Genomic DNA, 144,179 nt, shown 5'->3' on the forward strand with positions numbered 1-144,179 from the left:
CAAAAACAAAAAACAAACAAACAAAAAACCCAAAAACAAACAGAAAAACAAAGCCCCGCTTTAGGGCTCCACAGCCACCCAAAGGAACGCGGCTGGTCTACGCACAGCAGAGACCCAGGAGGCCCCGACGATCGAGCGGCCCGGCAGGTGAAGCTTCCGCGAAGACACCCGGGACACGCTTGCAAGGACCGGAATCGGTCCGGCTTCCACCCTTCCGTACGCACCACAGCTGTGTCGGAATTCATAACCAACCCCAGCCACAGGCAACCCGGCGTCAACCGCCTCTGGCTTTAAAAGCTCCTTTCGGGTTAAAGAGCCGCGGCACTGACGCAAGGAACTGGCTTCGAGGGCACCGGACCGCTCCGCGCCCGCGCACCGAGTTCCCGCCTCCCTCGGGAGGACGTCCGTGCGTACGTGCGCGTGCCGCAACCACCCTCCTTCAAACGCGCGACGCGAGGGCGGGGGCGCCGCGTGCGCGCGCGCTCTCGTTGGTTCGCTCTCTCGCTAGCTCTCGGCTGCCGCTCTTGCTGCGGCTGCGGCTGGGGCTGGGGGCGGCGGCGGCGACGCGGGCGGCGGGCGGCGCGGGGCGGTCCGGCGGGTTCAAAGAGGAAAACATGGCGGAAAACAAAGGCGGCGGCGAGGCTGAGAGCGGCGGCGGGGGCAGCGGCAGCGCGCCGGTAACTGCTGGGGCCGCCGGGCCCGCGGCGCAGGAGGCGGAGCCGCCTCTCACCGCGGTGCTGGTGGAGGAGGAGGAGGAGGAAGGCGGCAGGGCCGGCGCTGAGGGCGGCGCGGCCGGGCCCGACGACGGGGGGGTGGCCGCGGCCTCCTCGGGCTCTGCCCAGGCTGCTTCATCTCCTGCGGCCTCAGTGGGCCCTGCAGTTCCCGGGGGCGCGGTATCGACGCCGGCTCCAGCTTCAGCCTCGGCTCCCGCTCCGGGTCCCTCGGCGGGGCCGCCTCCTGGACCGCCAGCCTCGCTCTTGGACACCTGCGCCGTGTGTCAGCAGAGCTTGCAGAGCCGGCGTGAGGCGGAGCCCAAGCTGCTGCCCTGTCTTCACTCCTTCTGCCTGCGCTGCCTGCCGGAGCCGGAGCGCCAGCTCAGCGTGCCCATCCCGGGGGGCAGCAACGGCGACATCCAGCAAGGTGAGCCGGAGGCCCTGTCTGGCATCTGGGCCGCACAGGATTTGCGCAACCCTAGAGGAGCTGGGGACGGAGGTGCTGGGGCCTGGGGCTGCTCGGACAGGCGCGATCCGGAGGGGTCTCTAAGGTGAAAGAGTCGCCCCTGGGACACTTTCCAGAGAAGCTGGACCGCAAGAGATAAGGGGAGCATGAAGGGAGGGGTGCCGGCTGCGAGAGGCTGGGGGAGGGGACGCTGGCTTCGAGGTTTGTGATGTGCGGAACCCGGCCGAGCGCTGGTTCTGGAGCTGGCAGACCCGTACAGTGAGAGAAGCGGGATTTGGGAAACACGTTGTGAGAAGCGTTTTGGCTGGAAGGGCCCGGGCCAGAGAGATGTTGAGGGAGTAGGTAAGAGGTAAGGGCAGTGAAGATGGATTGCTTTGGAGGGAGGGGACTTGGCCTGTTCGCAGATAGGAGAGAGGAGCACTATGGATTAAATGGAGGTGGATAAAATATGTTGGAGGGCTTGGGGTACAGAGAAGGCGCCTGATAGAAAATTGTAAGATGACATTGGGAAGGAGAAACTCGGAAACTGGACTGCATAGTTAGGGAAAATCCTAAGGTTTGGGGATGAAGGAGAAATGAACTTTGAAGGAAATTGAGAGTTAGGGAAAGCTGGGCATGAATTTGTTTTAGCTCTTTGGACGTTAATGAGCCCCTAGTGTTGAGGCACTGTGCTAGGATTGAATAAAGTACTCAATGAAGACTTCATTCACAGTCTAACAGGGGAAACCTATATAACTTGCAGCAGTGGAGGAGGGTATTCAGTACAATGGTTGTGGCACAATAGAGGAAAGGTCAGGGAAACTTCACAGGAAAGGAAATCCATGAACAGGTTTCTTGAATGAGTACCTCACTGGGTTGGAGGGTATTCAGGGCACAGGGAACCCTTCTACATCCCTGGAACTAAAGAATATGTAAGGTGATTGGTGGAAATTAGATTGGATTGATGGGCTGAATAGATAAAGGTTTCAAAGTCTCTTAAACTCTTGGAATCCAGGTGTGTTTTGAACTTCAGAGTATTTTGGGATTTTTCTTTTTTCTGGCAAGGTCTCTTATGTGAGACTTTTATCAGGGTCTGAATTAACTCTGTATCAAACACGTTAATGTTTCTGCATTGAAGCACATGAATGTCACACTAATGGGATAGACAATAAATAACCTCCCAGCACTCACAGTGGGTTCTGTTGCAAACTAATGAAAAATAAAATAAAATTTCAAAGCTTTTGAATTTCGGAACTGTAGGTAAGGGATTGTGGAGCTGTACTAAAGGGCTTGGAATTCATCCTGTAGAGTGTATCCTGGACATTGTGGACTAAAGGATGTTCCTGGAGGGTTTTTATATCAAGAGGATAAATGGATCAGATTTCTGATCCAAAAGGATCACTTAGGGCACTTGAGGGATGAGGGAAGGCAAGGCTGGATACAGGGAGACCAGTTAGGAGAATCCTGGCAGTAATATAGGTAAGAAATTAACATTTGGAATGGGTAGTAAAGAAATGATATCAGGTATTACAGAATGAAGCATTTTGGTTTGGGGGAACGGTAGGGTTTGGAAATTTCCTTTGCCATCTCCTACACTTGGGCAGATGACCTTTTCTTAGCTTCAGTTTTCTCATTTGTGAAACAGGGGGAAAAAGTACATAACCTCATAGGGTTATTGAGAGAATGAAGTAAGATATAATGTGTAATTATATATACGTGGTAGTTACTAATGAAATGGTAGCTAGTATATTAATAGTAGTAACTATTAGTAAGTGGCTATGGGAATGGAGGGATGGGGGGATTGTATTGAAATTAGTGTGAGGGAAACAAACATGTAGAATTCCACATTTTTTGTTTGGTGAATGGCAATGCTATTAATACGTATTCAGACGCTGAAGCAGGCTGGGATGAGGGTGAGGCCTGGGGTGGAGGGAGGATAAAATGTTTTTAGTTTGGGTTGTTTTGGGTTTCTAGCATTATTGGGACATGTAGGTAAGAATGTTAAGAATAAGGCTTTGGTTGTTGGAGAAGCTACTAATTGTTAATGGGTGTTTAGAGAATAACCGCTCATGGTCTGTGCACCCATGAGCATAGTAAGACCCATAGGATTCAGTGTTCCTGTGGGAACCTGGGTTAGGTGAGAGATTTAGAGGGAACCCAGAGATGCAGATTATGTTTGACTGATGTGGCTGAGGGACTGAGGTTATGAAATTGGCTATCTGAAATTTATGAAGGAGAGGGAATAATATGTAAATCCCCTCTTCATTTCTTTATCCTTTCTTTTTGAAGAAGGAGGAGTAAGTGGAAGGGACTAACCAAATACTGTCAATCTTAAGTGATATTGCTGTCAGCGAATATCTAAAACAAATTGAGTCTGGAATCCACCATGTTTTTTATTTAAAAAAATTTTTTTTGAGACAGTCTCGCTCTGTTGCTCAGGCTGCAGTGCAGTGGCTCGATCTCGGCTCACTGCAGCCTCTGCCTCCCAGATTCAAGCGATTCTTGTGCCTCAGCCACCCTAGTAGCTGAGATTACAGGCAGACACCACCATGCCTGGCTAATTTTTGTGTTTTTAGTAGAGACGGGGTTTTGCCATATTGGCCAGACTGGTCTTGAACTCCTGGCTTGAAATGATCTGCCTGTCTCAGCCTCCCAAAGTCCTGGGATTATAGGCATGAGCCACCGTGCCCAGCCATCCACTGTGTTTTTAGATAGTCTGGAAAGTAATTTGTCAGTATTAACCTCCTATATACCATTCTGCTTTGCTCTTTAAAAAGATCAAGCTGTGCTGGAAAGAACACTAGATTGGGTGTTGGGGACATAGTTCAGCTCCTTAACTGTTTTACGCTAAAGGAAATTCATACTGTTTTTGTCCTTCAGTTTACTTCTAAAATGTAGCTAATAGTCGTTTACTTATATCTCACTAAGGGAAATAATAAATGCGAAAACGCTTTGTAACTGAGAAATGATTCAACAATATAGGGTATTACTGATCAACCTCAGATATCATCTTCTCTGGTCTGGAGATCATAGCTAGTGGTTTTAATTCACCATCTTTTCCAGTGATTTTGAAACAAAGATGAGTATAATGCCCTCCTTCCTAAGTGGTGTTTTTCCTGTTTCTCTTAATACATTTATTCACACTGTCTGGCTGCTCTCTCTAGATCAACAGTTCTCAGAGTGTGGTTCCTGGACCAGCAGCATCAGCATCATCTGCGACCTTGTTAGGAATACAGATTCTTGGGCCCCATTCCAGACCTCCTGACCAGTAGTCTCGTTTAACAAGCTCTCCAGGTGATTCTGATTCACGCTTAAGTTTGAGAACCACTGTCTTGAGTGAAGGGCTCCTCACTTCAAATGTCTCCTCAGAGTTTGACTTTTCATATTAAGTAGTCCTCCAGGTCGCTCTCTCATACATCATCTTTTTTTCTTTGTAGTACAGCTAAAATCCAAAATGTTTATTTTTGTTTACTTACCCATCTCATTTTGCATTAGGATATTGTAGACTGTTCAATAAGTTTTGAGTAAATAAGAATCACTGAGAGCTTATTAAAATGGTAACTTGGGAGTTTCTTCAGAGACTGGTTTAGTTGATTTGGTGATGACTCCATGTGCCTGCATTTTTAACAGGTGCCCTGTGATTTTGATGCTTTTGGTACCACCACACTTTGAGGAAGATGGATTTAAATATTTTGAGGAGAAAGTATGATCTGTTTACCGTTGGAGTATTTGCAAAATCGAAGTAGATAAATTAGTTAATATTGACTCTCAATAGTGAGCTTTTTAGAGTACTTTTGTGATTGTTTTGGGGGTGCTTTTTCAGGTTGAGGCAGAATAGCTATCAGTAGTGGATATATATAATTTTATACTTTATCAATAAAAATACAGATTTGCTACTCAGGAGGCTGAGGCAGGAGGATCACTTGAGGCCAAGAGTTCAAGATCCGCCTGTGTAACATAGCAAGACCCTGTCTCTAAAAAAAATTTTTTAAAAATAGGAATCATATTGATGCATCTGAACAAACTCTCAGATGAACTCTTGAAGGAGATGAGGCTACTTGTGAGATGGCACAATGATACAGTTGAAGAAATGAATTGGTATTAAGTTGCATTGGGTTCTGCTGTTTTTTTTTTTTCGAGACAGAGTTTTGCTCTAGTCGCCCAGGCTGGAGTGCAGTGGCGCGATTTTGGCTCCCTGCAACCTCCGCCTCCTGGGTTCAAGTGATTCTCCTGCCTTAGCCTCCCCAGTAGCTGATATTATAGGTGCCTGCCACCATGCCCACCTATTCTTTTGTGTTTTTAGTAGAGACAGGATCTCGCCATGTAGGCCAGGTTGGCCTGCAACTCCTGACCTCAAGTGATCCGCCCGTCTTGGCCTCCCAAAGTGCTGGGATTGTAGGCGTGAGGGCACCGCCTGGCCTGGGTTCTGCTATTAATTAGCTACGTAGCCCTTGGACAAGGAACCTAGGAAGTCTCTCCAGGTCTTTTGCACTGTGAAGAGGCTGAGTTCCTATCCTGTTAGGTTCTATGATTCTATTGTCTTTTATGCTAACATTCTGTATGTATGTACGTTTAATGTCCTTATAGTTTGTGGGGAGTAATAGAGGAATCACCATGGAAAAATCATTCTGTTACTGAATTCTTCAACTTCCTATGGGCTGGGCACAGTGGCTCATGCCTGTGATCCCAGCACTTCGGGAAGCCGAAGCGGGCAGATCGCTTGAGGTTATGAGTTCGAGACCAGCCTGACCAATATGGCGAAACCTCGTCTCTACAGAAAATACAAAAATTAGCTGTGCATGGTGGCGGGTGCCTGTAATCCCAGCTACTTGGGAGGCGGAGGCAGGAGAATCCCTTGAATCTGGGAGGCGGAGGTTGCAGTGAGCTGAGATCATGCCACTGCACTCCAGCCTGGGTGACAGAGTGAGACTCCATCTCAAAAACAAAACAAAACAAAACAAAAAAAACTTACTACGAAAAGTCCGAGATGGCAACAGTCTTGTAAGTGGGAGGGAAAACCTCTTGAGTGTAGTGTGAAAAGCACTTCCTCATAGTGTTTCTGTTTATCACAGACTATGCTGAGCCACTCTGAGGAGTCTTCTGTTTGAACCCTTGGAATTTGTTGTCCCTGGAGTGTGTATACTATATGACAGTTCTAGCCTCAGTGTGACTTAACTGGTTTGGGGACTTTTTAGGCTCTACTTTTTCTGACTGTCCTCTTCAACAGAAACAAGCTTGAGTGTTTGAATGATCATGTGGTATTACACCAACAACTAGTCATTAAAGATGTGTCCGAGATTGCTGAAATACTTCCTAACAACTTCTGTCTAGCATTGTGGTCAAACTACCTGAATTCATTTTTGAGCTGTGCCATTTAGTACTGGAATGACCATGGATAAGTTACTTAACATCTGTAAACCGGGAGTAATAATTATATCTGTGTCATAGAGTTTTTGTGAGAATTAAGAGAGTTAATGTGTTGCAAGGTGCATTTATTGGGAGCTTACATGGGAAGCCCCCAATAAATTGCAGTAGTGTGATTTCGGTAATTTTTCATTTGTCCCCCCATTGCCTTTGTGACTGTATCTCACAGTAAACGGAAGGAAGAGGCAGGGGGGTAAATTGTGGTTTTAAAGGCTTTTCTGACGTCTACTGATGTGTATGGCATGCATGATAAATCATTTGAGTTCCGAATCTTTCTAGTTACCTAGAACTTGTAAAAACTTATAAACTAATGTCCTAAATCCTAAGTCTTTGTAATGTCTGGTATTTGTACATCAATAGCCCTAGTTAGGGGACTTTAATTACTTTTACTTTTCTCATAGATACTGCTCTCAGTGGGTCCTAAATGAGAATACCTTAAAGCAGTGATTCTCAAAGTGTGGTCCACAGAATGCTAGGGTGGGGGTTAAGGTAGTGACCATGTCACTGAGACCCTTTTAGAGGTGCACAAGTTTAAAACTATTTTCATAATTACACTAATTTAATATTTACCTTATTCACTCTGCTGACATTTATATTAACGGTGCAAAAGCAATGATGGATAAAACTGCCGTCACCTCTGCATGAATTAAGATGGTGAGTGACTCCATTTGGGAGGCCAAGGTGGGTGCATTGATTGAGTCCAGGAGTAGGAGACTAGTCTGGGCAACATGAGGAAACCCTGTCTCTACAAAAAATACAAAAAAAATTAAACAGACGTGGTAGTGCATGCCTGTAGTCGCAGCTACTCAGGAGGCTGAAGTGGGAGAATCGCCTGAGTCAGGGAGTGTCGAGGCTGCAGCGAGCCATGATTGTGCCATTGTACTCCAGCCTGGGCAATGGCGTGAGACCCTGTCTTTTTAAAAAAAAAAAAAAAAAAAGATAGTGGCTCCAAGCCATACTAAAAGTCATTGCATATTTACTTTCACACACTTAGAGAAAAAACAAAAATAAACCTATCCATTGTCACATCCTTTATGAAACAGTAACAATTACTATATTAAATTTTGGTCTTTAAAGCTCTGTGTGATGAAATGGGAAATGTGCCTAAAATGCTTCTGCTGCTTACGAAAGTGCAAGAAAAGTACTTGTGTAGTTTTTTGAGTTCCAAGCTGAATTTGCTTTTTTTCCATAGAAAACTATTTTTACTTTAAATAATGATTGACAAACTATGGTTTTTAGGCCTGGGTATTTGGCAGCCATTTTCTCAAAAGTGAATGAATTGAGCCTGTCATTTCCAGGGAAACAACTGACATATGTTGCCAGTGATAAAAATAGAGATTTTAAATTAAAATTAGAATTTTTGGAAAATTGGTGTTTGCTGCCATGAGCTGGTCAGTTTCTCAGTATAAAGACTTTTCCTGAAGAGATTGGTGGTGATATTAATGAACGTGAATTTTTTTGATACTGTGTAATGTCAACATTTCAAAGATCTGCGTAGCTTATTGCAGTATATTCTAAATGACCAATGCATGATGTTAAGTGCAAAACAGAGCAATAATAAATAGATTGTATTTTATTTTTTTATTTGAAATGGAGTCTTGCTTTGTTGCCCAAGCTGGAGTGCAGTGGCACAATCTTGGCTCCCTGTGACCTCCACCTCCTGGGCTCCTGGGTTCAAGCAATTCTCCTACCTCAGCTTCCCAAGTAGCTGGGATTACAGGCACATGCCACCACGCCCAGCTAATTTTTGTATTTTTAGTAGAGATGGGGTTTCGCCATGTTGACCAGGCTGTTCTTGAACTCCTGACCTCAGTTGATCTGCCCACCTCAGCCTCCCAAAGTGTTGGTATTACAGGCATGAGCCACCGTGCCCGGCCAATAAATAGATTTTAATGCAAGAGAGTAGTAAAGTTTATTGTTAAGGTTTGAGATGCCACATTGCAACTGATGTTTAAAAAATAAATATACTTCTTAAGTTTTTGTGTTGTATCAAATAAAAATATCCACACAGTGATCTGAAAAGGCTATTAAAATCTGCTCTTCCTGTTTCTTCTTAGCTGTCTGAGGCCGGATTTTCTTTATATTCTTCAAAGAAACAACGTATCAAAACATTAAATGCAGAAGCATATATCCAGCCATATTCTATTAAACCACATGTTAAAGAGATCTTTAAAATTTAGCACAATGACACTCTATTAATTTTTTTGTTTTAGGAAGTACAGTTGTTTCTGATTTTTAAAAATGTTGTTTAAACCTGTTGTGCTAGACATGGTGGCTCATGCCTATAATCCCAGCACTTTTGAAGGCTGAGGTAGGAGGATCACTTGAGCCCAGGAGTTCAAGACCAGCTTGGGCAATATAGTGAGACTCTGACTCCACAGAAAATAAAAAATTTATCCGAGTGTGGTGGTGTGCGCCTGTGGTTCCAGCTACTCAGGACGCTGAGGTGGGAGGATCGCTTGAGTCCGGGAGGTTGAGGCTACAGTGAGCTGTGATCATGCCATTGCACTCCAGTCTGGGTGACAGAGTGAGACTGTCTCAGAAAACAAACAAAACTAGTAATAAAATAAACATCATTTTAACATTTTAAAATTTAAGATTCATTTTTAATTCATTTTGTAATGAATTAAAATACATTTAAAACATATTTGATGGTCATACCCCATCTAAACAAAAGCTCTTTGTGTTTCTCAATAATTAAGACTGTAAAAGAGGTCCTGAGACCAGAAAGTTTAAGCCCTGCTCTGTTAACAGACATTAAGAACATGATAATGTTTCAGAGTCTTTGGGCTAGTGGGAAGAATGTCAGATCATAAAATAATAGGTGGCAGATTTATACATTTATAGTTTTGCATTTTGGAGTACCCGTAACAGTTCAGAAAAAGCTTCCCGTCAATAAAATGTAAAAATGAAGAAAGTACTTATTAACCGAAGTTAAACTTTTAAAAATAGCTCACTATAGATTTACTGATTTTTTTTCATGTTTATGGCTGTCTAAGCCAACTTCAGAGATTGCGCTCAGGATGATAGGTAAATTAACCTCTTGTCTCTGGCCACAAATTGCACCTCTATCCCTTGCCATTGGACCAAGGGGAAGTGGGAAAAAGAACAAGGATGGATGAACATAAATATACCATTTTTAGAAAAATATTTAAAGCCTATTCCCCAGTGATGAGTAAATGGCATGCACCGTGTGGTACTAACGAGTACATTTGAATGCTTATTATTTGCTATTTATGTTCCTTTTGTGAATTATTTGTCCATGTGTTTTATGTTTTTCTTTAGATTGCTTACATTTTCTGTTTTGATTTACAAGAATTCTTGACAAATTCTGTATACTGATCCTTTGTTGATGATTTAGGTTGAAGATGTATTCTGAGCCTATGGCTTGGTGTGGTAGCCAACCTCTAAGATGGCCCCTTGTTCCTTTTCTCCTATTACTCACACCATTCTATGGTTGCTGTCCAGTTGCTCAAGGCTGGTCTCCGTGACCAAGAGAATATATTAGAATTAATAGTGACTTCTGAGGCCAGGTCATTAAAGGCATATATACAACGTTTTCCTTGCTCTTTGGATCCCTCATTCTGGGTGGAAAACAGCTGCCATTCTGTGAAAGATACTCTAGTAGTCCTTTAAAGAGGCCATATGGAGAAAAACTGAGGTCTTCTGCAAAAACCCGGCACCAACTTGCCAGCCATGTGAAAGCCACTTTTGAGGTAGATTCTCTATCCTAATCAAGCTTTCAGATGACTGCAGTCCTGGCTGACATCTTGACTGCAACCTTCTTAGAGGCACTAAGCCAGAACTGCCTGCCAAGTCCCTCCCAAATTCTTGTTTCAATAAAGCTGTGAGAATTATTGTTGTTTTAAGTTATTAGTTTTTGAGGTAATTTGTTACATAGCAATAGATAACGGATACACTTTTACTTTTTAGAGAGCTGTCTTTTCATGTTTTTATATTAATGTAGATTTTTCTCCTTTTTTTTTTTTTTTTGCTGTCCTTAGTAGCTTTAAAATAAGCAGTAAGTTTTGTTCATTAAGGTAATTTCACTGCGCTCTCTACATATACCTTGGTCATCTTCAAGATTATCTCAACTGATCTTGACCCTTAGCTCCTTTTTTTTTTTTTTATTAAAAAATTTCTTTTTCCAAGACAAACCTTGGCCATTCACCTTTTGCTCGCTCTTATACTAAAATGTATTATCTTGTGAAAGTTCATTTTAAAAACCTCTTAAGCAGTGTGTGGTGGTACCTGCCTATAGTCCCAACTACTCAGGAGGCTGAGGCAGGAGGATGACTTGAGCCTAGGAGTTTGAAGCTGTAATGTGCTATGATTGCACTTGGGAATAGCACCTGTACTCCAGCCTGGGCAACACAGAGAGATGCCACCATCTCTATAAAAAAGAACAGAAAAACAAACCAAAAAAACCTGTCAGTGTTTTTGTTGGAATTGCTTTGAATATGTAAATCAATTTGGGAGAAAATGTCTTTATGATGTCTGCCTATTTATAAACATGGTATGCCTCTGCATTTGCTTAAGTCTTCCATGAATGTTTTCGAGTGTATATTTTGAGACGGAGTCTCACTTTGTTGCCCAGGTTGGAGTGCAATGGCGTGATCTTGGCTCACTGTAATCTCTGACTCCCAGGTTCAAGCAGTTCTCCTGCTTCAGCCTCCCGAGTAGCTGGGATTACAGGTGCATGCCACCACGCCTGGCTCATTTTTGTATTTTTAGTAGAGACAGGGTTTCACCATGTTGGCCAGGCTGGTCTTGAACTTCTCAGCTCAAGTGACCTGCCTGCCTGGGCCTCCCAAAGTGCTGGGATTACAGGTGTGACCCACTGTGCCCGACCTATTTTTTAAATGTCTCAAGTATACTGATTTCATATTTACATTTGATAATTCCTTCATCTGATGTTCTTGATGTCTTATTTTACTACTTTCTTCTGCCTGCTCTTGTTTGTTGTGGGTGGTGTCCTCCTGTGTTTTATAGTTTTAGACAGTGAGCCTGTTCACCAGGGCTTTATGAAATCTGCCAGACTGGTTTTAGGGAACAAGCCTCCAAAGGGTGTTTTGCATTTGCTTCTGTCAGGTGCCATCAACACAGAAATTACTGAAGCAGACTTTTAGTTTACCGTATCTTAGTATTGTCAGATGTTGATTTAGTGTTTACCTTATAGGCTGGCTGTATTTAGAAATTCTTAGAATTACACGCAGTGTGGGTGTAGCGGGGGGAAAAAAAGGGAAATTCTCAGGAGAAAAATTTTTTCCTTACCCCGAACCCAGGCAGTGACAGATTTCTTCATTTCCATGCTGTTGGTCAGATTTTTTTTTTTTTTAATTTCACTATTCTTTGCTTATGCACCCTAATAACTGAGGTTGTAGTCGTTCAAGTCAGTTTTATGAAGATGAGTCTTGATCTAATTAATACATTACATAGGCCCTGGGCTCCCATGTCGTCCCCATTCTTTGTTTACTCCCTTGTTTGTACATTCTAAAGAAGAGTCACTAAGAGTATAGTTTCTGAGCCTTTGCATTTTTGAAGTTTTCTTTATTCTACTCTCTTCTTAAATGATCCCTTGGCTGGATATGAAATTCTGGGTTAAAACTTTTTTCTTCAGAACTTTTAAGACATATCTTCCAGTGTCTTAAATCAGTGTTGCTGATGCTACTCTAATTTTGCTCGTTTGTACAACCCCAGTTGGGTTTCGTTTGTTTATTTACCTCTTCTTGAGATCTTTTTATGTCTTGGATCTCTTCTTCTATTTATCATTGTTTTGAAATACAGTGATGTGCTTCTATTGATTTTTTTTTTCTAAAAGTTTCTAAAAATTCATTGTTCTTTTTCATTTAGTCTTGTAATCTTCATTTATAGTAAGATAATTTTACATTTTTTTCAAAAGGTCCTTCCCCACCTCCCGCTCTTTGAACTATTACTATTTGATGTTGGCTTGCCTAAGTTCATATTCTCCCCTATCTTTTATAGTTTCCTTCCCTTTGTTTTCTTGCTCAGCTGACATTCTGAAAGATCTCCTTGTCCTTATTTCTAACCCTTTTATCCAATTTATTAATTACATTGTACATTTCTTTCTTTTCTTTTTTTTTTGAGATGGAGTCTCATTCTGTCACCCAGACTGGACGGCTCACTGCAACCTCTGCCTCCCTGGGTCAAGTGATTCTCCTGCCTCAGCCTCCTGAGTAGCTGGAACTACAGGCTCGTGCCACCGCGCCTGGCTAATTTCTTTGCATTTTTAGTAGAGACGAGGTTTCACCGTGTTGGCCAGGCCACTCTCGAACTCCTGACCTCAGGTGATCCACCTGCCTTGGCCTCCCAGAGTGCTGAGATTACAGGCGTGAGCCACTGCGCCTGGCCTACATGGTACATTTCTAAGAGCTTCCTTGCTTAGGTTGTATTTTTATAAGATTCTATTCTTTTTCTGTGTACTTAGTATCTTCTTTCTCTGAGGATACAAATATTTTTCTTCCCTAGGCAAAATACTTATTTTACGCTATTTTTCATTTGACTTTTTACTTTTGAAACATTTCAGGTATATTGATTCCATATTTATATTTGATAATTGCATTATGTAACTTTTTTTTTTTTTGAGACAGAATCTCAGTCCGTCGCCCAGACTGGAGTGCAGTAGTGTGATCTTGGCTCACTGCAACCTCCGTCTCCTAGATTCAAGTGATTCTTCTGCCTCAGCCTCTGTAGTAGCTGGAATTATAGATGTGCACCACTATGCCCAGCTATCATTATATAACGTTTTTGACATCTTATTTTACTGCTTGCTTCTGCCTACTCTTGTTTATCTTCTGTTCCCTTTATTATCTGTTTTACTTTCTGTTTTTTTTTTTCTTTTGATCTTTGTGTTCATAGGTTTCCCCAAGCAATAGATGATCCTTGGTTGTCTCCCCACTTGAATGAGGCAATACAGTTCTGATTGAAGATTCCATGCTTGTGTGTGGGGCTTGTTAATTTTTGGGCATTGCTTTAGATCAGGGATTGGCAAACTGGCCCATGAACTAAATACAACCAACTGCATGGTTTTGTATGACCCGTGAGCCAAGAATGATTTTTGTATTTTAAATAGTTGGGAAAAAAGAATATTTTGTGACATATGAAAATTATTAGAGGCCGGGTGTGGTGGCTCACGCCTGTAATCCCAGCACTTTGGAAGGCCAAGGTGGGCAGGTCACTTGAGGTCAGGAGTTGGAGACCAACATGACCAACGTGGTGAAACCTCATCTCTACTAAAAATACAAAAACAATTAGCTGGATATGGTGGCAGTTGCCTGTAATCTCAGCTACTTGGGAGACTGAGGCAGGAAAATCTCTTGAACCTGGGAGGCAGAGGTTGCAGTGAGTCAAGATTGCGCTGTTGCACTCCAGCCTGGGGAATAAGAGCAAAAACTCTATCTCAAAGAAAAAGAAAAAAAATTATTTTAAGTATAAATTTGTGTTTAGAAATTTTTATTTGAACACAGCCATGTACATTCATTTATGTATTGTCCGTGACTACTTTCGTGCTATAATGGGAAAACTGAGTAGTTGTGACAAAGACTGTGTACTGCTTTTTGGTGCATTACAGATTGCAGTGATGCAGCTATAACTTGATAGGGATGTGTATGGCTGTAGCACAACATTTAAAATTTTAAAAATTTTCCAAAAGATTGCATACCTATCATTTCAAAGAAGAGTGAACGGATTTTAAATGTCATGCTTCTACAGCAGAGTACATTTTGTTTTGAGTTAGATGGCAAAGCATGGTGTTTATTATGTACTTATACTATAGCTGTGCTGAAAGAGTACAATGTTATGTTGACAACCCCAGACTAAGCACTGATTACATTATTCCCAACCCACAGGAAAGCAAAAATCAGAAATAAGAAAGTTTAAAATGGAATATCTGATCACCGCAGAATTTCTTTTTTTTTTTTTTTGAGACGGAGTCTCGCTCTGTCGCCCAGGCTGGAGTGCAGTGGCCAGATCTCAGCTCACTGCAAGCTCCGCCTCCCGGGTTCACGCCATTCTCCTGCCTCAGCCTCCCGAGTAGCTGGGACTACAGGCACCCTCCACCTCGCCCGGCTAGTTTTTTGTATTTTTTAGTGGAGACGGGATTTCACCATGTTAGCCCATGTTAGGGTGGTCTCGATCTCCTGACCTCGTGATCCACCTGTCTTGGCCTCCCAAAGTGCTGGGATTACAGGCTTGAGCCACCGCGCCCGGCCCAGAATTTCTTAAAAATAAAAAATGAAAATGAGACTCTTCACTAACAAAGGAAGTTTTTGAGTGGCTCATTCGTTAGCCAAACAGGGATAGCTCTTCACCTGTGGTGAGGTAATTAAAATTTTCCCAATTAAAATATTATCTTACAAAAATAATTTTATTCTTCTCATTGGTAGACCTGTATTACAAAAAAATTACTGAATTATTATATTTTGAATTTGTAGATAAGAATTGTGGAAATTTTTCTTTCATTGTGTAAATACATACATAATATCCTTGATACTGTCTTTTTTCCTAAACAACCTAAGATATTTACTACGCCTCGTGATACCACATCCCACATTTTCGTTTGATGGGACATGTTAGGCATTGGTTATGAATCAGATTTCAAGCAGTGTGGTGTGTACAGCCTGACCTGTTGTCCACAATAGATTTGGAAGAATCAGAATTTACAGGATTCTACTTGTAACATCACAAATGACTGCCAGAATGAATTCCACAAATGAATTTTGTACCAGTCTGACCTGTCATCCATTTGTGGTTTATTAATAGAATGCTAAAATTCAAATTACACAACTCATTTCTTTTCCCATCACTGAGGGTTGGCTTAAATACTAACCCTCACAAAGTAAATACTTATGCAAAAAGCTAATGTCAGTCAAAAGATCCCCATCAGTTTTTTTGTCTGCAATAGGGTGGATATGAAGGTAAGGTATTGAGAATCATTTCACTCTATTACTGTGCTTATGAATCTGAAGTATTGAAAGTAATAAGTTAGAGCACTGCATTTCAGCTGTCCTTCATATATTAAATTTTCTGCTTTGTGTTGAACGTTACCTTCATATGTTGTGAGACATATAAAAGGGATATATGTAATGAACCTTAGACCCATTGAATCTCGCTGGAGAGGTAAGATGTTATATTAAAGAACAGTATAATACATTTTATTATAAATTGCAATAAATTTGATTTCAGTAAACCAGATGTTTATTGAAATATGGTTCAAAAGGAGATTAGTCATAGCTGAAATTTACTATTTCTTCTCTTAATGTTGGTTTGGAGGTGATTCCCTCTTTTTCATTTGTGTATGATATGATTTTAGTCCTTATGCTTTTGGCTGTAATCTAGGCTGCTCTGGACATCCATCCGATTTTCTCTTCTCTGTTTTCCTTTCTCAGTATATATTGAATACTTTCAAAGTAGATTATCTGAATTAATAATGGCAGGAAAGAACTAGCTGTGGATAAGTTTATTTGAATGTGTGTAGACTTCTGTTCCTTGTCTGTCAAATAACATAACTTCCAAGATGAAACTTTTTCATGTTATCTTATTTGCTTATAAAAATCTCTTAGAGGGAAGACTCATTCTATTTTGCGGAATGAAGTTTTGCCCAATTAAAAAGAATTATCTCAGGGTGATAATATTATCCTTGTTTCTTTTTTAAACAAATGAGGCCACTGAGGTAGTGTGGTAAAATTGTACCTAAATGTGGCTTTTCCATGTCGAGCTGATAGCACAGACTCAGCTGCCTTCAGGAACTAGCTAAGTAACTAGTGTAAGACCTTGAGAGTAGTGAAACTTGCCTGGCCTTTTTGTATTTAAAAAATAATTCTGTTTTGGCAGGCATGGTGGCTCACACCTGTAATCCCAGCACTTTGGGCGGCCGAAGTGGGCGGATCCCTGAGGTCAGCAGTTCAAGACCAGTCTGGCCAACATGGTGAAAACCCATCTCTACTAAAAATACAAAAATTAGCTGGGTGTGGTGGTGTGTGCCTGTAGTTCCAGTTGCCCGGGAGGCTGAGGCACGATAATCGCTTGAACCTGGGAGGTGGAGGTTGCAGTAAGCCGAGATGGTGTGCCATTGCACTCCAGCCTGGGCGAGAGAGTGAGACTGCCTAATAACAGAACAACAACAACAACTGTATTTTGGCCAAATAATACCAGTTTTTGTCCTGACTTGGTAGAATCTGATTAGTCATTTTTAAGGTAGATGTAATTAATTTATAATTAGTTTGATTTCATAATTTTAAAAGTTAAGTTTATTTAAGTGCTTAAGTAAACTAGCATTATAGTATAATTTGCAGATCTGTGAGAACCGGTAAAGTCCAACATCTTTTTGTATGGCTATTGGCCTTTCAATATCATTTTTTGTAGTTGCCTGTTCGGGTTGTGCTTACATTTTCCCCTGTGGTTTGTCTACCTTTTTTCCAAATGCTTTTGTAGGATTCTTTATATATTCCAATCATGACTGCTTTGTCAGATATATATCCGATTTTGTGGCTTGCCTAGCAATTGTGTTTTAAAATGTTGAATTTAGCTCTTGAGTACACAGTACTTTCGCCCTGGTTCAAAAGTTAAATAAGTATACGAAGCTGGATAATGAGAAGCCTCCCTTGCACTCGTTATCCTCATCCAGTTCCTGTCTCCCCCAAGACATAACCTGTGTTAATACTTTATCTGTCCTCCCAGTATATCCAAGTGATACTGGACAATGGTGCCAAATCCATTCAGTGACAGAAAGATTGGGTATCTTCAAAAAATGACATTGGGCCAGGCATGTTGGTTCATACCTGTAATCCCAGCACTTTGGGAGGCCGAGGCAGGAGGATCACTTGAGCCCTGAAGTTCAAGACTAGCTTGGGCAATGTAGTGAGGCCCTGTCTGTAAATAAAATTAAAAAAAATAAAATGGCCAGGTGCAGTGGCTCACACTTAAAATCCCAGCACTTTGGGAGGCCAAGGTGGGCGGATCACGAGGTCAGGAGATTAAGACCATCCTGGGCGGATCATGAGGTCAGGTGATCAAGACCATCCTGGCCAACCTGGTGAAACCCGTCTCTACTAAAAATACAAAAATGAGCTGGGCGTGGTGGCACATGCTTGTAATCCCAGCTATGTAGGAGGCTGAGGCAGGAGAACCGCTTGAATCCAGAAGGTGGAGGTTGCAGTGAGCCAAGATCGTGTCACTGCACTCCAGCCTGGCGACAGAGCAAGACTCCATTTCAAAATATATAAATAAATTTAAAAAGCCAGATGTGGTTCACATCTGTGGTCCCCAGGAAGTATTTGGGAGGTTGAGGCAGGATTGTTTGAACCTGGGGAAGTTGAGTCTGCATTGCACCGTGATTGTGTAACTGCACTGCAGTGCACTGACAGAGCAAGACCCTGTCTCAAAACAGAAAAAGGATGTTGGTACAACCAATTATCACATGCAGAGGAATAAAGTCGTACCCCTACTTCACACCATATGCAAAAGGTAACTCAAAATGTATCAACAGGCTGGGCATGGTGGCTTACCATGTAATCATAGCACTTTGGTGGGCTGAGGTGGGAGAATTGCTTGGGGCCAGGAGTTTGAGACCAGCTTGGGCAACATAGTGAGATCCTGTCTCTACAAAAACAAAACAAAGACAAGTAACAACCTAAATAAATAAAGCAAGTAACAACCTAAATAAAGCATGAGCAACTAAAGAAAAAATAGTAAGTCGGACCTGATCAAAATGTAAAACTTTTGTACATCGAAGACCATTATTCAAAAAGTGAAAAGAAAACCTGCAAAATGGGAGAAAGTATTTGTAAGTCACATATTGGATAATAGTGATATATCCAGAATATATAAAGAACTGTTACAGCCTAATAATAAAGACAAATAACCCAATTAAAAATGGGCAAAAGATTTGAATAGACAGTTCCCCAAAGAAGATATGTATATATGACCAATAAGCAAATGAAAAGATACACTAGATCATTTGTTATTAAGAGAAATGTAAACAAAATCACAAGGAAATACCACTTCACACCTGCTAGGATGGCTCTAGTTAAAAAACAACCAAGTGTTAGCAAGGATGTGGAGAAATTAGAGTCCTTCTGTATTGCTGGTGGAATGTAAAATGGTGCTGCCACTGGGGGAAACAGTTCGGTGGTTCCTCAGTTAAACATAAAATTAGCATGTGACCTAGCAAATCCATTCTTACATATCTGTGACCCCAAAGAATTGAACACTGGGACTCAAACAGATACTTGCCGGTACTGATTGCAGCATTATTCGCAGTAGCCAAAAGGTGGAAATAATGTTAAGTGTTCAACAGATGAACTGATAAAATGTATATACATGTAATGGGATATTATTCAGTCCTGAAAAGGAATGGATTTCTGATATATGCTGCAATATGAGTAAACCTTGCAACATGAGTGAAATAAGACAAACACAAGAGGGCAAATATATGATTACACTTATATGAAATGTCCAGAATAGGCACAGTCATAGAGACAGAAAGCAGACTAGAGGTTACCAAGGGCTTGCAGGGAGAACAGGGAGGGAATAGAGAGTTATTTAGGATGGGAGTGGGGAAGGAATGGGCGGTTGTTGCTTAATGGATATAGTTTCTGTTGGGATGATAAAAGGTTTTGAAAATCATAGTGATGGTTGGATGGTTGCATGACATGTTGAATGTAGTTAATGCCATATAACATACCTAATACTTGTATATTTGTATACATAATATACATACATAATAGTTCAAATGGCAGATTTTGTGTTATATGTATATACCACAATAAAAATGTTAAAATATGTTAAAAATGTTTTTCCTCCTAGAGATTTTAAAATCATGTATTTTAAAGTACATTTTATTGCATTTTAAAAAAATTGATTCTCATTCATGGATTCTGTGTTTTAGAATTCACCTACACACTAAAATTTATTTGTAACCCCAATGTTAATAATTGCAGTGCTTTCACAGTCATTCCTTGACATGGGCAGAGCAGCAAAAAATTTGACTCGCCCAACTCACATTTTCCCAGCTGAGGTCAAACTGGGAGATGCTTTGCCTTCTTTCAGCACTCATAGTGTAAATATGTGTCCTTGTTGTGGCCATGTTGTTCTGATCGTTGTGCTTTTTGTTGACTTCACTGCTTCACATGGCCCTAAATGTAATAAAGCTGAAGTGCCCTGTAGTGTTCCTAAGTGCATGAAGGATGTGTGTGCTTTATGGAAAAAACACGTGGAAGATAAGCTTCATTCATATATGAGTTACAGTGTTTTGGCTTTGAATTTAGTGTTAATGAACCAGTAATATATTTTATTTGTTTTTTTGAGACGGGGTCTTGCTCTGTCACCCAGACTGGAATGCAATGGCCCAGTTACAGCTTCCTGCAGTCTTTGCCTCCTGGTCTCAAGTGATCCTTTTACCTCAGCCTCCTAAGTAGCTGAGACTACAGGCCCATGCCAGCACACCCAACTAATTTTTTATATTTTTTGTAAAGACAGGGTTTCACTATGTTGCCCAGGTTTGTCTCGAACTCCTGGACTGAAGCTGTCTATCCACTTTAGTCTCCCAAAGTGCTGGAATTACAGGCTTGAGCTACTGCATCCAGCCCTCAGCAATATGTTTTAAAGTGACTTTAAACATAAATGCACATAAAAATGTTATGTATTGACTGATGAAAATTTTGTGACCAGAGGCTTGCAGGAACCTAATCCTGCATTTCCTCTAGGAGCAATAGTTTAGTTAATTTGTTAATTTATTGTTTACAGCAACTGTATAGAATATAACTACTCTAAATGATGAGAATCGACCCTATGTCAATGCAAATAAAATTATTTCTCTTATATAAATGGCAACCTCAGGATCTTTCTCTGAAAAGTACATAGTTTCCTTTGATTTTTGTTCTGAAGTCTGTTTGATCTTATATTAATATAGCCACTCATTAAAACTTAATTCACAAACGATATATTAGTAATTCACACATTTGAAGTGTGTGGTTGAGAAGTTTTTAGTATATTCAGAGTTGTGTAACCATCACCATAATCAATTTTAGAGCATTTTTATTACTCCCAAAAGAAACCCTGTACCAATTAACAGTTATTACTCGCTTACTCTGCAAAGCATTCCCCCGGACTTAGGCATCCATTAATCTACTTTATTGTCTCTCTAGATTTGCCTATTCTGGACATTTCTTAGAAATTGAAATATACAACGTGTGGTCTTATGTGGCTGACTTTTACCTTCATCTGTGCTGTAGCATGTATCAGTGCTTCATTCTTTTTTTAAATACTTTTAAAAAAAATAGTCAAGTGCAGTAGTGATATGAGGAGAGAGTAAAGACTTAGATCTATAACTGACTGAACAATCTGTTGAGATAACTCACTACCTTCAAGTCAGCCAGTGCTTCACTGTTTTTAGGCCTGAATAATATATTCTTTTATGGCTACACCACATTTTGTTTAACCATTCATTAGTAAATGGACACTTGAGTTGTTTCTCCTTTTTGGCTATTATGAACAGTGCTGCTATGAACACTTGTGGATAAATTTTTATGTGAACATATGTTTTCATTTCTCTTGGGTGTATACTTGGGAGTGCAGTTGCTGGGTTGTATGGTAACTTATATTTAATCTTTTGAGGATCTGCCAACTGTTATCTGAAGTGACTTTAGCATTTTTCTTTGCCATCAGCAGTATGTATGAGGGTTCCAGTTCTCTATAATGTTGCCAACGATTGTTACCTATTTTATTATAGCTATCCTGGTGGGTGTGACATAGTATTTTATTGTGGTTTTGATTTGCATTTCTCTTGTGGCTAATGATGTTGAGCATCTTCTTTTGCACTTATTGACCATTAGTGTATCTTCCCTGATGAAATGTCTGTTCAGACTTTTGTCCATTATTTAATTAGGTTATTTGACATTTTAAAGTTGTCAGTTCTTTGTGATAGTCTGGATGTTCTACCCTTTTTCTTACATTTTTTTTCTTTCTTTCTTTTTTCTTTTATTTTCTTTGTCTTTCTTCTTTTTTCTTTTTTTTTAAAGTGACAAGGCCTCACTGTGTTGCCCAGGCTGGTCTTGAACTTCTGGGCCCTAACAGTCTTCCTGCCTCGGCCTCCCAAAGTGCTGGGATTACAGGTGTGAGCCACCATGCCCAGCCCTGGGTGCTGCACCCTTATATCGGATTTAGCCATATCTTCTATTTGTGCGTTGTCTTTTACTTTCTTTCTGGAATTATTTGCAGGATGAAAGTTTTTGGTGTGTGGAAAAATACATGTAACAAAATTTAACCATTTTACCCATTGTTAAGTGTGTTCATTGGTTTTAGTTATATTCACAGTGTTGGCAGCACAGAGTTTTTATTTTTTATTTGTTTTTCAAGACAGGGTCTTGCTCTGTTGCCCAGGCTGGAGTGCAATGGTGCAATCATAGCTCACTGCAGCCTCAACCTTGTGAGCTCAGGTAATCGTCCCACCCCAGCCTCCCAAGTAGCTGGGACTACAGGTGCACCACTGCACCCAGCTAATTTTTTTATTTTTATTTTTCGTAGAGACAGGGTTCTGCTGTGTTGCCCAGGCTGGTCTCAAACTCCTGGGTTCAAGTGATCTTCTTGTGTCAGCCCCCCAAAGTGCTGGGGTTAGAGGTGTGAGCCACTGCACTTGGCCAAAAAAGTTTTTAAGTTTGATGAGGTCCAATTTGTATTTTGTGCTTTTGTTTTTGGCACCATATCTGAAAAATCATTTCTTAATCCAAGGTCATGAAGATGTATTCTTATGTTTTCTTTTAGGAGCGTTACAGTTTTAGGTTTTAGATTCAGATTCTGTGATAAAGTTGAGTTAATTTTTGTATGTGAAATTTGTGTGTGAGGTAAAGATCTAGTTTCATTCTTTAGCACAAGGATATCCATTGTCCCTGTATCATTTAGTGAAAAGACTGCTCTTTCTTCCATTTAATTGTCTTAGCAACCTTGTCTAAAATCAGTTGACTGGGTAAATGTGAGGGTGTTTTCCTGGACTTAATTTCATCCCATTGATCTGTATGTCCTTATGACAATAACAAATTTTTTTTTTTCCCCTAAACAACAACAACAACAACAAAAAACAGGGTCTCTGTCACCCAGGTTGTAGTTCAGTGGTGCACTCAGGGCTCACTGCAGCCTCCACCTCCAGCCTCCACCTCCTGGGCTCAGGTGATCCTCCCACCTCGGCTTCCCCAGCTGAGACTACAGATGTGTGTCTCACACCACTACAGATGTGTGGCTACGCAACACCCAGCAATTTTTAAATTTTTTTGTAGAGGTGGGTTCTTGCTATGTTGCTGGGGTGGGTTGTTCTTTTTCAAGATAGTTTTGGCTCTTCTGGATTCCTTGAGTTTTAAAGAGACAGATTTTCCTCTGTTGCCCAGGTTGGAGAGCAGTGATGCGATCATAGCTCACTGCAGTCCTGACCTCCTGGACTCAAGCAGTTCTTTCACCGCAGCCTCCTAGTAGCTGGGACTGCAGCCACATGCCACCACGCCTGGCTAATTTTTAAATTTTTTGTAGAGATGGGTCTTGTATTGTTGCCCAGGCTGGTCTTGAACTTCTGGGCTCAAGTGATCCTCCAGCCTCAGCCTCTCAAAGTGCTGGGATTACAGGTGTGAGCCACTGTGCCTGGCCTCCATCTTCTTTTAATCTACTTATATCATTGTGTTTGAAGCTTCTTGTATTAATATATAGCATTACTGTTGGATTATAGTTTAAGTGTATCCACTCTTCTGGTCTTTCATTTAATTCACGTATTTAGGAGTATTTAAGGCATGTAGGTATATTTAAGGTAATTATTGATGTGTTATGGCTTAAACATGTTGTTTTCTGTTTGTTTCCTTTCTCTCTCTTGCCTTTTGAGTTACCTGAAGTTCTTTTTAAGATTCCATCTTTATTTATGGTGCTTTTGTGTAGTTTATAGTTTTTTTGAAGTGCTTTGAATAGCTTATAAGTGGTTGCTGTAAATATTGCAACATTTATTTGTAACTTAAAGTCTTTGTATTGACATTTTACCATTTGGAGTGAAGTATAGAAGTTTTACTTCAGTTAGGTCCCTTTACTCTTCCCAGTTTTAATTGATTATCTTTAATTTTCTGTCTGTATAGCTGACCAGATAATATATGATCTTTTTTTATAAGCTCTCACATGATTTAAGAAATCCATAAGAAGAAGTCTATTATGTTTACTCTCATTTTTATCATTCCAGTGTTCTTTTCCAAAGATTCAAGGTTTCTTCTGTTAACATTTTTTTTCTGTTAGGACAAATTTCCTTTAACCATACATACTTTTAGGTGTATTAGTGACAAATTTTTATATATTTTTTTCATCTGAGAATATCTTTAGTAGTCCTTCATTCCTGAAGGATATTCGTTGAATATAGAATTTGCATTTCTAAGTTACTTTCTTTTAGTCTTTGAACATTTTCAGTCATCATTTGTTCAAGTAATTTTTTTTTTTTTTTTTTTTTTTGAGATGGAGTCCTGCTGTGTTGCCCAGGGTGGTGTGCAGTGGTGTGATCTTGGCTCACTTCAGCCTCCATTTCCTGGGTTCAAGTGATTCTCCTGCTTCAGCCTCTCAAGTAACTGGGACTACAAGCGTACGCCACCACATCCAGCTAATTTTTGTATTTTTAGTGAAGATGGGGTTTCACTGTGTTGGCCAGGCTGGTCTCGAACTTCTGACCTCAAGTGATCTGCCTGCCTCAGCTTTCTAAAGTTGAGGCATTTTTTTTTTTTTTTTTTTTGGCCTGCATTGTTTTACATGAGAAATCCACTGTCATTTGAATAGATATTCCTCAGCAAGTAATGTGGTCATTGTCTGCTTTCAATATTTTTTTCTTTATGTTTCAGAACTTTATGATGTATCTTGGTGTGGATTTATTTGGGTTTTTCTTATTTAGCATTAACTCAGTTTTTTTTTTATTTGTAGGTTTATGTCTTTTATCAAATTTGGGACATTTTCAGTCATTACTTGTTCAAGGAATTTTTTTTTTTTTTTTTTTGAGATGAAGTCCTGCTCTATTGCCTAGGCTGGTATGCAATGGTGTGATCTTGGCTCACTTCAGCCTCCATTTCCTGGGTTCAAGTGATTCTCCTGCTTCAGCCTCCCAAGTAACTGGGACTACAAGTGTACGCCACCATATCCAGCTAATTTTTGTATTTTTAGTAAAGATGGGGTTTCACTGTGTTGGCCAGGCTGGTCTCGAACTCCTGACCTCAAGTGATCCACCTGCCTTGGTCTCCCAAAGTGCTGGGTTACAGGTGTGAGCCACTGTAACTGGCTTGTTCAAGTAATTTTTAAATTTTATGTACTCACTCCTCTCCTTCTGGAACTCTGCAACTCTGGTGACAGCAATGTTAGCTAGCTTGTTTTTTTATTGTTCCACAGGTTCTTGAGACTGTGTTCTGTTTTTCTTTTCTTTTATTTCTTTTTTTTTTTTTTTTTTGGTCTCTTGATTTTGCCTGAAGGTCAGTTATTCTGTTTCCTGTCATCTTGTCTATTGAGCCCATTTATCGAGATTTACATTTTTGGTTATTGGGTTTTTTTTTTTTTTTTTTTTTTTTTAGACGGAGTCTCGCTGTGTCGCCCAGGCTGGAGTGCAGTGGCGCGATCTCGGCTCACTGCAAGCTCCGCCTCCCGGGTTCACGCCATTCTCCCGCCTCAGCCTCCGAGTAGCTGGGACTACAGGCGCCCGCCACCACGCCCGGCTAGTTTTTTGTATTTTTAGTAGAGACGGGGTTTGTTTTGTTTTGTTTTTTGTTTTTTTAAGACAGTGTCTCACTGTGTTGCCCAGGCTGGAGTGCAGTGGTGTGATCTCGGTGCCATGACACCTACTAATTTTTGTATATTTTTTGGTAGAAGTGGGTTTCATCGTGTTGGTCAGGCTGGCCTTGAATTCCTGACCTCGAGTTATCTGCCTGTCTCCACTTCCAAAAGTATATTTTTTAATCCTATAATTTCTATTTGTCTTTTTTTCTATAACTTTCATTCCTTTTCTATTTTCCATTTATTTTAAGGACATTTGTATTGCCGTTTCTTTTTTTTTTTTAAGATGAGTTCTTACTCTATCACCTAGGCTGGAGTACAATGGTGCGATCTCAGCTCACTGCAACCTCTTCCTCCTGGGTTCAAGCAATTCTCCTGCCTCAGCCTACCAAATAGCTGAGACTACAGGCGTGTGCCACCACTCCTGGCTAGTTTTTGTATTTTTAGTAGACATGGGGTTTCACTGTGTTGGCTAGGCTGGTCTCGAACTTCTGACCTCAAGTGATCTGCCTGCCTCAGCCTTCTAAAGTGCTGGGATTACAGGTGTGAGCCACTGTGCCTGGCCTGTATTGCTTTTTGAAGCATTTTTATAATGGTTCCTTTAAAGACTTTGTCACATGTTTCTAATATCTGGTATCTGATCATCTTGGTTTGGGCATATACTGATTGTCTTTTGTCAGTTATGATTTTTCTGGTGTCTTGTCAGTTATGATTTTCCTGGTGTTTGACAAATAATTTTTTGAGTATGTTGCAAATATTTTGGATATCATATTCTGAGATTTGAGATTCTATTTAACCTCCATTTTTTTCCAGCAGTCTTTCTACTGAGGTGTAACATAAAGGCCAGGTAGGTGTGTATGTTCACCTTCCCCTTGGGCCTCCTGACACCACCTTGGCAAAAGTGGAGTGCTGGCTTTCTCTGCCATGTTGCAGATAGGTGAGATGAAAGTTCAATTTCTCCTTTGGTCCTTCCTGATCAAGTGGGGTACCAACTCATACCACCTTGTCACCTCTGATTTAGGGTTTAAGTTCAGTTCCACTGAGCCCTGGTGACATCAGGGAGGGAGGAAGTGTAGGGCTAACTCATCCCACCTGATTGCTACATAATAGGGGTATTTCAGCTTTCCATTTGGATTTTATCATACCAGGGAAAGGAATAGGAAGTGATGATTTGCCTGGCCTCTTACTCCCTTATTCCTTATTATTGCCAGGTGGGAGTAGAAGTAACTCCCTGCTATTCCCTACTGATATTGAGGAGTAGGAGATTTTTTTTTTTCAGTAGTTTTAGTTTAAAAAAAAAAAGGGGGGGGCTTCAATTAAAGTTGCCTTTATTTAAGATCCCAGCAGTGGAAATACTGAGTTCTTTTGGTCCTAACATTTTACAGATTATAGGTGTGAAATTATGGAATCATGACTCACTAAATTCATGCTTTTAATTCCCTTTCTCTGCAAGGCAGTATTAGATTATTTCTGCTCTCAGGAGTTTGGAGTTTTGGAGACTTGAATAAACACATACTTTTTTTTTTTTAAAGACAGAGTCTCACTCTGTCTCCCAGATGGGAGTGCAGTGGTGTGATCTCGGCTCACTGCAACCTCTGCGTCCCAGGTTCAAGTGATTTTTGTGCCTCAGCCTCCTGAGTAGGTGGGATTATAGGCGTGTGCCACCACACCTGGCTAATTTTTGTACATTTATATATATATATTTTTGGAGGTGGAGTCTCTGTCGCCTAGGCTGGAGTGCAGTGGCGCGATCTGGGCTCACTACAACCTCCACCTCTCGGGATCAAGCAATTGTCCTGCCTCAGCCTCCCGAGTAGCTGGGTCTACTGGTGCACACCGCCATGCCTGGCTTTTTTTTTTTTTTTTTTAATTTTTAGTAGAGACGGGGTTTCACCAACCAGACGGCTGGTTTTGAACTCCTGAGCTCAGGCAATCTGTCTGCCTCGGCCTCCCAAAGTGCTAGGATTATAGGCGTGAGCCACCACACCCAGCCTAATTTTTGTATTTTTAATGGAGATGGGGTTTCATCATGTTGACTAGGCTGGTCTCGGACTCCTGGCCTCAGGTGATTCGCCTGCCTCAGCCTCCCAAAGTGCTGGGATTACACGTGTGAGCCACCATGCCCAGCCTAAACACACATTTTAAAAGATGAAAAGGATGACCTATATAATTCTTGCAAATGAAACAATTTGCAGGTCAGAGTCTTGATGGTTAGCCAAGTTTTTTTTTTTTTTTTAACCAGTTCAATTAAAAAAAAATTATTTAGAAAAAGGAAAACGTGGACATGGTTAGAATTTCAAACAATATAAAAGAATATAAAATAATGCATTTAAGTCTGTAAGTTTCCAAAGTATGAAATGCTGACTATCTCATCTTTATTATAAAATTTAAAACAACACACTGACTAACAAGCTTTTAAGAGGCTCCTTGAATTTTGTCTAGCAGACCATTATTTCAAAATAAGACATCTTTGTGCAAACTCAGTTATGTACATTTTTATTTAGCACAACTGCCTCCTTAACATCTTTTCTTGAATGACCCAGATGCATCTCAAATTTACTGTCTCTAAACTTGAACTAATTGTAGTTTCCAAACCTCCATTTACAACTGGAACAATCATCTCATTGCTCCAGTTTCCTAAACCAGAAATTTGGGCATCATTCTCATCTCCTCTTCTAATACACCTCTACTCCTCAGTCTGTAGTTTTCTAGTAATTTTTATCTGTGATATCTGTCTTATGTCTTTGCTAACAGGAAAATTAGAGAAGAAAAAATATGTTTTTTTCTTCTCTCATTTCTAAAGAGTTTGTTTGAGGTTTGTATTATTTCTTCCTTGAGAGAGTTCACCATTAAAACCAACTGGGGCCGGGCACGGTGGCTCACACCTGGAATCCTAGCACCTTGAGAGGCTGAGGCAGGCGGATTGCCTGAGCTCAGGAGTTCGAAACCAGCCTGGGCAACATGGCGAAACCCCGTCTCTACTAAAAATACAAAAAATTAGCTGAACATAGGGGCACCTGTAGTCGCAGCTACTTGGGAGGCTGAGGCAGGAGAATCACTTGAACCCGGGAGGCGGAGGTTACAGTGAGATCATGCCACTGCACTCCAGCCTGGGCGACAGACGGAGACTCTGTTTCAAAAAGAAAAAAAAAAAAAACCCAACTGGGTCTGGACTTTCTTTTTTGTAGAAGATTTTAAATTATTGATCCAATATTCAGATTCAGTTTTTTTATTTCTTCTTGAGTCAGTTTTGTTTAAAAAAAATTTTTTTTTCCCCCCCAAGATAGGGTCTTGCTTTGTAGCCCAGGCTGGAGTACAGTGGTGCGATCACAGCTCTCTGCAGCTTTCATCTCATAGGCTCAAGCAGTCCTCTTGCCTTAGCTTCCTGAGTAGCTGGGACTACAAGTGTGCACCATTGTACCTAGCTAATTAAAAAATTATTTTTCTAGAGACAGGGTCCCACTGTGTTACCCAGGCTGGTCTCGAACACCTGAGCTCAAGTCATCCTCCTATCTCAGCCTCCCAAAGTGCTGGGATTATAGGCGTGAGCCACCATGCCTAGCTGGTAATTTGTATTTTTAAAGAATTTGACCCATTTTATTAAGTGGTCTAACTTGGCATAAGAGGTTCATAGTTATATTAGTCCATTCTGACACTGCTACAAAGACATACCTGAGACTAAGTAATTTATAAACAAGAGAGGTTTCTCTGGTTCTGCCTGCTGTACAGGCTTCTACTTCTGGGGAGGCCTTAAGAAACTTACAGTTATGGCAGAAAGTGAAAGGGAAGTAAACATGTCTTCACACGCCTGACAGGAGGAAGAGAGAGTGAAGGGGGAAGTGCTGCAGACTTTCAAACAACCAGATCTCGTGAGAACTCAGTTACTATAACGAGAACAGCAAAGGGGAAATCTGCCCCCATGATCTAATCACCTCCCACCCCAGGGCCCTCCTCCAACATTGGAGATTACAATTCAACATGAGATTTGGGTGGGGACACAAATCTAAACCATATCAGTAACATTTTGGCAGGATCTCTTGTTAAGTCTTATATATTTCATTTTTGGTTTTGGCACAATGTGCTCTCTTTTCTTTTTAGATCAATGTCAATCTGTCTCCTCTATCTCCCCCCATCTCCTTCCCTGCTTGCACTTTCCCATCTGGGTAATTGTTTATCAGTTGTTTTCAAAGAACCACTTTGAGTTTCATTCCCCGTTCCTCCGTATTCATAGCTACTTAATGTTTTTATTTCATCCTACTTAATGTTTTGATTTGGTCTTCTTTTTCAAGCTTAATGAGGGGCATGTTGAGATGATTGCTTTTAGATGTTTTTTTTCGTTTCTAATATATGTCTTTAAAGCTATGAATTTCTCTCTGAGCTCATGCTGTTAAATATGGTACCTAATAGCCACATGTGACAAAATTAAGGGTGAATGAAACTGACGGTTTACTTCCTCAGTCACTGTAGTCACATTTCAGGTATTCAGTAATCATGTGTGGCTGATGGCTCCCATATTAGACAGTGCAGATATATAGACATATTAGACAACATTTTGTCATGGCAGAAAGTTTTGTTGGACTAATGCCTGTAATCCCAGCACTTTGGAAGGCCGAGGTGGGCCGATCACCTGAGGTCAGGAGTTCAAGACCAGCCTGGCCAAACATGGTGAAACCCCATCTCTACTAAAAATACAAAAATATTAGCTGGGCATAGTGGTACACATCTGTAACCTCAGCTACTAGGGGGCTGAGGCAGGAGAATCACTTGAACTGGGAAGGCGGAGGTTGCAGTGAGGTACAATCACTCCTTTGCACTCCAACCTGGGTGATAGAGTGAGATTCCATCTCAAAAAAAAAAAAAAAAAAAAGTTTAAGCACTCTTTCAGCTGTATCCCATGGGGAGGAAAAAAACAAAAAATATATATGTAGTATTTTATGTTCTGTTCTGTTCTGTCCTGTTCTGTTCTGTTCTGTTATGTTATGTTATTTGAGACAGAGTCTCACTCTGTTGCCCAGGCTGGAGTGCAGTGGTGCAATCTCAGCTCACTGCAACCTCTGCCACCCAGGTTCAAGCGATTCTTCTGGCTCAGCCTCCCGAGCAGCCGGGATTACAGGCGCCTGCCACCACACCCAACTAATTTTTATAGTTTTAGTAGAGACGGGGTTTCATCATCTTGGCCAGGCTGGTCTTGAACCCCTGACCTTGTGATCCACCCCCCCCCCTCAGCCTCCCAAAGTGCTAGGATTACAGGTATGAGCCACCACACCTGGCCTATAGTTTTAATTTTGTGTTTGGTTCATATACATTTATAATTGTTACATATATGTGATGTATTGATTCTTTAACATATAAAATGCTTCATTTTATGTCGTAATATGCTTTGAGAATCTTTTTTTCTTCTTTCTTTTTTGGAGACAGAGCCTCACTCTGTTGCCCAGGCTGGAGTGAAGTGGTACGATCTTGGCTCACTGCAACGTCCGTCTCCTGGAGTTCAAACTGTTCTCCTGTCTCAGCCTCCTGAGTAGCTGGGATTACAGGCATGTGCCACCACACCTGGCTAATTTTTGCATTTTTAGTAGAGACAGGGTTTCACCATGTTGGCCAGACTGGTCTCGAACTCCTGATCTCAGGTGATCCACCAAGAATCTTTTTTTTTCTGATGTTAATGTGACTACTGCAGCTGTCTTACGGCAACTGCTTTCATGATTTATCTTCTTTCCTTTTACTTTAACTCTGTTTATATCTTTGAATCTAAAAATGTTTCTTTCAGAGGATACACAGTCGGATTTTGCTTTTTATTCAGTTTGACAATCTCTTCATTGGAGTGTTTTCAGTGATATAGTTGGATTTAGGTATGCCATTTTGCTAATTGTTTTCTGTGTGTCATGTCATTTTTGTTCTTTTCCTTCTTCACTCAGACTTTTGTGTTAACCAGTATTTTTAGTGTACCTTAAAATTTTCTTTGATTTAGTTTTTGTTTTAGTTGTAACTCTTGCAATTGTGGTATATCTTTAACACCACAATTCACTTCAGGGCAATACTGCCTTCATTTTGTTAAAATATAGCAACTTTGTTCCACTGTAGCTCCATTTCTATCTTTTGTACTGTTATTGTCATAATTGTTACATTTGTATAGTCTGGTTTTATTTCCTGTCATCCTGACAGACTTCTTTTAGAATTTTTTGTGGTACAAATATGCTAAGTGTGACATTCTCTCAAATTTTGTTTACCTGTGGCTGTCTTTATTTTGCCTTCATTTTTGAAGAATATTTTTGTTGTATATACAATTCTTGGTTTATAATCTGTACTTTGAATAAGTCATTTTATTGCTTCCTGGCCTCCATATTTTTAATGAAAAGTCAGATGTTGATGGTATTGGTTCCCTTGATGAATTGTTTTTCTCCTGGTTTTCAGCAGTTTGACTGTGATGTATTCGGTTTGATTCATTTTGTGTTTGTGGTTCTCTCCCCTTTTTAAACTGCAGATTAATGTATTATCATCAGGTTTTGACATTTTCCACCATTATTTCTTCAAACATTTTTTCTATTTCTGTGCTCTTATCTCCTGTAACTTTTATTACATTTATGTTGGGAAGTTGACATTGTTCTACTGGTTTCTGAGGATCTGTTCTTTTCTTGTTAGTCTTTTTTCCTCTCTGATTTTTTTTGATTGGATTGAAATTAAATTTTAATTTATCCATCTAGAAGTTCACTCAAGTCTTTTTTTTTTTTTTTTTTTTTTTTGAGATAGAGTTTCACTCTTGTTGTCCAGGCTGGAGTGCAATGGTGCAACCTTGGCTCACCTCTAACCTCTGCCTCCCGGGTTCCAGCAATTCTCCTGCCTCAGCCTCTGGAGTAGCTGGGATTACAGGTGCCCACCACCACGCCTGGCTAATTTTTTGTATTTTTAGTAGAGGCGGAGTTTCACATGTTGGCCAGGCTGGTCTCAAACTCCTGACCTCAGGTGATCCACCTACCTTGGCTTCCCAAAGTGCTGGGATTACAGGAGTGAACCACCATACCCGGCCTTAAGTGTATTATTAAAACCGAGATATGTAGTGAATTTTTTATTTTGCATGCACTTTTAATCTGTGTGACATTCTCTCAAATTTTTTTTTTTGGTTTTATAGTTCGCTCTTGAGACTTCTTATTTGTTGAGGCTTTGCCATAGTATTTTATTATTTGAACACTGGTTCCTTTTTATTTGAAAATATTTATAGTAGCTACTTTGAAGTCTTTGTTTTTATTCTCACTTGGCCTTTAGTTTTTTTTTAGGGCTTTCTTGTGTCTCCATTTAGTATGCGCAGTGTCCCAATTAGCCATATCTGTATAGAGAGTTGATCTTAGCCCTTCTGTAACTCTCTAATTTAAAGTTTCTTTGTATTAATGTGGTTAGTCTGCGCTTGCTCTGTGACCCCAACCCAGGTATAGCAAAACCTGTTCTTTCCAAACAGATACTAGTTTATAGCTGGCATATCTCATGTTTTCGCATTCACCTCTCTCCCCAGTTGATTCTGCCATGTATGACAGCAAAGTTACTGTTTTTGTGGTCAGCCCAATTGTAGTAAAACTACTGATTTTTCAGACCAGACTTCTGGAGAGAATGGAAATCCTCAAGCAAGAGGGCCCTCTAGGAAGAGGGCCAGTGCCTTTCATTGCTTTTACCTGTAACTTTAGCAGACTTTGTAGAATAAGTGTGTCTCATTTTGCATGACAGTAGTTGATTCCCAGTGTTCTGAATTAGTTGTTTGCCTTTTTTTCTTTTCGACAATTTTTTACAGTTTTATACTTTTGTCTTTGACGAGAGGATTTGCTTTCCATTGTGCCATTATTGAAAGTGGGGCAGCTATTAATTTTTTCTTTTGTACCTTCATTTTGTTGTAAACTTATCTTTTAAATTTCAGTAGTCTTAAAAAGTAAGTGACATCTCAGGTATTCTGCGTTTTCTAGAACTGCTGTGTCCTGTACCATAGCAACTAGTCACTGGTGGTGATTTAATTTTTAGTTATCTAAAATGAAATTTTAAAATTTAGTTGGTTGGTTCCATCAGCCATTTTCCAAGTGCTCAGTGGCCACTGTTGTATTGAGTACTGCATTGAACAGTGCACATACAGCACTTATCCATTATTGCTGAAAATTCTGTTACACAGTGGTGCTCTAAAATCTTTGAGACAAATAGTAACTTGTAATAATAGCTTATATTTTCTGAGTACTTATGTGTGTCACGTTTTATATGTATAAACATGTGGTCTTCCCAACAACCTTTGAGGTAGGTACTATTATCCCTGTTTTGCAAATGGGAAACTAAGAGTCAAAGATTAAGGAATTAATACAAAGATTAAGGAATTAACAGCTTTGAAGGGGTTGAGATTTAAATCTGTGTAGTCTGGCTGCAGAATCTGTGCCATTAATAATTTTGTGTATTGCCTCTTTGATAAATGATGCCTGATTTCTGACTTGAATAGAGCAGCTTTTTTTTTTTTTTTTTTTTTTTTTTTTTTTTAAGGTTTTGGTAGCTTTAAATGCTGTTTAATATTTTGGTAAATGATTCTTTTCGTATTTAAGTTGTTTGCTTCTCTTTTTTAGTGTTCTTACTAAAAATGTCTGAATTTTATCATATGCCACTTGAACCATATAGTTATATAACCATATAGTTATCTCCTTCAGTTGTTTTGATATGATTATTTTGTTAAATTTCTTTCCGTTGAATAATCCTTGAATTCCTGGTAAACCTTATTGATCATATTTTTTTTTGACAGATTGACAGAATGTTTGCTAATATTTCATTTAGAAATGTAGAGTCAATATGCTAGAGTGGTCTGCAGTTTTCTTCTTTTGCATTGGTTTTAGTAGGTTTTAACAGTAAATCAATGTTGGGCTATATAAAATGAATTCGGATTTTCACTCTTTTGTTCTAGATTGGTTCAAATAATAATGGAATGCTGGTTTGTTCTTTAAGCATTACTCTCCTGTATAACTATCTGGATTTTGTATTTTTTTTAAAACGGCAGCTTCTAATCTTTGTATGCTAATATGTCTATTCAAGTTTAATTCTTGTTTTGCTTTTGATGAATCATATTTTACTAGAAGATTGTCCATTTTTGCTAGATTTTAATATTGCTTGCTTTAGAATTACGTGGAATATTTTCTGATACAGGCTTAGTAATCTTTTAAAATTTTTTTGCTTTCTCCATTTTCATTCTGACTTCTCTATGTTTTTTTCTTCTTCATTATACTCCTAAAGATTTATTTTACTTTTTCTCAAAAAATTATTTCTAGGTTATCAGTTTTGTTTTCAGTAATGCGTATATTTCAGCTTTTATATTTAATTCTGTTCTCATACTTTTGTGTTTTTTTTTATTTGTCAAGGAAAGAACTAAGTTTTATTAGTTTTATTTTTAAACATTTAAGGCTACAGTTAGAAATAATAGAGTTGAGTATGAACTGTCTCCGCTGCATTTTTTTCTAGATAGCTTGTAATTTTAGTTTGGATTTCCAGCTGGAATCCATTTTTATTTTGAGTTGTGTGTAGTGATGTTTTTATTCACTTTCACTTTGTAAAGTTTTAAACTTTTACAGGATGGACTATAAAAATCAGTATCTTTTTAATTGAGAGGTTTTTTTTTTCTTCTTATTTGTTTTTGGTAGCTGAATACAAGATCAAATTTTGTAAATATTTCACAGACATACCCAAAAATGTATATATTCTATTCCAGGAATATATAATAAATAGCTCTTAAATTATATCATCCATTCTTTTATGTTTTGGTTTTTTATACCTTATGTGAAAACTGTACTTCTATGTTTGCATGATCTCCTTTATTTTAATAATTTTTCCTTATTGTTATTTGAGACAGAGCCTCTCTCTGTCACCCTGGCTAGAGTGCAGTGGTGTGAACATGGCTTACTGCAGTCTCCACCTCCTGGGCTCAAGCAATCCTGCCTCAGCCTTCCACGTAGCTGGGACCACTGATGCACACCTACATGCTGAGCTAGTTTTTAAAGTTTTTCTAGAGATGGGGTCTTGCTTTGTTGCCTAGGCTGGATCCTTTTATATATTTAGTTGCTTTTGTTTATAGATTTCTTTTGAAATTATTTTCATGCTGGTTTTTCTTGGTCATACTAAGTGACATTCTCTTTTGCTTTGTTAAACGTTTATTTTTTATTTATTTTTATTTTTTTGAGATGGAGTCTCGCTGTGTCGCCCAGGCTGGAGGGCAGTTGCACTGTCTTGGCTCACTGCAAGCCCTGCCACTGGGTTCACGCCATTCTCCTGCCTCAGCTTACCAAGTAGCTGGGACTACAGGCACCCGCCACTACGCCCAGCTAATTTTTTTTTGTATTTCTAGTAGAGACTGGGTTTCTCCATGTTAGCCAGGATGGTCTCGATCTCCTGACCTCATGATCTGCCCACCTCGGCCTCCCAAAGTGCTGGAGTTACAGGCGTGGGCCACCGTGCCCAGCCTAAGACTTATCCTTTATTACCGGTTTTTTAGCAATTTGATTATGTTGTGCTTTGCATGGTTTTATTTAGAAGTGCTATCTTCAGGGATTATTGTGGTTCTTACATCTTTGGCTTACAGTTTTTATTAAAGTTGGAAAACTTGATCATTAGTTCTTAAAATATATTTCTGATTGTTTTTATTTCTTCTGGGAATTCAGTTACACATATATTAGACCACTTGATAATTGTCCCACAGGTAGTGAGCCTCTCTTTTGTTTTGAGGGAGGGGCATATTTTGTTTATCTTCATGTTCATTTTTGTTTGTCTCCCTTCAGTTTTGCCAGATTTTTCTTCATGTATTTTGAAGCTGTCTTGTTAGATACACATATGTATATATAACTATATTTTCCTGAGGATGGATGTCTTTATTATTATACAAATTTTGCTCTCGTCTCTAATGATTATTTTTGTGTAAGGGTCTATTTTATCTGATATTAGAATAGGCACTCCTGCTTTTTTTTTTTTTGAGATGGAGTTTTCGCTCCTTTTGCCCAGGCTGGAGTACAGTGGTGGGATCTCGGCTCACCACAACCTCTACCTCCTGGGTTCGAGCGATTCTCCTGCCTCAGCCTCCTGAGTAGCTGGGATTACAGGCATGCGCCACCACACCCAGCTAATTTTTTTTATTTTTAGTAGAGATACGGTTTCTCCATGTTGGTCAGGCTGGTCTTGAACTCCCTACCTCAGGTGATCTGCCTGCCTTGGCCTCCCAAAGTGCTGGGATTACAGGCATGAGCCACTGCCTCTGGCCTTTTTTTTTTTTTTTTTTTTTTTTTTTTTTTAATCAAATAGAGACAAAGTTTTGCTCAGTTACCCAGGCTACAGTAGAGTGGCATGATCCTAGCTCACTGCAGCCTTGAACTCCTGGGCTCAAGCAGTCCTCCTGCTTCAGCCTCTTAAGTAGCTGGGCCTGCAGGCAAATACCACCACATCTGGCTTAATTTTTTTTTTTTTGTAGAAATGGCTTGCTATGTCACCTAGGCTGGTTTTGAACTCCTGGCCTGAAGTGATCTTCCCACCTCAGCCCAGAGTGCTGGGATTAGAGGTGTGAGTCACCACACCGAGACTCCAGCTCTTACGTAATTACTGTTTCCGTGATTTGACTTTCTTTTTTCTTTCATCTTGTATGTGTCTTTGATTTACGGTGTGTTTCTGCGGCACAGTGATGTATGCCTGTAATCCCAGCACTTTGGGAGGTTGAAGCGGAAGGATTGCTTGAGGCCAGGAGATTGAGACCCGCCTGGGTGACATAGTGAGACCCTACACAAATTTTAAGCACATTAATCGAGTGTGATGGTGTATGCCTGTAGTTCTAACTACTTGGGAGGATGAGGCAGGAGGACTGCGTAAGCCCAGGAGATTGAGGCTGCAGTGAGCTATGATTGTGCCGCTGCACTTCAGCCTGGGCTACAGAGACTATATCTGGAAAAATAAAGTGTGTCTCTGGTAAACAGTATATAGTTATTTTTATCTGCTCTTTATTTTTGTTGGGGTGCTTAATTCATTCTCATTTACTATCGTTATTGATATGGTTAGATCTATGTTGATTGTTTTGCTCTTTGTTTTCTGTATAGCTCATGTATTTATTGTTGTTCATTGGTTCCTCCTTATGTTAGATATGAGTTCTGAATTTCTCTTCAAAGAATCAGTATGTCAGTATGTTCAATTCTTTGCCTTCTACTTTCAAACTTCCTTGTAAAGCAATCTTTTTCGATCGTGTGCTCCACCCTGACTCATTCCAATTACCTGCTCCACCCTGACTCATTCTGATTACCTGCTCCGCCTTGACCAATTCTCTACCCTGATTCATTCCGATTTCCTGCTCTGCCATAACCATTTTTCCTGTCAAACCACTCACCCCGTCACTCTCTTTAAATTAGCCAATTGGAATTAGTTTAGCTTTTGCAGTCTAACCCTAGCCAATAGGGGAACGACAAAGCAGCAGGGGCCATGTGCATCAGAAATAAGAACACCTTCCCCTCCTTTGTCCAGGTGTGCACTCACCATTGCTCCGTCAGTGATGGCGCACCCTTCTATAGCAGTAAATCACTTTGCTTAGAAGAATAAAAGAAAATTTTGTATTCGAGTGCTATTTATTTTGTGGCACCGAAACTTTATTTTTAACACTTATTTGCCTTCTTTTGCGTTATATACATGTTTTCTGGTGTATAATTTTAACTCTTTCATTGATGTTTTCTCAATGATTTTGAGTTAATTTCTTAGTGATTACAGTATGCATATTAATTTATCACATTCTACTTCAAATTTCTATTAACTTGACTTCAATAAAACCCAGAACCTTTGCTCCAGTGTGGCTCTCTTCCTTCCCCCCCGCCCTTGTGTAATTGTTATGTATGTTACATCTATGTGTTATAAACTCAGCAATACTGTGCTGGAGTTACAGTTCTATATACTTTTATTGTTTCTGAAGAAGTTAAGAGAAGAAAGGAAAAATATAGAGTTTCTTATATTAGCCTGCATTTATTTACCATTTCTAGTACTTTTTAATTGCTGTGGATTCCAGTTATGGTTTGGTGGCATGTCCTTGTTCTGTCTAGTATACCTCCATTCCCTCTCCTGTTCTTTCTGCTATTATTGTCGGAAGCAACTTTCTTTGTAATAAGGAAAGTGAAAAAGTAGGTTTGTATGTGTTAGACATTTACCTATATGGTTAGCCTTACAAGTGTGCTTTCTTTATAGGCATTTGATATGATCTTTGATGTCACTTCTTTTAAATCTGGAGAACTTTCATTAGGGTTTTTTGTAAGGCAGGTTGACTAGCAATAAATTCTCCCAGTTTGTGTTTATCTGAATATGTCTTTATTTAATTTTCATTTTTGCAGGTTAGTTTTGATGGATATAGAATTCTTGGTTGGCAGTGTTTTCTTTGTTCTATTTTTTTCTTTCATTTTTAATTGGTTTCCACTTAGGCCAAGTTACCAAAGTTCTTAAATTGATATAGGCAGAATTTTAAAAACTACTTTGAATTATGTCATTCTACTTGTTAAATATGAGTTCTAAATTTCGCTTTGAAGAATCAATATGTCAGTATGTTCAATTCTTTGCCTTCTACTTTTAAACTTCCTCCTAAAACAACTTTTTTCAATCACCTGCTCCACCCTGACTCATTCCAATTACTTGCTCCACCCGAACTCATTCTGATTACCTGCTCCACCCTGACTCATTCCAATCACCTGTTCCATCCTGACTCATTCCAATCACCTGTTCCACCCTGACTCATTCCGATTACCTGCTCCACCCTGACTCATTCCGATTACCTGCTCCACCCTGACTCATTCCGATTACCTGCTCCGCCCTAACTCATTCTCCATCCTGACTCATTCCGATTTCCTGCTCTGCCATAACCATTTTTCCTGCCAAACCACTCACCCCGTCACTCTCTTTAAATTAGCCAATCAGAATTAGTTTAGCCTTTGCAGTCTAACCCTAGCCAGTAGGGGAATGACACAGCAGTAGGGGCCACCTGCATCAAGAATAAGAACACCTTCCTCTCCCTTGTCCAGGTGTGCATTCACCATTGCTCCATCTGTGAGGGCGCACCCTTCTATAAAAGTAAATTGCCTCACTGAGGAAAAAAGAATTTTTTTTGTTTTTTTTTTGAGACGGAATCTCGCTCTGTCACCCAGACTAGAGTGCAGTGGCCTGATCTCGGCTCACTGCAGGCTCCGCCTCCCGGGTTCCTGCCATTCTCTTGCCTCAGCCTCCCGAGTAGCTGGGACTACAGGCGCCTGCCACCACGCCCGACTAATTTTTTGTATTGTTAGTAGAGATGGCGTTTCACCCTGTTAGCTGGGATGGTCTCGATCTCCTGACCTCATGATTCGCCCGCCTCAGCCTCCCAAAAAAATAAAAAGAAATTTTATGTTCGAATGCTATGTCTTTTGTGGCACCAAAACTTCATTTATAACACGCTGCCTTCTGAATATTTTTTTTGTTTGTTTCTGCTCAACTCATTGTTAATCATATTGTTCCCATGTATGTCATGAGTTATTTTTCTCCTACTCTTTTCAAAATTTTCTTGTCTTTGACTTTTAACAGTTTAATTGTAACCGTGTATATCTTTAAAGTTCATGCTTGTGAATTTTAAAGAGCCACAAAGGCCGAATATTTTCCTCTGTGTTTTGTTTTTGTTTTTGTTTTCATTTTTAAGACAGGCTCTCACTGTGTGCCCCAGTGGCCCAATCACTGCTCACTGCAGCTTGACCTCCCAGCCTCAGGTGGTCCTCCCACCTTAGCCTCCTGAGTAGCTGGGATTACAGGCAGGCACCACCATGCCTGGCTAATTTTTATTTTTGTAGAGATAGGGTCTCACCATGTTGCCCAGGCTGGGTGAGACTCCTAGACTAAAGCAAGCTGCCCACTTCTGGCTCCCAAAGTGTTGGAATTACAGGCGTGAGCCACGGCACCTGGCCACCTCTGTATTTTGTTTTCAATTACTTTATTATGAAATGAGATATACTGTTATATAATATTTTGTATTTTGATAATTCTTAAAAATTCCACTTGAAAAATGTTCTGCTTGAACCATGATATTGTTCCTTAATTAGCAATTATTTCACTTTGGGAAACTGGTCATTTTAAAAATTTTATTTCTTAGAATTATTTGGATTATGCTCATAGATGTTGTCAGTAAAATATTTAATTTTTGGAATTTAAGAAAATTGCAGCCAGGTTATATGATTAATGTGAACATAGGAAAACAAAATACTTTTATGTTTCTAAGTTTAAAAATTTTATTCATATATTCAGTGTTTGGGATGCCTAAGTGTTCACATTTTAGGAAGGCAAGATGGTACTTAAGTTTCCAGCATGGTCTGTGGTCGTACCCTATAATCAAATGCCTTAATATTTCTGCATCAGTATTTACACTAAATAGGGTAACTAAAGATATATATAACTTTATTCCAGTTCAGGTCAGGTTTTTTTCACTAAATGTGTTTTGTAGCTAAACATACCATAATTTTCTGTATTTCAAAAACTGGGTAAGAAAATGTGAGCTTGATAACCATTAAACTTTTTATAAAATAACATGTTTTCCATTTTTGTTTTGCTTTTAGTTTGTGGCTACTGTCCTGCATAAATTGCATAATTTGTTTTGACAATTTGTGGACTTTGTCCTTCATTGTTACACAGTATTCCCATTAGTCCTATTTAATGCTTTTTAAACTTTTACTTAGGTTTATCTAATGCTAATATTCTTCTTGTTTTTTTGTTTGTTTTGCCTTTTCGTTTTGTTTTGTTGTTTGCATTTGCTGCTGTATATTTGTTTATCCTTTTTCAGTCCTTTTCTTTTTTTCATGTTTCACATGAAACATTATGTCTAAGTTTCATTAGTAACAGACTACTAATTTGCTTCTTAGGATTGCCATTCTTCAGGTCTTCTAATTTTTTTAATGTGGAAATTGTGTTTATTTAAATCTAGCAGGGCATTTTTTGTTGTTGTTGTTGAGACAGAGTGTCGCTCTGTCGCCCAGGCTGGAGTGCAGTGGCATGATCTTGGCTCACTGCAATCTCTGCCTTCTGGGTTCAAGTGGTTCTCCTGCCTCAGCCTCCCAACTAGCTGGGATTACAGGCGTGTGCCACCATGCCCAGCTAATTTTTGTATTTTTAGTAGAGACGAGATTTCACCTTATTGGCCAGGATGGTCTTGATCTCTTGACTTCGTGATCTGTCCACCTCGGCTTTCCAAAGTGCTGGGATTACAGGTGGGAGCCACTGTGCCCAGTCTGCTTTTGTTTCTTATCATTCATATGCTCACTGGACTATCACTTTTAATTTCCTTCAAGAACTTTCCAGGCCAGGCACAGTGGCTCATGCCTATAGTCCCAACACTTTGAGAGGCCTATGTGTGAATATTGCTTGGGCCCAGGAGTTCTAGAACAGCCTGGACAACAATATGAGACCCTGTCTTTACAAAAAAAAAAATCAAAAAAGTAGCTGGGCATGGTGGCATGAGCCTGTGGTCCCCGCTACATGGGAGGCTGAGGTAGGAATCACTTGAGCCCAGGAAGTTGAAGCTTCAGCGAGCAGTGTTCATGCCATTGCCCTCCAGCCTGGGTGATAGAGCAAGACCCTGTCTCAACAAAACAGAACAAAAACTTTTCCTTTGCATTCACAACTAGGCTAACTGGCACAAGAGACCTAGCATTTGCTTGTTGTGGCTTTTGACATGCCTTCTCACTAAGGTTAATAATTTCTAGTTTTTTAAAATTTAATGTGGGAGATATTTGACTTGTTGTTGTCGTTGTTATTGACCAAGTCCTGCTGAATCGAGTCTTCCTTTCAGTTGGACACTTTGAGGCCATTGTAGGGTTATTAATTGGCCTAATTTCAATATTGTTGGGTCTCAGGCAGTAGGGGGGCCTGAGAGAGGGAGAGAGACAGGGAATGGCCAATCAGTGAAGCAGTCAGAATACATTTATTGATTAAGTTTGCTGTTTTTGTTGGACGCAGTTTGTGGGGCCTCAAAACAATTACAGTAGTAACATGTAAGATCAGAAATCACAGGTCACCATAATAGACAAATAATAATTTATAAGTTAGGAATATTGCAAAAATTAACAAAATATAACAGAAACATGCACAGTGAGCACATTGTAGGAAAAATGGTGTCTACTAATTTGGTTAATGCAGGGTTGCCAAAAACCTTCAATTTATGAAAACTCAGTATCTGTGAAGCGGTATAAAGCTAAATGCAGTAAAACAAGGTGTTCCTGTATATCTTCAAGAATATAAGAAGCCCTAAGAATACCAACAAGCTTTATGATAATAGATATTAGTTATTATATTAGTTTATTATAACAGATATTAGTGTTCTTCGTATATGATTGTGGGTGCATACGTGTAGCCATATATGACTATGACTATGACTTCACTTTAAGCCAGCGTCATTCTTAGTGATAAAATTAACTTTGGAAATACTTACTGAGATTATCTAAATATGTGTTACTCTGTGATACTATTTTATAGGATTTAAGCCATTTTTATTATGAATTATTTTAGTTACTTTCTGTATCATATCTCCAAGTTTTCCCTGTATAAAGCAGCATTCTTTATTCTCCCGTTATTGACAGGTCATTTTATCTCTTTTCTTCATTGCCAAGTTTTTTGTAAGAATGGACAACATATTCAGCATTTCACATCTTCAGCTCCCCATACTCATGCTAATGTCTGTCTGCCACTACCTCCGTTGCTATAAAATTTCTTTCCTCCGTTGCTATAAAATTTCTTTAGTAAAGATCAGTGACCTGTTGCTCCAGAATGTAGTTATTACTTTTTGCCATCATTCCTTTCAGCAAATACATATTGCTTTCTAGGTCCCTGTTTTTTAAATTTAATTTTCTTGCACTGTTATAAGAACTAATTTATCTTACAGATGCCAATGAACAATTTTGAAAAACACCTCCTTACCCCATATCACATCTCTCTGACAGAGAGAGAAGAGGCAGTGATTATGTCAACAGTTTGAACAGCGGCATCTTGCAAGAATTTCAGACCAACCGACCACTCATCAAAGAATTTGGCAGTTTTTAAATCTTGGTTTTTAATACAACAGTGTATCCATTCTGAAGACAAACCTGTCCCACCACATCTCCACAACACACACATTGTAAAACCAGTGATTAGCAAATTAGTTAACTTTGGCACAGAGTGGTGCTTGCTTGCCCATGACAGCCTGGAAACTGGTTTTGTACTTGCAACAGAATATCAACAATAAGTTGCTCACTGTAAGAAGCAGAGTTGAGTCTCCTTCTGCAGGTTTGTGCTGGGTGATCAGCATGTATGAAAAGTAAAGTATTCCTCGATATATCTTCTGAATACTTTTTCTGTTTCTGTGGGAATCTTGTGTGATTACAAGTTGGTTATTACCATCTGTAGAACCACTGGTACCCAATTCAGCCAACAAAATTGCAAGATGTTTGGGCTGATGATGTAATAGTTTACAGATATCTGTAAAGTTGACAAAATAAGTTTTCTTGGTTCCTACTCAAATGACCTGTGGAGGTTTGAAGACAAATTTCCTTTTCAGCAACCATATCTGGATTATTTTCCCTCATGGTGTTGAACAGTCGCTTCAGTAGCTCCTTATGTGTATCTGAGACTGCCCTAGCAGGGCCTGTATGATTACTGAATGAGATACCGTCATCTTTTTTGCTATCTTCATCTTCTGGAATTTTGTCTTTCACCACTTAACTCATAGGACTCTCTCTTATCATTTGGACTGGGCTCTGACTTAAGTAATGAGATGCTGTAGGTATAAATTCTCTCAACTCCCATCTCTACCTGAAAATATATCTGTAATTTTTCATTATTTTCTGAGGGAAAGGAGAGTGGTATTGATGACCGAAGCTTTGGAGTGACTGCTTGAGAGTATTGGAAAGAGAAGCTAGGGCTAAATGAGAAGATTATTAGGTCATGCTGAGAGTCAGCTGACTTTAAGCACATTATGTAATTTTAAAAGTAAATTGGTACAGTGGTAACAAGTTAATCATAAATGGTTAATGGAAAAGTAATTGACCCTGTTTGACTCGTGTTTGTTTCAGTTATACAGACAGGTATGTATTTGTGTCCTGGCCTTTGATGTCAAGTGTACTTGTGGTTTGCAGTTGAAAATGTTTGAAAGCTGTCTCCTAAATTCGAGAGCTCTTTTTCTTCTGCTTGGCTTGTAAATATTGGTGTACCAAGGGTTATTGTCCTTGATAATATTCTTCCTCAGCAGTCATAACTGCACTTCACATTTGAGTTATTTACATGCTGGTGGCTCCCTCCACGCCCTTCAGTTCCAGAAATATGTTAGTTAAACACCATTTATCCAAAACTTACTCATTATATTTCTGGCTGAAAATCTATGCATTACCCACACCAGGAACTTGGGAATCATCTAGAATTTCTAATTTATTTCCTCATTATAACTCTTAGTACTCCTTCATCATACAGTCATTTATTAAGTCCAATTGATACTCTGATTTATCCTCTACATTTCCTTTAATACTGCCTTAGTTTAGTCTCTTTTGTTACTAATAGACCAACGTTTTAATTAGAGAAATAGTTTAGCATAGTTCTTAAGAGCATGAGCCGTAGACACAGACATGTTAGTTTCAGATCTTGGCATTTACATCACCACATGAACTTCATAATGTTTCTTGATCTCTCCGAACCTCAAATTTTTCACCTTTAATGTGGGGATAGTAATAGAACCTACTTTACAGGGCTGCTATAAGAACTAAATACACTTACACGTATAAACTTCTTAAAGAGTTAACTCATCTGGCCGGGCGTGGTGGCTCACGCCTGTAATCCCAGCACTTTGGGAGGCCAATGTGAGCAGATCACCTGAGGTCTGGAGTTCGACGCCAGCTTGACTAACATGGAGAAACCCTGTCTGTACTAAAAATACAAAATTAGCCGAGCGTGGTGGTGCACGCCTGTAATTCCAGCTACTCCGGGGGCTGAGGCAGGAGAACAGCTTGAACCCGGGAGGCAGAGGTTGGGGTGAGCTGAGATAGTGCCACTGCACTCCAACCTGGGTAACAAGAGTCCATCTCAAAAAAAGAAAAAAAAACTCAGTCTCAAAAAAAAAGGGTTAACTGATCTTATAGTAAAACCTTGTAATTAATGCAAATTTAGATGCAATTTTGTTATGAATAGAACCTGACTCAGCACAGCCTTCATTCTCAAATGGACAGATTAAAGTTCTTATTTGAGTGAGGGCAGAAGTGCAGGGAAGAGCAAAGTTGGGTTGGGAAACATCAGGCAAGGGACATGGCATGACAGAGAGTTCCCACATCCCTAGTAGTTTTATGAGCCAAGCTGAAAAAATGACATCAACTAACAGAGATTCTTAGAATTCTTGTTGGTATTTCAGAACAGTTGTTCTCAAAAAGTATAGCCCACAAAGCTGCAGTGTCAGCATGGCACTGAACTAAGTCTCTGAAATTTATTATTGGCTAGGGGAGCAGGGTCGCACAGATTATTTTACTTTACAACAACTTGACTGTATTTCATGTGATTCAACTTCCAGATCCTCAGTTACTATGTTATAGCAAGGTTTTACTTTTTTTTTTTTTTTTTTTTTTTCTTTTGAGATGGAGTCTCACTCTGTTGCCCAGGCTGGAGTGCAGTGGCACAATCTCGGCTCACTGCAGGTTCTGCCTCCTGGATTCAAGCCATTCTCCTGCCTATGTCTCCCGAGTAGCTGAGACTACAGGCACCCACCACCACGCCCGGCTAATTTTTTTTGTATTTTTAGTAGAGACTGGGTTTCACTGTGTTAGCCAGGATGGTCTCTATCTCCTGACCTTGTGATCCACCCGCCTCGGCCTCCCAGAGTGCTGGGATTACAGGCATGAGCCACTGCGCCCGGCCTTACTGTATTTTTAATTGACATTTTATACCTTAATTTTTCTTTCATATTGTAATTAAAATGACTCTCTAAAACTTAAGTCTAATTGTAATATAACAAGCTATTGTAGTTTGATATTTTAATTTCATCGTTTTAAAATCTCCCAAACTAATAGTTATATATCTTTATATTTAATTTTAGGCCATACACGTTCAGTAACAACTTTTATTGTTATCTTTGCTAGTTGCTTTTTGCATCTCACTTCTAAATATGTTTCCATTTTCTTAAATATTAGGTTGAACTGTATGAAGTTGCCATATTTGCAAGTCGTAAGTGGTTTAATATTGGCAATTTTATATAGTTTGACGTTATGCTTTACTGGTTCTTATAGAAATGGTCAATACTCATGTCTGAAAAATTTTTTTTTGCTTTTACTCTTGAGTAAAGTTTTATTAGGTTATTGAATTCTAGATTGACTGTTCCTTTCCCTCAATGCTTTGAAGATACTATTCCTGTTATCTTTTGGTATTGCCTTTGACTGGTGAGGTCTGCTGTCAGCATGATTGCCTTCTATAACTGTAATTTTTGTTTTCATTCTAGTAGTTAAGAGTTTCTTCTCTATCTTTGTTTCTTAGTTTTCTTATAGTATATCTAGCTGTTTCTGTTTGTCCCACTCAGGACTTGGCTTACAGTCTTGAGGGCTCATTTCTTTGAAAATTCTCATTCATTATGTCTTTAAATAACATCTCTATTGCTTATCTTCCATGAATTTTTATTTGACTTACGGTAGAGCTTCTCATTTAGTTCTTTAGTTTTCTTATCTTCTCTTTTGCAGTGTCTGTTTTTTCTTTTATCTGTACAAATTCTGTATGATGTCTTTTATATCTATATTCTGTCTTGATAATTTTCAATTGTCTCTTGCTTACTATTTAACCTGTTTTGAGCTTATTCTGTGCTGTTTTATTTCTCTATTTTTCAGACCTACCCAGTTTCATAGATTGTTTGGCCCTTTATCACAATTTCATACATATTTGAAATCTTTCAGACTGCTTTATTTATTCATTTAAAATCTGTGGTTTCTAGGCTGTTACTTCTTGGTTTATCATGTTTGTTGACTCACACTGAGATGTTGGGTTTCCTCATGTGCATTGAAGTTTTATTGTGTGAACCTATCTTCAGTGGGAGTCCTTATTGTGCTCTGGGTTGGGAAGTGTTCTCATGAGATGGTTTTGTGTTTGTAAGGTTACAGACAACTTTTTGTTAGTTTCTTAACTTGGCATTTCTGTATCCTGTACAAATTTTGGTTATATATTTATATCTATGCATACAGCTTTTTTGGGTTTCTCTAGGACTGACAAGGGTTTCAGGCTGTAGGACACTAAAAGCGTGCTCCATGCTTTATGAAGGGAGTTGAGTTTCACCTTTTAAACTTTGTTTTCCTGTTCCCAGCAGTGGTACTGTAATAACTCCTGTGACCCACATGCATCAGTTCCTTACCACTTGGGCTTTGAGTTTTCTTTTTGTTTCTGACACTTCAAAATATTTTCTTCTTCCTTCCAGCATTAGTTAAGTATTTTTCAAAGTACGCTTTAATTTGTTATGTTTTAGCCATTTCTGTGTTTGAGTTCAGGGAATCAATTGGTCTTTCCACACTTGCTTAATCACTCATCTTGAATGGAAGTCCACCAGTAAACTTACTGAAACTAAATTCCGCTTAACGTTGTAAAGACAAACTACTTTGTAGACTTGTGTATTTTAGCCTTTTAGAAAGAATCTCATCTCCCACTGACCCCTCATCCCCAAATAAAAATGTTAGTAAATTGACATTTAAAAGAACGAATTCAGTAAGTATGAATGGGTCTCTTAGAACTTGAGCTTTGAATTGATGAAATCACTTCTAGGGACTTTATGCATGAAACTGGTTAGTAGCTTTGGTTTTAGAGTCTGGGTGTCAGTTTTTTTGTATAATGATCAGAACTCATCATAGCAACTAGGACTGAGTGATTAAGTCTGGCACACTCATCTGATATACACTACTTATAAGGGGAATACATACTCAAATGTAAAGTGGCTCTCATTTTTATTTTTATTATTTTTTTTTCGAGATAGGGTCTCACTGTGTTGCCTAGGCTGGAGTACAGTGGTGCAATCTCAGCTCACTGCAGACTCTGCCTCCTGGAGTCAAGCAGTCTTCCCACCTCAGCCTCCCAAGTAGCTGGGACTACAGGCACATGCCACCATGCCTGGCTCAATTTTGTATTTTTAGTAGAGGCAGGGTTTTGCCATGTTGCCCAGGCTGGTCTTGAACTCCTGGGCTCAAGCGATCTGCCCACCTTGGCCTCTCAAACTGTTGGGATTACAGGTGTGAGCCACTATACTTGGCCAGCTCTCATTTTTAGAGCAGACATTTATGTAATTTTAAAATTTATTGATAAATATGGAAGCAGATAGCAACAAGATCTCTAAAGAACCTTCAACTCTTTTGTTTTGGGAGTAGGACACCCTGGCTACTGAGTAATCCGTCAGAGGTAAGTAATCAGTATAGGAGTGGGGTTTGCTGATGTCTATAGACTTGCATGTACTCCCTTGTGTCTCTTTGGGACTTCTTCATGCCTGGTGACTGAATTCCAAGCTTCTCTGAAATTTTTTTCAGCAAGTAAGTCTTACTCAGGTGTATCTTGTCATTCCTGTGTACTACGGACTGGGTTTCTTCTGCACTGTTGAGTTATTCTTTTTCATCTAAATTTGCTGAAGTTGCTTATGTACTGATATATGTGCCTTGCTCCTTCTTTCACCCTCATGTTTTGGATCTTGTGTTAATCCTCTAAATTCCTTAATATCATTTTAGTGATGATTTAGACTAAGAAGAAGATGAATTTTTGTCTCCATAAGCTATGATGTCAGCCTGCTAGATTGAGTTGGAAATTTATAAGAATCTGAGAATTAACTTGTTGAGTTTCAGAAAGTGTAATATAGAACCGTATGGCATAATTCATTTACACAGTATGGATCCTTTCAGAATATTGAATCTCTCTTGCTTAGTACATAGAATGTCTCTCCATTTTTTGTGTCCTTCAACAAAAGTATTCCTTCATTTAGATGTTGCAAATTTCTCATTAAATTTTTCTCAGTATTTTACATAGATGTGATTATATACATATAGAGAGAAGGAAAGATAGATATATTTTCTGCTGTCTTTTGTAGCCTCCTATTCTTTTTTCTTTTAATTTGTAAACTTTGTACTTGCTATTATCAGTTTCCTTCTTTCTTAGTTGGGTTGAGGGTCCCCAAGATTAGCCTCAGGAATAGTGATCCACCAGAAGGACCCATAGGATTGAGAAAATTTGTTTTATTATGGTTGCATTTTGTTTTAGTTGAAGACATTGTAGTTGAAAGATACAGACTAAAATCAGCAAAGAGAAAAGATACATGTTGCAAAGTCCAAGAGAAAGCAGACCCATGTTTTCAGATGTCCCCAGCAGCAATATGGGACAATACACTGAGAGTATTGCCAAGCAGAGAATCTCACCTGAGCCTTGGTGTCTAGATTTTGGAGATCAGTCTCATTGCCATGCGGCCCCCACAGGACTGATAATCAGCTACTGGGACTCCAGTGCACCCGGAGGTCAAACATGGTATGGCTTAAAGCCTCAGGTATACAAAAATAATCTTATCAGGCAGAATTTTCCACAGGCTCAGAGGTCATCTCCCAGGAACCTGTAAACGGACAGTCCTGAAGACAGGCCTTTCTTAAGAAGGAATGTGCAGCATTTGAGCAACCCAGGCCTGCCAAGTAAACCCTTTCTTACACACTAGTATATTCATGTTAATTCTTCAAGACCCTATTAAAGTGTTATCTTTTTGTTGAAAACTTAACTGATTCACTCTAAGAAGAGTTAGTTGCTCTCAGATCTTTGTCCCTACAGTTACTTATACTTCTTTGTAGTTTTATATAATACACTTTCTCAAGAGGTTTTTAATTCATGCTTTCCCAAATGTGAAAATATTTTCCTTTTCCCCTTTTCACTTTACTATTTCTTCCTTTGGTTTGAAAAATTGTTTTTGTATGTTTCCTTTGACCAGGATCTTGTTATTTATATTTATACCATTTTTTTTTTGTAAAATAAAGAGGAAATATTGATAAGAACAGTATTGTATTTTAAATCTATAACAAGTTATTTTTTAATTATTATTTTATTTTAAAATTAGAGATGGCATCTCACTATGTTGTCCAGGCTGGCCTCAAACTCCTGGGCTCAAGTGATCGTCCCGCTCCCAAAGTGTTGGGGTTACAGGCATGAGCTACCTCACCCTTCTTTTAGAATGATAAGTTTTATTTATGTTTTCATTTTCCATCAGAATGACTATATATGGTACTACAGTTTGTGTACCACACAACTCGTGGGGTCTTGGTTTATATCCCAGTCTTTGGTACTTTCTGTAGTTGTGTACATTATAAACTATAAAAATTATATATTATTCTAGAACCCTTCCTGAAGGTATAGATTGTGTCATTTATGCTGTATTCTCAATTTCATGGCTGACATGTAGTCAATTTATTGTGTCGACTCTGTGCTATTTTTACTTCTTTTAGCCTCTGTGTGTTACCTCAACAGTTTATCCATTCTGATAAGTCCTAAAACACTAGCAGGTGAAGGCACAGATGATCTTTCTTCTCATATTAGCATGTATTCAGGTATCTCTAACCAAGTCAGAATTTATAAGATGATAGATTGTGTATTAGTTTTCTGTTGCTGCTGTAACAAAATTACCACAAACTGGATGTCTTAAAACAGCACCTGTCTTATTGTCTTACCATGATGAAGGCCAGCAGTTTGAAATCCCTTTCATTGGGCTAAAGTCAAAAGTGGTGGCAGGACTGGTTCCTTCTGGTGGCTCTGGGAGAAAATCCATTTCCTCATCTCTTTCAGCTTCTAGTGGCTGCCTTTCTTTCTTGGCCTCTGGCTTCTTCCTTCATCTATAAAGCACATCACTCTACTCCCTGTGTCCGTTGTTACTGTAATTGCCTTCTACTCTTCTGTAGTTTTGTCTTCCTCTTGCTCCCCCTGATAAGGTCACTTGATAGCATTTAGGACCCGCTGGACAAACCATCTCCAGAGCCTTAATCACATCTGTAAAGTCCCTTTTGCCATGTAAATTAATATTTATAGTTTCCAAAGATCAGGATCTGAATTTCTTTTGGGGCAATTGTTCAGCTAACTACATATTGTAATGAGGAAGCACTTTTTGGGAGGCATCATAATGCTTGTTTTTTCTTTTCCTAAACAGAATATCACTTTTACCCAAATGGAATAACTCGCTGGGTTATTTTACTGAGTTCTTGATGCTCATTTCTTTGGTCTTCTCTGTGATGAATTAATGTTCCCATATGGACAACATGCACAATTTATTTATTTATTCCTGAAGAATATTTTAAAATGTTGTTATTTTGTGTTGTAGTTGGTGTAATACGGTGCCCAGTATGCCGCCAAGAATGCAGACAGATAGACCTTGTGGATAATTATTTTGTGAAAGACACATCTGAAGCTCCTAGCAGTTCTGATGAAAAATCAGAACAGGTATGCTTCTCAATTTTTCTTTATATTCCTATCTTGATATCAAACTGTAAATTGTAAGAAAAGCATGTTTGGATAGTTAAGTAATTTAGGGTGGTTCTGCTATGGATTCCTGTTTCAAATAGAAAGTTAAAGATAGCTTTCTTATATACTCTCAAACTTAGTTAAATGAGACTAAAATTATTACTTAAAATGTCAAATCTGGGCCAAGCATGGTGGCTCACGCCTGTTATCACAGCACTTTGGGAGGCTGGGGTGTCAGGATTGCTTGAGCCCCAGAGTTCGAGACCAGCTTGGGCAACATAATGAGACCCCATCTCTACAAAAAATAAAAATATTAGCCGGGCGTGGTGGCATGCGCCTTTAGTCCCAGCTACTTGGGAGGCTGAGGTCAGAGGATTGCTTGAGTCCAGGAAGTTGAGGCTGCAGTGAACCATGATTGCACTACTGCCGTCCGGCCTGGGTGACAGAGCGAGAGCCTGTCTCAAAAAAAAAGTCAAATCTCCACAGACTTTGTGTTCTGAGACTTAGATTTTTACCTACATGAATGATCTGTAAGGAAAAGGATTTTGTTGAAGATAAATGGATAACAAAATAATTTTATTCTGTGTACAGTGAAATAGACAGTATATTTAAGAACAAGTTTTTTCTTTTTATTTTTTGGATCTACATTTTACATATTTAATTTAGATTAGTACTTATTTCCTCTTTTAGGTATGTACTAGTTGTGAAGACAATGCAAGTGCAGTTGGCTTTTGTGTAGAATGTGGAGAGTGGCTATGTAAGACATGTATCGAAGCACATCAAAGAGTAAAATTTACTAAAGATCACTTGATCAGGAAGAAAGAAGATGTCTCAGGTAAGATAGATGCAGTTGTAATGATTACAGTTAACCTCCCTCTTTTACCCCTATAGCATTTTCTACTTATTCTTTATAAACTTTGGGTAGCAACAGCAATAGGAATTTAGAAAACTAGACAAAAATTTTATATTTAGTTAAAAAATATTTGTTTTATTTTGCTACAGAGTCTGTCGGAGCATCTGGTCAACGCCCTGTTTTCTGCCCTGTACACAAACAAGAACAGTTGAAACTTTTCTGTGAAACGTGTGATAGACTGACATGTAGAGACTGTCAGCTATTGGAACACAAAGAACATAGGTACAGAAATCATAATTGCTTACCAGGAAATACTATAAAAAGTGCTTGTAAAATCATTCTTCTTAAAGCAAATATTGATTATTTGTCTCTTTTAAATCTAAATTTTACATATTTTAATTTATTGAGCAATATATGTTTTGGTAAATTATTTAAAGATTTCCACATTTATATCTAATTGTCTTATGAATGTTTGTTAAAATGTATCATTTTGTAGGTTTGGGTTTACAAGAATGGAGTTACGTTATTCATTTGTTTGCTACTCCTGTGATTCAAATAAGCTTTTTCTTGGTGTCCTATAGTATTTTTGGCTGTAGTCTACAAAAGCAGCATTCCTTTTAACGTCAAAGCATAAATACACTGATTTCATGTTACATATAAAATTTGTAGAAAAGCTAGGGATTTATGAAAACTAAGCAGAGTTACTGACCCTCTAATACATACCTTTGTATTTTAACCTTGTACCCTCAGAATTCAGTAGTATTCATTTACTATGAGTGTGCTTCATATGAACTGTTTGGGAACTGTACTAAAATTTCTAGTCAGTTGTGTGACCATATCCTTCAGTAAATTTCTCTAGCTTCCATGGCATCTGTTTATTACAAGTAAAAAGATGGTGTCACTTACCCATAGTCCAGAATTTTCTGAAGTGTTTTTCAAACAACAGTGTTTATGACTGGATGGGAATAGATTTTATTAATCTATTGCCAAAAATGTATAAGAGAACTTGGGTTAGCTACACTTAAATGTGTTTCTTAACGATATGATTTCTTAGAGTTTTTAATTCATTAGAATTCATTGAAGTTTATTAGAGTCTTCTTAAAGAGGGGATACAGTAATCCTAATCGTCAACAATTATTTTAGCCTTACTTTGTGCCAGGTACTTTTCTGAGTGATTAATATGTATTTAATTCATACCAACTACCCATGAGATTTAGGTACTGGTATTATAACTGTTTTAAATGTGAGAGAACCTACTTACAGAAAGCTGTAGTAATCTGTACAAAGTCTCGTAGTAATTGGTAGTACCAGGATTTGAGCACAGGTAGTCAGACTGCAGATCTCTTCTTAACCCATATGCTCATTTTCTTCCATAGGGTATAGAGAATATAGAATGCAGAATGTCTCAAATTTGACTATATAAAGGTAGTGCTTTTTGTTCTTTTTCAAGGTATCTCTCACAGCTTTACAGTATATTTATTAAATTTTTGTACTCTTAATTCAGAAATGTCTTAACCTATAACTTGACTGAAATCTTAGATTGTCTGTTAACAGTCTCAGTAAGACATTAGGTTACCTTTTTCACAGCTGCAGTCAGATCTTTTTTTGAGTGTTAGATTTCTTGTAGCTTTTTAAGTTGATAGTGAGAGGCAAAAAGAAAAGGAAGATGTCATACTTTTCCTCATTAAAGAATCGCTTCAGCGGCATTGCCACCTCAAAGTTCAACCATTATCCTTCCCTTTTTACCATTTTCCTTTACCACTTATATTTAAGTCCTTATTATCTCTTGTATAATTTTTTAAAAACCTGTTTTTTCTCCTCCTGTACTCACACAACACAGAGCACTTCTGTGACCATGTGTGTGACCAGTTTCCCCTCTTATTGACTGATTCTCACCAGCTTAGTGTCCAATAATTCAGTTCAATTCTGTTGCCATCTACCTGGAGTTAGAGTCAGGTCCCACAAGTTACGGGCTCAGTCCTGCAAACTGCCGTTCCACTTCAAATACCAGTCGTAAGTCTCACCTTCTGGTACTTTAAAAAAAAATATATATTTTTTAAAAGACAGGTTCTTGCTCTGTTACACAGGCTGGAAGGCAGTGGCATGATCATAGCTCACTGTAGCCTCAAACTCCTGGCCTGAAGCTGTCCTCCCTCCTCAGCCTCCCAAAGTGCTGGGATTACAGGTGTGAGCCACCGAGCTTGTCCCCTGGCCTCTGGTATTCTGACTGACTTACTGTAAATTGGGGGCAGGACGATTCCCACGACCCCTTCCTTGAGTTTGATCATTTGCTGGAATGGGTCACAGAACTCAGGGAAGCATTTAACTTACTACTGCCAATTTATTACAAATCACAGCAATTACAACAATTTAGTTCAAAGATCTTAATTGGTTTTATTTGTGATTTTAGATTTGAGCAATACCTCATTACTTAAAATAAAACAAGTGTTTCAGTGAACTGAGCAGAGGAGGTTAGTTTTATAGGCAGAGAGGGACTGAAGAAAGCAAAAACAAAGAATAAAAAGTGGATTGGTCTTTTCAAAGTTACTTTCCTAGTAAGGTTGGAGCAGTGCAGAACAATAGAGAAATAACTGATTGGTTAACATCAAATTACCTCAGGTTACCTTTTGTTGTTGTAAGGATTAAAGACAGCACCGTAGGAGAGGTTTACCGGAAAAAAAAAAAGGGGGGGGCTAAAAACAGGGAGCTTTATTATCATACCAATTGAAACTGGCTTATTTGGGAAATTAGGGTGTTATCCCTCTCCTGATTTCTTGGATGGTCTGATAACTCACTTTCAGTTTGATGAACTCAGCATGAGGGACTCCATTTTGATTTTTTTTTTTTTTTCCATTTCAACAGTTTCAGTGAAAGTTTGTATATAAGATTGTTTTATTCCTGCATCTTCTCATCTTGTTTATTCCTTGTATTTTGGGCTTTTCCTTTCTTACTTGGTGAGATTTGACTTTCTGTTCAAGGATCTTTTTGCAGTCTTTGTCCAATTTTAACCTAGTGATAACCACCATGCTGGGGTGAATGCCTACATGAACAGTTGTGCCATTAGCCTTTTCCCACTGCACCTGTTCAGTGTTGATGATATATTTCTTCCTGTAAACTTTGACTAAATTGCCAGTTTGCTGACCTTTATAGTGTCCTTGCACAATCTGAAATTTATCATCCTTTTGGATGGGCATGGAATGAATGCTGTACATCTGTCTCAGCTCTTAGGAAAGAGGGGAAGATATAATCGTTCTATGAATGTGGGAAGGTGCATTGAAACACCTTTTGTGGTTCTTGCTTCAGTCAGAAGTCACAAAGGGATTAAACTTTATTTTGGCCACTCTTGCTTCAGCAGTGACTGCAAAGGGGAAGAGAACTATATGTTGCTTCTGGTTCTGTCCCTACTTTGATTTTTAGTCTGATCTGTTGGGGCCTCATGCAGGAGCTTAGTCCAAAACAATGTCCTCCTGTAATTTTTGTTTATATATATATGGAGAGAGAGAGAGATAATTTTTCTTGTTTTTTTGAAGAGACGGGGTCTCACTCTGTTGTTCAGGCTGAACTCAAGCTCTTGGGCTCAAGTGATTCTTACACTTCAGTGTCCCACATACCTAGGACTAGAGATATGCACCACTCTGCCCCACTTGACAATATTTTATTTAATTTTTAAAAAGAGATTAGGTCTTGCTGTGTTGCCCAGGCTGGATTTAAACTCTTGGGCTCAAATGATCCTCCTGCCTCAGCCTCCCCGGTAGCTGAGATACAGGTGTGTATCACCGTGCCCAGCTCAACAGTATTTTAAAGAATGCAAATGAACAACTGGATGAAGAGATACATAGGGTGAAGTTTGTGGGAAGGGGTGCAGTTTCCACAACCCTCTGTGGTGGATGCATTATCCTCCACTTGTTCAGTAACTGGAAGCTCTCCAACCCTTACTCTTTTGGGTTTTTATGGAGATTCATTATGTAGGGATGCATAATTAAATTGCTGACCATTTGTGATCATGTCAGCCTTCATCCCTTCTCTCCTCTTCCTAAGGTAGGAAGTAGGGCTGAAAGTTCCAACTCTTTTTAATTATCTGGTTGGTTCTCCTGGCAGCACCCATCCTGATTGGTCTGGGAGCCCCCAGCCATTGGTCATTTTGTTAACATACAAAAAGATACTTATTTCAGAGATTCTGAGGGTTTTAGGAATTGTATGCCAGGAATAGGGACAGAGAACAAATATATACTGAAATATCACACATTTCTTCTCTTTTGTTCATGCTTTCATTTTATTTTCTCTGGATGGACTGTTGAAACCATGTCATTGGACTTAAAAGCCAGCCCCTCATTACTACAACAGATTGACAACTATTCTCCCTACTTTCCCTACTTCGAGGTTTACTCTGTCAAATTCATCCTGTCTGTATTGCTGCCAGGGTTATTTTGCTAAAGTATAGTTGAGCCTCCATTAAAAGAAATACTTAACAGTAGTCAAAGTTTAAGTGTTCAGTATGTTATCACCCAGCCAGATTCTCCTTTCCCCCTGTTCAGAAAAAGTCAATACACTGAGACAGCAGGAGTTTCTGCAGAGAAAGAGTTTAATAATTGCAGAGTGACTGAGCGAGGAAATATTTCTCAAATATCTCCCATCCAAATTCCAACTTCTTGAGAATTTGGAGATGAGGGTTTTTAAAGGATAGTTTGGTGGGCAGGGGTTAGCGAATGGGTGCTGCTGATTGGTTGGGTCAGGGATGAAATCATAGAGGTGTCAAAACTGTCTTTGTGCAGTGAGTTATGCTGAGTCACTTCCTGAGTAGGGGTCACAGGACCAGTTGAATTAGTCTCTTGGTATGGGTCACCAGCCTGGGTTGTATCAGTTAGTCCAGCAGAATGCAAAGCCTGAAAAATATCTCAAATACTCGTCTTGGGTTTCACAATAGTGATCTTATCTATAGGGGAAGTTAGAAATCTTGTGACCACTTGCTAGTGACTTAAACTATAAAATAAATTCCTCCCATAGTTAGGTTGACCCACATATGGGAATGAGCAAAGATAGCTTGTGAGGTTAGAAGCAAGGTGGAGTCAGTTGTGTTAGAGTTCTCTCACTGTTATAATTTTGCAAAGAGAGTTGCAAGTATAACATACATTACTGAATTTTACCAGTGTCTTTCTCTTCATCGTCTTTTCAAAGTTACGAAACAGTCCACAAGATCACCATTACTTCTGACACCAACTGCAGAGTTCCATGAAAACCCTAACATAGGGGAAAATCGCATGCCCGCTAAATTGATTTTTTACTTTCTGTATTCAGGGTGGTAGCCCTCCAAACAAGATGCTGTCCATTTGCCTTGGAATTGTCCATAACCCAAACTGCTCGTTGCTGATTAATAGAAAGTAGTTTATAGTGTAGCACCCATCTGATCACAGGATCAGCAGCTCCTCAGGTAGTTTCAAATTCAGCCTTAGGGAAAAAGAAGCTACCTGCTTATAAGTATAATGAGTACCTCTTTGCATTCTCCTGGTTGTAAATCCTGCACAAACTATTTCTATTTTGTAGGGAACTCTTCTGGACACTGCCTTCCTTATTAGAGTGTTTCTCTGACATCACCTAAGATATTTGTTGATCAAAATGAGACAATTTATACTATAATCCCTGGTTTCAGTAGTTTCTTAGTTTTGTCTTTCTCATACCTAGACTACCTCTTTATAACTGGAGGTCACAGACATGGTATCTAATGTTCCAGCATAATTTTTCCTTTTGGAGTGACCCTGAGATTAGTGACTGTAGCCCAGATTGGCTGAAATCTGAGTTTGGCCCAGTGTCAGGATCTGTCCTAACATTCTCTTATATTTTCATTTTAGCTAGTACAGATAGCAGTAACAAAAGAATTGTTTCATTAACTTTTTTTTTTGTTTTTTAGACAGGGTCTTGCGCTGTTGCCCAGGCTTTGAGTGCAGTGGCTCACTGAAGGCTTGAACTCCTGGGCTCAAGCAGTTCTCTCACTTCAGGCACCTGAGTAGTTGTGCTACCACACCTGGCTAATTTTTTTATTTCTTGTAGAGATGAAGACTTCTGTGTTGCCTAGGCTGATCTTAAACTCCTGGGCTCAAGCAGTCCTTCTGCCAGGACCTCTCAAAGTGCTTGGTATATAGGCATGAGCCACCATGCCTGGCCTACTTTTTTTTCTTACTAGTTTGCATTTCCTTATATATCTGGTGGTTCACCTCCTCGGGAATTGGGTCTACCATTTCTAAATTCCATTGGTAAGTTTTACCTCTAGTAACTGCAGCTGCAGTTATATAACCGTGCATGACTGGGTACCCATCCAAGAATTAAAGGTTTATCAATTCCCACCTTCTCATCCTCCCTCTTTGCAAACCACCTGTTTTAGTAAGTCAGGGTCATTCAAGCGATCCCACTTCTGATGCTAACTATAAAATTAGAGAGTAATCCATGAGACTCCTTTGACTTCTGATACCACTTGTAAGATCAAGAGTCCCCAAAACTACACTCAGGTTTGATAATTTGCTAGAATTTACAGAACTCACTGCAAGCTATTATACTCACAGTTATGTTTATTACAGTGAAAGGATACAGATTAAAATCATCCAAGGGAAAGATGCACAGGGCAGAGTCCAGGAGAATTCCAAAAGTGGAGTTTCTAGTTGTCTTCTCCCACTGGAGCCATGGACATCATGAACACCTCCTGACAGTGATGTGTGACAGTGTACACAGAATATTGCCAACCAGGGAATGTCACCTAAACCTTGGTGTCCAGAATTTTTATTGGGTCGGTCTTTGTCACATAAATGTGGTTCACCGGCCACATGGCAGACCTCAGTCTCCAGGACAGCTCCTCCTGAGGCTGATCTGAGACTATGTGACCCAGAGCTCCCACTGTAAATCAGATTGTTGACACAGACTATCTGGCTTGGCTCAAGGTCCCCAGGCAAACAAAGATAATTTTATCAGGCAGGACATTTCAGGGGGTTAGAGTTTACCTGCCAGGGACTGAAGGCAAAGGCTAGACCTCTCTTTGGGCAAAGTTAACTTCTTTACTAAACAATCTCTTATCTTCCACTTACACTCTAGTAGCAGGAACCCTCTACTTAACCCTCCAACTTTGTACATGCAGTTTCTTAGACCTGTATTTGTTAGGAGAGCCATTTAACCTTAGAACTAGTTTGCCTTTGTGTATCTTTTTGTTTTGTTTTGTTTTGATTTTTGAGTCAGAGTGCCTCTCTGTTGCCCAGGCTGGAGTACAGTGGCATGATCTCGGCTCACTGCAACCTCTGCCTCCTGGATTCAAGTGATTCTCATACCTCAGCTTCCCGAGTAGCTGGGATTACAGGTGGACATCACCACACGTGGCTAATTTTTGTATTTTTTTTTTTTTTTTTGAGACGGAGTCTCGCTCTGTTGCCTAGGCTGGAGTGCAGTGGCCGGATCTCAGCTCACTGCAAGCTCCGCCTCCCGGGTTCACGCCATTCTCCTGCCTCAGCCTCCCGAGTACCTGGGACTACAGGCACCTGCCACCTCGCCCGGCTAGTTTTTTTTTTTTTTTTTTTTTTTTGTATTTTTTTAGTAGGGACGGGGTTTCACTGTGTTAGCCAGGATGGTCTTGATCTTGTGACCTCATGATCCGCCCATCTCGGCCTCCCAAAGTACTGGGATTACAGGCTTGAGCCACCACTCCTGGCCCCTAGTTTTTGTATTTTTAGTAGAGATACAGTTTTACCATGTTAGTCAGGCTGGTCTCAAACTCCTGGCCTTAAGTGATCCCTCACCTTGGCTTCCCAAAGTGCTGCGATTACAGGCATGAGCCACTGTGCCTAGCCACTTCTGTGTGTCTTAGCTAACGCTTTCTGCTCCATTCTTTTCCCTCCCTACCAACATTCCCCCTTCCTCTCTCTGGACTTAAGGACTTTTAGAGCTCGTTCTTTAAGAGTCTCAATTTCTTATATGCTTATTGATTGAGTCAGGTTTCCTATCCCTTCTGGGTTGTTTGTTTGTTTTTAGGAGACAGGGTATCTTGCTGTGTCACCCAGGCTGGAGTACAGTGGCGTGATCATAGCTCATTGTAACCTTGAACCTCCTGGGCTCAAGTGATCCTCCTGCCTCAGCCTTCCAAATTGTTACGACTACAGTTGCCATGCCTGGCTAATTTTTGTTTGTTTGTTTTTCTAAGAGATAGGGTCTTGCCATATTACCCAGGTTGGTCTTGAACTCCTGGCCTCAAGCAGTCCTCCTGCCTTGGCCTCCCAAATTGTTGGGATTACAGTTATAAGCCACTGCACCCAGCTCCCATCTCTTCTTGAGTCAACTTTGCAATTGTGATACTTTATATTTTCTTAGAAAATTATTTAGTAGAGGTTAAAAAATGTTGAATTAAACAACATTAAGATTTTATGAAGATGTATAGTTATATCTTATGATTGTTTATTATTATCATTATTATTTGAGACAGAATCTCACTCTGTCGCCAGACCGGAGTGTAGTGGTGCGATCTGGGCTCACTGCAACCTCCGCCTCCTGGGTTCAAGCAATTCTCCTGCCTCAGCCTCTTGAATAGCTTGGACTACAGGTGCGCACCACCACGCCCAGCTAATTTTTGTATTTTTAATAGAGACGGGGTTTCACCATGTTGGCCAGGATGGTCTCAATCTCTCAACCTCATGATCTGCCCCCCTTGGCTTCCCAAAATGCTGAGATTACAGGCATGAGCCACATGCCCAGCCTGTTTAAGATGTTTTATAGCTGAGTTTATTTCCTGTCCTTTATTAGATTGGCCATAAGTTTATGGTCTTTATTGGTCATTTTAGTGACCCAGTTTTTAAATTCATTTATTCTATTCTTTAGAGGTGTTCTGATCCTTACAGTTTTCTTTTATCTTTATTACTTTTTTGCTTAGTTTGCTTTTGCTGTATTCTTTTTAGAATCTTACATGAAACCCCAGTTAATCAAAAAGATGTGAATTTTCCTCTGAATTTAGCTTCATTCCATAATCATCCACTTATACAGTCTGTAACTGTATTTTGTTTTTTCTTGCCTCTCCCTGCTGTTTGAATTTTTTGTTTAAATTAAATTAAATTAAAATAATTGCTGCAGAGAGAGTGAAAAAGATGAGCTATGTTTTGTGTGTGTATCTTTTAAGTGAAAATATACTACCAACTTTATAAGGTTGTTGTGAGGATTACAAGTACTGAGAATTGTACCTATAAAGTGCTTAGCATAGTAAGCACTCTAACAGTTTAGCTATTGTTGGCTGTTACTACAGTTGCAACCCACATGTTTTATTTTTTTCTCTTTCTTAAATTTTAAAAAAATTTTTTAATTGAAGTCTTCGATTTACTTTATGGCTTTGGAAGTTGTTTTGAAAAAGGAAAGCAGCTATAGAATAGCATGAAATTTTGTACCTGAGAACATTACTAGGTTTCTAGATAAACCATGGGGTTTTTCCATCTCCCTCCAAAAATTCTATTCACATTAAAGGAATTAAAAAATCTGTAGACTTACAAAGACTAAGAATGGGAGAAGAGACATCAATGGGGATTTCAGTCCTTTTTTTTTTTTTTAAAGCAGAGTAAATGAATGGAAGGTTTGGTGGATCTGATATTTGACATAATGGGGTTGAATGATCTAAGGCCATGCAAAGGAGATATGAAGGAAGCCAGTCAGTATATTTCTCAGGAACCTGTAATACCTAGTAGTACCTAGAGATGATAGGTGTAACAAAAGTTGGACCTATTCTCTGGAGAAACAAAATCAGAGAGGCACTGGACTTGGGGATATTAGGTCCACATAGGGAGGAAGTACCAGGCTGAAATCAGGGAGATTAAGTGTAAATCTGCCCACTAAGCTCTGGGGACCTTCAGTCTCCCTGACTTGCTTCCATATTGTCAATACTGATGCTTTTTCATTTCACTGTCCCTTCCTACCTGTCTTTTAGGATTTAGAGACCTTTTCACCCTCGCAAGAAAATTTAAAAGAAAAAAAAGTATGAGTTCCAGCAGACAATCAGTATAAATTATAGAAAAAAGAAAACAAATGTTGGGAAATTGTTAGATAACTATTGGAAGAAATTCATCTAAGAATGTAGAGTCATCAGGATGAAATGTCCCATTTAATGCCCAGAACAATGATTTTTAAAAAGACCCATATCAAGGTGTATAATATCATAAAATGATAGTATGCTATGGATTAAGGTTAAGATCAATAAAGTTTCCAAAGCCAGCAATGAAATAGGAATCAAAATAGGAACGTTAGGCCGGGCATGGTGGCTCACACCTGTAATCCTAGCACTTTGGAAGGCTGAGGTAGGTGGCTCACTTGAGCTCAGGAGTTCAAGACCAGCCTGGGCAACGTGGTGAAACCCCATCACTACTCAAAATACAGAAAAATTTTAGTAAATTTTTAGTTTCCAAAGCCAGCAACGAAATAGGAACGTAAGGCCGGGCGTGGTGGCGCATGCCTGTAGTCTCAGCTACTCGGGAGGCTGAGGCATGAGAATCACTTGAACCTAGGAGGCGGAGGTTGCAATAAACTGAGATCATGCCACTGCACTCCAGCCTGGGTGACAGATTGGGACTCTGTCTCCAAAAACAAAACAAAAAAACAAGATCGTTAAAAGAAAGTCGGGAGATGAAGGGCAAAGGTTTTCAATCTAGAATGCTCTTTTTTTGAGATGGAGTTTCGCTCTTGTTGCCCAGGCTGGAGTGCAGTGGCGCGGTCTTGGCTCACTGCAACCCCTGCCCGCCAGGTGCAAGTGATTCTCCTGCCTCAGCCTCCCAAGTAGCTGGGATTACAGGTGTGAGCCACCACGCCCAGCCTCGATCTAGAATTCTGGAGCTAAAGTATAAATCAATGTGAAAATAAAATGTAGACATGTTTCATCATGCAAGCTTTGCCTCTTATATACCTCTTTTTGGAAAGCCATTAGAAAATGTGATTCACCAAAGTAAGTTAGTAAACCAAGAAAGTAAAAGGAATGCCTAAAATGACAGGCATGGGGTAAGACAGTTTAGAATGAGGAATGAAAACTGAGGATCCTATAAAGAAGGTCTCCAGGAAAAAAATGGAAGCATGTCTATTAAATTTGTTATATTGGGTCATTTGAAAAATAATGCTGACAAGTTTGGCATGTGGTAGTTCATGAGAAACATTAGCGATTGCAGCATGGCGCAAGATGGAATAAATTTGGAGAAGAATATATTTTGGAGAAAGGTATTTATTTCTCCTGAAATGAATAGTCACTTTAAGACCACACTCTCTTACGCTTCAGTCCTCATTTGATGTGAAGATGGTGTTGACTTGCTGACACTAGAATTTCTTTTCCATTGACAGTTTTACAAGAGGAAGACCCAAACTGCATCCTTCATTACCACCACCATTTGCAGCCTCTGCATCGTTATCAGCCTTATATCTACTAGACCAATATTGTTACATTTTTTATCCGTATTTTTCTGTTACCCACCCAAGAGAGTGCCACAAGTGCCACACTCCCAGGTGTCCCTTCATCTGTCACACTTTAATTCCATAGGCACCACATGTGCCTGATTCTGCTACTTTGTCCTTTGGAATTGTTGGGTGTCATCAGAATCCGTATATCCCTAGCCTCTTTTTTGATCATTTTCTTTGCTTTGTTTGGCTTAATGGACATTGCTTCTCTTGCAACTGTCGTGACTGGTGACTTTTTTTCTTTCACATCTCCTGTATGACTGGGCCTGGAGGTATGAGATAGATCTTTTTACCGTTTTTTTAGACCATTCTTTCTCTTTCCTCCCTAAAATATACAGATTTTAATTTCATGTCATCACCTATAACCTCTCATTGCTGCTGTCATCTAAAAACCCTTGGGTCATTCCCCTTCATCTCTCAAAGGTTTTTTTTCCCTAACTCAGTGGTAAACTGTAGAATGCTACTCTTAAGTCCTAGCAATTTTAATATACATGGATTTGATCATTCAGACACTCTAGTCTTTGTGTTCTTTGACCTCCTTTCCAGTGTTCTTGTCGTTTACACTACTGTAGCCACTCACATGCATAGTCATATACTAGACCTTGTAATTTGTAATAATCCTATTCAATTTTAAGCATTCCTCTCTGTGGCCACATCTCTTACTCCAGCTCATTCTGCTTAGTATGAAACTTCTACAATTATTCAACCACACAGTGACTTTTATTTTATCCATTGATCCTACTGCCCTTTCACTTTACCTCATCCCTTTGTGTTCTCATTTAACACCTTCCCTGTTCAATGTCATGGCTAATCAGTTTAATCACTCCCTTGCATTTAGCCTTGACTTCCATATCCCACTTTTTGAATTCACTTGGCAGCATAACTACAGTCCTGATTAAACCTGACTTCCTTCCTATCATATTTTGTTTACCCAGCTGAATATCACAGGAGAAAAACACATTCTAGCATAATGATACCAATAGGTCACCTTCTCAATTCCTGACCACTTCCCTCAAGTAGACCCTTAATGTTGTCTGGAAGTCATATTGTGTATTCTTACCTTTTCCTCTTTTAAATGTCAAATACTTCATCCTCACTCTGAAATATTGGCATTTGCTTCCAACTTCACTGAGAAAACTGACGCTATCAAAAAAGAACTACAGACGCCTTCTACCACATCTGCTTTTCCAGCAAGTACCTATACCCATATTTCTACATTTCTGTTATCTTAGCTTGACTCTCTTCCTTCAGAAAGCTAATTTCTCTACTTACACACTGAGTTCCATCCCCTCTCATGTAGCCAATGACATTGTTTTGGAAATTTGCCCTTCTTTCTGCTAGACTGTCAGTTTTTCAGTCTCTAACAATTATTCCTGTATTACAGTATGCTGCTATTTTTCTTCCTTTTTTAAAAACGAAACATGAATCCTTCTCTTTAACTTCCTTTCCATGCCGTCAGAGCTGTCCCCGAAAAACTTCTTGAAAGAATTGCTTATAATCATAGTCTCTAATTCCTCCTGTCCCATTCTGTCTAAATTTACATACTTTCGACTGTCAGCATTGTACCAACATTGTTCTTTTCAAGGTCATGAATAACCACTACATGACTAAATTTAGAGGTGATTTGTCAGTTTTCATCTTAACACCTTATTATATCAGCAACATTTGACATTTTTAATGTTCCTTTTAACACATTTATGTACTTGGCTACCAGAAGAACACATTGTTTTCATTTTCTTCCTACTAATTACTGTTTACTTTTTCTCAACCTCAAAGAAAATGCTTATTTTCTTTGTTGTTCTAGGTTGGATGTACCAGGGTTTACGCCATTATCTATACGTATAGTCTTAGGGCTTAAAATACCATCTATATGTTGTTGATTTCTAAATTTATATTTCTAGCTCATTGTTTATTCCTGAACTTTCAGATTTGCCTACCCTGCAGACTCTAACATCTCCCACTTGAATATCTACTTTTTCAAACATAACACATCCAAAACTCAGCTACCAATCGTCTTCTCCAAACCTTTTTTCACTGGCAGCCTTTTCCCTTCTCAGTTTGGCAGTTGCATTTTTTTTTTCAGTTGCACAGGCCAAAAATCTTGGCACCATCCTCTACTCTACTCCTCTCTCATACCCAATCTAAACTTATCAGGAAATCCTTTTGGCTTCACCTTCACAATATGTCACCAAATCCTACCACTTACTACCTCTGTTGCCTCTAGCCTAGTCTCTACCACCATCATTTCTTGCCTAGGTTACTGCAGTAGTCTCTATGCTTCTAATACTACCTCCCTTCCGTTTATTCTTAATACAACTGCTAGAGTGAATCCTCAGTTGGGCTGTATCACTCCCCTGCTCAAAACCTGCAGTGACTCTTCAATCTTTATAGTGACTTTAAAGACCCTATATATGCATTTTATCTGCTACTACTCTGCCTATCCTCCATCTCTGCTACATCTACACTGGCTTTCTGGCTACTTCTCAAACATTTCAACCTTCTGGGTTTAAACAATTCTTCTGCCTCAGCCTCCCAAGTAGCTGGGACCACACCCAGCTAATTTTTGTAATTTTTATAGAGATGGAGTCTTGTTATGTTGCCTGGGCTGGTCTCGAACTCCTGGGCTCAAGTGTGATCCTCCCGCCTCTGCCTCCCAAAGTGTTGGGATGACAGGCATGAGCCCCATGCCAGGCTCCTTTCTCTGTTTTTTAATTGGAACGTATAATCTTGTTATATTTAATGTAACTTGTGATATGGTTTGGTTAAGTCTACCATTTACTGTTTGTTTTTTATTTCTCTTTTTTGTGTTTTGTTCTTTTGTTGTCTCTTTGCTGCATTATTTTAAGTTTATACATATTTTTTGGTGTTCCATTTTATATCTACTGTTGGCTTTTTAGGCTGTACTTTATTATTTTTAGCGATTGCTGTAGGGATAGTGATATGCAATTTAACTTAATGTCTACTTAAAATGTTGTATGATTTTAGTAACTTTAAAAAAGGATTATTCAGTTTACTCAATTACTATCCTTTGTACTGTTGCCACATCATTTTTCTATTGCCACATCATTTATTCATGCATTATATACCTTAACATACAATACTTAAAAAAAAAAGCTGTCTTTTAAGGAAGTTATGAGGAGGGAAAATAAAAGCTGGTGTTTCATATTTACCAATTTATTACTGTTTCTGTTTCACTTTATTCCTTCTAGTATATATGAGTTTCTATCTGTTATATTCCTTTGGCCTAAAGAATATTCTCCAGCATTTCTTGTTTTGCAGATTTGCTGACAATGAATACTCTCACCTTCTTGTCATATGAAAATCCTCAATTTAAGGCGGGCGCGGTGGCTCACGCCTGTAATCCCAGCACTTTGGGAGGCTGAGGCGGGTGGATTGCCTGAGCTCAGGAGTTCAAGACCAGTCTGGGCAACACGGTGAAACCCCGTCTCTACTAAAATACAAAAAATTAGCTGGGCGTGGGAGCCTGTGCCTGTAGTCCCAGCTACTTTGGAGGCTGAGGCAGGAGAATTGCTTGAACCCAGGAGGCGGAGGTTGCAGTGAGCCGAGATCACCCCACTGCACTCCAGCCTGGGTGACCTAGAGAGACTCTGTCTCAAAAACAAAAACAAAAAAATAATTTTCTCTAGAATTCTGGGTTGACAGTTTTTTCTTTCAACATTAAAGATATTGATATTACTACTTTGTAGTCCAGCTTCCATTGTTTTGGATGTCATTCATATTGTTCCTTCCTGAATGTTTTATGGCTTTTCTCTGGCTCCTTTCAAGATTTCCTCTTTTTCTTTGACCTTTCCCATTTGACCATGAAGTTTTTAGATATGTTTGTCTTTCTGTTAATCCTCTGTGGTGTTCACTGAGCTGATTTTCATCAAATTTGGAAAATTGGCCATTATTCCTCAAAACAGATTTTCCAGCCAGTTGTGGTGGCTCATGCTTGCAATCCCAGGAATTTGGGATGCTGAGGTGAGAGGATCACTTTACCCCAGGGGTTCAAGACCAGCCTGGGCAACATAGTAAGACCCCATCTCTACCAAAAATTTTTTAAGATTAGCCAGGCATGGCAGTGCATGCTTGTAGTCCCAGCTACTTGGGAGGCTGAGGTGGGAGGATTGCTTGAGGCCAGAAGGTTGAGGCTACAGTGAGCTGTGATCGTGCCACAGTGCTCATTCCAGCTTGGAAGAGAGAGTGAGACCTATCTCCAAAAACAAAAAACACCCCAAGTCTCCCAGGACTTCAGTTACATGTATGTTAGACTATTTGGTTTTGTCACAAACCAAAATAGGTCTCCCTGATGATTGTTCATTTTTCTTCAATTTATTCTCTCCCTCTCTTCTTCAGACTGGATACTTTTTATTGATGTGTGTTCATGTTCACGTACCCTGTCTTCAGACATCTCCCATTTGCTGCTAAGTCCATCCAGTGACGTTTTTCATTTCAGTTATTGTACTTTTCTAGAATTTCCTTTTTCTCTTTTAGTAGTTTCCATCTGTAAAGATTTCTTGTCAGTTTGTTCACTAAGAACCTATGTTCATTTAAAGGTTTGAGTAAATATAAGTAGCCTATTTAAACTTTTAGCTCGTTAGAACATCTAGATCATCTTGGTGTCAATTTGTATTGAATACTTTTTTCTTTGCTATGAGTTAGGCTCTCCTATTTCTTTGAATGCCTGGTAATTTTTTATTGCAATTTGGACGTTGTGGACAATACACTGTAGAAATTCTAGAAATTTTATCTTCCTCTGAAGACTGGATTGTTCTAGTAGGCATTTAAATTACTGTAAGCTTGTGTAAGCTTGATTTTATGCTTGTTAGGGAAGATCTGTAGAAAGCCCAAGTCGTTTCCCAAGCCTTTCTAAGTTGGTGGTACCTAATTTCTGAACCTTGTTTCTTACTAGATCTTGTCAAGGCTTGCTTTTATTTAGGTTTTGTTAGGGCAGGACAGGCCTAGGGTAGAGCTTACTCCAGGATAGTATAGTCCTTTAAGGGTGACCTTTCTGGTTTCTCAGGTAGATCCCAGGGAGATTAACAGTCTTTCTCCTCTGAAGATAGAATTCAAACGGAATTCTTCTGGAACTCCATGATCTCTAGTTCTTCTCTTCCAGTGTCAACTTTATAGCAACTGCTGTCTGCTAAACTTTGTGTAATCTCACCCTGTCTTAGATAGTCCAGACTTTGACCAAGGTCTTGTGAGGAATTCACACATATTCAGTATCTTCTCTTCCCTCTATCTACCCTCTGTTCCCCATTCTCATCCTACATCATTTCCTCCATTCCAGTGCCCTGCCCCATGGATTTCAGCCACTCATGAGCCCACATCGTGATTTTTGCCTCTGTTCTACTTGGTCTCTAGCTCTCTGTTCCAGTTATCATAAAATTGTCTACAGATAGAGAGGTAGGATGATTATGATGCTCTCTAAAGGAATGTATATTTTTGTCTACATGTGGTTCAGTGACGGAATATAGTTGCCTCATGTATTTCTGTCTTTTATAGTTTTTGGTGACAAGGGCTAGTCTGGTACCAGTCACTTGTGTACTGGCTGAAAGTGGAGGTCACCTTTGTTCCACCTTAATAACGTTAATTTTTTTTCTTTCTTTCTTTCTTTTAAGAAACAGGGTCTCACTGTGTTGCCCAGGCTGGTCTCGAACTCCTGGCCTCAAGTGATCCTCCTGCCTTGGCCCCCTAAAGTGTTTAGATTACAGGCATAAGCCACCACACCTGGCTCCACCTTAATATTTTTTATACTCTATTGCGGTTTTGTGTATAGTTAGAGGAGAGTAATTTTAGATTGTTTTTAAGGATACTGTTTAAGAGAGAGTGGCTACTTAAAACCTAGTATCAGATATTTTTGTGAAAGAGTAAGATAGTTTATGATGGTAGTTACTTGAATGATATAAGTGAGGTTTCTCTAAAATATTTTCTTAAAGAAATAGCTTTTCATCAGAGTGCGGTGGCCAACACCTGTAATCTGAGCACTTTGGAAGGCTGAGTCTGGTGGATTCTTTGAGTCCAGGAGTTGGAGACAAGCTTGGGCAACATGGTGAAACCCCATCTCATCCATTCATTCTTTCATTTTGAGATGGAGTCTCACTGTGTCACACAGGCTGAAGTGTAGTGGCACGGTCTCGGCTCACTGCAACTTCTGCCTCTTGGGTTCAAGCAATTCTCCCACCTCAGCCTCCTGAGTAGCTATGACTACAGGTGTGTGCCACCACACCCGGCTAATTTTTTTTGTATTTTTAGTAGAGATGGGCTTTCATTGTGTTGGCCAGGCTGGTCTCGAACTCCTGACCTCGTGATCCGCCCGCCTCGGCCTCCCAAAATTCTGGGATTACAGGTGTGAGCCACTGCACCTGGCCCCCATCTCCATTATTTAAAAAAAAGAAAAATAAAAAAAAAAAAAGAGGGAGAGAGGAAGAGAGAAGGGAAAGAAGAAAAGGAAGGGAAGGAATAGCTTTTCTTAGAATTGGACTTCTGAATTAAGATTTTGTATGGATAAACTTGAGAGCAGATATTCACAATTCTAAATTTATATTAAAACTATTTAGGGAGATATAAAAAAATATATTGATGCCTCATTCCTATTCTAGGCTAGTTAGATAAGAATCTTATATTATGGCCTGGATATAAAAAATTGTTTTTACAATCTTTTAAGAATACTGGCAAATCATCCCAGGTGGTTTGCATTATTCATAGCTTTAAAAGAACCTTTGCTGAAACTTTTAGTTCTTCTGTAAAGTCTTCTAAAAAAAAAATTTTTTTTTTTTTTTTTTTGAGACAGAGTCTTGCTCTGTTGCCCAGGCTGGAGTGCAGTGGTACGATCTTGGCTTACTGCAACCTCTGCTTCCTGGGTTCAAGCTATTCTCTTGCCTCAGCCTCTCAAGTAGCTGGGATCACAGGCGCCCACCACCATGCTCGGCTACTTTCTGTATTTTTAGTAGAGACGGTTTCACCATGTTGGCCAGGCTGGTCTCAAATTCCTGACCTCAGGTGATCCACCTACCTCGGCCTCTCAAAGTGCTGGGGTTATAGGAGTGAGCCACCATGTCCGACCCTAAAAATTCTTTCAGATGAAATCCAAGTAATTGAAGAATCTGAATACGTTTTTGGTAGAAGTGATACGTAAATACATACCTACCATCAGTCCTCTTAGGGAGCTAGATTCAGAGCTATGGCAACAAATAAAGATTTCCTATCCAAGTTTGATTTTTTCATGGGGTACGTTGATTGTCAGACAAATGGTTTGTTTATTGAACTTCACTCAACAAATGAGTACTCATTGATCTCATTTGTTTGGTAGATGTTCGAGTACTCACTATATGCGAGGTACCTTGCTAGGTGATAACTATACAGTAATGAAAAAATGTGCTCTGTCCTTGCTATCTTGGAGTTGTATAGTCTGTATGAGACTGAGATTGAGTATTTGGTCCCATAATAGTTCATCTGAGTATCTTTAAAATTTGAATTCTTTTGGGTATTGCTAAAACATAGCCTCATTAATTTTAATATTATTTAATTTAATATTATAGTTTCTGATCCTATTAGGATATCAAACTATCTGAAGAGCCCATAGGTTCAGTGAGTCATTTACCCAGCAGAATCATTGCTTATGGCTAGAAGGAGAATAATTCCGTATGACTAAGAGTTAACTTGAAAGAGAAGAATATCAGGAGAGACGACTTAAGGAAGAAACACATTCAGAGTCGTTAGTTCCACAGATAAAAGTTACCCATCTGGCAAAGAGGGCAGGTAGGTTGAGAAGTATCCCATGTGAGCCGGGCACAGTGGCTCATGCCTGTAATCCCAGCACTTTGGGAGGCCGAGGCGGGCAGATCACAAGGTCAGGAGATCGACACCACGGTGAAATCCTGTCTCTACTGAAAAATACAAAAAATTAGCCGGGCATGGTAGTGGGCACCTGTAGTCCCAGCTACTCAGGAGGCTGAGGCAGGAGAATGGTGTGAACCCGGGAGGCGAAGCTTGCTGTGAGCCAAGATCGCGCCACTGTACTCCAGCCTGGGGGACACAGCAAGACTCCGTCTCAAAAAAAAAAAAAAAAAAAGAAATATCCCATGTGAAAATTTTATTAATTGGCAAAATTATTGCAAAGAATAAAACCAGTTGGTCATTTTCCTTTGCAAAAATGCAGGTTTATCTCTGATTATTTACAGCTCATCTCTTATCTCTCTGTGCATGCCTAGTTCCTATCTTTGAAATAATTGTACGTGTCATCACATCTTCAAGAGCTCCCTTCTGTCCATGTATCCAATGTAGAATGTTTAGCCACTTATGTCCTCTCTATCACATCACCCTATTGAAATTTTTGTTTTCTCCTTAATTAAAATGTAAGGAAAGGAAGAATAGGACCTTATTTTACTTTATTTACTGTGCTATCCCTACCCTTTGAATATTTCCTGGCAAATAGGCAAATTCAGTTCATATCAATAATGACTACATACTTTTTTATTTTTAAAGCGATGAGGTCTTACTCTATCACCAAGACTGAAGAGCAGTGGTGTGATCATAGCTCACTGCAGCCTCATACTCTTGGACTAAGGTGATCCTCCCAAGTAGCTGGAAGCACAGGCATGTGCCACCACCCTCAGTAATTTTTTAAAATTTTTTGTCCAGACAGGGTCTCACTTATATTACCCTGACTGGTCTTGCACTCTTGGCTGCAGCGATCCTCCCACTTCAGCCTCCCAAATTGTTGTGAATTACGGGGTGAGCCACCATATGTGGCCTTTGTACTTTAAGAGTCTTAAAAGTCTTTACGAGTCACAAGATACATAATTTATACACAGAAGTATACCTAAAGAAACGATGTAAAGAATAACAAAGATGTCTTTAAAAATGTGCATTTTGATTGTGTCTTTCAATCAGTAATCTCTTCAACTATTCCATGTATTGCATTATTTGTTGGCCCTTCTTCTGGAATTCCAGTTAGATGTATGTTAGACCCTCCTCAATCCATTCTCCGTTTCTCTTAATGTTTATATTCCCCCCGCCTTTTTTTCACATTGAAAGTGCAAAACGGGAAGACACTTTTCTCTGGACAATCTCAGTTCACAAATATTCTCTTTATGTCTAAACTGCCGTTAAAACCCATCCATTATGATTGAAATTTTTTAAATCAGCCAGCTCCTCCCCCTTTTAAAAATTTTAGATAGCAAAAAAAGTTCAAAGAGGTCTTTTGTGTTCTTCATCTAAAATTTTAAATAGTTGCCTGAACATTTTAGCTGTGTTTTATTCTTTAAATGGAGTACATATAGTTATTTTGCCTCTGTTAGTGGGTCTGTTCTTCCTGTTATTTCTGTTGATTCTTGCTTAGGGTGCCGTTTCCCCTTATATATGTAGTCTTTTAAAACTTTGAACTTTCCTCTTTCCTTGAAAAATTATGCATTTTTGTGTGTGTGTGTGTGTGTGCGTGTGTCTAAAATTAAGATGCTTTCCACAATAAAAGATTGAATGTCCTGTTGCTGTTGCCTGGAAGCGCTACCAGTTTCCGACAGTTAAATTTCCAGAATGAAGTTTTGAACCACCAAGATGATGTGTACTTGGTCTAAAAATTCACATGTGAAGTGTTTTGTGGATACAGCTTCTAAGGGTCTCCCCTCTCATCTTCCGCAGTGTCATTGTTACTGTCATTCAGTCTTTGTGAGATGATAGAGGGGCAGGTTACTCTTACGGTACCCTTAATGTTAAGGTCATAGCACTTTTGGATCTCTGCTTTGTAGTGGTACAGGTTTTAGACCTCTGCTTCGTGGCGACAGACTGTGTGTGAATCCATCATCACAGTCAAAATAGTGAACATCTTTATTACTCCCAGTAGTTTCCCCTTCATATTAACTTTTCTGGATAAATAATTCTAGGCTGAAAGTTTTCTTTGAGTAGTTTAAAGATGTTGCTCCACTCTCATTGTTTCCATCAAGAAATCTGTTTTATCTTTGTTCATTTGTATACAATGTATCTTTTTTCTCTTCTGGTTGCTTTTAATGTTTTCTCTTTATCACTGGTTTCAAACAGTTTGGAAATTATATATCTTAGTGTAGTTTTCTGCATGTTTCTTGTGCTTGGGGGATTTTGAGCTTCTTAGAGCTATAGATCATCAAATTTGAAAAACTTTTATCCATAACTACTTTTTCTAATATTTTTTCTCTTCCCTCTGTTTTTCTCCTTTGTGGATGACAAGTATACATACATTAATGTACTTATGACTTTTCACTGCTCACTGTTTTTTTTGTGGGGGGGTTCATTTCAGATAGGATTAATAGAAGATTCGTTTTTTTTTTTTTTTGAGACAGAGTCTCGCTCTGTTGCCCAGGCTGGAGTGCTGTGGCACAATCTCGGCTCACTGCAGTCTCTGCCTCTCGAGTTCAAGCAATTCTCCTGCCTCAGCCTCCTGAGTAGCTGGGATTACAGGCATGTGCCACCACGCCCAGCTAATTTTTGTATTTTTAGTGGAGACAGGGTTTCACCATGTTGGTCAGGCTGGTGTCAAACTCATGACCTCGTGATCCGCCTGCTTCACTCACCCAAAGTGCTGGGATTATAGGCGTGAGCCACCGCGCCTGGCCAGAAGACTAGATATTACAGAAGAAAAGATAAATGATTTTGAAGACAGCAATAGAAAGTGACATCCTATTCTAATGAAGTCTTAGGTAATTGAAATATCAGGTGATGTCACTGCGACCTTTGAGATTTAATTAAAGTTAGCTTTTGGTCCCTCTTCTATTTATGTGAGGATTTTAATGTCTTTCCCAGACTTTATAGAAATTTCTACCCTTTCAGATATTCCTCACAGTTGCTCACATTTCCTACTCTCTGTCACTTTCCTGAACTCTTACGGTTGTTATGATCTCCCCTTCATATAGAGCTTTAAATAAGGAACAATATAAATTTGCAACAATATAAATTCTAACAGTATAAATCCTTTAAAACTACTGCTAAGAATAACAGTGATAGCAAACATTAAATCCTTAGTATGCCTTAAGTGCTTTGCTTTGTGTGTTTTGACCAGTTTAATTCTTAGGACAGTCCTATGTATGTATATATGACGATTATTCTATATTTTACTGGAGAAGAAGTGAGACACAGAGCGTTGTCAGAATCATCCAGCTTTTAACTATGAAAATAGTAGTAGTAGTATCTAAGTCATTAAGTTTTTCCAAAGGTTAAATGAGAGAATCCATGTTAAGATACTTAGCACAGTGCCTGAAAATATAGTAAGTTATCAGAATAGGCTATTGCTATCTATAGATTGAGAAATGTTTAGATAAAATATGATTGGAATTTTCTTCACGGTAATCTAAGGGATGGAGTGGGTGGGTGTATACATAAAGTCAGCTGTGAATGGATACTTCTTGAAAATGGGTGATTGATTCAGTGGAATTAGACTTCTAATGTATGTTTGAAATTTAATGTAATTTTAAAAAATGGAATAACTGAAGAAAAATGAAACTGGGTTTTATTAAAAAGTTTCTCTTATTCAGTTTGGATATAAAGCACTATGATGCGTTTTTCCCTAGATGTGCCAAAATCAAAACTTATTATATACAGTGACAATTACTAAGAATAGTACGGTATCACTTGGCAAGTAGATTAGTAGAGCACAGTAAGACCATAATGTACATTCAGAAGTTTGAAGTTATTAGCTAAGTGATTCTCAACCTTTTAAAAAACACCCATCCATGTATATTTTTATACATGTTGCCCAGACTGGCCTTGACCTGGGCTCAAGTGGTCCTCTTACATCAGCCTCCCGAGTACCTGGGACTTACAGGTGTGGGCCACTGTGCTCATGAGCACCATATTTTCATAAGCTTCTTATAAAACTGTATTAAATATAATTTATTTCTCAATAATTAAAAAAGCTAAGCATGCTGATAATTCTGATCAAAACCAGATAATTTTACCAAGTTTTTATAATTCTAGCCAGAAGCACAAAAAGTTTTACTTAGTCTGTCCTAACTAAATCCTGGGCATACATAATTTTTACTTTATTTTACTTATTTTGAAATTTGGAGAATAGTTCATTGTGACTAAGAAAGCCCATAAGAATTACTACTTTCGACTGGGCGTGGTGGCTCACGCCTGTAATTCCAGCACTTTGGGAGGCCAAGGCGGGCGGATCACGAGGTCAAGAGATTGAGACCATCGTGGCCAACATGGTAATGCCCCCGTCTCTATGAAAAATACAAAAATTAGCTGGGTGTGGTGGTATGCACCTGTAGTCCCATCTACTCGGGAGGCTGAGGCAGGAGAATCGCTTGAACCCGGGAGGTAGAATTTGCAGTGAGCTGAAATCGCGCCACTGTACTCCAGCCTGGCGAGAGAGCGAGACTCCGTCTCTAAATAAATAAATAAATAAATACTACTTTAAAATGCAAGATTAAAATCTAAGAAATTACTTTGAAGTATTTACATATTAATCAAAACTACATTTAGTTCATTTGTTGGTTATTCTTTCTCCCCATTTCAGCTGTAATTTTGATTAAAGAAAATTCGGTTTACCTAGGTATATCATATGTAGGAAAATAGTGTGCGTTTGCTTGTTTCTTATTCACATGAATGTAACAAGATATATTTAGAAACAGGATTTTAAAAAATATTTATTTTGGGATAAGAGGAATTCGTACGTGGTTAAATTTTATGAGTTAGAATTTTGTGAATTTTGATACTAGTTAACCTTTCTACCAAATGCCTATTTATTGACATCATCAAATTCTCCTTTAAAAAGATTGTTTTTCATCACAATGTAAATAAAGCTAAGTCAAAGGGTTAGCATAGGATCCTCATATTTCTGCTTTATTTGTTCAGATTTAACATAGTAATGGTTTTTATTAGATGTAGAGAAACCATAGTATGTGGGATAAATCAAATGTTGCTCTTTAATGAAGGAACAAACCTTGGGGCCCCCTATCTAATAGTAAAGCCTCTTTAAAAGCCTCTTGCCAGGCGCGGTGGCTCATGCCTATAATCCCAGCACTTTGGAAGGTCGAGGTGGGCGGATCACCTGAGGTTAGGAGTTCGAGATCAGCCCGGCCAACATGGCAAAACCCCATCTCTACTAAACATACAAAAATTAGCTGGGCGTGATGGTGTATATCTGTAGTCCCAGCTACTCTGGAGGCTAAGGAGGAGAACTGCTTGAACCTGGGAGGTGGAGGTTGCAGTGAGCCGAGATTGTGCCACTGCACTACAGCCTGGGCGACAGGGCAAGACTCTCAAAAACAAACAAACAAGCAAAACAACTCTAAAAATACGTGCTTTTTTGTGCTATTAGTATTTTTTTTTTTTTTTTGAGACAGTCTCACTCTGTTGCCAGGCTGGGAGTGCAGTGGCGTGATTTCGGCTCACTGCAGTCTCCGCCTCCCCAGTTCAAGCGATTCCCCTGCCTTAGCATCCCAACTAGCTGGGACTACAGGCACGCACGACCACGCCTGGCTGATTTTTTTGTATTTTAGTAGAGACGGGGTTTCACCATGTTACCCAGGATGGTCTCGATCTCCTGACCTCATTATCTGCCTGCCTTGGCCTCCCAAACAGACGTGAGTCACCACTAATATATATATTAGTATATATAAGATGTATAATATCTTATACAAGTTATAATGTTGCTCAACATTGTAGACAGTTGAGCTTTAAAAATATTCTCCTTAAAAATGGTTAAATTGGGTTGGATGTGGTGGCTCATGTCTGTAACCCTAGCATTTTGGCCGAGGCAGGAGAATCACTTGAGACCAGGAGTTCAAGACCAGCTTGGGCAACATGGCAAGACTTCATCTCTACAAAAAAGTTTTAAAAAGCGCGTGTCTATAGTTCCAGCTACTCGGGAGAATGATGCAGGAGGATTGCTTGAGCTCATGAGTTTGAGGCTGCAGTGAGCCGTGATGGTTCCAGTGCACTCCAGCCTGGGCAATAGTGTGAGACCCTGTTTAAAAAAAAAAGTTCACAGTGGTAAATTTTACTATGTATATTTTACCACAGTAAAATCAGTGTGCCTGCTGTTTTCTATAACAGAAATTCCCATATTGATCTACATTTTCTCTCTGACTGTCCTCCATTCTTCTTGTACCTCTTGTATCCCACTACTAAGTAAACTTCCTTTTATCTTAACAAACTTTCCTTTATGTTAGCAATTTCATAGTCTTTCCTCTTGTCTGCCTTAGCTGAGACTTTCATTGAAGAAACAATGGGACATTTAGATGCTCATAGTACTACTTTTGTGATTTCAGTGCCCGTGTAGACAATTACATAGTAATTGTGAACTTATTTCCAGTGATTTGCTTCTTAACTGTGCCTTAGTTAGGGATTTAGTTTTCAGGTTGTACCATAGACCTTGCCGTAACTGACACATAACCTCCCAAATCTGCTGATCTCGCTGATAAAGTCAGTTCCAGCTTGTTTGTTTGGCTGTACCAACCAGTACTGTATCATGATCTCTCATATGAGTTACTGTCTTAGAGTTTTAGCTGGTCTTTCCCTTCTACTCCCTTCTTTGGGTCTTTTATATTTCTGTATGATTTTCCTAGAATGTAAATGTGATTATTACATTCTGGTTAGAATTCTTCAGAGGTTTTCCATTACTTAGAGAATTAAATGCACAAACACCGTGCTATGCTTAGCCCTTCACAGTTTGCCTCTGGATTTTATCAGTTATTGTCTCATATTCTGACTTTTGTATCTTTTTCTTTGGCCATATTGAAGTATTTACGTGTCTCAAACATGCCTCTGTACCTAGCGTAAGATGCTATTCTTACCTCTGCAATGTTTTCCTTGGTGTTGAGGCCGATTTAGGCAGTCGTTTCTTGTAGATTATATATATCTGAATTATATCTCTTGTCACAGTATGGTATCATTTTGTATTTGTGACTATTCATTGGTAAGATACGAACCATAATGAATTTAGTCCATGTAAAAAGGACATAGAAAAAAAACTAAATAATATTTGTTGACTTAATAATAAAACTTAAAAACCTAATAAATAATTTATAAAAAGGAAATAAAAGTAGCAAAGGAAACTATTATTTTAGCTTCCTGGTATCCAAAGAAATGTTATTAGAGTTTGTATTTTCACTATTATAATTAGAAAATTTTAACATATAGCATTCATGCTGACAAAGTAAAACTGTTGTTGATGTGATGTTTTATATCGATTTAACCCTTGTGGAAAGTTTGACAGTATGTGGCATCCAGAACTGAAAAATTATTTTAAGTGTAATTATAAAGACAAGATAAAGAATAAAAGTCAGATGTAAATTTGCATGTTTATTATTATTACAATTGCATTTAAAAATGCATAGTTAGGCCACATGCGGTAGCCCACTCCTGTAATCCCAGCACTTTGAGAAGCCAGGGCAGGAGGATAGCTTGAGGCCAGGGGTTTGAGATCATCCTGGGTAACATAGTGAGACCTTGTCTTTATTAAAAAATAAGTACATAAGTACATGTATAATTAAAAGATTAGGAAATTATATATTACAGTGGTAGCAGTGATTTTGTGATGTTGGAACTATGGGTGATTTCCCTTCCTTTTATAGTGTTTTCTATAATGTGGTTATGCTTTATGATTTAAAATGTATATAAATTATGCCAAAATTTGAATTTTTAAAAAGGTGTAATCCGAAATCAAAACTCTAATATAAGAGCACTCAACCATTATCCGAATAATTTTTTTCTTTCAAAATGGGCTTTCAGGGTCAGAGTTGGAGGGAGATAGGTGATTGCCAGTTAAAAGTTGCTGTTGAGATAAGGTATGAGTGGCCAGCATAGAGAGTTGATCACTTAATTAAGGTTTCAAGATTGATTTATGTAGCTGCTCCTTATTTCCAAAATCTTAATCATAAATGTTTTGTTTTAAATGTAGTTTTGTTTTGGTTTTAAGGTATCAGTTTTTGGAAGAAGCTTTTCAAAATCAGAAAGGTGCAATTGAGAATCTACTGGCTAAACTTCTTGAGAAGAAGAATTATGTTCATTTTGCAGCCACTCAGGTGCAGAATAGGTAAGTTTGTTGCCTGAAAACCATAATTTTAAGAATTATTAAAGAGAAGTGGGTCCAGTTTAAATCTGTTTTTCTGCTATATTAAGCATATAAAGAAAACGTTTTTTTGAGGGGGAAGTGGTATGAATTTGGGATTATAATATTTGTTAATTAAGCAAAATTTAATTGACCAAACTTTTGTATGCCCTTTTAGGACACATCTTTGTCTATTTTATAATTAATAAGACTCTAGTCTGTGTTAAACCTTAAATGTGGAAACAAAGAAATTAATATGGAGAGAGTTGACTTATAAAATTTAAAGTCGAGATTGTGTGGAAGATACAGTATAGAGAAGAGAGTATCACTGGTGGACAAATTACTTCCCCATTTGTAAAACAAGCATTGAAAACAGTGCTTATGAGTAGCAGTATAAGATGAATATATGATACAGTTTCTGGCACATAGTAAGCACTTAGATTTTAGCTGCTGCTCTTATAATTATCATCACCATTTATTATTAAAAAATTATTATACTTTGGTGTATTTCTAAGTACATTTATTGATTGATAAGTGAGAGTAGGTTCCATAAGAGAGCAGATTAACAAAGTTATGACTCTTACACCAGAAAGACAAACACTTTGAGCTGGCATAATTAAAACAAAAATTCTTGGGGGTATGAATAAGGTTAATATGTGTTTATTTTATGGACTCAAAAATATTAGGACTTCTAATGAATATTAAAGTTAATTTATGATTAAAATGATACATAGTAGATACTCAAAAGTATTAAATAATTGAATGAATGAATGAAAATAGTGCTTTAAACATGGTAGAACTTTTTTTTTTTTTTTTTTTTTGAGACAGAGTCTTGCTCTGTCGCCCAGGCTGGAGTGCAGTGGCATGATCTCAGCTCACTCTGCAAGCTCCGCCTCCCGGGTTCACGCCGTTCTCCTGCCTCAGCCTCCCGAGTACCTGGGACTACAGGCACCCCCACCACACCCGGTTAATTTTTTTGTATTTTTAGTAGAGACGAGGTTTCACCGTGTTAGCCAGGATGGTCTCGATCTCCTGACCTCGTGATCCACCCAACTCAGCCTCCCAAAGTTCTGGCATTATAGGCATGAGTCACTGTGCCCGGCCAGAACTTTTAAGTAACACCAAAAGAAAATAAAAGGCTCCTCAGAGCTTGTAGATTGTACAGACACACACACACACACACACACACACACACGCACACACCATTGGTGGGTTTTTGTTTTTGGAAATGTTCAGTTGTTTTAGGTTAAACTGGTGATACGGTTGATTTGGAGAAGACTTTCTCAGAAATGATAAATGGGTGTCTCTTTCAAAGGAAATATAGTGAGTTGATTCATATGGCAGTCACATATTTTTATACAGATGTTTTGTATTTACATTGTATAAGTATTTTAAAAATAGATTTTATACACATGTTCCAGAATCTGTATACAGAAGTAGAGCAAGAGGTTTTGTTACAAGATTGCACAGGGTTGAGGAGGTTGATTTCATCTGTAGAAAGTTTTTTTTAAAAAGTATTAAAATCTCTGATGATAACTTCCCCTTTTAGACGCATTTTTCACTGACCTATCCATTATCTTTTAATGTACATTTTTTTTCTTTCTTCAAAATTGAACATACAGTAGACTTAATTAAGTTCAATAGGAGTCTGACTGAGGCTAACTGCTGTGCTTTCAGCATGCTTAGTGATTTCTATCTTTGGCTCAGTCATTTTATATTTGAAACCAATATTTCTTATCACTGGTTATTAGTTACCTTTATATATTAAAAATATCTTCCACTCACCTTAGTAAGATAAGGACAGAACTCAGAATTTCCAAGTAAGTGCCAAATGATGTATAGAGGAGAAAAAAAACTACATTATTTCTTGGAGTGTATTGAAGTTACTAAATTCTAACTTGGCAAATGAAAGGCAGTTTAGGAGCTGAAAGCGTGGGTTATAGTTTGTACAGCAGTAGAATGTATAAAAATTGAAGGCTATGTCTTACGGTTGGTGGTTGACATTTTATGTATTTATATTGGTGGGATTCTCCACTTCCTGTTTTGTAAATACCAAGGTATCAGCCACTTCATATTTGCACCTAAAACTTCCATAACTACTTTGAGTGCTTACACCTACTTATAAAACGTCTAATAGCTGTTCTTCAAAATGGATTGAAAATGTTTTATGCCCTTTACTGTATACAAAAGGAAACGATTTTGAGAATAATTTTAAGGGGAGTGTATCAGAACCCACGTTTGAAGTGGCTAAGTTATAAATGAAAATAAATGCTTCTACGTTTAACTATTATCATTACAAAAGATAATTATTGCTTGTGACGTTGTCCTTTTGCACATTGTTGTTGGAAAGCATCCAGGTTAAACAGAACCAGTGTGCCACATTTGACACTAAACAGCAGTTACACGTGTTTGGTGTTTGTGCATCACGTTCATGTCATAGTTACTTAAGGAGATTGCCATCCAGCTTAATAAACTGTCCTTTATGAGCATAATTTAAAATAACTAAATATTAGTTTCATTATTTGTCTCTATACATAACTTGTTTGGACCAAATTGATCAGGTCTTCTGAAACATGAGTTGTACATTTTGACAAAGTTTTCATTTTACTCGGTTAAGTGCCCAGTTGGATGATTTTCTGTAACAGTTGATGATTCAGAGACCTAGGATAAGTTGATAACCTAATGATGCATTTCTCTTATTCAGGATAAAAGAAGTAAATGAGACTAACAAACGAGTAGAACAGGAAATTAAAGTGGCCATTTTCACCCTTATCAATGAAATTAATAAGAAAGGAAAATCTCTCTTACAGCAGCTAGAGGTATGGTTCAAAGCCAAAATAAAACAAAAACTGCTTCTCTTGCTCTTCAGCTGTTTTTAATGTTTATTGAAAACTCTTTTAGATGGGTTGGGGGATATGGAAATAAAGTAAAATTTAAAATAAGGTTTTTAAAATTTACTTTTAGAAAAGAGACCTTTTCTAGTTAGTTATTTTGTGGCCCAATTTAATAACACTGACTTTAGCTGTATACCTTAAGAAATAGTGATGTTCTCTTAGAAATCAAATAATTGTTACTAAGACTGGGTATGGTGACTCACACCTGTAATCCCAACACTTTGGGAGCCCAAGGCAGACAGATCGCTTGAGCCCCGGGTTCCAGACCAGCCCAGGCAACATGGCGAAACCTGCCTCTACAAAAAGTACAAAAATTAGCCAGGGTGGTGGCATGCGCCAGTAGTCACAGCTGCTCAGGAAACTGAGGTGGGAGGATGGACTGAGCCCGGGAGGTCAAGGCTGCAGTGGACTATGATTGTGTCACTACTCCAGCCTAGGCAACAGAATGAGACCTTGTCTCCAAAATGAAAAAAAGAAAAAGAAAAAAGAAATGTTACTAAAGTATGATGTACAAGAAGGCAAAGTAGTCCCACCACATTTCTTCCCCACCCCTTTAAAATGGGGCCTCAATTTAACTTTTCTGTATAGATGCATGTTGGGCTTCTGCTTGAGTCATTTGTGTGTTTTACCTTATTTTAAAAATATTTCCATAGTTTTGCAGAAAATACTCATTTTGAAATTTATAAACCTTAAACTTAGTGAAAATTTTGTGATATTAGGTATTTATATTGCATATTTTGAAAATTTGCAGGTATCAGTTTCTAGATGAAAATCTAGTCAGTTCGTGAAATCTAAATTTTTAATCAAAGTCTACACTGCCCATTTGATTTATTAGCAAATTTCAAATATGAGTTTTCTGAGAAATTGAAGTTTTAGAAAGAGAAATGTTTCCTAATTGAAAATTTCATGCTCTGGAAAGTTGAAATTTTGGAAAGAGAAATGTTTCCCGATTGAAAATTTCATGCTAACTAGGCCCAGATGATATGGGGATTATTTTTTCTGCACCATTGAATAGTAATAATGATGTGTTTGACTACTTCCACTAACCTCAAATTGTCAATAGAAACACAATTTGTGAGAGTAAAAGTACTCTTGGCCGGGCGCGGTGGCTCACGCCTGTAATCCTAGCATTTTGGGAGGCTGAGGTGGGTGGATCCCAAGGTCAGGAGTTCGAGACCAGCCTGGCCAACATGGTGAAACCCCATCTCTACTAAAAATATACAGAAATTAGCTGGGCATGGTGGCGTATGCTTGTAATCCCAGCTACTCAGGAGGGTGAGGCAGGAGAATTGCTTGAACCCAGGTGGTGGAGGTTGTAGTGAGTCAAGATTGTGCCACTCCACCCTGGGCAACAGAGCGAGACTCCGTCTCAAAATTAAAAATTTAAAAAAAAAAAAAAAAAAGTACTCTTGCGCAGATTGTTGAAGTCGTGGGTCCCTTTTCCTACTGTACACCAGTCTGTTGCATTTAACCCTAATAGGTTTTTTCCCCCCAAAAGGACCCATGTGAATAGAGAGCACTTAGTAACTATTTTTGATACACTTAAACTTAAATGTAAATACATTTGAACTGTACATCTAAAATAGTATTTTTAAAACCATTTCAAGAGTTTCTGAATTAAAAGATGCCTCTTAAGATCCCTTGAGCCTGGGAAGCGGAGTTTGCAGTGAACCAAGATTGCACCACTGCACTCCAGCCTGAGGGACAGAGTGAGACCCTGTTTAAAAAAAAAAAAAAAGCCTCTTAAGGCTAAAGTGTATACAAATACCTAATGATAAATATACCACTAACATGGTGGTAATTTAAAATAAATGTTTTCTAGTGTAATACGTTCTTAAACTTTGTAGAAGAAACGTTTTCCTAAGCTTTATAAAAGGAATGTAGTAAACCAAACTTCTGTCAGTTGAACACTTTTATCCATTGATTTACATTATAAAATGAACAACTTCTTTCCTTAGGAAAAATATTGTCCAGAAAACCAACCTGAGACATTTTTTGGGAGAAAGTTCTTAAGAAAGTAGTAGATGAGTTGTTTAGCACGCTGAATGTCAAAAGTATGTCGGACATTACCCATCCCTCCTGGGGTGATTTTAGTTCCCATAAAGCAGTTTATTTTTCCTTTGCAGTGTTTCTCTGAAATTGGTTTTTGCAGTTTGGTCAGTCCTCACTTCTTTGTTCTCTATGAACTTCTGTCATATCAAAAGTTTCCCTAATTCTACTGTTGGAACTCTGGAAGTTACCTTTTTCATTTTGTCTTGTATATTTAAGAGAGATTTTAACTTCATTCTCATGCCATACCAGGAGGTGGCACTGGTGACACAAAATTTTTTTTGGCCTTTAAAGTATATTAAGATTACATAAATTTATTTCTAAAGTTAGCTTCTTATGCTATAAATACCATATATTAGATTAACCTAATAGGAAGACAGTATTTTTAACAGACAAATGTTGATAGAAAAGAGACATTAACTAACATTAATTTCTATATGTGGAATATCCTTTTTAGCTTAGCGCACTAAGTTTTAGTCCCACTTTTGTTAGTGGTTTTTCCACTGATTGATCATAGGCTTGCTAAATAATCATGGAGGTTATTCACTTAGCCCATTTTTAAAGGAAGTATAGGTATTGTGCCCATTTGCATTAGAAATGTGGGGTTGATTTTTTTTCATATAGAATTCTTCAGCGAAGTTCTTGTTCTGTTTCAGAATGTTACAAAGGAAAGACAGATGAAGTTACTACAGCAGCAGAATGACATCACAGGCCTTTCCCGGCAGGTGAAGCATGTTATGAACTTCACAAATTGGGCAATTGCAAGTGGCAGCAGCACAGCACTACTGTACAGCAAGCGACTGGTGAGACACATACTGTTTTTATTTTTCTTTAATGGACTTTATTAAGATATATATTCAGTGAACTGCACCTGTTTATACATTTTAATTTTGGCAAATGTAACCACCACCACATCAAGATACAGAAAACTTCCATCATTCCCCAAAGTTTCCTCATTCCCCCAGGCAGCCACTAATCTGATTTCTATCATTTTTTAGAATTTCATATAAGTGGAATTATATTGTATGTACTCTTTTGAAGATGCCTAGTATCTTAATGCAACTTATTACCCAAAGTGGCAGAAATTCAAGCATGTACATTTGATTTGGTTGCTAATTTAAATGTTGATGCTGCCTAATCGGAGGCTGACACTGTGGAAATATATGTGCTTTTTTGTCTTAATATCTTTATCTTATGTTTTCCCAGTTGATATTTAATTTTGAGACTAATGTGGATTTTTTTTCCCTTTAAGATTACTTTCCAGTTGCGTCATATTTTGAAAGCACGGTGTGATCCTGTCCCTGCTGCTAATGGAGCAATACGTTTCCATTGTGATCCCACCTTCTGGGCAAAGAATGTAGTCAATTTAGGTGAGAAATAATGAGTTTTGTGAATATAACTTGGAACACTGAATTAGGAGGAGAAAATAAAGCAAATTTAGATAAAATTTTTAAATTTAGATAAAATTTTTAACTTTAAAATATAAAACTATTTACGTTTTACATTTTATGTAAAAATATGTTGTTATTCATTGGAAACTCACTTTAGCTGTGGTTTTGTATGCCAGTCATTACGTCTTAAGAAAGTTGAGAGTCTACTCTGTATATATTTTTTTAATGTGTACTGTTTCTAGACGCCCGACCCTCTATCTTTTAAATTTATATTGACTGTTTCGTATAGAAATCTTAGCAAATGATTCATTGTCTGGAATAATTTCATAGGTGAGCAAATGATTCATTGTCTGGAATAATTTCATAGGTGTTTAGTTGTTTAATTAAGCCAAATTGTGCATTAGCAGCAGACTTTTAGGATGCTAATGTGTCCAGTAGTTAGGTCCTGAGGAATGTTTGAAAGATAAGAGTAGCTCTTTTCACATGGAAGAGAAATGGATTTTGCTTTTGTTTACAGCATAGTATGGACCTAAAGACCATAGATGAAAGTTACAGAGAAGCTCAATTAAAACACATGCACACAAACTTCTTAGCAATTAAAGAGCTATCTACAGATTGAGTAAACTCACTTTCAGAACAGTTAAGTCTTAAACAGTGGGAATTGTAAAAGCAGAGGCTGATTGCCCTTCTGTTATTTTTTTTTTTTTTAAAGTAATCTTTGCATACAAGAAAAAAATTATATTCAAATTTTGCTATAGCCTTAGTTCTGGCATCAGCCAGCTGTTTCTGTGTGACACGGTAGCTAAGAATGGTTTTTATGTTTTCAACTGGTTGTAAAAACAAAAACCAAGGACTGTGAGACAGATCTTATGTGGCCTGCCAAGCATAAAATATTTACTCTGTGGCCCATTACAGGGAAAGCCTGTCAACCTGCGCCTTAAATCACATCTTCCTAAAATTTGGCTTTTGTCCCTGGAAAGCAATGGCTCCGTAAAAAGCAAGGAAAACCATCACTTCTAAGGATATAAGTTGTTTAAAGCATTCAGTATTTCCTCAGAAGATGATTTTGTGGCATTGTAATGCTCTGCCTTGCATATTTTGGCAATTCAAAGGCAGATGGAATCAGTATTAGCAATCTCGAGTATTCTTGAGTAAGTCTTGTCATGGGAGAATTGATTTAGATTGATTAGATAGGCCTCTTCTAATAGATATCTCTTTTAGTCTCTTAGTTTTCTGTACGTCTGTGTAAAAAAGAATAAGGGCAGAAAATATATTTTTCTGAATAACCAAAAGTCATTTATTCAGCTTTGGAATGTATTAAGTTTCTGATCATCATCATCATCTTTAAACTGACTCCATTCCCTGCTGTACCGTTGGAGCTTTGAGGTGCTGGTAGTTGTCAGAGGAAAGAGGAAAACATGGTGATTACTCAACAAAGTAGATGATTTAGTTGATTATATGCAAATTCTCATTTTTTAAATTTTTCAGGTAATCTAGTAATAGAGAGTAAACCAACTCCTGGTTATACTCCTAATGTTGTAGTTGGGCAAGTTCCTCCAGGGACAAACCACATTAGTAAAACCCCTGGACAGATTAACTTAGCACAGCTTCGACTTCAGCACATGCAACAACAAGTGTATGCACAGAAACATCAGCAGTTGCAACAGATGAGGATGCAGCAACCACCAGCACCTGTACCAACTACAACAACAACAACACAACAGCATCCTAGACAAGCAGCCCCTCAGATGTTACAGCAACAGGTAAGTATGGTGTTACTACATTATTGATAGAAATTATGAAGTCCTCAACACGACACTTTTTTCCTGTGTAAGAAAGTTACACATTTCAGAGTTACTAGCAGGACTTTGAGCAGAGCTCAAAAGTCAGAGTTTAAATATTTGCTGTGGTTATGATGGTGATATAAGGGAGGTATGAAGAAAGGCAATAAATAAATTTTCTTGGGAAACAATTAATTCACTAATACTGTGGAAGGATGTAAGTTCTCATCCTTTCACATCAAATCTTTTTTGTTTTCCACGTGTAATTGTGTGGATCAAAGGACCAGATTGTTTCTGCCTGGGATCTGATATGTTCCTTAGGCATTTGTTCAAATCGTTCCTATCCCTATGTGTCTTTTGCTGTCTCCACTGCCATCCCAATCAAAACTATTAATCCAGAATGGGTTAAGTTAATGTTGATACGCTTTAAACACACATACAGAGAAAAAGAGAGGGAATGGAAAGAGAGAGAGAGAAAAGGGAAATTAGGGAGTGATACACAAACTAGTCATTACCAGTCCTCTGGGGATTGGGGCTAGCGATAAGAATTATTTATACTTTTTAGTTTATACCCTTTTATCTTGACTCAATTATTTTTATGATTACATTTATAATTAAAATATAAATTTATTTTAAAATTATTACATAAATTGCAATTTCTACTTTTTGTAGCCTCCTCGATTGATCAGTGTGCAAACAATGCAAAGAGGCAACATGAACTGTGGAGCTTTTCAAGCCCATCAGATGAGACTCGCTCAGAATGCTGCCAGAATACCGGGGATACCCAGGCACAGCGGCCCTCAGTATTCCATGATGCAGCCACACCTCCAAAGACAAGTATGCCTAGAGTTACATTTGTAAGAATCCTACAATTTTAAAATTAAAAGACACCATTTTCTTAATCACTTTTTGGGAGCAGGTCATTGATATGTTTGAGAATTTGATTAATGCTGTATATCCTCTTGTCCCAGAAAAATAAACATACACATGAGATTTTGTATTTAATTTTAAGAGCTTTTAAAAATTGCCTTAAGTGCATCATATACTATGGGTTAAGAAACCCTCATATAGTTAACCCATTCAATTTACAGAAGTGAAAAACAAATCTAATGAGCTGGTGATTTTACCCACAATCACAAAAAGCAATGATAAAATAGCGAGAACCTTAATGCTGCTCTGCTCTTTTAATGTGACTTTTTGATCCTAATATATAAAAAGGGCTTTGAGAGTAATAGAGCTAACTGTATTTTTTTTTAACCTTTTCTGTACTTAAATATTGTTCCTTTTAGGATGTAGATACGCTTTAATAAGTGTATTTAGATACATGTTTCATAATCTTTGCCTAGTTATGTTTATATGGGAGATATGAGTATAAAGTGAGGCTACTTTTTCATAGGATTTCTAGTTACAATAGAGTTTATTTTTTAACTCTTAGAATGATGTTTCTCAAAACATGTTTTAAAGACCATCAGAGTCACCAGTCAGCCTGGGTGGGGTGGGCGACCTTGTCAGAATAGATTCCTAGCCATAACCACTGAATCAGAATTTCTAGGTGGGGAGTACTCAGTAATATTTAAGTTTGTACTAAGTCTCTCAGGTCAGTCTGCATACTAAAGTTGGAGAAACACTGTCCTAGAACAGTGGTCCTTCAACTTTTTGGTCCATGTACATCCAGAAAGAGCTCCTTAAAATAACGCGCTTCTTGGCTGGGACTGGTGGCTCACGCCTGTAGTCCCAGCATTTTGGGAGGCCGAGGCAGGAGGATTGCTTGAGCCCAGGAGTTTGTGACCAGCGTGGGCAACATAGCAAGACCCCATTTCTAGTTTAAAAAAAAAAAAGGAAAAAAATATATACTCGCTCACATTTGAAGGCTTTCATTTAAAATTTCCATTGTAGGTTTAGGTTTAAATAGTTTCAAAAGCTATACTTTATAGCATGTTGTAAAAATTGATGCTATAAAGTTGAAAACCTTTACATTATTTTAAATGAATCCACCGGAATTCTAAATACCCTAGCAAGCTCTCCTTGGACTTGAATTTCACTTCTACTTCAACAGAGTTTTATCTTACTGTAATATAGTTTTGTTTGATAGATATAGATTAGCCTATTGTAATTGTCTGCAGGAGAAAATGTTTATTGTAATAAATTGTTAAATTTCCAGTGACAATAGGGTTATTATTAAGCTTTAAAACTTTTTCTGTGGACTGAATTATCATTATATTATACCTTCACAATTGTGGAAACAAAATGGGTGTATTTACATGGTTTAAGAATATTAGAAGATACAAAACTCTTTTGGATATGCATTTCTTTGAGCTAGATGGAGACTTTTTGCCTCCTGCTTTTGGTTATGTATGTTTGTATGCTGTTACTTATTTTTAAAATAAGTCAGAATTCAACACAGGTTTTTATTACTAGTTTTTGGGGATTTGTTTTTATGTAATGCTCAGGAAACTTGTTTACAAAATTATGTATTTGGGAATTAAAATAATTTTATTGTAATATCCCTCAATTCTTTGAATTTTTTCTAGATTATAAGCTAAGAAAACGATCTATCAAAACTATTTAAAAACTTTTTGTCAGTGACAACTTCCTTTTTGTTAATCATCAAATATTCAAACCCATTTGAAGGTTTGTTACCCAGGTTTTGGCGTCAGACACCCAACATCATTATTTCCAATTGTACCTTTGATTATTTCTACAGGTTTTTTTTTTTTTTCTTCTTGGTGCAGTGTGCCTAGAGTAAGATTTAGGAATGGTCAAAGGTGTGGTGTTCTTCTGTCAAGGGTGGGGGAAGGGCACTTGCAAAAGTGGTGGAAAAGGAGATCCAGCAGAGCATGGCACATTCTCAGGCATATCAGATTTTTTTTTTTCTTTTTAAAGAGCACATACAAAAGGTTGAGGATCTGAACATTTATTTCCTTCAGACTTTTCACATAATCATATACCCCTTAGTTCATGGAAAGCCTTCAAGTATTTCTAGGGGCCAAGTACACCTTGTCAGAGCACAGAAGCTAAACAATCAGACAATGAATCATCTCAGAACATTTTTCTTAGACTTTGGGTATACCTCTACAGAAATCACTGGATGTTATTAAGCATTTTTAGTTTTTAGATATTTCAAATGATTTATATGTGTATAATTCGTTTTCTTAAGATGTTCTTCTATGTTGTCTTAAATGATGCTCATAACAACCCTCACAATGAAACAAGTGAGATACTGTTATCCACATTTCTAAATGACTGAGATTATGTGATTTGTCTAAGGTCACACAGTATTAGAGTCAGGACTTGATGCCATTTTTCCTTTCTACGGTATCAAGCTGCATTATGTAATTGTTTTTATTAGAAAATGACTAAGGGTTGAAGAGGAATAATGACCGAAAGGTAGTTCTCTTACCCTGGTGTTTGAAAATTTGGAGGCTTACAGATCCTCTATTACATACTTCCTTGTTCTGAAATAAGATCATATCACCAGGCTGACGTGTTGGGAAATTATTGGCAAATCTGCCTTTCCCTAGATACTACACAAAAATGAATGGAAAAATGAAAAGGCTAAGTTTGAACTGTTCTTCTCCTGAATAAGTTTGAAAGGGCCCACTTCTTTGTTTCTTGTTTCCTTCCTAAACTAAAAATTATAAAGGTATAGTTTATATTCAGCGATTCTGGCAGATCAAGTAATGATAATGTCTTCTTTCTTATTAGCACTCAAACCCAGGGCATGCTGGACCCTTTCCCGTAGTATCGGTACACAACACCACAATCAACCCAACGAGCCCTACTACAGCAACTATGGCAAATGCAAACCGAGGTCCCACCAGCCCATCTGTTACAGCAATAGAGCTAATCCCCTCAGTTACCAATCCAGAAAACCTTCCATCGCTGCCAGATATTCCACCCATACAGGTTTGTATTTAAGTTGAATGAGGCTTCATTAAACTTAATGTTAATTACAGAGTTAGAGTATTTATTTCAGAGTTGTTTTTTTTTTTTTTAAATTCAAGATCAACATTTCCTTGAAATTTCTAAAGAGTAAAGTCTAAATCACTAAAAGTCTCATCCAGTCTAAGCAAAACTTTTGTCAACATCCTCGCTTTCCCTGTTCCGCGCCCACCCTCTCCCCTAGCCTACAGTTAACCACCTTTCTGTTCTCTGTTTCTATGAGATGGACATTTTTAGATTTCACATGTGAGATTAGTATTTGTCTTTCGGTGCCTAGCTTATTATACATAGCATAATGTATGTATAATGAATGGTTCCATTCATGTTGCAAGATGACAGAATTTCCTTCTTTTTTAGAGGCCGTATAGTATATTCCATTGTATATGTATACCACTTTTTATTTATTTATTTATTTTTGAGATGGAGTCTTGCTGTGTCGCCCAGGCTGGAGTGCAGTGGCGCGATCTCGGCTCACTGCAAGCTCCGCCTCCCAGGTTCACGCCGTTCTCCTGCCTCAGCCTCCGGAGCAGCTGGGACTACAGGCACCCACCACCACGCCTGGCTAATTTTTTGTATTTTTAGTAGAGATGGGTTTCACCATGTTAGCTAGGATGGTCTCCATCTCCTGACCTCGTGATTTGCCCACCTCAGCCTCCCAGAGTGCTGGAATTACAGGCGTGAGCCACTGCACCCAGCCATGTATACCATATTTTAAAAAATCCATTCATCCGTTGATGGACACTTAGATTGCTTACATATCTTGGCTATTGTGAATAATGCTGAAGTGAGCATGGGAGGGCAGATAATTTCTCTGATAGAACAATTTCAGTTCTTTTGGATATAAATTTCAGTGATCTCTTGCATTGCATGGTGACCACAGTTTATTGTTAGTGTATTATATATTTAAAAATTCCAAAAATGGATTTTTAATGTTCTCACCACAAAAAAATGATGGGTTAGTGGGGTTAGATATGTTCATTAGCTTGATTCAATCTTTCTATAACATAGATCAGAACATTACATTGTACACCATAACTAGACACATTGTTATTTGCCAGTTAAACAAAAAAGAGTTAAGTATAAATATTTGAGTCTTGAAAAGTTATTTAGCTAAAACTAGCTTTCCTTAATATTTTAGAGTTCTGGGGAATTGAATGTCGTATGAATAGCAAACTATGGGACTATCTAAACGGAAGTACAATAAGATTAATATCACCTTTGCTAAAAGGCTAGTTACTCCCTTTCTACACCTGCCACAGGCAAACGTTGTTCAGATGATGCACTCCTGGTGTGAGTTTGGAGCCAGAGAGAAGACCCAGGACCAAAATGTGGTTAGATCTTTGTTGTTCTTCTGTTAAATCCAAAAGGGGTAGTCAGTTGGGCTAAGAAAAGGATGGGGTTGGAAGGCCAAGATGGTAGACACTTTGAGGCTTATACCGAGAGGGGGAAATGATGGAGAAGAGGAATAGATGGAATGTGAAGGACCTTTGAGTGAGGGCTTTTGCCCCTTTCAACTGAAGAAAAGTATCCTTTGGATCCTTCTGAAATTTCACCAATTTGTTTCAGTTAAAAGCATTTTCTTTTAAAATGTAAATATAATCTGCCAGCATTATACTGAATTTTATTTTATGCAATGTATGAGTTACTTTCATATCTTGGAGTCCAGGATCACCATAGGAACAAGGAGCAATGAAACTGTTGTGACAGTAGTACCCTTGATTCTTTCTGTGGCTACAGTTTAGTGTTTTGTTTTAGTGGGTTTTAATGGGCTTATATAAGAGTTTTAAAAGATATTTCTAAAGCTTCAAACATTTAAAAAAATATTTTATTTAAAGTAAGTGTGTATATTTAAGGTAACAACATGATGTTAAACATATACGTAGTAAACTGGTTACTATGGTGAAACAAATTAACATATCCATCATCTCACGTAATTACCCATCCCCCTGCTCCTGTAAGAGCAGCTATAATTTATTCATTTAGCGAAAATTTTGAATACAATGCACTATTAACAAAATTTTTCAGAAATCACTAACATATTGTGAATTCTCTCAATCTGATTGCTTCCCTAATATTAGGAGAAGTCTTTTTTGGCTGAGGGATTGGTAGTTTTATTGGTGATGAGAGGACTGGACCATACAGAATGGAAACTTTTTTTTTTTTTTTTTGAGACGGAGTCTTGCTCTGTCACCCAGGCTGGAGTGCAGTGGCCCGCTCTCTGCTCACTGCAAGCTCCGCCTCCCGGGTTCGCGCAATTCTCCTGCCTCAGCCTCCCGAGCAGCTGGGACTACAGGCGCCCGCCACCTCGCCCGGCTTATTTTTTTGTATTTTTAGTAGAGACGGGGTTTCACCGTGTTAGCCAGGATGGTCTCGATCTCCTGACCTCGTGATCCGCCCGTCTCGGCCTCCCAAAGTGCTGGGCTTACAGGCTTGAGCCACCGCGCCCGGCAAACTTTTTAAATATAAATTAAAAAGTAACATTTCTAAGATAACAGCTTATAGTTTGCGAAGAGCTTTCACAGGCAATATGTAAGTTTAATGCTTAAAATCACCTGATATGTAATATCCCTGTTTTATGGATAAGAGTAAGAGAGGTTCATATAACCGCCTGATGGGTTAATTCTGTCCACCACACAAACAAAATCAATCATGGAGACCATGGCATTGCAGTAAAAAAAGAATTTAATTGACATGAGGCCACCCACGCAACGCAAGAGACGGAGTTATTACTCAAATCGCTCTCTTTGAAGGCTTGTAGTTTAGGGGTCTTTTCTTTTCTTTTTTTTTTGAGATGGAGTCTAGCTCTGTTGCCCAGGCTGGAGTGCAGTGGTGCAATCTTGACTCACTGCAACCTCCACCTCTGAGGCTCAAGCTATTCTCCTGCCTCAGCCTCCTGAGTAGCTGAAAGCACACACCACCAGGCCCAGCTAATTTTTGTATTTTCGTAGAGACAGAGTTTCATCATGTTGACCAGGCTGGTCTTGAACTCCTGAACTCAAGTGATCCACCCGCCTCGGCCTCCCAAGGTATTGGGATTACAGGCGTGAGCCACTGTGCCTGGCAGTTTAGGGGTTTTTCAAAGGTAGTTTGGAGGAAGGGGTAGGGGCAGTAAGGCAATGGGTGCTTGCTGCTGATTGGTTGGGTGATGCAGTCATAGGGGTGTGGGAAAATCCCTCTTACTTGCTGAATCGCTTCTGGGTGGGGCCACAGGAGGGCTTGTTGGAGGGCTTGTTGGGTCCGGGTGGAGCCATTGTCTGTGTCAGATATGCAAGAAACCTCAAAAAGTATCTAAAAAGGCCAGTCTTAGGTTCAGCAATAGTGATGTTATCTGCAGGAGTAATTAAGGAAGTTATCTATCTTATGACCTCCAGAGTAATGGCTGGCAGTCCTTTATGTCAACACCTTAGCAGAATTCAGGCTCCTTTCCTCCTGCTAGCCTGGTGGTCTCTTTTTAACTTTACAAAGGCAGTTGAGTTTTGGGGAAGGGCTGTTATGTGAACTATAAACTAAATGTCTCCCAAAGTCAGCTTGTCTCAAGCCCAGGAATAATTAATGTCAGCATGAAGGCTAAAGGCAAAGAAGAGGGAGGTTGACTAGATTAGATCCTCCCTGACTCTTTCACTGATAGAATTTTTGCAAAGGCAGTAATACTGTTTGGCTCTGTGTCCTCACCCAAATCTCACCTCGAATTGTAATCCCCACTTGTCAAAGGAAGGACCTGTTAGGAAGTGATTGGATCATGGGGGTGGTTTCCCTCATGCTGTTCTTACAAGATCTGATGGTTTTTAAAGTGGCAGTTTCCTCTGCACTGACTCTCTCTCCTACTGCCTTGTGAAGGTGCCTGCTTCCCCTTTGCCTTCTGCCATGATTGTAGGTTTCCTGGGGCCTCCCCAGCCATGCAAAACTGTGAGTCAATTAAACCTCTTTTGTTTATAAATTACCCAGTCTCAGGTAGTATCTCTATAGCCATGTGAAATTAATGCAGGCAGTTTCATTAGTGACTTTCCTAGAGTCACACGATAGATAGAAAAGTTGGAATTTTAGGCTGGGTGCAGTGGCTCTCACACCTGTAATCCCAGCGCTTTGGGAGGCTGAGGCGGGCAGATCACCTGAGGTCAGGAGTTCGAGACCAGCCTGACCAACATGGAGAAACCCTGTCTCTACTAAAGATATAAAATTAGCCACGCGTGGTGGTGCATGCCTGCAATCCCAGCTATTTGGGAGGCTGAGGCAGGAGAGTTGCTTGAACCTGGGAGATGGAAGTTGCAGTGAGCTGAGATCACGCCATTGCACTCCAACTGGGTAACAAGAGTGAACCTCTATCTCAAGAAAATAAATAATAAGAAAAGTTGGAGTTTTAAGTCCAGACTACTAATTATAAGTCCAGTTCTTTCTCTGCACTCCCTGTAACAATACCAGGGAGGTAGTTTGGGATTGTAGGCCTGGAAAGACATGGTATCGAGAGCTTTGGGCACCCAGAGGTATGCACAGTTTAACAATGTCATTCAGTTTTTACTAAGCACTTACCTTATGCTAAAGTTCTCAAGCATTGAGGATAAGAAGATAACAAGACTTGGTTCTAGTTCTTAAGAACCTTACAAAGGGAGAGGCAAGTATCATCTTTTTTATTAAAATATAATTCATATACCATGAGATCCACTCTAAAAATGTACAGTTCAGTGGTTTTTAGTACATTCACAAGATTGTACGACCATTACCACTAATTCAAGAATGTTTTCATCACCTCAAAAGAAATGGTACTCATTAGCAGTCACTCATATCCTTCTCTTCCAGCCCCTGGAAACCACTAATCTACTTTGTCTCTATGGACGTTGCACAGTATAAATGGAATTATATTTGGCCTTTGATGTCTGGCTTCTTTTACTTAGCATGATGTTTTCCAGGTCTGTCCATGTTTTAGCATGTGTTAGGATTTCATTTTTTTTATGGCTGAATAATATTTCATTGTATACATATATCATTTGTTCATCATCAGTGAACATTTGCTCTTCTTCTCTGGCAGGAGTAATGCTGCTGTGAGCTTTCATGTACAGGTTCATACAAGTATGAACGTAGTGTACTAAGCTGTTGTTGCATTGCTGGTTATAAAGAAAAGAGGTTTAATTGTGTAACTGTTCTGCAGGTTTTACAGGAAGCATATTTAAGCCCATTTATGGATTATTTTTAACTCTTCTTCTACTTAATTTGGCTAGATTAAGAATTCACATGGACAAAACCTAGCATTAGCATTAGTTTAAGCTGCTGAAATAGCCAAGATAGCTAAGTTTAAGATTCAAATGTAGAGGTGAAGTCTCAGTTTTTTTTTGGCTGATAAGAAAAACTTCCTCAAGGACTGAATTGCACTTTAGTGTGTAGATACGAGATATGGTTTGTTGGTCAAGATAGAGATGTTGTTTTAGACTTGGGAAATGGTATATGCAATGGTTTGAGGGAGTGAAAAGGCACAACTGGGAGTAATAAGATAGAAGTGAGTTGTTACACAAAATAGAATAGATGAGGAATTATTTGTATAGCTATTGATATATACTAAGTCAGATGTATTAATGGTGATATAGTTAGGTAACTAGAAGAAATATATTAAAATGAAGAATTTTAGCTTTACATTTTGTGTATGCAAGAAGGTAATAGGAGATAGTAAATGGAAAACAGGGAATGTTTTGTAGTATTTTTAGTGTTTCACTTATGGTACAGTACATGTATTTCATTAATCAGGTTTAGAACTTTTCTGTTTGTTGGTAAAATGTAGTATTTTTGTGATGATCAGTAGAATAGCAACTAAATATGGAATCCTTTTATTAGGTTCAAGGCCAAGTCTTCAATACAGCATAACACTAGAGCATTTCTGGAAACATAGGTCACTATTAATGTACTTGTATATTTTCTTTAACAAATATCTGAGAACTTACCATGTATTAGACCCTAGGTACTGATTATATAAGGATCAAATGGAAATGGTCCTTGACCTCAAGGAGTTTCTTATATAATAGGGAGATAGTTTTCTTTTGTTCTTTTTTATTGTTGTTGTTTTTTTTTTGGTTGGAGTCTTTCTCTGTTGCTCAGGCTGGAGTGCAGTAGCGCAGTCTTGGCTCATTGCAACCTCCACCTCCTGGGCTCAAGCAATTCTTCTGCCTCAGCCTTCCGAGTAGCTGGGACTACGGGTGTGCACTACCCCGCCCGGCTAGTTTTTTGGATTTTTAGTAGAGAAGGGGTTTCACCATGTTTTTCAGGCCGGTCTCGAACTCCTGACCACAGGTGACCCGCCCACCTTGGCCTCCCAAAGTGCTGGGATTACAGGCCTGAACTGCTGCACCTGACCAGGTGACAGTTTTCTAAACAGGGTCAAAACAGTGAGCTTATTGGTACAAATGGATGTGTATAGATGACAGTGAAAGAGTAGAGGCAGAAGATTCTACATCTGCCTGTGGAAGTCAGAATCGACTTTATATGAGATCATCTTAAATTTGGACTTGAAAGATAAGTAGGCAAGTGTTAGCTAGTCAAGGTTAGTTAGAAGGCAGATATTCCAGATAAGAATTATGTATGCTGAAGCAACAAAGGGCATGAAAGGAGTGTGAGATTCAAAGCAGTTAGGTATACTGTAGATGATAATTTCAAGTCTGAGGTCAGATTTTGTGATTTTTCTTTTTTATGCTGACTTTGTAACTGTTTTATTTTAAGCTGTCTTAAACCTGGGTGCAGTGGCTCTGACTGTAGTCCCAGCACTTTGAGGAGGCCAAGACAGGAAGAGCACTTAAGGCCAGGAGTTCGAGACTAGCCTGGGCAACATAGCAAGACCCAGTTTCTACAAAAAAAATTAAAAATGAGCCGGGCATCTTGGCATGGACCTGTAGTCCTAGCTGCTTGGGAAGCTGAGACAGGAGGATCCCTTTAGCCCAGGGGTTCAAGGTTGCAGTGAGGTGTGATCGTGCCACTGCACTCCAGCCTGGGCAACAGAGTGAGACCCTGTCTCAAAAAAAAAAAAAAAAAAAAAAAAAAAATAGACTCTACCTCATGGATATGTTGGTAAGATTAAGTTTGGTGCCTGACGTGTAAGTATTCAATAAATGTTAGTTGTTACGATTATGTTTCTCTTCCTTTTCTTTTTCACCAACCCTCATTATTAAAAAGTAAGCTTTGGGAGGAAGGACCCCTATTATGCTTTTGTATTATGCTTAATAGGAAAATTATAACCATTCATCCAAGTGTGTTGAGTACTTTGTATTTGTCTTGAGGAACAGTGGGGATGAGAGGGACCTGCTGTCATAGAGTTTACAGGCCAGGAGAATGCAGACATTTACAGATTTTTTAAAACCCTACCTATAATAAATTGTATAGCATTACTCAAAGGGGAAATTATAAGGCATCAACCTAAGGTGAGTATATACCAGGAGAACCCAAGAAAACCTAGAGAGTTGTTAAAGCCTCTTTGAAACCTGGAAGCTGGGTAAGAGTTAGTAGGGAGATGTCAGCAGTAAATTTTATTAGGAAAAAGAGCAGAATTTCAAATCCCACAAGGTCTGAAGGAACTGGGCACTTTTGAAGAATAGAAAAAAGTCCAGTGAAGAACAGGAAAGAGAGAAGGGCCTAGTTCTATAGAGGAAAATGGAAACTAGATCAGGTGGGGCCTTTGTTAAACTGCATGAAAGATTTTGGATTTTATCCTAAACTCAATAAGAAACCATTTTTGAAGGGTTTTGGTGGGGTAGGAGTAGTGTACATGACCTATCAGATTTGCCTACTTTTTAAAGGCCTTCATGAGCCATGTAAAACCACTGTAGCTTTTAAAAAAGAAAAAGGAAAAAAAGAAAAATAGCTGTCTATCCCGTTCTTTCATCTGACTAAATCCCAGCACTATAGCCAATTGGTGTACATCCTTTCAGATTTTTCCCTAGGAATATACAAACATGAATTTTAAAACACGTGTGTGTGTGTGTTTTAATATATTTTGGTTTATTTTGTTTTGTTTTGAGACAGGGTCTCACTCTTTTGCTGAGGCTGGAGTGCAGTGGTGCTCAAGGGATCCTTCTGTCTCAGTCTCCCCAGTAACTGGGACTACGGGCACACACTACCATGCCTGGCTAATTTTTAAATTTTTCTTTTGTAGAGATGGGGTCTTGCTACTAATAGTTGACTGGGCTGGTTTTGAACTCCTAGTCTCAAGTGATCCTCTTACCTTGGCATCCCAAAGTGTTGTGATTACAGATATGAGCCAACAGGCCCATCGTGTAATTTTTTTTAAGTAACAGAAAATGCGATTACACCACATGTACACACCTAGTGCTATAAATACTGTGTTGCAAGTTTTACATTTGTTTTTATTTTTGCTTTTGGACTTTTTCTTTTCTTTTCTTTTGTTTTTGAGATGGAGTTTCACTCTTATTACCCAGGCTGATGTGCAATGGCACAATCTCGGTTCACCTCAACCTCTTGCCTCCTAGGTTCAAATGATTCTCCTACCTCAGCCTCCTGAGTAGCTGGGATTACAGGTGCGCACCACCATGCACAGCTAATTTTGTATTTTTAGTAGAGACGGGGTTTCTTCATGTTGGTCAGGCTGGTCTCAAACTCCCAACCTCAGGTGATCCGCTCACCTCGGCCTCCTAAAGTGCTGGGATTACAGGTGTGAGCCACCGTGCCCAGCTGCTTTTGGACTGTTTCACGTCAGTTCTTAGAGCTTTCTTGTGTTTTAATCCATATAGTATTCCATTTCATTGGATGTTTGTTTAGCCCTCTCTTGGTGAACTTTTGGTTTATCTCTCATATGTTACTATTAAAAACAAAGCTGCATTTGTGAAAAGATGTTAACGTCATTAGTCATTAGGAAAATGCAAGTTAAAATCATGGTGAGATGTACCATGACACGCTTATTAGGATGGCTAAAATTAAATAGACTTAACATTAACCATAGCAAGTATTGGTGAGAATGTGGAGGAACTAGAACCTTCAAACACTGTTGGGATTGTAAAATGGTACAATCACTTTGAAAAAAGTTCAATTTCTTTAAAAGTTAAACATGTATCTGTCATAATGATTCAGCCCTTCTGCTTTTATTTGCCAGAAGAAAACAGGAAATATAGCTCTACAGAGATTTGTACTCACATGTTTATAGCAGCTTTATTTGTAATAAGACAAAAACTGGAAACAACCCAAATGTCCACCTGCAGATAAATGGATAAACAAATTATGTGTTCATGTAATAGAATATTAACCAACAGTGAAAAGGAATGACCTTGATCCAACAGCAAGGATAAATCTCAGTTATACTGAGTGAAAAAAATAGATGAAAAAAGCATACAGTATATAATTCAAATTATATAAAACTCTAGAAAAAAAAAAAAACTAAAGCCAAAGAAAGCAGATGAGTGGTTGGTTGAGGACAAGTTGTTTGAGAGAGAGATTGAGTACCATGGGGCATGAGGAATCTTGGGGGTAATAGATAAGATCTGTTCACTATGCTTGATTTTTGGTTTCCCAGTTGTATACTATGTGAAAATACATCAGATCCTACACTTTGAATATATTTAGTTTATTGTACGTTATTTATACCTTAATGTCATTTGTAAAAAGCTGCATTGAGGCACAATGAGTGTATAGTTTTAAACACATATTTCTGTAAGCTAAGTTGGTAGAAGTGTAGTTACTGGGCCAAAAGTAATTACACATTTAAACTTCACATAGATATTGACAAATTGCTCTACAAAAAATATTGTGCCAGCTTATATATTTGAAAATGCCCATGTTTACACTGTCTTCCCAAATCATTCTTCCGTCTTTTCCAGTGATGGATTAAAATGACATTATTGTTAATTTTATTTTCATTTCTTTGGTGAAATTGGTTTTCTTATGTTCATTGATTATTTCTTCTGTAAATTGTCTTTTGTGAAATGTCTTTGCTCATTTTCCTGTTGGACTGTGTTTTTACTTTTAAGTCATGGAAATTATATAATACTTATATTTCCATGTACTTATTCAGGGATGCTCAAAAAACATTGCTTTAATGAATAAATGAATTAATGTCTTTCCATTAGACTTTTAACTTTATTGATGGTGACTATCCATGTCTAGTGAAACCCACAGGTGAATGTTTCAGTTTTTATTTATGGTGACTATCTATGTCTAGTGAAACCCACAGGTGAATGTTTCAGTTAGTAGCTACCTGTTGGAGGTTATAATGACATCAGGGATGCCCTTTAATGTACTTCCTGTTTGCCTCTTCCTGACCTGTCCATCCTCTACCCTTAGAGTTATCTTTCTAGCAAGAAATATAAATTGCAGGTGAGGAGTATAAAAAGGAGTGGAAATAGGTAACGGGATTTTCGTGTCTGTTTTGAATCATCTTCCCCCTTCTTTGTTTTTAGGTGGCATGCAGCCCCATTTTCATCTCTGGCCCATATTAGGTACTCCCCCCTCATAAAAAATCTTCCAGTTGACTTGAGTTGCAGCTAGGGATTCACCTGTAGTTACAGCTTTACAAGTGCATCCTTGGCCAACAGCTATGACCACAGGGTAACGCAACTGCTATTGTCCTTTGATTATTCCTCCATCTAACCTACTGCCTACTCTCACCTTCAGCCCTTCATATCTCTGGCATGGGTTTGGTTTTGTTTGTAATTCCAGTACTTTGGGAGGCTAAGGTGTGCCGATTGCTTGAGCTCAGGAGTTGAAGACCAACCTGGGCAATGTAACAAAATCCCATCTCTACAAAAAAACCACAGAAATTAGCCAGGCATGGTGGCACATGCCTGTAGTCCTAGCTATTCAAGGAGGCTGAAATGGAGGGCATGGCTTGAGCCTGGTAGGTGGAGGTTGCAGTGAGTCGAGATGACACCACTGCTCTTCAGCCTGGACAGCAGAGCCAGACCCTGTCTCAAAAATAAGTAAAAGAACACTATGACCATTTCTTTTATGAAATAGGGTAAGATTTAAGGTAATATTCATACTTGAATAATTTTTTTTACTCTTACACATTTTCTCATTTAATCAGAGTTCTGCAATATAGGTGGCATGTTTTAAAGACAGGAAACTGACGTTCAGGTTGAGAACCAGCCCAGAATCATAGTTATGGGTCTTCTGGCTTTATCCTACTGCCTCTAAGTAAGGGAAGGGCTCATATGTACTGTTGACTGTGCCCTTTTTTATGTAGTAAGGGGCCTTATGTGTCAAGCTAAGGGCTTTCTGTGGGCTATAAGAATTTTCTAGAGCTTTAGAGCTGGGTACTAACATAATTACATTTCTATTTAAGTGAATGATTATGGACATTGAAATGGAGGGATACTGGGGACAAGAATACTGATAAATAGGTCCTGCAGCAATTTTGAGAAATGGCAGAAGTGTCAGAGCATGTCAGCTATTTTCATAATAGAACATACAGGATTTGTTTTGCTCTGAGCACGTAGTTGTTTGTTGAATAATACAGTTTTATCCACATAAACGTTATACTGTGTGGGCCCTCAGGGGACCCTAAGGAAGCAATAATAAGGCTCAACTTGATATTGGATAATCTGTTAGTTTATAAATAAACTGAGTATAAGCAGTGACATAAAATTAATAACTTCTCTGCTTTAATCAAAGCAAATTTGTCTTTATCTTCTTTCTCTTCAGTTGGAAGATGCTGGCTCAAGTAGTTTAGATAATCTACTAAGTAGATACATCTCAGGCAGTCACCTACCCCCACAGCCTACAAGCACCATGAATCCCTCCCCAGGACCCTCTGCCCTTTCTCCGGGATCATCAGGTAAAGCAAACAGGGATATTACCTTACTTTTTTAACACCTAAAAAAAACCAGTCTCACTATCTGTCTTAGTCAGAATTCTCCAGAAAAACAGAATAAGTAGGAGGTCTACTTGAAGAGAGAAAGGGAGATTGAGAGAGATTTATTTTGAGGAATTGGCTCATGTGATTGTGGGTGTTGGCAGGGCAGGTCAGGCAGGCTGGAGACCCAGGTAAGAGTATATTGTTACAGTATTGAGACAAAATATCTTCTTTGGGGCATGAGGAGGTAGGGGAGAGAACAGGGCTCCGTCTTCTCTTCTCTCTTAAAAGGGCTTTACCTGATTTTATGAGACCCACTTGCATTATGGAAAATAATCTACTTTTCTCAAAGTCCACTTATTTAAATGTTAATTAATCCCATCTAAAAATGCCTTCACAGTACCATCTATACTGATGTTTGACCATACTGCTGGGTGTCATATCCTAGCCAAGTTGACACAATAACAGATATTTTTTTCTTGATTGTTCTTTGTAATTATTTTTGTTCAAATACTATTGGTACTCTTTTCACTAACTGAAATCATATTAATATATATCTGTAGTCGACACTGTTTGGAACTCCAGATTACTCAGCCCTTAGTATATTCACAGTCTTTTATGGGTTTAATCTTATATTTTACAATACAGAGGGTCAGTTGAAGAGTTCTTTAGTTCCAAGTCAACTTTAAAACACTTTGTAAAATAACGAAACATTGAAAAATTATTTAAAAAATAAGAGCTGAAGAAGGGCAGGTTAATTTTCAAACTGTAATTTTAAAATAAAAAATTTTCTGAGAACTATTAAAATAGCCATGATATGTAGCTCTCTTCCAAAATCTCAGTGGTTTTATTAACCCCATTACTCAGTGATTCAGTTGGGACTCTTGAATACGTGATTGAAGCAACTCCAAACAGGTTAACATTCTAGAAGTGTTATTGAATGTATTTTTCTGATGTAAATTAAATGTTATTTCTTTCTTACTGAAACAGACCACCTACTTCTTTCTAGAGGAAGAACAGTTCACTTGTGAATATGGATTTTCCATGAGATACAACATTAACATATTTTTAAAATCACATAATTTTTAAGGTTTAATAAGAATTATTTCAGGACTTCTGAAAATAATAATGGGAACCTAAGTAGAATATTTTATCAAATAACTTGTTGAGGGATGGCAGATAACGTTTTCTTGGTCTGTTTTATTGACTGGATAGTGGTGCCCTGAGGAGGATTCTGAGGTGATGTCTGGACACAGCTGAGAGAAACTGGTTGATGTCTGCTAATGGTTACACATGTATTCCCGACTTTGTGACTAGATCTGATTTCCAAGAATTTTTTAGCTGGGTTATAATAATCGAGTTCTGTGACCAGTAGGTAGAATTCCAAATATTCTTATATGCATTGATACTCATTTTGACTTACTACTTTTTAGGTTTATCCAATTCTCACACACCTGTGAGACCCCCAAGTACTTCTAGTACTGGCAGTCGAGGCAGGTGAGTATTATGTTATTAATAATTATTTTTTTCCTTTTTGTTAAGAAAAACAGCAAATATATATAATAAAAGTAGAATATTACAATGAACCCCTGTATACTTAACACCCAGCTTTAATAGTGATCAAATAATGGCCAATCTTATTTCTTCTATACTTGTACCAATTCCTTTCTGGTCTGAATTATTTTGAAACAAATCTCAGTCATTTCACTTGTGACTGTTTCAGTATATATCACTTAATGAAAATAACTTTAAAAATTTATAACCACAGAACCATTATCACACCTAAAAAAATTTAACAACTCATTCTTTAATATCAGTAGAGATCCATTAATGTTTAGTGTTCCCAATTTTTGCAACAAATGCCTTTTAAAAAGAACCAGATGATTTCTTTGAATCAGATGCAAATAAGCTCTATACATTTCCATCAGTTTGTTTATGTCACTATCAATTTATTTGTTGTAAAAATGTAGTTTCTCCTATAATGTTTTCCCAATTTCTCCATCTTGTCATTTAAGTACACACTGCCTGCTGTTTTTTGTCTATGTTGGTATTTAGGTCAAGAGGGTTGATCAGATTTAGGTTTGATTTGGGGGAAGGGAGGGCAAGAAGACTTGGTAGTGTAGTGGTAGTATATACTTCGAGCAGGGGCGAATTATGCCTGGTTGGGGTTTTTGTGATAACAACTGTTAATAATCATTGTTTAGCTCTATTATTTTTCTGCTGGTTGAAATATGATACTTTAATTATTGTATCATTATTTATTTAGAATATTTCTGTAAAGAGAAACTTTCGTCATCAACTATTGGGTTATAGGAAAGATAGGATAAATTCTATTTGCCTGCTTTCATGGTAACGAATTCATTTCTAACCCCCTCCAACAGTGACAGTTTTATTGTTATTACCTTTATGGACTGAGATATTTAAACATACTTTATATATTTTAATCCATTATATATGTTATGTATCTACGTATGTATGTATGTATGTATATAGGTATTGAACACTTAACATTATTCCATCTTTGGCCTTCAGAGCTTTCTCAGGCTTGCTCCTCAGTCCTTTTGCTATAATCATAGCAGTCTTTTTTAAACTTCAGTGTTTCCTGTGAAACAGTGTTTCAGGTTCATTTTGTACATTTCTTGCTTCAGACCTGGAATCAGCTACTTTCCCAGGAAGTTCTGGTAATGTTAGCAGGAAAGCAGGAAAATAGTGTTTGAGGATAATATTCTAGTGCTAATAGCACTCATTGCTACTGAATTGCTCATTGTTTCTTAGGCCTTTTCAGTGGACAGAGCTAAGAAATAGGAGTGTGTGTGTGTGTGTGTGCGCGCGTGTGTATGTGTATGTGTGAAGATAGAAGTGCTTCAAACCATAACATGTGTTTTCAGGGTCTTCTGAAAGTTGCTGCATAATTTTAAAGAGTTTGAAGCTAGGCTTTATACCACATTCCTCTTAACCACATTATGAGGTATCCTTATCTTCTACAAAGTTAATTGTCTGTTGTCTTCACTTTAGTAAACATTACTTTTCATATAATTGTTTTTATTTATACCATATGTCAAACGTATCTGATCTTTATTTGTTGTTTCTTATTAGCTGTGGCTCATCAGGAAGAACTGCTGAGAAGACAAGTCTTAGTTTCAAATCTGATCAGGTGAAGGTCAAGCAAGAACCTGGGACTGAAGATGAAATATGTAGCTTTTCAGGAGGTGTAAAACAAGAAAAAACAGAGGATGGCAGGAGGAGTGCTTGCATGGTAAGCTCCCACTGGGGTCTGACAGGGACTTAAGGACATCACTTCATTGATTCTTTCAGCTCTGAGTATATTAAGACTAAGTAGTGGTTCTAGGAACATTTATTTATTTTTGAAATTTCATGCCTGGCACAAACCAGATACATCTTTTTCTAACTCAACTTTTTTGTATGAGAGTCAGCTGTAATTATCAGAAAAGACTTAATAATTGTACTAAGTACTCATTTGAAATTATCTTTGAATTTGTATTTAGTCAGTATTCTTGCCATGATGCTAAATCAGATTGTATCTTGTCCTGAAATTGTTATTTCAGTAGTCACGTTGAATCTCATGCCACAAAAGATCTTTGGCATTCTCCTGGACCTGTGAGCGCAGCATTAAGATTGCTGACACAAAAGAAATCTATTGATCAGAATTTTGTGATAGGAAGATTGTCTTTTGGCTTATGTATTACTAATCATTCTGGAGTTCCTTGAGTGGAACATTTTATATAATTTCTAATATAGAATGAAGGAAGGCTAAGCCCCTCTTGGTTTAAATATTTTGATTTTTGTTTTCTCTTTCTGACCGGGCTTCTTTTTCCTTTTTTATATGGTTGGCACGTAGGAATTCATCTCAAGGTATTAGTATATTTAACACAGTATATATAGATTCAGAGAGCAAGAGATTCAGCCTTGGGTTTGGAGTACTGTTACCTCTTCATCCAGAACTTGGTTTAGAAAGTACCCCCATTAAAAAAATGGGTGCCAAGGGTGGTGAACGATTTCTTTAAGTTGTTGCAACCTTCCTACAATATAGTGGAATGATAGGTGAGCAGAAGAATATTATAGAATGCTTCTAAAATGCTATGCAAAAGATTCTAGGTGTGAAAAGGAGTGTGCCATAATTAGCTCTCTCAAGGAAAATTATAACCCTATGCTGACTTCCCAATCAGTAGCTTAACAGTTTAATTAATTTACTTATTATCTGAGTGAGACATTATTAGAGGGACACACCCCTTAAAATCATATATGTTAGTGTGCCCAAATAATTTTGGGATTATTGTCATTTCTTTATGGCACTGTTGTGATTTATAAAATAAATTTAAGTTATGTCAGTGTATCTATATGCATATTCACATAACTTTTAAATGCACATACTGCATACAATAAAGATTAAATGATTCTTCAAGAATTTGTGCTCGTTTTGTTTTAGTTGAGCAGTCCTGAGAGTAGCTTGACACCACCTCTCTCAACCAACCTGCATCTAGAAAGTGAGTTGGATGCATTGGCAAGCCTGGAAAACCATGTGAAAACTGAACCTGCAGATATGAATGAAAGCTGCAAACAGTCAGGGCTCAGCAGCCTTGTTAATGGAAAGTCCCCAATTCGAAGCCTCATGCACAGGTCGGCAAGGATTGGAGGAGATGGCAACAATAAAGATGATGACCCAAATGAAGACTGGTGTGCTGTCTGCCAAAATGGAGGAGATCTCTTGTGCTGCGAAAAATGTCCAAAGGTCTTTCATCTAACTTGTCATGTTCCAACACTACTTAGCTTTCCAAGGTACCAGTGAAATAATTGATTTTTGGTGTTTATTTTCATAAGCTAAAAATAAATAACAGAAGATTATTCAGGGCAGATGGCCTTCTAACCAGTGCGTAGTATTTCTATAAAACAGGGAGCCTGTTATTCTTTTGGTATTAGTTTCCAGAGAAACTAACAATAAACTATCTAAGATCTAAGTGGTACATTAATGTTAAAGAGTAGATTTCATCTCCTGGCCTTTAGTTTATATTCGATATAAGGAAAATAGATAAAATTCTAAATTAAGAGGGGGCTAAGGTTACAAAGCCTGTAGTCTGGTTATAATTCTGTAGTAAGCTTGGGCAATTCACTAATTATCAGGGATCAGTTTTTGCATCTACAAGTGGTAGGTTTTGGTTTAGAAGAGCTGTAGTTCTTCCCTTCCATTTAATACTTTATGTTCATGCAATCTTTCATCTCTGATTTCAGAGACCATAAAATAGTAGAGTCATACTTGTTTTTTTCAATCTTCTCCTTTCTCTCTTGTCCCCCAGTTTCTTTTTAGTGGAAGTAAATCAGTATTCTTGGGGTAAACCCAGCTTTTTTCTTGTTATAAATTAAAAAAAAAAAGATATATCTTCTCAAATTCCTGAGAAGCAGTAACTTTAATTGAATAATAGTACCCTGTTTGAAAGAGTCAGCCTTTTGGATTAGAAAACTAGTAGATATTTAAACAGTGCCAGAATATTTTTTCTGAAGAATTGTAATTTCTTACCTAAGTCTTTGGAGATACAGTTATTTGCTAGAGATGTAATAAGGGCCTTCTTTTTCCTTACTCTTATTTAGAAAAGAAAAGCATTGGCACTTTGATCTTGAAATTAAGAGTTTTCTTTGGGTAGTAATATTTACTGGAATGTCAGAATTTTGCCACTGAATACTTTCTTTCAATGGCAAATACTTTGAAAGGATTGTAAAATGTTGGCGCAAATTAGCCAGGCGTGGTAGCTCACACCTGTAATCCTGCACTTTGTGAGGCTGAGGCAGGCGGAGCACTTGAGGTCAGGAGTTTGAGAACAGCCTGGCCAACATGGCAAAACCCCATCTCTGCTAAAAATACAAAAAATAAAAAACTTAGCCAGGCATGGTGTCACACACCTTGTAGTCCCAGTTACTCGGAGGGCTGAGCCAGGAGGATTGCTTGAACCTGGGAAGCAGATGTTGCCGTGAGCCGAGATTGCACCACTGCACTCTAGCCTTGGTGACAGAGCAAGACTCCGTCTCTGAAAAAGAAAAACAAACAAATAGATTGGTTAGTACATATCCCTAGATTGAGGATCTATGTATATACCTTTCTATATATCACCATATATCTATTTATATAGAGAGAGGGAGTGAATATAAATAAATCATTTTAGAAGTCATAGTTTGATAAGAAATCCTGATAAAAACAAAGTATATACGTGGTAGGGTTAAAATATAGGAGGTGGCCAGGCATAGTGGCTCATACCTGTAATCCCAGCACTTTGGGAGGCCAAGGCAGGTCAATCACTTGAGGCCAGGAGTTTGAGACCATCCTGGCCACCATGGTGAAATCCCATCTCTACTAAAAATACAAAAATTGGCCAGGCATGGTGGCGGGTGCCTGTAATCTCAGCACTTTGGGAGGCCGAGGTAGGCAGATCACCTGAGGTCAGGAGTTGCCTGGTCAACATGGTGAAACCCCATCTCTACTAATAACACAAAAATTAGCTGGGCATGTTGGCAGGCATCTATAATCCCAGCTACTCAGGAGGCTGAGTCATGAAAATCGCTTGAACCCGGGAGGCAGAGGTTGGAGTGAGCCAGGATCATGCCACTGTACTCCAGCCTGGAGGACAGAGTGAAACTGTGTCTCAAAGAAAATACAAAAATTAGTCGGTCATGATGGTGCGTGCCTGTAATCCCAGCTACTAGGGAGGCTGAGGTACAAGAATCGCTTTAACCCGAGAGGCAGAGGTTGCAGTGAACCAAGATTGTGCCACTGCACTCCAGCCTGGGTGAGGGGGAGATTCTGTCTCTGAAAAAAAAAGGAGGTATATATACATGTGCTTGTGCCTGTAGGTATGTGTGTGTGTGTTCTAGGTTTTGACCATGAAAAAACAACTGATTTACTTTTGGCATTTTAATACATGCCAAAACGGTACAAGATACCTGAGAAACTCTGTAACCTGTGCTCTTCTTACTCATAAATACTGAGTCTACATAATGGTGATACTGGGACCTGGGAGAGTTGGTCTTAGGCCTTATGCTGCAAGTACTGCTCATCACTACTTAGAGACCCCCTTTTAATGCAGAGATGCCATTTTTATAATGCATTCCAGAAAGTAATCAATTGATGCGTGACTAGGAAAGTTTAGAGGAGTTTTTAATCACATGACTTCACCTGATGAGATTTCACAACTATAAAACCTCCCTTTTTCCAAAAAATTATTAAGAAAATAAACCAGGCCCCTGTCTAGGGAAGTAGCTTCTCTAGAGCAGGCTTTTTTAATAATTACGTGGACTAATTACCTATTTCCCTGTCTAGTGGGGACTGGATATGCACATTTTGTAGAGATATTGGAAAGCCAGAAGTTGAATACGATTGTGATAATTTGCAACATAGTAAGAAGGGGAAAACTGCACAGGGGTTAAGCCCCGTGGACCAAAGGGTAAGTATCAAATAAGTTGGTTTGTCACTGGGATTCAGTAGTGGTCTGCCTATATATACATCTTTTTTTTTTTTTTTTCCTGTGTAGCATACACAAAACCTGGTAACATTTAATTTTTAATCCTGATGGTATATTGATGATCTCTGAAATCTTTTTTTCTCTAACCCTGAACTACAGACCCTTCTATCCGGATTCCTCAAACTTAAGATGTCCCAACTAAAATCTTAATTTCTAATCCTCTCCTTCCAAACACAAAACCAAGCAAATAACAACATAAAAAAGTGTATTCCTCCCCCAGTATTCCCCTTAATTGAATGATACCACCATTCATTTCTGTTGCTCGGGTTAGAAACCTATTAAAGATGAAATAATAACAACTATAATACCATTTTCTCACCTTTTCCCACCATTACCACTCTAGACAGACATCGTAATTTCTCATCTGGACTATTGTAATTATCTCTTAACTGCTCTCCTCGCTTCTGCTCTTGACCTTTATAGTCTGTTTTCTGTATTAAACAGCGTTCTTTTAAAAAGTAAACAAGTCTATCATTTCCTTGCTTAAAATTCTGTGATAGCTTCTCATCATATTAAAAATGGAAACTCTTTCCTTACTTTACTCAGAATTTTACCAATCTGGCGTGTAGTCTGATTTCCAAAGACAGAATCTTTTGCATTGTCATGCGGTCATTAGAGTTAAGTTTGGCTCTACTCTGGTGTATATAGTTGCAAAAACCCTCATCCACTATCTGTGAAGACAAGATACGTGTTTAGGGTATACAAACTTGTATGACTTGTATTAAAAGAAGTTTAGATAAATAGAAGACTGTGAATGTAAAATGCATCTCAGTTTACTCATGATTGGGTAAAAACACGTTTCTGGAGTTAGATTGAGAAGGCCATTTTTATTTTGAACCTGACTGGAGTCATTTAAAGAAAGGGGATAATAACTTTCAACATTTATCTTGCCTAAGGAATTACCATGAGGAGCAACAGTGAGGATTTATTTACTTATTTATTACCAAGTAATTTATAAATTTTTGCACAAAGTGTTAGATGTTGCTTTTGTGACTCCCTTCCGTAAATTACCTTAGTTATCTTCCATTCTTATTTAAAGTAGAACCAAAGATAGTCTGAAAACAAAATGAGAAGCACAGGAGTTTTCTTTGGGTGTTCATGTTTACTTGAGTATCTAATAAACAGGGGGCTTGTGTTCAGTTTGTTGTAATCAGACTTTGTTGTGATATAGTTCTCATTCTCGAGAATGTTTTATTAGGAGAAAAATGTTTCATGTGCTTTCCTTTCCTTGTTTGGGCCAGAAATGTGAACGTCTTCTGCTTTACCTCTATTGCCATGAATTAAGTATTGAATTCCAGGAGCCTGTTCCTGCTTCGGTGAGTTGCCTACCTTAGTAGCTCAGTGGGGGAAGTCTCATAATACTTAAGGGTATGGGCTCTGGCGGTTGGGCGCAGTGGCTCACGCCTGTAATCCCAGCACTTTGGGAGGCTGAGGCGGGTGGATCACGAGGTCAGGAAATCGAGAGCACCATGAAACCCCGTCTCTACTAAAAATACAAAAAAATTAGCCGGGCACGGTGGCAGGCGCCTGTAGTCCCAGCTGCTTGGGAGACTGAGGCAGGAGAATGGCGTGAACCCCGGAGGTGGAGCTTGCAGTGAGTCAGATCACACTACTGCACTCCAGCCTGGGTGACAGAGGGAGACTCTGCCTCAAAAAAAAAAAAAAAAAAAAAAAAGAGTATGGGCTCTGGCCTTATACTAAGCTTGTATTACACCTCAGCTTTCTGGAATAAGCTCCTCAACCTCTCTAAGACTCAAGTTTTCTTTTCTGACACCATTTCTTACCTCATTGGGTTGTTCTGAGGATTATATAAGATAACCTATGTAAAGTGTTTAGCATAGTCTATAGTCATTGACTTTTGCAAGGGATAAAGGCTCTAAAATGCTACAATAAATGAAGATTAGAGGTGTTTGGTGCCTAATAAATGGGATAAGAATATTCTACACACATTGTATTACTAGCCATCAGTTGTTGAATAGTACATTATTACATACCAGGCCTGTTAGAGAGTATTAAATTGGTAGTTGACTTGTTTACTGAGTAGCTTGAGAAATGAATTTTAAATCACAAAAGGCGTAGACGGAAGATGTTTTGTACAAGCAGTAATCATCTGTTTCTGGAAAATTTGTCTTCAAGTGCAGGGATTTTAAAGTAGAAAATGACTTTCAAATGTTTTCTTTTTATGAGCCATTAAAATAGCTTCTCGGCCAGGCATGGTGGCTCATGCCTATAATCCCATCATTTTGGGAGGCCTGGCAGGCAGATCACTTGAGGTCAGGAGTTCAAGACCAGCCTGGCCAACATGTTGAAACCCCCTCTCTACTAAAAATACAAAAATGAGGCGGGTGTGGTAGCGCACGCCTGTAATCCCAACTGCTAGGGAGGCTGAGGCAGGATAATTGCCCGAACCTAGGGGAGGGAGGTTGCAGTGAGCCAGCATGGTGCCACTGCACTCCAGCCTGGGCGACAGAGCAAGACTCCATCTCAGAAATCAATTAATCAATCAATAAAATAGCTTCTCTAACTTTACTTTTATCCCAAGGGTAGAAATTTTTGGCCAGGGTTGGGGCCAGAATTCCCTGGCATGAACACTAAATGGTTAATAAAGTTAGTACATTTTTCTTACATGCTAATAGTCTTGCTTCCTCGGGTACTAAGTCAAGATTTCGTGATGTAAATTATATTCTCTGTGATGTCTTCCAAAAGACATCATATTCTAATTGTAACATTAATATATTTTATAAATTTTTTTTCTTTAAAAAAAAAGAGAAACTCTTGAGGAGTCATAAAATTCTGATAAGTCAAATGTTGCCTCAAGGCTACTGGTTGGTTACCCTTGCTAATTGCTTTCTTTCCAAATCTTACTATTAAAAGTAGGACTTTGGGGGCTTGGACTAACCATGAAGATTGGCACATATTCTGCATAAGATTTGGTTTTCATGAAGATGTAAAGTACATACGTCTATATCAAAATTTGCAAGCAGCTGGCTCTATAATTTTTTTTCCCCTAAAATTAGTATGCTATGCATTTTCAAATTAAACAGTTTGGCATTTTTGGAGAATTCTTATTTGCCATTATTTGCTTATTTTAGATACCAAACTACTATAAAATTATAAAGAAACCAATGGATTTATCCACCGTGAAAAAGAAGCTTCAGAAAAAACATTCCCAACACTACCAAATCCCAGATGACTTTGTGGCTGATGTCCGTTTGATCTTCAAGAACTGTGAAAGGTTTAATGAAGTATGTTAACTTCCAACCTATAGAGTCTTGATTTGTTAGTTTTTGTTTGTTTCCTTGTTTTATTTTTTCTGCTGAAAGACTTTAATTTTATTAAAATTGTTTTTTCTGCTACAGTCCTGCTAAACATCTGATTGTATTAACAGCTACAGTGAAGAAAATTTATTGTGTATAATTTGGAGTATATACTTAAATATAATACATTAAGAATATTACCTTTTCTAAATGAGTTGAGGATTGGCATAAGTATGGAAAGTACTGTCCGTAGTTAAGTATGTTTCGTGGGATATGATTATAAACAGCTTACATTTTGGCTACAATTAGGAAAGTATCTGTACCCTTGTCCTTGCATTTTATTATTGACAACATAAATGTAGAACCTTAATCTCTGGTGACCTATCTTGAATAGTGGCCCAGAGTATATGATACTGAGTTTTCTTATTTCAGCAGTGTGACTTTCATTAATTTTGGTTATTATTTTTGGTTTTTGGAGTTTTTTTTGTTTTGTTGGGTTTTTTTTTGAGGGTAAGGTTGAATTAGCCATACCTTGAGAAGAAATGTGATATATACCTGTTTGAGGAAAATTGTTTTTATTATCTTAGGGATAAAATCAGTTCTGCTATTATTATGGAAGATTTTCATGATAGGAGAAGAAAGTGGAATTTAATGAGAATCCACAAAATCTTTTAAAAGATTAATACTAAAGTCTTTTTGTTGCTGATGTAATTTGGGTGCCATATGATTATTACTAAAATAAATCACATTGAATCCTGTAACGTATTCCCGTAACTACCTCTGGAAGCATCCAGATGGCATTTTAAAATTAAAAACAAAACAAAATCCTCATAAGGTGAAAATTCTAAGTCACCTTTATAGCAGTATGGCACAGAGTATATTAGTAAAATCTCATTAATTTGAAGTTAAATTTAGAAACTAGTCCCAAATTTTGTCTTATTTTTCAGTGTAGTTAAATTATTTTCAAATAGATATGCTTTCATGAACTATAGTTGATAAGACCCATGTTACCTGCCTCAGTAATAGTTAAATAGTTTATGATTAACATATTGCTATACAGATATAATTTTTATTAAGTGGTTTATTGAAAGTGTCAGTTTTTAAAAGCAATGTTTCTTATATAATTTGCTTCACAAATACTTTTCTCTTGAATAGATTGATGTGTTCAGACCAATTCCTATTCAGATTGACCTTGATAATTCAAAATAAGACAATTACTGAGGTTTCACAGTAGCTTTAGTAACAGGGCTTTGTAAAGAAAATGGTTCCATGTTCTGTAGAATTTTAGAAAAGCACTTTATCTGGTTATAGCAATTTGTTCTCCCTAGTATGGCTGACTTTTCGTCGCCAATCCTATACAGTCTCATAACTTTAGAAAGGATTATAATTTCCCTTTTTTTTTTTTGACTCTGGTATCCTTTTTAGATGATGAAAGTTGTTCAAGTTTATGCAGACACACAAGAGATTAATTTGAAGGTAAGCTTTTCAGACCATGCAAACTTGGTGAAGGAATATGCATTACCAATAGGTGAATATTCCTATCTTTTGCTTGCAGGCTGATTCAGAAGTAGCTCAGGCAGGGAAAGCAGTTGCATTGTACTTTGAAGATAAACTCACAGAGATCTACTCAGACAGGACCTTCGCACCTTTGCCAGAGTTTGAGCAGGAAGAGGATGATGGTGAGGTAACTGAGGACTCTGATGAAGACTTTATACAGCCCCGCAGAAAACGCCTAAAGTCAGATGAGAGACCAGTACATATAAAGTAAAATGACATGGATTTGAATCAATTGTTAAAAAACAAAAAAAAACAAAAAAACAAAAAACCCAGAAAACTTTTAAGTGTTGCTGGAATATCCTGCCTACAGTGGGCACCTCCTTGAAGAAGCTGATAGCTTTTACACAGTATTAGATTGAAATAATGGACAGAAACACATTCTTGTCAAGAAAGGGGGAGAGAACTCTGTTTGCAACTTTAAAAGCAAAAAGCAAAAGTGAAATGATGTGAGGATTTCTGTTCTGAGGGTGATTCTCTGATTGTTAGAAATGGCAAATGTTGATGATTGTGTGCTATTGATTGGTGCAGGATACTTGGTGTACGAGTAAATACTTGAGGCTCGTGTCACTTGATAAATTTTCTTTTTGGACTAGGTCGCACAGTTATTAAAACAACTTTTAACCCTCCCTCTTCACACACATACATATCAGGTTGTTTTCTAGTTGAAAACCCAAGTAGCTCAGATTCTACTTTAATGTCAGTGCAGATTTGCATTGAATCATGCCATTATATTTTTTCTCATTTTTATGCTGTTGGGTCTTAGTTTTTAAATTGATATAAAGAACTCAGCAGTGGTTTTATTTTCTACTCATACTTAGGGTTTAGGAAACACGACCACTAGTTATCATTTAATCAACTTCAATGGTCTACTGAAATAAAAATGGTAACTTTTCATTAGTGGATTATTTAGAGTTATAGTAGTCATTTCCAGAAAACACTTAAAATTGTACTTCCCAATCAGATCATGTGATCATACAGTTATTCCCATGAAAGGCAGAATGTTTGTTTCAAAATTAATCTAGTTTTCTGTACGTTTAAATTTGATTGAGAAGGTGACAACTGGCTCTTTTCCAGTCTTCCTTCATGTCAGTTTTCTGATAGACCACTATTGGCAAACAGTATCTGTCAACTACCAAATGTGTAAAATTTTCTGTATTTCACTTTGTCTTATTTGTAAATAGTGAACTAAAACTTTTGGCAGATCAGCAACATTTGCTGAGCCTGTTTTTTAAGCTAATGTGTATTCTTACTAATGTTCCTATCAAGAATGGATTTGTAATATATTCTGTCTATTTCTAATGTTCACATTCATATTTTGAGGTTCTATCTTATTTTAATAGAGAACAGACTTCTCAAAAAATCTTCAGAAGCAGCTTATTATTGAGATATCGAAATATTGAAATAAACCCGGTGGGGTTAGATTACTCATCTGTCCACCAAGTGGGACATTTGCATGGACTGGGGGCTTAAAGGACTTAGAAGAGACCTGTAAGTAAATCCTGAAAATGAGCCAATCCCCACTTGAATGGTTACTGGAGTAAACCCACCTTTACCACCCCAGTTACAGCACCCGAGGCAGATAAATCAACTTGGCTCTGGTTCATTTTTCTTTTCTTCATTTGTGATGCTCAGATTCAAAATGTGTGTTCTACAATGTTACAGGCTTCTCTTTTGTTTGATTAAAGATTTTAGTCCTACTTTTGTATGGACACATTAGAATATACAGAGACCAAAATAGAAGAATTTGCCATTAGATATTTTTCAGAAATCAGCAGTTTTGTGGCAAATCATTTATTTGCCTTTTTAAAAATTCAGTTTAAGCAGTTCAGAGAGTAGACTACTCAGAAAATTATTTCACATAATTGTCTAAGAGGTCAATATTTTTTAGTGCATATTGAATCAAATAAAGTGCTCTAAAGAAATTATTATACAAATTCCTTTGGGTTGTTTTCTTTTCTTAACAAGGGGTGGGGGTAAATAGGAATATGATTTAGGCTTCCTGGTTGTGTATTTAAAGAGTATTGATTTTATTATTGCTATTGATTTACTTTATTCCTGGCTTCCTCTTCACTTTCAATTTTTTAAAAATAAGCCTTTGAAAATATACCAAATTGTTTAAACATTTTACCCAAATTTTAAATTCCTAAGAAAAGTTTTTTAATAAGAGGGAGAAAATTATTTAAAAATACTTATGCCTATGCCTTTTTCCCTCTTTCTTCACAACATCCATGATTTCAGTTTATAAGTAGACACATATCTAAGGGCACATTTTTGGAAAGTGAGGAATAGCAGCAGTATAACTTCCTTCTGTCAGGCCTTTGAGTTTTAATATTTTGTATTGCTCTTCAAATGGATCCTTTTAAAAAATTGTAGATAATGAGTCATAAATAGATTCTGCTAACGGAGGGGAGAAACACATTTTAAGTAAATATTTTTCAGTATTTGGGGCCTTAAAAAATAACTGTGTTCCCTTAAAATTACATGTTAGAGTTTTTAGGTTTTTTTGGTTTAAGGTTGGTTAAATCAGTTTAAAAGCCACTTTTTTGTCAACATTTAATAGCCTCCATTTCTGTTAAGATAATTTATACTGCTGAGGAATTACTATTAATAGCTATCAACATGCCACCATTAAGGTATTCACTTTAGATTTTTTTATTAAAGCTTTTTTCTTGCACACTGATCATTGTGTCTCTAAGCTGATTTTTTCAGCTCATTTATACCTATGGTTAAAAAGTATAAAAACTTAAATTGATATTTAGATATATGTTTTCCTATTAATTTATGTTTTAAAAAGACAAAATTGAATATCTGTCAGTCCCTGAAGGCAGTTTGTTTTTATACTGTCACATTTGTATTTGTTGTTTAAATGGAAGTATTTTAGAAGATTTGGAGAAAAGTCCACATAATAATGTTTTCTTAAAAGCTTTTAAAGTTTTTGCTGTACTTCAGTTTACTTCTCTCATCAGAAAACTAAGAACAAAGTGTTGCACGGTCTGTTCTGCTGACCTAAATTTGTGTTTTCAGCACTTGGCTCAGCCGATTCACTTGAGTGAAGGAATTGCTTTATAAGGCAAAGCATGTGAAAGTTCTAAAGTATGGTTAGATTGCAGGTCATGCTCTATATGGAAACATCAAACCATTACTACAGAGAAATGATAAGGCATTGGATCCACTATTGAAATTATTATTTTTGGATCAACAAGTTGGTACTTTCTGACTTCTGTATCTTAACATAAGGGAATTTTAGGTAATGCTAAGTCAATTGTCTCATTTCTTGTGATAACAAGTTTTGGAATTTTTAGTTAATTGAAAGAAATAATGCTTTTAAGTAGAAGTAAAAGGTTTATAAGTGTGCAAATTGTAGATTTATCAATTACCTCAGCAGGTATCCTGCCATGTAATTATTAGTGATTAGTGTTAATAAGCTAATAGATTCAGGTCTTCCAACTATGCCCTTGGATTGTGGCCTACCATATGTTATTAAATGGTCTCTTACTATCCAAAATGGGAGTAGATGCTGTGGCCCCCTCTCCCTTGGCTTTTACGTCCCACACCCACCCCCATTCATGTACAACATGTGAAATACAAAAATCTCATTTCTTGTCAAAGCACTGCTCATTTGCATACTCAGCATCGGATCAGTGAGTAGTTTTATAAAAAATCCACGCACCCAACTCCATTAGTTAAAACAGATTCTTAATTCATACCGTGAATTCTTAATTTCTGTACCATCTATGTTAATGATCTGCTGAAGGTGATTCAAGATTTTCAAGGTGTAATACAGTTTGATCATGTACCAGACCTGGATATTTAATTTTTTTTTCTCACAGTTTATCTCCTCCTTGATAAAGCAATAACACTGCTTTAAGTCTGTTGCCTAATAGCATGTCAGAATCCTCTCCTGGATGGTGATTTTATAGGAAAGTTTGTATGCATATCACCCAGTCTATCTTTTAAAAATTAAGAAATTTAAATGTATGCTGGAAGTAATGACAATATATTGTGGCATTTTATTTTAAAAATTGGGGAAAGTTGCATATTTTTTTAAAAGTAAGTGTTTGAGTAAAAAAATTGAAGGTACTTTTTTAAGGAAAAAAATTTATATGCCACAGTTTACATAGACATTTCAGATTCAACACGTACTCTTGAATATAATGGTTTCTTTTACTTGGTCAAAATGCATGTATAGCATTTCTTTCATCTTAGTTCCTTGTGTTTGCCTATGTGGTCGTTTATATATTTTTTATTGTATCGGAGAAACAAAACTATCTTCAAAAATAAGTTAATTTGGATATATTTGTCATATCAAACTACACAATGTACAAAGTTAAGTTTAGCCCTTTTCTAGAAAGTGATCTTTAAAATTGAAAATGCTCTTCTTTTAAATTAACCAAATTTATATGTGTGGGAAGGCACCAAAATGATTTTGTAAGTGCCACTGCAATATTCCCTTTCAAGTGTGGCCTAAATTTCAATCTTAAGGATGGAATGCATGTTCTGCTCCTGGTTCTGAAAAATGTAGGCATCTACTACGTTTTAAAACACAGTGAAACATATACATAAGCCTATAAAAAAGATTTGTGCAATTTGAAAGCCTGTTAATTTTTTATGTAAACATACCTACACACGAAAGGGTTAAATTCACAGCCTTACTAGTTCCTTGCTTCCAGTATTTAAATTGGTCTCCTCCCCTCATTATTATTACTACTACTACTACTATTATTTTTGCACATAGTTAACTGCCCTTCAATATGATTCTTAAAAAGTGCTGTTTCTGTGGTATTGTATTCTCTAAATAATCATATTTAATTTTTTAAAACAAGGTTGCAGTTTCTAATTGTTTTGTTCCTGTATTTTTGCTGGTGTGTAATAAAAGCAAGTTTTTTCTTTTCATGGTTATTTAATACATTAGCTGCCTGTAAATAATTCTTGTTATAATGCTCTGGAATGTGTTGTAGAAGTTGTATTAGATTAGTTTTAAACCCTTGTTTGAAAGCCACATTGTTTTGGTTATTTCTATTAAATTAGAAAATTGAAAAAGTTTTCAAATGAATTTCTTTTTTTTTCTTCTGTGAGTTGAAACTTAATCATAATTTTAAATCATTTAAAAAATTTACACTGTGTGCCAGGCACCAAAATACAGTAGTGAACAAGATATAGTCGTTGCCTTCACAGACTTTAGACTCTATGTTAGAGTAATCAATGTTATGATAGGGATTAACAATATAATTGTAATGCATAGGAAAGGATCTAACCCAAACTTTGTTGCCAGGAAAGCAATTTCTTTCACTCATAAAAGGACAGTGGACAAGTCTAAGAGAGAGTGAAAAGAGAATACATTATGTAGAAGACTGAGTGAGAGAGAACATGTATGTATTCCAGGAACTGAAAAGTTAATTAACTTAAAGTTAATCTGAAACAGTGTAAGTTGGTGTGGTAAAAACTAAACTCAAGAATTGAGCAGAGCCCTCTTCGAGCAGAGAGTCTTGTAAGGTATATTAAAGGGTTTGGGAATTATGCTGAGGCCAACAAGGAGTCCTTGAAGAATTTTAAGCAAAGTGGGGACTGGAGTGTTGAAATAATCAAATTTGCCTTTTTGAAAGATCATTGTAGCAGTGAAGAATGAGTTCTGCAGAATATTAGAGGTAGAGACCCAATTTTGTGCTTTTATGAGTGAACCAGGGGAGTGAGTTCAGTTTGGGATGTATTGAGTGTGAGGTACTAATGGAAAATTAAGGTGCGGGTCTCTGTGGTTCTGGTGCTTGTGAGAGACCCTTGGGCTAGAGAGCCTGTGAGATCCATCAGTTAGGTATCATAATTGTTTTTGTTCATCACTGAATATGTCTAGCACATGGTGGCCATTTATAAACATCTAAGTTTAGCTACTATTGTACACTTACAGTATAAGAATATGATATTGTCTAGGAAATTTATAGAATGGGAAGAGCAGGATAGTTACAACAGCAGAGGAAACAGTATTTAAGAACTAGGAAAACAAAACACAAAGGATTCCTATGGATTAGTCATATAGGTAGGAGGAAAGCCAGGAGAGTGATAATAGAAGATGAGAAAGAGGTTTCAAGATGGGGTGTGGGGGTGTTGCTGATGTCAAGTGTTGAAGTAAACAAAGTGGCCATTGAATTTTGCAATATAGAAGTTATAGATGACCTTGATAAAAGCTGTTCCAGTTTGAGCAGCAACAGTTGTACAGTGGGTTAGGTGAATGAGACATGGAATGAGTACAGACTATTTTTTCAAGAAATGGTTTTTTAAAAGATTATACAGAGTTTAAGGCCTTGAATAACCAAGTAAAACATCAGAATGGAAATTCATAATTGTTACCCTTCTAGATGCATTTTATATAGTGGAAAAAATATAAGTTCTGCCATTGTTCAGATTTGGGGTTGAACCCTTGTGTTACCAATATGACTTCTCTGAGTTTTACTTTGGCTTATTTGTGAAATGAGGATAGTCATATCCAGCTCATGAAATTAATATGGAGATGAATTGAGATCATTTATAGCACAAGGTTGACATACAGGTTCTCAACAGATACTGTTTCTTTTTTCCTATCTTCTGTTGCCATGAAAGGATAGGTTCAAAATGTAATTTCTACCTTTTTACTGACTTTATAAGAAAAGGCTTTCATACTGGAACTCAAGTCGAATTTCAAGTCTGTCCTCAGCCCTTAAGTATTAATGTAATGCTATATTAATTGATTCTTAGACTGCAAAACTCAACAACCACCCATATTAGGCTCCGAACTTTTAGGGAACAATAAATGTAAACATGAATTAGTGGGATAGAACATCTTATGGAAGATTTCGTCTCAAGCATCCCCTTTTCTTGTTACCTTACCTCAGTTGGTGGTAAATGTATCAGCAGTCTTTTATTTGTGAACATGTTACCAGTGATCTGGAAAGGCAAAGCTACATAGGGGCATGGGTTTCTGACAGTATGACAAACTGCATGCCCTGAAGAACCCTCCTGATGGTACAAAATACCTGAAATGCTGGATGAGGTTTCTTTAAAAAATAAAAATCTTTAAACTCATCGTAGAGCTAACAAGGAAGATATTCTAAAGCCCCACTTCACTACCTGTGTAGCATTTTTGCCAAGAACATTTGACCTGAATCTAATCACATGGAATAATTAAACAAAATCGGAATGTAGGACATTTACAAGACCGCTGGTTTGGATTCTTAAAAAGTACAAAACAAGTCGGGAGGCTGTTCTATATAAAATAATGCAGTATAATCAGTATGCAGTGAAATACAGTATAATGAAATGTACTACATGAACTTTTCATTTTCAATTAAACCCAGCCATTAAACATATTTTAGGAACATCTCAGAAAATTTGTTTATGAATTCTTACATGGAATAGTTTTCTTAGGTGTGACAGTGGTTTTGTGCCTGAATAGAAGAATGTCCGTTTTCTTCAGAGATGTGTGCTGGAATAATGAGAGATGAAGTGTCATTCTTTTTGCTGTTTTCCAGTAGGTAAAACTTTTGTGGGTGTATAAAGCATATGTGAGATAGTGCAAATGCAGCAGAATAACAGCTAGTGAATTGTGTAAGGTAGATAACTGTATTTTGCTGTTATTTCAACATCTTGGTAGACTTGAGAAATTTAAAAATAAAAGGCTTAGTGTGGAATTGAACAAAAAGGCATGAATCCAGAGAAATAACAATATTAAAGGGGACATTTTCCCTGACAGTTATCCCAGTCTTTTTGTTCTTGATGACTTTGGAATGGGCTAAGCTCTACAAGAGAAAGCCTAGTGGCCAGCATTAATATGAACTCAGAGTGAGACACTTCCAAAACTGGAACCTCAAAAGATGATACACTCAGTGAAAGAATGCCCTAGAATATGCTACCTCAGAGTGGAAAGTAAGAAAACTGGATTGAGAGAAGAAAGAATTCGCCTGATAATTTGTATCCACAAGCTGACAAATCAGTTTAGTATGACAAAACTCATACTACTCATGTGGTTAGAAAAATTAAGCTAAGAACTTTAGGAGGCCAACACGAGAGACACTTGAGCCTAGGAGTTGGGTACGAGCCTGGGCAACATAGTGAGACCATGTCTGTACAAAAAAAAATTTTTAATTAAGCCAGGCATGCCATTTTTAACAAAAATACTAGGTGCACACCTGTAGCCCCAGCTACTTAGGATGCTGAGGTGGGAGGATTGCTTGAGCCTGGCAAGTCAATGCTGCAGTGAGCAATGGTCCCACCACTGCACTGCAGCCTGGGCAACAGCAAGACCCTGTCTCAAAAAAAAAAAAAAAAAAAAAAAAAAAAAAGCTAAGAAGTTAAATTGGTCAGGTTTGAAGTTATTCTGGGCACTTAACAAAAACAAATGTTGGTACACTCTTGCAGCATTTTAAACAATCTCAACTTCAATAGGTAGTGTTCTAATAATTTTGGATTCATACTCAAATTAACAAAGCTTTGAAAAGTCATTGTGAATAAATTAAGAGAAATAACAGAATCTGACCCACAAAGACTGCAGATTTTGGAATTACTGGATTAGAGTATTCAAAGACGCACAAAAAAATTTTTTAACATCTCTAAAATTCAGATGACAGTACAGCATTAAATTGGCACAAAATGATGTGTTTTTCAGTACTTGATGGCTTAGATTTATTGGAATACAGTATGTGTAAGGAATGAAAGAATATCCAAAAATTGAGAAGGAACAAGACAAAAAATGATGGGGGTGGAGGATAAGCAAGAGCATATGACAAGAAAAATAAGATTGGGAACAGTGAAGCATCTAGACATGAAAAGCAAAACATAAAATGAACCAGAAGACCAAGATTAAGAAATTATGTAGAATGTATGAAAACTCAACACCAGGGACATTTTGAAAGGTCAATGAACATCTAATAGACTACCAGAAAGAGATGATAGAATGGTTTGGGATGATATTTGAGGATATTTTAGCTGAGAAATTTTCCAATTTGATTAAAGTCATCTTTGCAAAGGAAATAATCTCAATCTCTAGACCCATTGAGCTAATTTGTAGATGATAGACAACGTGGGGAACCAGAGTGAAACTCTTGATAAACCACTAAAAATAGTCTCTAAAAGAGCAAGAGAAAGAAAGCATTATCTACAAAGTAACAGCAGTTAGTGTGACAGCTACTTGATAACAATGAAAAACAGATGAGAGTGGCATATTTTTTGTGCTGAGAGGTGTCAATCTAGAATTCTGTACCAAACAAAACTCAGGAAAATGGGCCAATGACGTTTTGGATAAAAAGAGCTCACTACCAACATGTCCTCATTAAGTGAACTTAGGAAAGTTTATTTCAGGAATCAGAATAAGATCAGAAAGAAAATGTAAGACATAAGAAGAAATGGTGAGCAAAGAAAGTGGTAAAGGAGTCCAGGCACAGTGGTTCACACCTGTAATCCAAGCACTTTGGGAGGCCAAGGTGGGTGGATCAACTGAGGTCAGGAGTTCGAGACCAGCCTGGCCAAGATGGCAAACCCTCATCTCTACTAAAAGCACAAAAATTAGCCGGGTGTAGTGGTGCTTGCTTGTAATCCCGGCTACTTGGGAGGCTAAAGCAGGAGAATCGTTTGAACCCAGGAGGCAGAAGTTGCAGTGAGCCGAGATTGTGCCACTGCACTCCAGAGCCTAGGCAACAAGAGCAAAACTCCGTCTCAAAAAAAAAAAAAAAAGTATATATATATATATATAGTAAATGAGGGTAAATTAATAATGAGGCTGGCTGTGGCATCTCATGCCTGTAATCCCATCACTTTGGTAGTGTCAAGGTGGGAGGATCGCTTGAGGCCAGAAGTTCAAGACCAGTCTGGGCAACATAGTGAGATCCCATCTCTAAAAAACAAAAATGTAAAAATAATGATGATACTGATTTTTATGAGTTGAAAAGTAAACTGGGTGGGCATGGTGGCTCATGCCTGTAATCCCAGCACTTTGGGAGGCTGAGGCGGGTGGATCACTTGAGTCAGGAGTTCAAGATCAGCCTGGCCAACATGGTGAATCCCCGTGTCTACTTAAAATACAAAAATTAACTGGGTGTGGTGGTGGGCGCCTGTAGTCCCAGCTACCCGTGAGGTTGAGGCAGGAGAATTGCTTGAACTCGGGAGGCAGAGGTTGCAGTGAGCTGAGATCGTGCCACTGCACTCCAGCCTGGGTGACAGAGCCAGACTCCGTGTCAAAAAAAAAAAAAAAGAGAAAACTAAGTGACTGGCGTGATAGTGTGAAGAGCTGTGCTTACCCCCTCCTCAGGGAAACTGGTGATAATTATTTTCACCAGTTTATGTGAAACAAAATATATGTAAAATAAAATAACCATATAAAATAAAGCTATATATGTAAAGCCTTCGTAAATGATCCTGTGAGCAAACAGCAGATGAGAAAAACAGCTATTCAAGGAAATGTGAAAATTCTGTAGGAAATGGGAGTTTGTGATATTTAAACCTAGATTGCTTCCTTGTTTTCTCCTCTATGCTTATTAATGTGGAGATTCCAGACTGCTGCAGCCAAGAACACAGGGCTTCCTTTTCCTCACCTCCCAGTTGGAGAACCCTCTTCTTGGGAAAAGCAGGATGTCAACAATTCTTGGTCTGCCTCCAGCTGCTTTTGCTGAAGTTAAAACGCAGGGGAGTGCAGTTGAGCAGTATGGGTTCACATCTTCCACTCAGCTCCCACTTTGCCACCAGAGGCTTTACGTTGTGTGTGGCATGTTTAGAATACTGGGACACAGATGATCTTTGTCCTGGCTCATGAGGTGATGATAGTTCTGTGCCAAAAGAGTTAAGCTGAGAAGGCCTCAGGCTGCTGCCCCACCCCCTCCACTAAGCACTCAGTTTCTAGGATGGAGATAGAGGTGGTGGTATGTCACACAGAAGCTTGCCATTGTTACAGTTCCAATGCCCTGGTTTAGAGATTTTGCCTGGGAACTGAACCAGATGAAATAACCCCTAATTTCTTCCAAAACAAAGGGACTTCATTTGTAACATAGCACAGATAATTTCACATCTCAGCGCATACCACTGGAGGTTGTGGTAAAAAGCAACTGAAGAGATTCAACATCCGTATAAACCGTAGACCAGCTAGTTTGCAGGAGAACCCGGGAATAAGAGCTCACAGGAGCTCTCCTGGGATTAGAACAAATGTGAAACAGACCTTGGAAACCTTTTCTTCAAAGGAGTCACAATATGATAGAATTAGCTTGTAGAGCAATTCATGACTGAGAACATTGTTGAAAACAGTAGAGCTGGCAATTATTGGAGATCAACAGCTAGACATGATCATGAAAAGAGTAAGCTGGGCCTAGAAAAAAACACTGTCATCCCAAGGAGACTGGGTATACCCAGTCATGATAACCTGGGGAGCAACAACAGAGGCCTACCTAATACTGGTGGATGGGAGGGACTACACTAAAATAAGCCAGTCACTAAGCAGTGACAAACCCCAGGGATATGAGAAGGGAATGACCGGTATCCAGAGTTGCTACAACATATTATTTAAAATATCCAGTCTGTAACAAATACAAAAGCATGCAAAGACAGAAAAGCACAACTCAAACACTAGAAATAAAGCAAGCAACACAAAACCATGAGGCGGGGTGTGGTGGCTCATGCCTGTAATCCCAGCACTTCGGGAGGCCAAGGCGGGTGGATCCCTTGAGGATAGGAGTTCGAGACCAGCCTGGCCAACATGGGGAAACCCCATCTCTACTGAAAATACAAAAATTAGCTGGACATGATAGTGCATACCTGTAGTCCCAGCTACTTGGGAGGCTGAGGCAGAGAATCACTTGAATCCACGAGGCAGAGGTTGCAACGAGCCAAGATCACACAACTACACTCCAACCTGGGCAATAGAGCGAGACTCTCAAAAAGAAAAAAAAAAGTGACAAAATGTCAAGTTATGAGAAAAAAAACCTGAAGGTTGCCATTAAAAACATTCCCAGAATTAAAGGAAACAATAATTGGAGAAGTAAAGGAAGGTGCGATGACAATGTTATATCAAATATCAAAGAGATACTGAACTAAATAGAAATTCTGGAGTTGAACAGTAACTGCAATAAAAAGTTCATTACAGAGCCTCAGTAGTAGAATTGGCAGAAGAAATAGTAAATGAACTTGAAGAAAGATTGATAGAAATTAGAGGAAAAAGAATTTTTTAAAAGTGAACATGGCCTCAGAGAAATATGTGTGACCTTTAAGGACACCAACATACACATAATAGGAGTTTCAGTAGAAGAGAAGAGAGAAGGGAGCTGAAAATACATTCAAAGAAACAGCTAAAAATTTTCCCAAATTTTTTGTAAAACGAAAACTTACATATTCAGGAACCTATGTGAATTCCAAGTAGCATAAACACAAAGAGTTTCAAAAACAGACGTGTCGTAGTAAAAACAAAAAAGCTAAAAGTAGAAAAGCTTGAACATAGCAAGAGAAAAGCAACTTGCTACTCTCAAGGGAATATGATCAACAGCTGACCATTTTAGGAGAAACAACGAAGCCAGAAAGTAGCAGATCACTTTCAAAATGCTCAAAAGAAAGAAAAAGTCAACCAATAATTATATATCCAGCAAAGCTACTTTCAAAAATGAAGGTGAAACACAGACTTTCTCAGATAAAAAATGAGAGAATTTGTTGCTGGAAGACTTGCCTTTCAAGAAATACTAAAAGAGGATTCCAGGTTGAAAGCAAGTGACTCAGATAATAATTTGAATACATACCAGTAAAGGTAATTGTGTAATTATATAGGACAGTACAAATGAATATCTCCTCTTGATTTTAAGAAGAAATTGAAATTATGTAAACATTATGTATAATATTGGCCCTATAAATATGATAATGTAATGTGTATGAAATTTTCTGATAATGGTACAAAGAAATGGGCAGGAAGGAGCAAAGGTGTACGGGACTAGGGAAACTGCGGTTGGTAAAGTAATAATTATAACAATGGGTTGTTGAATTTGTAATATTAATATGTATAACAATAATATCACAAAAGGGAGAAAATGAAAATAGAGATATATAAGAGCAATGTTTGCATGTAATTAGCCTAGTTCTGATAAGATGCATATGGTAAAGTCTAGATTGACTTAAAAATTCAGGACTGTGCAGTGGCTGAGATTATAGGCCTATAACATCAGCACTTTGGGAAGCTGAGATGAGAGGATCACTTGAGGCCAGGAGTTCACAACCAGCCTGGGCAACATAGTGAGAACTTGTCTCTACAAAAGTTTTAAAATTATCCAAATGTGGTGGTGAGTGCCTGCAGTCCCAGCTACTCAAGAGGCTGAGGCAGGAGGATCACCTGAGCCCATGAGTTAGAGGTTACAGTGAGCTATAATTATGCCACTGCACTCTAGCCTGGGCAAGAGAGTAAGACCTTCTCTCAAAAAAAAAAAAAAAAAAAAAAAAAGAAATGAAAATACTACATTAGAAAATAGTCACACAAAAAACACTTGGTAAGATGGTAAGACGTGGAAAAGAAAAAAGGACATAAACCCAACAAATCAGTAATGTTAAATATGAATAGGTTGAACAATCAAAAGACAGAGACTGAATTTTCTGAAAACCTTTTTGTTTTTAATTTTTTATTTCCATAGGTTAACAGGGAACAGGTGGTATTTGGTTACATGAGTAAGTCCTTCAGTGGTGATTTGTGAGATTTTGGTGCACCCATCACCAAGCAGTATACACTGAACCCAATTTGTAGTCTTTCATCCCTCACTGCCCTCCCACCCTTTCCCCCAAGTTCCGAAAGTTCATTGTATCATTCTTATGCCTTTGCATCCTCATAGCTTAGCTCTCACTTGTAAGTGAGAACATATGTTTGGTTTTCCATTTCTGAATTACTTCACTTAGAATAATAGTCTCCAGTTTCATTCAGGTTGCTGCAAATGCCATTAATTCATACCTTTTTATGGCTGAGTAGTATTCCATTATATATATGCATATATATATGTATATATCACAATTTCTTTATCCACTTGATTGATGGGCACTTGGGCTGGTTCTGTATTTTTGCTGTTGAGGATTGTGCTGCTATAAACATGCATTTGCAACTATCTTTACATATAATAACTTCTTTTCCTCTGGGTAGATACCCAGTTGTGGTGGCACGTTCCCATAATCCCAGCTGCTGAGTGGCTGAGGCATGAGAATCACTTGAACCTGGGAGGCGGAGGTTGCAGTGAGCCAAGATTGCACCACTGCACTCCAGCTTGGGTGACAGAGCGAGACTCTCTCAAAAAAAGAAGAAAGGAAGATGTCAACCATGTTTTTGCAAACATGGTCTTATATCTAGAAAATCCCAAAGAATCCACTAAAAACTGTTAGAACTAATAAATGAGTTTGAGATTACAGGGTACAAGATCAATATACAAAAATCAATTGTATTTCTACACACTTGAATAACTGCAATAAACTTGCAATAAACCAATTGAAAATGGAATTAGGAAAACAATTTCATTTACAATAGCATCAAAAAGATTAGGATAGAAATAGTTTAACAAAACAGGTGTAGAATTTATACTCTGAACACTATAGAGCATTACTGAAAAAAGTTAAGAAAATCTAAATATTTGGAAAAATATCTTGTGTTCATGGATCAATACTCAAAACTGATATACAGATTCAGTGTAATCCCTATTCAAATCCCAACTGACTTTGTAGAAGTCAGTTTGTAGGGTCCCGCCCTGTCACCTCGGCGGGAGTGCAGTGCTGTGAACATGGCTCACTGCAGCCCTGAACTGCTGTAGTTGGAACTACAGGCATGCACCACCACACCTGGCTAAATTAATTTTTTTTTTTTTTTTTTTTGTAGAAATGAGGTCTTCCTCTGTTGTCCAGGCCAGTCTTAAACTCCTGAGCTCAAACAATCCTCCCACCTCGGCCTCCCAAAGTGCTGGGATTACCTCACCCAGCCTAACTGTCCACTTTAAATGGATACATTTTACTTTTTATGAATTATATCTCAATAAAGTTGATTTTAATATATTTATTTTATCCCCCTAATTTGGTCCATTACAGAGGGCTAGAAACTACAAGCAAGCTATTACCAATTCTTAGGTTATAATATGGTATTGTAACTGAAACACAGGTCAGTTGCTAGCTGCACAAAGTTCAATTAACAAGAGTAAGGTCTAGTATAATGAAAGTGATTTATTCCAAAGCTAGCTTTACTTTTGGAGCAGAAAGCAGACACTTGTAGAAGGCAAAGGAGGAGGTGAGCAAGGTGGGTGTCTGTTAGCTAGCTTGGTGTCTTATCTTCTGAGCAGTTGAATTGACATCTGTGGGCAGAGATAAGTTGTAACTAGGTAGTGAGAGAGTAGTGGGTGTATGCTTTTGACTGTTATCTCTCCAGATAACCTCCTGGTGAGTGGGAGTTCCACAGAGGGCATGCTTTGGTTTGTAAACTGACTGTTAACTCTTGAGAGTTCTGTCTTGGAGCACATGTTGAACTTGCTATGTAGAGTATCTGGTGAATGGGGAGGTAAAAGGCTATATTTGTATTTCTTTTTATATTTTTATTTTTTTGGAGACGGAGTTTCTCTCTTGTTGCCCAGGCTGGAGTGCAATGGCATGATCTCAGCTCACTGCAACCTCTGTCACCCAGGTTCAAGTGATTCTCCTGCCTCAGCCTCCCAAGTAGCTGGGATTACAGGCGCCCACCACCAAGCCTGGCTAATTTTAATGTTTATATTTTTAGTAAAGATGGGGTTTTACTACATTGACCAGGCTGGTCTCAAACTCCTGACCTCAGGTGAACCATCTGCCTTGGCCTCCCAAAGTGCTGGGATTATAGGTGTGAGCCATTATGCCAAGCCTTTTTTTTTTTTTTTTTTTTTTTTTTGACACAAGATCTCTCTATCACCCATTCTGGAGCATGGTGGTGTGATCGCAGCTCACTGCAGCCTTGACTTCCCAGACTCAAGCAATACTCCCACCTCAGCCTCTTGAGTAGATGGGACCACAGGCTTGCACAACCTTGTGTTGCTAATTTTTTAATATTTTTTTTTATATGGTTTCCTGGGCAACATAATGAGACCCTTTCCCTATAAAAAATAAAAAGTTGCTCCTCCTGCCTTGGCCTCCCAAAGTGTTGTGATTACAGCTGTGAGCCACTGTGCCCAGCCCTATATTTGCATTTCTAAAGGGCTAAGTAGGAAGTGGAGAATCAGATTAAAAAAGGATAAGAAAAGATAAGAACAGATAAAAAAAGAATTAAACTATATCTTAGAAAAATAGGACTACTCAGTTACAAATCTCTACTGCCAAGTTCAATTCCATTTTTATGGGATTTGGACACCATATTCATTCTGGCTACTTCCTGCTAAAATGGGTCATAGTCATTGGGAATCAGAATGGAAGAGGTCTACTTGGAGTTGGAAATATTCATGAGTACTCAGACTTACAGATGTTTGTTGGAGCAATATGGTGCAAGGTCTCCAGAGTCCCTGGGAAAGCGTGTCTTGCATTCCCACACAGAGGGTGCAACAGCAGTAAACACTACAACAGAGGGATATGACTATCCCTGCAATTAATTAAGGCCAGTGTTACAAGCAGCTTTTGCCACCAGGATGGTCCTGACCCAGATTTGGATAGTAACCACTGGTCTAGGGACAATGTGGGGTCAGACATAGCTTCGATTTGTTGGTGCATATCTCTTAGGGCTATCTGAGACATTTCCCAAATTATCTGGGATGTATACATAGCAATTGGTCTTAATTATCATGCAGGGTCCCCACTGCCAATTGTAACCGGATATGATGACAGGTTAGCTAAATATATATTTATCAGGCTACAGAAAGTATGAATACCCATGAAGGTAGTCATAAGCCCTGTCTAGTTCTTGAGAATGGACCAGTTTAGGTAAATACCTGCACCTCCTCCAGGAGGTGGCATTGCAGATGGGCTAGGCCTCTGCATGTAATGAAGGCAAACAGATTTTTAATAAGAGGCATTTCTGTGGAAACAGAAGAGAAATACATCTTAACATTTGAAACAGTCTATCCAGATGTTAGACTCAAAGTGCCTTTAAGTTACAGAGGATTCAGTGGCAGTCTGAAATGTTTTTCTTACCTGTACTACAAGGAATAATGAATAATGTAGTAGTAATTTCATTGAGACCATATTAGAAAAATGGAAGGAAAAATTGAAAGCATTAACTTGGGACTTGTAGCCTGGAAAGAATTCAGGATTTAATCCAAATTTCAAAAATATAATAAAAACTCAGAAACAATGGACAAGGCTGGAATCTAACAGGAGGGGTACTATGATCTTTTTCTGACACAATTTTTCTCCAGTGTCCATGTTTACTAAAGATAAGTTGTAGTAGGACAAATTTATTTGCAGAATTAAGTTTTTGTCTTGTTATACTTGGTCTGAGTATTTGCATAAAATGCAGCAAGAACAATTATTTGCCATATAGGCTGTTTTTAAAATTTACTTTGCTGAACTTTGATCCATGAGGAATTTTAGGTTAGATTTTTTTTAAGCCTAAAGCCCGGCCACAGATTTATCTGTGTCTGGAAATACTTCTATGGATTTGAGTGAATTCCTACCCTCTTGAGGTGCCAAAATAACTTTGAGCCCCTGGGCCTATCAGAAAAATGACATTCGTTACTTACCACAGATCAGGAAACCCTGCACAGAGACTGTGTAGACAAGGTGTGAAGCCAGTTTTCCCAAGGGGCTTTTTATTGGCTGTATAAGTCAACTTTGATTCCTTAGTCTGTTTCTATCTGAAAGTATGCCATTCCAGTCAGAGCCTTGGTAAAATAATCAGTTTCTCCAATGGTGCCCTGTCACAAAAGAAAACACACTTTATTGAACTTATGCAAATAAGTGTACTTCCATAAATTAAGTATACTTACAAATAATTTTCAAATTCTGGGAAAATCAGGTAGAGAGAAAAAAATACACTCCAATTTCTGCTCACAAGAATTTACTTTATCCAACTGTTAAAAGCTGCAAATAACTTGAAAGAAGGGTTTTCTCAACTCTGAAAAACAAAATAAAAAGAGTAATCAAATGTTTTAAACAAAAAGTGATAGAAGATTACGTTAATCTTTTGTTATTTCAGTGCATGCAATTAACTCCTGTGCTGTTCAATATGGAATCAGCAATCCTCATGAATATATCAGTTTTCCGTGAGAGTCCTGGAAGCTTTTCTGTCTATTCAGGCCAATGGGACAATCTCTAAAGTTATCAGAAACCTATATTTAAGAGTACTCCTCAGAGTTCAATAGCTGATTATAAACTACCCTATGAAAGGATCAAAGTAAAACAACCATTGTGGATGGCGAAAGTCTTAGAACAGCCATGGTTAAAGACATAATTGACTAGAAATTTTGGTTACTTTTATGGCATACAACAATTTTACATAATAATCACTACTGACAACATATTAAGATATATCAGAATCATAAGAATCTCATGCAAGTTTGGAACACATACTGATAACACATTTATATAAATATAATCTAAAGAAGGTTAAACACCATTTCATATTTCACAATGCTTTCTGTATGATTTTAATAGCCAAATCAAATATGTCCCTTTTGGACTTTAGGGTACCGAATATCTAAAAGGAATAACCAGAGCGAAAAAAAGGCTTAATTTAGAAATTAACTTTGGAAAGTTTGTCAAATATTAAATGTTTAAACACTTGATATTACAAAATGGAATTCCAGGTCTTTCTAAGGAAAAGGGAAAAATCTTTGCTCAATGATAGAGGGTAGATGCAGCTTTCCAAAAAAAAACCCAATAAAGACAGCATGAGGCCAACTAAATCTGTCTCTATTCTCTTCCCTTTTTTTCTTCTGTCACTTGTTCAAAAGGCAAACAAAAAGCTTTTGTTATCCTTTAATGTTACATGAAAATTCTGTTCAACAGAGAAAGCTGGCCGGGTGCAGTGGCTCACACCTGTAATCCCAGCACTTTGGGTAACGGAGGAGGGCAGATCACTTGAGGCCAGGAGTTTGAGACCAGCCTGGCCAATATGGCAAAACCTCATGTGAACTCCAAATACCTGAGACAGGTCTCAGTTAATGTAGAAAGTTTATTTTGCCAAGGTTGGGGATGTACACCCATGACACAGCCTGAGGGTCCTGATGACATGTGCCCAAGGTGGTCAGGGAACAGGTTGGTTAGGGAACATTTTAGGAATACATGAGACATCAATCAATATATGTAAGATGTACATTGGTTCCATCCAGAAATGTGGGACAATTCAAGCAGGGAGGAGGCTTCCAGGTCACAGGTAGGTGAGAGACAAACGGTTGCATTATTTTGAGTTTCTGATTAGCCTTCCCAAAGGAGACAATCAGATATGCCTTTATCTCAATGAGCAGAGGGATGACTTTGAATAGGAAACCAAATGGGAGGCAGGTTTGCCCTAAGCAGTTCCCAGCTTGACTTTTCTCTTTAGCTTAGTGATTTGGGGGCCCTAAAATTTATTTTCCTTTCACATTTCCCCCCTTTTTAAAAATCTTTTGGAGAAAGCATTTTATAAGAAAATGAGCCTCTGGTCTCAGGTTTTTTCTGATCTCTCATGGCTAGGATGGTTTATTCTTAGAGTTATTAGGAAAGCTCATTTTTAGCAGGTTAAGTCTCATGTCGTATGAAGAGAAAATAAGGGGAGGAAGGGAGAACAACAACAACAAACAAAAGAACAATCCTGGAAAATAATATAGGCCACATTACTCTGAAGTCCATACATCAGTAGGCAGTTATGAAAGTGGCTTACGTGTGCAAATAAGTTGCTGTTATTTTCTACTGAAGTTTAAGTTGTCTAGATTCAGTTCGCAGGGATTTAAGAAAACATAGCTTAGTTTTCAGAGATTTAAAATTAGGAAAAATGGAGGGTGAAGGAAAAGGAAGGAGAAAAAAATTGAAAACATTGTTTTTGAGACTTGTAGCCAGGAAAAATTAGAATTCAGACCATACTGTAGAAAATAATAAAAAATGAAAAACATTAGGCAAAACTAGAATCTAACAACAGGTGTACTATGGTTTTTGAAACATAATTTTTCTCTCTCTAGTTTCCCAGTTTTACTAAAGAGAAATAATGGTAGGACCAATTTGCTGTATTATACTTGGCCAGATTATTTGTACAAAATGCAGCAAGAAAGGCCAGGTGCGGTGGCTCATGCCTGTAATCCCAGCACTTTGGGAGGCCGAGGCGGACAGATCACAAGGTCAGGAGATTGAGACCAGCCTGGCTAATATGGTGAAACCCCGTCTCTACTAAAAATACAAAAAATTAGCTGGGCGTGGTGGCACATGCCTATAGTCCCAGTTACTCGGGAGGGTTAGGTAGGAGAATTGCTTGAACCTGAATTGCTTGACAGGCAGAGGTTGCAGTGAACTGAGATCGCACCACTGCACTCCAGCCTGGGTGGCAGAATGAGACTCTGTCTCAAAAAAAAAAAAAGATGCAGCAAGAATTTTTTTCTTTTTTTTTTTTTTGAGATGGAATCTCGCTCTGTCACCCAGGCTGGAGTGCAATGGCATGGTCTCAGCTCACTGCAACCTCCACCTCCTGGGTTCAAGCAATTCTCCTGCCTCAGCCTCCCAATTAGTTGGGACTACAGGTGTGTGTCACTATGCCTGGCAAATTTTAAAAATATTTTTATTAGAGATGGAGTTTCACTATGTTGGCCAGGCTGGTCTTGAACTCCTAATCTTGTGATTCTGCCCACCTCGGCCCCCCAAAGTGCTGAGATTACAGGTGTAAGCCACCACGCCTGTCTAAGAATAATTATTTTTTACATAGGCTTTTAAAATTGGCTTTGATGGAACTTTGTTGCATAGAAGGAATCTCAGATAAGACTTTTTAAAACCAAGCCCAGCCATGGATTTGTATCATCAAATACCTATGAGTTGGGTGAATTTTTCCCCTTTTGAGGTCCTGAGATAAAAAGTGACATTCCTTACTTACCACAGGTCAGGAACCCTCTACAGGGACTGTGTAGACAAAGTATGAGGCCAGTTTTCCCAAGGCACTTTTATTGGCTCTATAAGTCAAGTTTGATTCCTTACAGGAATACACACCATTCCAGTCAAAGCCTTGGTAAAATCACCAGTTTCCCCAATTGTGTCCTATTTCATTTACAAATGAAAACAGATTCTTACTGCACTTATGCAAATAACAATATTGCCATAAGTTAAGAATGCTCAGAAATACTTTCCAAATTCTGGAGAGATCTGGTAGAGAGAAATATGCTCCAAATTTTTTTCATAGAAATATATTTAATTGTTAAAAGCTGTCAATAGGCTAGGCGTGGTGGTTCACACCTGTAATCCCAGCACTCTGGGAGGATGAGGCATGCAGATCACCTGAGGTTAGGAGTTTGAGATCAGCCTAACCAACATGGAGAAACCCTATCTCTACTAAACATACAAAGTTAGCCAGGTGTGGTGGCACATGCCATAATCCCAGCTACTTGGGAGACTGAGGCAGAAGAATTGCTTGAACTAGGGGGGCAGAGGTTGTGGTGAGCCAAGATTGTGCCATTGCACTGCAGCCTGGGCAAAAGGAGCAAAACTGTGTCAAAAAAAAAAAAAAGCTGTCAATAGCTCAAAAGAAAATTTTCCTTGACTCTGAAAAACAAAAGGATCAGCAACATTTTAAGCAAAAAAGTCAAAAAGATTACTTCAGTCTTCTTTTACTTCAGTCCATGCAGTTAATTCCTATTCTGCTTGATATTCATGAACATTTCAGCTCTCCATGAGTCCTGAAAGTTTTTCCTCTATTCTGATGTCACAATATTCAAAGTTATCAGAAACCTGCATTCAAGAGCACCTGTTTGAGTTTTATAGCTGATTATCAAACCACCTTCTAAAGAGGACCTAAACAAGATAATAATTGTTTGTGGATGACAAAAAGTTTTAGGGCAGCCATAGTCAAAGACACAATTGACAAGGAAATTTGTTGCCTCTGTGGCACACAATAATTTAACATAACAATTATAATTATTATGATAATGTACACTAAGTCATATCAGAATTATAGGAGTTTCCCCACAATTTTAGAACATATACCAATAACATATTTATACAAATACAGCCAAAAGAAATCCAAATAACATTTCATATTTGACAATGCTTTCTGTATAATTTTTATACCAAATAAGCCAAATATATTATTTTTGGGCTTTAGGAAATCTAATATCTTAAAGGATTAATTAGATCAGAAAAACACATAATTTATAATTTGATTTTGGAAAGTTTGTCAAATATCAAAGGTTTAAAACACTTGATATCACAAAATAGAATCACAGATCATTGTAAAATAAGTCATTCATTTAATCAAAGTGATAACTCAAGGATTTCAACAAAAGACAAAAACCTTAATTCTTTGAGAGAGGAGACTTAATTTTCCAAACAATAAGCCCTAATAAAAACAGAATGAAGCCAATTAAATTTGCTTTCCAAAAGTTTATAAACAACGTATAAAATTTTAATATTGACCATAAGATATAACTTCCATAAGCCTTTTATAAGCTTTATAACATTTATTAAGGAGTTGGTTAATGCTTCAAGAAAACTTTGTCAATCTGACACAGGGGCCCATATGCTTGCATCAGTGTCTTGCATCAGTGTGCCTTTGACATTAATCATTAATTTATAGAAAAACTGAATTTATTTTATCTCTCAAATTGGCCCTCACAATCTCACACACTCACCTCTTCTGCAACAGCCTGTGGGTCTGAGGAGTTGAATAGCTTCACTTTCTGGCCCTATGTCTCAGGAATCCTTTTATTTTGATTGACATCTTCTACCAGGCCTGAAGATAAGGCTTTAATTACTGTCAGGGTTTTAAATTTAGCAGGACTTGGTGTCCCTTTTAGACCCAGGAGTCAAAGCCCTGTAATTGAATGTCACAATGACTTTAAAAATACATACAGAAAGATACACAGATGCAATAACCTTAATTTTAAAAATGTTTATCACAGTTTTTTTTCTAAGCAAACCAAAACTTAATAATAGTGGCATAGAAAATAATTTGATAAAACATAAAATCTGTTAGGCCAGTTACCAAAAAGCAAAAGAAAAGACCTTCTGTAGTGTGCAGAATATTCTGTTGGAAGAAAACATTTCCTTTAGACCTTTAAGAAAACATTGTTAGTATCAGGCCACAACAAATATAACTAGAGGGGAAAAAAAATTTATATGAGCTGAAAATGAGTTGAAGGAGAGCATTTCTATTTCATGCCTTTTAAAAGGGGAGAGAAAACCAAAAATGGTGAGATGTAATAAAAGTTGAACTTTGAGTTTAAAAAAATTAAAATCACTTATAATTTATGAGTAAATCAATCTCTTAAGAAAATTTTATTGTTGCAATCAACTCTTTAGTGTATAGGTGATTTTTAAAACCCAATCTCTAGAAAGACCGTTGTAATTTCCCTTTAATTACAGACAACTTGATCATATAAGTTTTTGTTGTTGTTGTTGTTGTTTTAAATAAATCCTCTTATTGTGACTTACACAGACCATCCATAACATGCTTGGACTTTCTGGTTTGTTCTGAACATCCCTCTTTCTTAAACGGTCATTTTATTCTAGGACTGAATTTACCATACAAGATTATTTATCATATAAAATTATTTCTCTTTAAGCTTTCTTACCAAAAACTACCTCTTTCTATAACTTTCTTTACGTCTCTTTTATTTCCTTGTTCCCTTTACCTTGTGTTATACATAACCTTTAAATAAGCTTTGAATTAGACACGAATTGTTCACCTTTTTAAAAAGGACACTTTTTGTTTTTGTTTTTTTTTTTGAGATGGAGTCTCAGTCTGTCACCCTGGCTGGAGTGCAATGACGTGGTCTCAGCTCACTGCAACCTCTGCCTCCCAAGTTCAATCGGTTCTCCTGCCTCAGCCTCTCGAGTAGCTGGGACTACAGGCACATGCCACCACACCTGGCTAATTTTTGTATTTTTAGTAGAGACGGGGTTTCACTATGTTGGCCAGGCTGGTCTCGATCTCCTGACCTCATGATCCACCTACCTCGATCTCCCAAAGTACTGGGATTACAGGCGTGAGCCACTATGCCCAACCAAAAGGACACTCTTTTTTTTTAAGAAAGGATGAGGTTTTCCTACAATATATATTTTTATTGAAATATCTATTATTTAATTTAATATGCCTTTAGATTCTAAATTATGAGAAGTTTGTCTACAAGTATTTATCCCATTACGTTTACCTAATTATTTTATTTTAATTGTTTATCTAGATTATTTATGAAAACTGTGATTGTCATCATTTAAACTTATGAAACTTGCCATTGCAAAATTATAACTGAGATAGTGAAAAAGACATGACCAGAGTCCATCTTGTTTCTAACCTCTAAGCTGTCCTTGTTCATTCCTGGGCATAAGTCGAATTCACTTTGGGAGAAACATAGTTTATAGTTAAGCTTTGAAACAAAGATGATAAAAGTTCTTTCCCAAACAAACCACCTTACTGCCTGTGGACTACATTGCCTAAAACCACAAGATTAGAAGTTATGGTAATATTACTAAATAATTCAAGATGTAGCTGTTTTCATTAAACTAATATCAATGTCTTATTTATTGAAAATTACACAAGCAGCCAAGCACAGTGGCTCATGCCTGTAATCTCAGAACTTTGGGAGGCTGAGGTTGACGGATCACCTGAGGTCGGGAATTTGAGACCAGCCTGACCAACATGCAGAAACCCTGTCTCTACTAAAAATACAAAATGAGCCATGCATGGTGGCACATGCCTGTAATCCCAGCTACTCGGGAGGCTGAGGCAGGAGAATCACTTGAACCTGAGAGGTGGAGGTTGCTGAGAGCCAAGATCGTGCCATTGCACTCCAGCTTGGGCAACAAGAGTTAAACTGTCTCAAAAAAAAAAAAAAAAAAAATTACACAAGAAAAGATCATTTTGTTTTGGGCTGGATTTATAGTTTTATAACCCCTGTGCTAAATTTCAACACCTTATTGTATTTGCCAGGGAGAAGTATGATATTGCTTGATCAATAAATGCAAGCAAAAATGTTTGCTGGCAATTCTTAAGACATTTCTAATATTACTTTACCAATAATTTAAAAGCTAACTTATTTATTAAAGATTTTCTTAAGTTACATAAACTTGAAAGAGCATTTGACTAGTCTTTCCTTTTTTCTGAAAAATTATTTGATTTTAGTGCTTTTATTTTTCTTTAAGCCAATTAATTAGACCTCTTTTCTATATTTTTAGAAGCATAAACGTTGTGTACACAATACATAAAGACATAGCTGTATTAGGCATACTGATGGAAGTACATCTTAAAGATTCCTAAGATCGCCATTTTTTTTCCCTATCTTAGACTTGCAAACTCTTGATAACCTGTTTCATTACCCTGGCAGTTGTCAGCTAAATAGCTGTAAATCTGCGTATTGAAGGAAACAACTCTTAGATGAAAAATCAGATAGCAAAATTTACATCTCAAGTTACAGAGAGATAAAGTCTGGTGGTGCTAGAGGGAGATTAAAGATGGATGCCAAATCAAACATAAAATTATTGAAATCTATCATAAGATTGTACGAGAAGCACAATTTTATTTAGATGGGGACTACCTATCTTTTAACTGGATCTCTGAGCTCTAGGCAGAGTACACACTGAATTCTTGGTCTCCAAAAAGGGAGAATTATTATGAGGCTAGACCATGTGATGTTTTTACAGTGCACTTAAAAAGTTTTTTTAAACATAGACATTTCTAAGTGTCTAAACTACGCTCTTCCTTAAAAGTCCAAGAGTAGTCTCTGTTGCAATAACTATTTTAGTCAATAAATCAGGTGACACAATACAAAAGCAAGCAGTTTAAGAGCTGAGACAAAGTTGTCTGTTTACACTCTTGGGGTTCCATAAGGAAAAAGGAAAAATATGTTTCTCCCTCAAAGGGAGTTTGGTGACTTCTCCATTTTCTTTAAGGAACCCCAGGCTATTATAAACTATTTTAGGTCCCTCATGCAGCAGAGGGTATAAGAGAAAGGAGAGACAGCAGAAACAAATGAAGAAAACAGAATTCAGTCAACTAAGAAAAACTTGTTCAAAGAGGAAAAAAAGACAAAGTCATAGCAGAAAAAAACAAAAACAAAAACATGAAGACCTTTTAAATACAAACACACACACATGCACACATATACACAAACATCTTGGATGTTAGCTTTTAATTAAGCTGACTTTTTACCATGAACTCCTTTAAAAGAACCTTTATAAATCTCATTATCATATTTCAACTAGGACAAATTGCTGCTATTAAGGGAGGAGACCACCCCTCATATTGTCTTATGCCCAATTTCTGCCTCCAAAGAAAAAAGAAGTAAAAGCTAAAAGGCAGAAATGAAATCCGCAGAGCTGCACCCTGGGCCTGGTAGCTAAAAATCAACCCCTGACTTAGCTGCTTGTGTTATCTATAGATTCCAGACATTGTATGAAAAAGCATTGTGAAAATCCCTGTCCTGTTCTGTTCTGATTACAGGTGCATGCAGCCCTCAGTCATGTACTCCCTGCTTGCTCAATCGAACACGACCCTCTCACATGGACCCCCTTAGAGTTGTAAGCCCTTAAAAGGGACAGGAATTGCTCACTCGAGGAGCTCAGTTTTTTGAGACATAAGTCTGCCAACATTCCCGGCCAAATAAAGCCCTTTCCTTCCTCAACTTGGTGTCTGAGGGGTTTTGTCTGTGGCTTGTCCTGCTACACTATTAATATTTATGATATACCAAGTATCAAACTAGAAAGGGCTTCATTTAGGATCCAAACCCAGGCTGTCATGGTAGGAAAAAATAAGGCAGAACCCTTAGCTATGGAACTTCAGCATGGTGCAACAGTCATTGCTCTTTCAGTTTAGTCTGGCTAACAAAAACGTGGCCTCGTTATGTAAATAAAGCCCCTTAAGTAGTCAAAAGCAAAAATCTTTATTTTTTTCCTTTTGCTGGCTGTTTTTCTTCCCCACCACACTACCTCTTTGTGTGTGGCAGGGGGAGTGCAGGAGCGGGGGAATTTAGTCATTTCAGGGCCCTTGTTCCTTGTAGTTTGGAACTTTCCTTTGGATTTGATCAAGTCAAATAGAGTTGATCAAACCCAATGGGAAAAAGATGGAAACAACAACAAAAACAGAAACAAACAAGCAAACAACAACAACAACAAACAGTTAAGCAAAGCAAACGATGGCACAATTTATTATTGTGTTTTAAAAATTTTTATATTTTTTGAGATGGTGTCTCACCCTGTTGCCCAGGCTGGAGTGCAATGGCGCCATCTTGGTTCACTGCAACCTCCACCTCCCAGGTTCAAACAGTTTTCCTGCCTCAGCCTCCTGAGTCACTGGGATTACAGGCACCTGCCACCACACCCAGTTAATTTTTGTATTTTTAGCAGAGACAGGGTTTCACCACGCTGGCCAGGATGGTCCCGACTCCTGACCTTGTGATCCGCCTGCCTCAGCATCCCAAAGTGCTGGGATTACAGTCGTGAGCCACCACGCCTGGCCCATGATAGTACAACTTACATGATCACTGAGTGGTCTAATGGTAAGGAGAAATTAAGACCAGCTGCTTGTTAATCTTAACTTTAGCCAAGACAAACCCAATTCAGTTACTTACCTAGAGATGGGTCTCAGGCTGAAGACTGCCTCCAAAGAGGCATTCTTTTGAGTTTCTGAGAAGCAAGAAAAAAACTCAAATTAGTCTTCCCTGTTGGAAGTGAGTTCAAACTCCAGAAAGGAGTTACCTGCCTTCCATTGTCATGGAAACAGGAAAAACTTGCCTTCCTTTTGTTGGAATCAAGTTAAACTCCCCCCACCAAAAAAAAAAAAAAAAAA

The 144,179-nt window shown here is 38.1% G+C and overlaps 1 protein-coding gene and 1 pseudogene across 4 annotated transcripts; one reads left to right on the top strand and one right to left on the bottom strand.

The window, feature by feature from the left end:
* The first annotated feature begins 489 nt into the window (after nt 1-489).
* Nucleotides 490-121,372, top strand: TRIM33 (tripartite motif containing 33). 4 transcript variants are annotated; one of them, XM_007977482.3, is made up of 21 exons: nt 554-1,140; nt 51,692-51,810; nt 52,522-52,666; nt 52,834-52,966; nt 80,028-80,144; nt 82,864-82,978; nt 85,759-85,905; nt 86,355-86,472; nt 87,982-88,256; nt 88,947-89,111; nt 91,980-92,180; nt 93,476-93,547; nt 103,839-103,971; nt 105,423-105,486; nt 107,086-107,245; nt 108,437-108,786; nt 111,314-111,437; nt 112,757-112,831; nt 114,608-114,760; nt 116,198-116,248; nt 116,328-121,372. In XM_007977482.3, the coding sequence occupies exons 1-21, from the start codon at nt 615-617 to the stop codon at nt 116,538-116,540; spliced, it is 3,456 nt and encodes a 1,151-aa protein (XP_007975673.1). In that variant the 5' UTR covers nt 554-614; the 3' UTR covers nt 116,541-121,372. The 4 variants fall into 4 exon arrangements, with proteins under 4 accessions (XP_007975676.1, XP_007975677.1, XP_007975673.1 ...); XM_007977485.3 differs by lacking the exon at nt 93,476-93,547 and having other exon boundaries at nt 490-1,140; XM_007977483.3 differs by lacking the exon at nt 116,198-116,248 and having other exon boundaries at nt 556-1,140.
* Nucleotides 40,343-47,626, bottom strand: LOC103225842 (eukaryotic translation initiation factor 2 subunit 2 pseudogene; annotated as a pseudogene).
* Nucleotides 121,373-144,179: the final 22,807 nt, after the last annotated feature.

This window comes from Chlorocebus sabaeus, chromosome 20, assembly GCF_047675955.1.
Source record: "Chlorocebus sabaeus isolate Y175 chromosome 20, mChlSab1.0.hap1, whole genome shotgun sequence".
Lineage (NCBI taxonomy): Eukaryota > Metazoa > Chordata > Mammalia > Primates > Cercopithecidae > Chlorocebus > Chlorocebus sabaeus.

What these genes read in the sequence shown, in the direction of transcription:
- TRIM33 (XM_007977482.3), top strand. Translation starts at nt 615, where the DNA reads ATGGCGGAAAACAAAGGCGGCGGCGAGGCTGAGAGCGGCGGCGGGGGC. An exon ending in CCTTTCTCCGGGATCATCAG is followed by an intron (nt 103,972 to 105,422) that starts GTAAAGCAAACA and finishes ACTACTTTTTAG; the next exon opens with GTTTATCCAATTCTCACACA. An exon ending in CACAAGAGATTAATTTGAAG is followed by an intron (nt 116,249 to 116,327) that starts GTAAGCTTTTCA and finishes TTTTGCTTGCAG; the next exon opens with GCTGATTCAGAAGTAGCTCA.